Source organism: Anser anser (genome assembly GCF_964211835.1).
Source record: "Anser anser genome assembly, chromosome: 26".
In the NCBI taxonomy this organism is placed as follows: Eukaryota; Metazoa; Chordata; class Aves; order Anseriformes; family Anatidae; genus Anser; species Anser anser.
Genome location: NC_139747.1, coordinates 1829395 through 1946603, shown reverse-complemented (window position 1 = coordinate 1946603; position 117209 = coordinate 1829395). Strand labels below are relative to the sequence as shown.

Sequence of the window (117209 nt, the reverse complement as noted above, 5' to 3'; positions counted from 1 at the left end):
CTGGTGATATGGGTAAAGCCATTTCCCAACCCCTTCTGCTGGACATGAGCGGGGCAGCATCGGGGTGTCGAGCACCAAGCACAGGGTGCAGCCAGGAGATGGGGGCACAGGGAGAGAAGCACCAACAGCTCCTGCATCGCCCCACGGGCGCTCGGGTTCCCTGCGCTACGTTAGCGCTGCTCCAGCTGCCCCAGCCTAACCATCAACAGAAGGAGTTTGAATTAGCTGTTGAACTAATCAGCGGATGCAAATAAGCTTGGAGACAGAGGAAAGCTGATTTGCATCTTCTCTTAACACCCCGGTGCCACTGCACCAGTTTCTGGCCATGGGGGGGTGGGGGGGGGGGTGGCTGAGTCGGTCCCAAAATCTCAGCAGGGCCAGGACCAGAGCTGCCTTTGAAAGAGCAATTAAAGCGAGCCACCTTGCGCACGCAGGGCGATGGAGGGTCGGAGGCAAAGCTGCTTTTGATGTGCAAATAACCTGCAGCAGCTCTCCCCACCAGCCCCTGCCTTGCATCTGCCAGGCGGGCTGAAAACCCGAGGGCCGGGGTGGGGGAAAACGCGTCCACTGTTTGCTCTCCTCCCTTCCTGAACCAGACGACAGCTGTCGTGTGCTGCTCGAGCTGTCGCGTGCTTCTCCGAGGGACCCAACTGGCTGAAATCAGGCGGCGGAGGGGGGATAAGGCCCCCAGGCAGTCCTCATTAGTCATTACTCAGAAAACAAAACAAAAAAAAAAAAAAGGGAAAACACTGTGTAAACGCACTAGGGCGGCAGCTGTGAGCTCAGCACGTCCCATTTAGCACGGTACCTGCTGTCTCCGTGCGGTGAAATATTGCTGTTTGCCCAGCACCCGGCTAAGCGCCGTGCCGGGGGATGTGGCCTCACGGCAGAGCGTCCCTCGCCCGCAGACGGCCCAAACCCGTGTTCCCTCGGTGGGGTTTCTAAAGCTCTCACCCCCCGGGGATGCGTTGATCCGAGACCATCACCTCGTGCCCGGGTCTCCTTTGCTGCCTGGCCCTTGGTGGGGCGAGCAGGAGGAGAGCTGGCAGAGAGCATCGCTTTGGGGACGAGGGAAGCCCCAGGGCTGGCCAGGCTGGGGGAGACACCCCCATTTCCATGCACATTCCTGTGGCCGGTGCCACCAACTGCAGCCCCTCGTCCCCATTTGTCTTGGGGTCAGGGTGCCCAGAGAGGCTTTGCCCACACTCGGACAGGAGCCCGCTGCCGGCTCGCAGGGGGACGCCCCATCCAAACGCCCTTTTGCTTTCCCTTCCCTTCGAGCTGGAGGAAGGGCCACGTTCCCAGCGCCGTGCTAAAATAGCTGAGCTGCAAGCCCCAGCCTGCTCCCGGGGCCTCTGGCTGATGCTAGCTGAAGCTATTTTTGTCCTTCCCCTCTTGCAGGGCCCCGCGCCAGGCTCGGGCTGTTCGCTACCTGCAGGACAGGGGACCTGCCGGTGAGCACAGGTCGCAGTGATGCTGTGCCCGTGCTGGCCGCTGCATTTCCTCTAGCAGCACGAGTCGGGAGGAAGACAGAGCCTCCTCTGCCTGGATTCGTGCCTCCAGAGCTAGCTCAGGTGTGCTTGGCCAGGAGCAGCACAACCTGGGTGCTCACCTGCACGAGTCTGGGGCAGATCAGGGCTGGACGCTGCCGCCAAACGTGCCTCCTTAAACCAGAGTTCGTAGCGGTTCGAACGGCAAACAAACCTGAATTAGCTCCCCCAGGTAGGAGCTGGAGAGCCCCGGCAGGCCGGTTTTGTGTCTGAAAGCGCAACCCTTGACCTTACAAAACCAGAACCAGCCCTGATACGCGCATGCCCTGTTCAGAAACTCTGCATTTACAGTCAGTGGCTAAGAAGCATCACCGCTTCAGTGCTGCTTCCAGCAGGTCTTGTAATTTCCGAAGCACTTCTTGCACTGCTAAATATTTAATAGAAAAAAATAGCATCATTTCCAGGTGATGCAGAACCCGAAGCAGCCCTGCCCTGGGGAGCACAGTAACGGGGCTGGTGCAGGAGCTGCAGGCAGCAGCCGGCTCCGTCCCCTCTCCATGCGCCCAGGCAGGGCGGGCAGTGCCGCTGCGTGGCTGCCGCGCTCCACCGCAGCCTCTCGCGGCGAGCAGAGTGCTCCCGCATGCTGCAGACAGCGGCTACTTCATCCCCAGCACAGAGCCTCCTTGGTATTTACATCCAACCTGAACCTTCGTCTGGCCCAAAGGAGCCGTGGCCAGGGCAGGCTCGCCCGCGCGGCTGAGCCTTTTGCTTCTCATTCTTTCCCCCGTGCTCCCACCGGCTGTGAGTTAGCAGGGCGCAATCGCAGGGGATATTCACATAACGGCAAAATTCCTTTCATTTCGCTCTGAATGCTTGCGAGGGCCAGGAGCCCCGTTACCGGTACACGCATACTCGCAGGTATCTTGTGAGAGGCAGCTGCCTGCTGCGCCGCGCTTACCCGCCCTCAGGAATGCCTGCGCAACCTTTGTCCCCCCCCGCACACGCCACCCACCGAAGGATTTCAGGAATCCGCTGGACTTTGGAATTTCTCCTCTTCCTCCTGTTCTCAAAACCCGGGCTAAGCGCTCAGAGTGCTGCCCCCTGCTAATGAAGTTACTCACATGCCTCAACCACAGGTCTCCCTCAAGAGAGGGCTGTAAGCTGAGCTGGCGAGTGGGTAGAAAGCATCAAGGCTTTGTCCTGATTTTTTTTTTTTGGAAGCCATCACATGTGTTTAGTATACTACATCCTCCTTCCTCTTCCTTCCTCCACAGCTTTAAACAAACACCATCTTTCAAGCTGCGGGACGATCACAAGGCCATTATTAATGCTGAGGACATGGGATTTGTAACTCAGCATCACTCTCGGTGAAAAACCTACTGTCAGAACCAGCTTGGACATTTAAATGAATTTTTAAAAAAAGAGGTAGTGTCTTCATCTACCCCCAAGGACTTCTTGTACTGCCACACAAGCAACAGCTTGAGCTGTAGCATAGCAGAATAGTTAATAAGAGAAGACCCAAGACAGCCTCAGGCTTTTATCAGTCAGAACAAACTCTTGTTTACAGAGCCAGTGTCAGAACAGCTCAGGAAGTCGGGGCACGATTCTTGAAAGATGAATGGCAACACTGGCAGAAAGGAAAGGCACTCCTGCCTCATTTCTTAAGCGAGCAGATGCAGACCGTTCTTGATGTGTGTGCGTTCAGCAAAGGAAGGGAAGCTTGGGTTAACCCCAGCTCTCTGCGTTACATCAGGAAGAATCCCAGATCTCCCCGTTTCACACTGCTCTCAACACCTCTCACCTTCGCCAGCCTCCAGCAGGGAAATACTTAGGGCAGTTAATTCACGTAAAGGGACTTGCACCAGGGATTTTTGCACCAGGGATTTACGTAGTCGTGCCCCAAGCTGTCTGTGTACAATGCCAGAACAAAACTACCCAGGCCACAGCTCCCCCTCACCCTTAAAAGTCAACACACCCCCTAAGATCACTTCCAAGAAGCCTTTTAAGGTTTCTTGTAAGGTTTCCCAGCCTCCTGCAGCACAAACTGCCAATTGAGATGCGTGTGGAAACTCTGGGATCACATTGTGATTACAACAGCCACCCACTCAGCCAGCACAAAGCATTCAGTCGTGAAGCCGAAGGCCAAATCCTGCTCACCAGAAGCCACCAGCTCCAGTAATAACACGGCATGCGGCTCAAGCGGCCTTCGCTGCAGACAGGATTGAAAAGTGTTGGATTTCAGCAGATTATCTATTTTCGTTTGTGTAAACAGGAACCTCAGCGACAAAGGACATCTAGCCACTGCAGAAAGACCCCAGGTTGTTTTTCACCACAGAACCACAAAAAGTTGTGTTTTGTTCAACACCTTTCATATTTAATTTATTTAGATATTCTCTACATTAAAGTATTCTCATGCCAACACTTCCAACCTCCCATCCCTACCTCAAGAAAAATAGACTTGACACAGCTTTAGAGTGGAATGCACTGGAATAAAGTTGCTATTGCGTCCAAGTTACAGAGAACACTGAACAAATCATAGGAAGAACTGCACATAGGAAACATCAGGGAAAGCTGGAATTAGCACACTATCATTCAAGTCATGTTAGCACCTTCCCAGACAAGCACCGAAGGCATTTAGAGAGGTGCAACATGCTTTGGTTAGCTAGACCAGCGCTTAGACTACATTATGCCTGGAAAAAAGCACGAAAGCCTGCCAGCACTGGGCTCTGAGCCTCATCTGAACCGATTTAAAATAAAATAAAAATATCACACTGAACTGACTAGCCAAGCTTGCTGTGTTTGGGAATGCTGAGCTCTCCTGACTAGCCAAATCTGTGCCTGGAGTGCAAACCACAACAGTTTCAAACCCGACTCAGGACCCAGTGCCACCTAGAGCATGCTTTATAGCAGAATTCAAAATATCCATTCGTACGTTAGGTTGCTTTCTCCTGTTGCGTTGTTTAGTATGAACGTTTTAAAAGCTGACCTCCCACCAGTACAACTGTGTCAGGTGTAAGAGTTTTCACATCACACAATCCCCTCCGGTAGCAGCATGAAGCCTTGAATTACCTACAGACTTGCCCACTGGGACACTACTGATTTCAGAATGCTTTAGCTGCTCTTACACATCTCTGGCATTTCCAGATTTCAGAAAAAAAAAAAAGTTAGGTAGGAAATTTACTCTGCAAACATCAATTTAAAACCTTTAATTCAGCAACTGAGCCTTAGCATGCTGCCTTCAGGTAGCAACCCACTGGCCTGTGACCTCTGAAAAAGACCCTTTATTAGTAGAGAAGCGCCTGGTGTGCTCACTAGTGTCCTTAGTTCATGCATACCTCTACAAATCTTACGCCACAGTTAAAAAACAGTGACTTGCACTTTTCAGAGAGGTACACTGCTGTGCACCACACTTTCCACATATTACCCTGGTCTTCAGGCACAACAGCAGGACAGCAGAGTACCATCTGCTATACCAGCAGCAAGGCAACTGCATACGATCAGACAGAGCAGATGCTTTGGACAAAGGAAGTCGCATTTGCTCTTTCATGTTTTCTAAACCATGTGCTCCTGGTTTGAAAGCAAAGATCTGCAGTTTCTGGTAATCCTCAAGACATTCCCTTGAAATGTCTAGAAAAGGTCCAGTTCAAAAAAAAAAAATGCTTTGTGATAGCTATTGCACGTTTGTAAGAGCTGGCCTAAAGGTTTTCCTGAAGACCCAGGCTTTGGAAGAAGGGATATTTTAAAAACTGGTATCAGTGTACGTTGGAACACTGGCACAAATGTCACCTACTCTTGGTTTTAATTATAAGGGTAACAAGTAAACACCAACACATGAAAAAAAAAACAAACAGCATTTCACAGAGCAAGGAGCTAGAGATGAAGCTGTGGCTAGTGTTTTGCAGTTGAATCTCGAGGATAGAATTCAGCCAGCGTTGTCTGAGGAATTCTCTTCAACATCTCCTTGGGGAAGATTCGCAAAAGCTGCCATCCAATGTCCAAGGTCTCGTAAACAGTGCGATTCTCGTAAGGACCTACAGAAATTAACAACAGACTGAAACATGTGGCAGGAAAGTATCTCGCTAACAGGGAGGTCTGCAAACAAGACCTTCTAGGTGTTAATGCAGACCACGATGTTCTTGAAACAGATGCTTACCCTGAGCAATGAAGTTCTTCTCAAATTTCTGCAGAAACTCCAGATAAAGAAGATCATCTGAGGTAAGAGCTTCCTCGCCAACCACAGCCTTCATAGCCTGTACATCCTTCCCAATAGCATAGCAGGCGTACTAAAAAGGGATAGAAACATTAGTGCTTTTACTTTGGTAACTAAACTACATCCTTAGTTTAACAGCAAAAGAGGCGCTCGTTTGGAAGGATGACATTTGGGGTCCTTCAGATAGCTAAGTCTCCTGTGTCCGCCATCACAGCATTGTTATCGTATTGCACAGCGCCCAATACACTAAGACTGAATCTACCTACGTTTAATACAGAAAAGAGCAATTTATACCACATCGAACATTCTCAGCAGTTACCGCATACCATACAGCACGCACATTTCGTGCTGCAGAGAATCTCGTGAGGGTGACTCACATGGCTCCCCAGCCCCCATGCAAACATTTCTGTTCAAAACCCAAACAAGGGTCCCCCTAATCACTCAGTGCTTTAAAGCAGCCTCAGGAGTGTTCTGGGCCGCCAAGTGTTTGGCTGCATAGTGAGAGAGGCGTATTTGAAATATGCCTCTGCTTCTCTGAAGGGGTTTTTACATACCAGCTGGTTGGATACATCTGCGTGATCCTTCCTCGTCATGCCCTCTCCAATAGCTGACTTCATCAGCCGAGACAAGGAGGGCAAGACATTAATAGGTGGGTAAATCTGAAGAAAGAAAAGGACATCAAAAAAAAAAAGTCAACAATTATACTTCAAAAAGCACAGAAATTATCTTAAACAGGTCCCAACCACTGTGGTACACACCTGCCTGTTGTGCAGCTGCCTGTCCACGTAGATTTGTCCCTCAGTGATGTATCCAGTCAAGTCAGGGATAGGATGAGTAATATCTTTGGAAAAAAAACGGTTCGACAGTTTTCAGACCTTTTAGATTCATTCTAGCAGTGATGTGCCAGCTTTTTCAAACACTTAAATAACTTCTGAAGTAAAATGCCTTCAGTTAGTACCCCCATATATCACTAAATGCTCTTATGCAAGAGCCGCAAGTACTCCTGACAGAGCTGAAGAACAGTCCTGAAGTCTTAAATGGGCAAAGTATTTCTCCTAACCATACAGAGAAGACAGCCAACAACTGCACTACCCAAATGAAAACCTAAAGGCCACAGGACCAGTCTTGCTGTGCATCAGAAATAGGGCAGCCTGGTCTAAGGGAGCCCTTAAAGTGCTAGTTATTAAAAACATTTGAAAATAACTCACCATCATTGGGCATGGTAAGAATAGGAATCTGAGTAATGGAACCATTTCTGCCTTCCACACGCCCAGCACGCTCGTATATGGTGGCCAAGTCCGTGTACATGTAACCTGGGAAGCCACGACGGCCAGGGACTTCCTCTCTAGCCGCTGAAACCTGAGAGTCAAGAGAAGCATTTGAGGAAGCCAGATCACTCGCACACACCTGCCATCTCCCCTAATTAATCCATACTAGTCACTCAAAGGACCTATTCCCACAGGTGATACTGCAATACAGCCACATAAACCATCAGTAAGAGAAATGCCACCCCGGCTGTGTATGACAAGACAAGATGCCAAGGCAAATCAGAAACTATTAAGCTGCTGAATGCCACTAGTCAAAGAAGTTTAGCTATGAAAAAAGCAATAGCTTTTTGACTGCTGAATATAATTGTAGGCAATAAATGAATAACTAAAAGCCTCACTGGCTAATTTAAGAACATTGTAAGGAATACTAATTGTAACAGCTTGAGCACAAATTTATATTCACTTTATACTATGAACCCTTTCTGCCAACACCCAGCATACGAGTTAATAAATGCATACCTCTCGCAGAGCTTCAGCATAGGAGCTCATATCTGTCAGAATGACCAGCACATGCTTCTCACACTGATATGCCAAGAACTCTGCTGTTGTTAGAGCTAGACGAGGTGTGATAATGCGTTCAATGCTGAAAGAGAACAGCACGGCCTATTTATGACAGGTACTTTAAGGCCGCAAAGTAACAGTTTGAAGTTACATACATTAAAACCCTCTGAAAAGTCTACTCCATGCACTGACTGGAGCACCAGCACCGCAAATTACGCTTCGCTGCAAAATGTCAACCTAAGTGACCCCTGGCAGGTCAACAGCGAGGCTCTGGCTTCCAGTTTATCTGTTCTTCTCAGCCTTTTCCCAGCCAACACAGGCAACTTACGTTGGATCGTTGGCCAAATTCAAGAACAGGCACACGTTGTCCATGGACCCGTTTTCCTCAAAGTCCGATTTGAAGAACCGAGCAGTTTCCATGTTCACCTGAATCATAATGTTAAAGCATCAGCTCCAGACCAGATTTTAGCATCCTTCAGATCTAAACACCTTATTACTAATCCATAAGCAAAGCTCTTTATACCACGAAGACTCCCCTGCGATCCCAACTGAATGAATTATTTCTACAGAAGGGACACCCAAGGGACAAAGTTTAATATTTTATCCTGACCAGAGAATCACTCAGCTACAGTACTACCATCTATTTGAGATTTTCAGCCATTCAGCCAATTTAGTATCGTTTAGTGACACACACAACCTACCCAGAACACTTTCAAAAAAGCAACATTCAGCTACTTGCAGCACTGTCTTATTACTTGAGCATCATTTTCCTCCAATTATATTGACTTACACCCATAGCAGCAAACACGATGGCAAAGTTTTCTTCACTGTAGTCCATCACATCTTTGGATTTCTTCACCAAGCCAGCTTGGCGACATATCTGAGCTGCAATCTAAAGAAGAAAGCTTATTAATCCATCTGCATATTTGATGCAGAATTTAACTTCCTTGCTTTTTAACCCCAGTGAAAGGCAAACTGCTTTAGCAGTTTTAAGAACAGCACTGAATACCCACCTCATTGTGGGGCAAGCCAGCAGCTGAGAATATTGGGATTTTCTGCCCCCTGGCAATACTGTTCATACCATCTATAGCAGAAATGCCAGTCTGGATCATTTCTTCTGGGTAGATTCGACACTGGGGGTTAATTGGCTGACCTGTTATGTTTTTAGAGAACACACGTTATTCCACATACATGTTTGAACCTTGATCAAACTATCACTGATTTTCAGTACTGATCTAAGGCTCATGTCAGAAGCTAGAAACCGCACCTTTAGGCCCACAAATCTTTAGATGCGTCTGCTTAAATCTGAGCCTTTTGTTGATCTCAAGACTCTGGCATTCTACTTTCATGCGAATGATAAGAGTGCTTTCAAGAAAAGTCTGTCAGGTTATTACCTTTTTTACCTCTGGAGGCTATATAGTTAAGAGTCTACATATACTTCTCTGAACAGGTTTCAAGCGTCACTAAAGACAGTTACCTTCTTCTACCCTAACCACCTGCACTTATATGAATTTGATTCGAGTTTGATGCTGCACAGAAAAATAAAAAAGATTGAACATAGGATCTAAACGTTACAAGGAGTTTAAAAACAAATCTATTGTAACATTAAGAAAACAGAAACAACAGATGCAACTCCATACCAGAAATGGATTAACATACCCATTATGTCAAGGAAATCTTCAGCCAAAACAATGGGGCCTCTGTCTATAGGTTTTCCTGATCCATTAAATACTCTGCCTGCAAGAAACAGCAATAAAATAGAAGTGTAAGTTACTGCGAAAGTAAGTTAGCGGGTAGTAAGTCTGTTCACTCTTCAAAGCAAGACACAAGTACTTACCAAGCATATCTTCAGAGACAGGGGTTCGAAGAATATCCCCAGTAAATTCACAAGATGTTTTCTTAGCATCAATACCTGAAGTTCCCTCAAATACCTGTAAAAATACCAGGAAAAAAAAAAAAAGAAGCACAAGAAAAAGTAGTATTGTGCTTTACAAAATAATGCACTGGAATGCTGCTTCACAGCTTGAGAATTTGATCAGCCAGAGGGAAGAAAAGCAAGGCAGTCCCCTGCTAGCAGAGGATTTCAGAAGCAGCTCACTAGTACAAAACATGACATAAAAACCTACTTTAAACAAAATTCATGAGGTATATCAGCAGCAACCAACAAACCCAGTGCCATTCTTTTGATCTCAAGTATTCTCCTTTGCCAACAGGGTAAAGTTTTTCAGATAAGAAGAACTGTTATTAACAAGAAACAGCTGCCTAGAAGACATACCTGCATCTACATATCAGAGGAGCTGATCCTGAACCTAACGCTGTACAAACATAGTATGATTCCCTTAATCTAGCTGCAAGGGAATCAGGGTGTTGAGGGAGTGCAAATAGAAAAAGATGTCATTCTCCGCTCTAGTCTTCAATCCTCCGAAATTATTCATACCATTTGCACTTGGAATAAGTGGATTTTTATTTTTTTACTTACAGTACAAAAAAATGCATCACAAGACATCTGACAAAGTTCAAACACACACTGATTAATAAAACATTTTTCTGTTGCATCCAGAGACAATGCAGTCCCCAGTCTTACCTGAACAACAGCTTTGGAGCCACTGACTTCCAAAACCTGTCCACTTCTTCTTGTGCCATCAGGAAGAGTCAAGTGGACAATCTCTGCATATCGAGGAAACTGAAAATGAGCAAGAAAGATCCATTAAAACTGTTTATAGTTCCCTTTTTAATGGCACTATTATAATAGCAAAAAGATCAAGAACAAAGCGATTATATATGTTTCTTCATTTAAGTTTGACAACATTTGGGGGAGTTTGGTAGAACTGGAATGTTTCCTTTCCTTCTCCTCAACAGCTTCAGCTACTCATCCCTTTCTGCTGGCACTGGGACAACTCTTTAGCTTTAATACCAATGTGCTTATTTTCTTTTATTTCAGCAGTCAAAAGCATATCTAGCATTTAAATTGCTCAGGCGACCTGCAAATTTCACAACAGTCTGCATTTAAACTCTTACAGCTTATCCTGGAAAATATCCCTCAACAACTTCATTAGGAATCTTTGTCTTTACCTTAACTTGATCCAAGATAACCAGGGGACCATTCACACCCGAAACAGTTTTATAAGCTGGAAGAAAAAGCCACAAGTCAGGTACTTCCTCAAAACATCGGAAATATCCCACATCACGTTCTCAAAGTCTCACTCTTATCACCAGCCTCGGTTTTGCAGATTATGGGCTCAGCTCTGCATTGCTTCTCTGTTCATTATGAGCTCCACGAGAAGGATTCGGTGCTGAGCTGTGTTGCCAGCATTTTGCCACTACTCACAAAGCAGTGGAGGTAACACTAAGATACACGATTTTGCCATTTTCTTGTCTGTCACAAATTCATTGATGCAAGCCTGTATCTGGGGATAACCTGAATGCCGTTGAAGTTCACCCTGCCACCAGAAACACCACTACAATGTAAAGCTGTCATTTTAAATGAAAGAGAAACATTTTTATTTTATTTTAACCACAGAAGAGTCCTGCCCCATGACAATGAAATTACTCAGATGAAAGCCTGCGAGTAGCCAAGCAAGCAGGTCTTGCATCTAAGCGCTGACCAGCAGAACTTATAATAGAAGTTGCACGTTTTTTGGCACACTGAAAACATTACTGCTGTGATGAAACCTTTTCATACCTTTTCTGTCTCCCAGGAAGGGCCAATGGATTAGAGCATAAAAAAATTGAACTCTGCTTTAGCCAAGCTCCTCCTACTCTTGAGCTATCCTGTGTTGGCTTAAGGATTGACACCGAATACAAGGCCACAGCTCACCAGTGCACCACTAGGCTCATGCCTTAAACATCAGCAGCTCAGGTATAAGCACTACATACATCTTTCCAAGGTACCAGTGTGCCCAGAAGTTAGAATTCATTACTCCGCTATCAGCACCGCAGAAAAGCTGTGGAAACAGTGAAAAACCCTGCCCTGCTCCAAGGACACGTGAGCATCCCAGCATCACTTGATCCAGGCAGAAGTAACGCCGAGTCAGAGCTTTATCAGGGTCACAAGGGAGCAGTGACCCAGAGCGATTGTTAGTCACTTGTTCCTGGAGGGGAAGAAATGAGCAAGTGGAGCCATTTACAGCACATGAAAGACAGCGGCACCCGTCCCTGGTCAAGCTGCAAGGCAGGGGAAACGGATGCCACAGAAAGGTCACAAATCCCACCAGAGGCCAAGCTGCAGGGAATTACCTGCCTTAGGCACTCTGCAGCATTGCCCAGGCTTGGCACACACTCCTTGCGTTGTATTGACCATCAACAGAGCGATGTTTACACCTAAGCAAACTGTCTGAACTGTTGCAATATAATCCCTTAACTGCAACAATCAAAGCTGCATTAGATAAGCTCTGTGGGTGATGGGGCACACAAGGAGCCTGAGGCTGGAACTCCCCCCGTCTCAGTTTTAGCACTTGTCTGACATTGTTTGGCAGGATTTTGATATTACCAAATCGGCCTTAATCAAAAGCACAACAGGCTGCTCCTTTCACCTGGGCAAGGAGAATTACACGGGCTTCAGCCTGAGGAGAGGCCTCTGCATGGCCTGCGAGGGTTGAAAGCACAGCAAGAAGTGGGAAACACCATCTTGAGCAACACATCTCATCCCATGACAGCCTTGTGAGCACTTCTTCCTCATTTCCCTCTGCCTTGACCACCAGAAAACATCCCTGACACCAAAAAGCACCGAGCCCCCCGGGAGCAGGCTCGCCGTTGACTCCAAACCCCCATCCCCAGGGGGCCCAACCCGCACCATGACAACCCAAAAGGAACCGAAATACCACATTTCCCACATGCAGACGGCAGCAATGGCAGTTTGGGCAAACGCCAAACCTGCAGCACAAAATGCGAATTGTGCAGGAAGCCACGGCGGCTCCAGCCCGGACTAAAGCCTTCGCTCCAGGGACGAGCAGAGCAGCAGGCTTGTGGTGTGAGGACTTTTACGGATCGGTTTGGATTTTGCACCAGATGGAAGCGTTCAGGAAATAAACAGCACGGCCTAGGGAGCGCTCGCAGCGCTTCAGGGCCCGGCTCGCCCCGCACCCAGCCGCCTCCCGCAGCACCCCGCGACATTACAACGCCCCGCGGCTCCCCTCCTTCCTTCCACCCGATCCCCGGCCCCCTCTGAAAGGCCGTGCCCACTCACTGAGGCGCGGCTGGCTCACGAAGTCCCGCACCAGGACCGCCGCCTGCTCGCGGGCCCCGCCGGGCCCGGCGCCGTTGGGCAGCCCCCGGCCCGCCGCCGCCGCCCGCACCGCCGCCATCTTGTGCGTCCTGCACCGCCCACGCCCCGCGCGCTGCGCATGCGGCCATATAGGGGAGGGAGGGGCCGGCGGGGGGAGGGAGCTGGCCAGGGTGCTGCGGGGGGGGGGGGGGGTAAAGGAAAAGGGAAAAAAAGGAAAAGAAAATAAGGGGGGGAAAAGTAAATAAAAAAGAGGAAAAGGAATAAAGGAGAAATAAAAGGAAATAAAGGAAAAAAATAAAAGGAAATAAAAAAGAGGAAAAGGAAAAAGGGAAAAAAGGAAAAATAAAAGGAAAAGGAAATAAAGGAAAAAAATAAAAAGAAATAAAAAAGAGGAAAAGGAAATAAAGGAAAAAATAAAAGGAAATAAAAAAGAGGAAAAGGAAAAAAGGAAGGAAAAGGAAAAGGAAATAAAGGAAAAAAATAAAAGGAAATAAAAAAGAGGAAAAGGAAAAAAGGAAAAAAGGAAAAATAAAAGGAAAAGGAAATAAAGGGAAAAAAATAAAAAGAAATAAAAAAGAGGAAAAGGAAATAAAGGAAAAAAGGAAATAAAAAAGAGGAAAAGGAAAAGGGAAGGAAAAGGAAAAGGAAAAGGAAAAGGAAAAGGAAAAGGAAAAGGAAAAGGAAAAGGAAAAGGAAAAGGAAAAGGAAAAGGAAAAGGAAAAGGAAAAGGAAAAGGAAAAGGGGAAAGGGGAAAGGGGAAAGGGGAAAGGAAAAGGAAAAAAGGAAGAGAAAAAGGAAAAAGGGAGAGGAAGAGGAAAAGGAAAAGGGAAAATGAAAGGAAAAGGGAAAGGGAAAAAAGAAAAAGGGAAAGGGAAAAAGGAAGAGAAAAAGGAAAAAGGGAGAGGAAGAGGAAGAAGAAAAGGGAAAGGAAAAAGGGAAAAGGGAAAGGCAAAGGAAAAAAGGATGAGAAAAAGGAAAAATGGAAGAGGAAAAGGAAAAAAAAGGAAAAAGGGAAGAGGAAAAGGAAATAAAGGGAAAAAAAAAGAAAAGGAAAAGGAGAATTAGGGAAAGAATAAAGAAAAATTAAAAAAAGGAAAGTCTTGCTCCTAGACTTTTGCTTTAATAAAAAAGATAGTGGGTTATTTGCAAGCTTTTTTTTTTTTCCCCAGGAAACCATTAGTCTGTCAACCTTCTATTTCCTTATGGATTATTTGTCTCTCCATACGTGTTAAATGTTAATTGTTGGTGTTTGTTCTCCTCCCCATGACAGAACTATGTGATGTTACAAAACAACATTCCATCTCTTTCTGTGCTAACACTAGGAATATTTGGGGGAAATATTCAAAGAGACATTGGCAATTCTGTTCTGGTCTGGAAGAGAAACAAAGTACCAGGGACTGGCGAGGCTGACGGAAAAAACTAAACAATGGCACAAGAAATTCTTTAGCTAAGGGGGGAGAGAACACAATAAATAACCCCCAGACAAAGGGACAACGCAGTGGGGTGGATTGAGTGTAAAACTGGGAGCTTTTGGCCAGGTTTCAGCTCTCCTAATGCACATTACCTCGTGCTCCTGCTCGTTAATGGCCGACAGGGCCTAACGAAGCCCGGGCCTGACAGGCGCTGCAAGCCACAGCTGCCTCTGCCCGCTCGCAAGGCCCCTGGGATCCCAGAGCTCAAACTCCGATTGCTCAAAACCGATCATTTTGTATTCTAAATGCTTTTATTCCCTTCCGACTGGTCCCACAGGCTGAGGAAATTTCACCTTGTAAAATGCTGCCTGGTGCTGAGCAGAGTAGGGCCTGCAGTGGCCTGTAATGTTCACGGGGAATGAATTTGGCCCGTGGAGCCGGCAGGAGGCCTGTGGCCACCCACTACTCTCAGGTCCACATCCTCTGGGGGCTAGAGGCAGCCCATCAGTCCTCGTGTCCCGCTCCCTGCATCAGAAACGTTCGCTCTGCTGCCCTGCCTTGGGCCGGCCCTGACTACCTCAGGCCACACTCATTTTGTTTCCGTACAGTTTTTGAAAGAAAAAAAAAAAAATCATGGAAAACATTTATCATGGTTTAAAAAAATAAATACTCAAAGAGAACTGCCTGGAAAAAGCTCATGGGCACGTGGAAATGCTTCCAAAGCACGTCTGAGCAAGGTTTCCCATCAGCTCTGCAGAGCAAGCGACATTACACTGCGGTCTCCTTCGGCCAAACGAGATGGTGTCTGACCTTGGGGCCCACAAGAGAATGAGATAAAAACAATAATGTCTCCACAAGCCCCTCTTCACCTGAAGTATTTTCTGCACAAAGCCCACGTACAGCTGAGCAATTCTGAGCTCCCTCAGTAGATGGTAGTGGTGCACTGCTCATCCGCTGTCTACTCTGCAGATACTTAGAAAGTAATTTCCAGGCCTAGACGTTCAATTCTCAGCTCACAAAATGTATTTAAAGGCTTCAGCTTCTGCTGTAATGCACAAGCAGGGAATTCCTTGGTGGGATGCGCTATTCTCACGTTATTGGCAATAGTTTTGGGCCATGCAGAAGCCAGACAAATAGCTTCAGTGGCAGATTTACATGTCAACAGAGAAAAGGTGAATATGTTTGGGATTTATTTTCTTTTACTGCAGTAAATCTCTGTATCCTGAATGAATGATGGTATCAGTTTGGGTTTAAAAAAGAAATGAAGGAGCTTTATGTCAAAGGTTTAAGAAGATAGAAATGATGGAAGAAAAGAGATCACATTTTAAATAATATTTGCAGTACCTCAATCATGCACGGATATAATTTTCCATGCGGCTTTGCTTACGGGAAACCAGCCTTGTTAGTCTGAGAAATAGCTGGCTCCTGTCCCTGGAGATGAAGCAGGCAGGGTAAAAGTGCAGGGGAAGGCTGTGCTCGAAGCTCGACGCTGCCAGCGTCCTTCTGGATACAGGCAACGGCAGAACATCAGACGCAGAGGGACCCCAACTGCTTGGACCACAGCTGCTCAGGGATCGCGGCCTGGATCAGTGGATTTTGGCCTTAAAAATACTTCTGTCCACTATGAACACTTATCCTCACACTTTTAGTTCTGGAAATCCTGTGATGATTTGCGTTGTGGACTGGGTAAAGGCAGCTTGGCAGTGCCTTGTGGACCAGCCACAGCCCGAGGGCCAGGGAACCAGATATTTCTATATTCCTTCTGAGAAAGAGCTTTCACTCAGTTTATTCTCCTTCTGATGTTAAAAACATTCAGCACAAAAAGGGAAAAACAAGCTGAGAAGCGATTCCTTGGCGGGAGCTGCTTGTACCACCTCCCACGGGAGAAGCTCTTGTACAAGCAGCTGTGGGGATTGTTCGACACACGGCTCTTTTCCCTCCCTTTGTAGTTTGTAAAGCAAAGCAGAGCTCACTGCAAAGCCTCCACAAAACCCACAGCTGCTGCCTTTCCAGCCGGGTATCCTGCAGAAGCATCTCCCACCCGCACAGGGAGTCCCTCCCCACCCCACTGCTGGTGTGGCTCCTTCACCACATGCCTGCTGGGGGAGAGGGGATACAACCCCCGTCTTTCTTCACGTCGGGCTCCCCGAGTGACTGATGACAGTTAACCCAACATCCCTGGGGTGCATCAGGTCTTGCTGCTGACACCTGCCTGCATTTATTCCAGGACGTACAACACAGAGCCAAAGCTGGAGAGAGGAGAGATGCACCAGGGCCAAGCAGCTTTGGGCAGCGAGAAAATGGCCAGCAGCCACTGGAGGGTAGTCCAAGACCTAGATTATGACCTGTTTTAAAAATGTATTTCCTGTGGCCATTTAACAACATTACCCTTTCCTCCCAGCCGTGAATCCACACGCTGTTATTCCACAGGAGCAGAGCAGGCTTGCCTCAAAGAACAGAGGGTCCCCAGGCAGCGGGCTCGGTGTGCTCAGACCCGGGCTGGCAGGGAGATGAGCATCACCGAGAGCCTGGCTAAATGCTTCTGAGATAAGCGCTCCCGCCTCTCTCCCTGTCCCTCCAGTCCTGCTCTGACGCAGGGGGAGCTGCAGGGCTGAAGGAAACTTGTTTGAGGTCCTAATTACATCTCCATGGAAGAGGGACACTCATATCCTCTTCTGATAAAAGGCAGCGATAAATCCTCCGGGAGCAGCGGCTCCAGAGCACACCGCTGCCCGCCGCCGCCGCCAGCTCCTCGCTCCGGGATGCGCCCAGGGGTAAGGGGTTGTTTCGCCCTGCTCCATGCAACAGGATTGCACTGAGAGGGGCCAGGGCTTGTGCCTTGCGGTCTGGGGGCTTCTTTACTCTGCTCGTCTTTATTTTCCGTACTTTCTTACTCCTCCTCCCTCCCTGTTACTTTATACATGTATATATCTATTCTCTTACATTCATTTTATTATTTTGTCTTTGCTCTTACCAGCTTAGTGACTCGTGTGGCACTCAGATCCGATGATAGAGGGTCTGGAGGTTTTGCTCTGGTTTTTTTTATTGAAAATTGATAAATAACATTGCCTGGGATTTCAGGAAACCACAGGAGTATCGGAAAGAATGATAGTTCAGGCTCAGCTCTGTTCATTTTGCTGCTCAGTCGCTCAAGTTGCTACCAGCTATAAAAACAAAAAGGGCTAATTGGTTGGTTGGTTTAGCACAAATTTCTGTCTGATGTTTTCAGTGTGACCGAGCAAGTGATCTTCTCTCAGCCCCTCTGAAGCCCTGATCTTAATCACATATGTTAGGCTTTCAAGTCCTGTATCTTGCCGTGACATTTCAATTAGGTCAAATGAAAAGACACACAAGGTAAATGAATTTTCTTTGAGACCTAATTTAATCTCCAAAGAACAAACAGGGAAGAAAAGATGTAGAGATTACCACAGATAAGCTACTGGCCTGATTTGTGCTTTGAGTCTTTGAAAGACGACTTAAGTGATGCCTTGAAGCAGAGACGAGATGTCCCGGGAGAGTGGAAAGGGACTGTAGAGCGCTGCGTCTCTTGGCCTCGACTTTAAATGTGAGATTGATGAAAATATGGTTTTTGATAGCAAAACCGGCGCTCACAGGGCACAGACGCTGAGCTATCTTAGGCAGGAGGGAGAAGCCTTGAACTCTCAGGAGGTGCTAACCCGCTGCGTCTCCTGCAAAGGTGGCGGGACACCCCCAGCCCTGAGCACCGGGAGGGAGCCAGAGGACCGAGACCCCCGGCGATGCCCCCGGATGCCATCCCCGCGCCCCGGCGCTGGCTGGCGGAGGGCAGGGCGTCGCGGAGGCTGGCGCTGGCCGTGGTGTTCGTGGCGCTGCTGCTGGACAACATGCTGCTGACGGTCGTGGGTAGGGCTCCGTGCCACCTCGGGGGTGTCCTGCGCGTGGGGACGGCTGCGGTTGGCCTCCAGCCCGTGCTGGAAGGGGACAGCCATGGGGAGAGATGGGTGAGGGGGCTGCCAGGGCACCGGCGTCGAGCCAGCATCCAGTTCAGCTGCCACAAAAACAACTAAAATCACTAAAACCCTCCTTTGTTTTTTTTTTTCTAGTACCGATCATCCCCACCTTCCTTTACACAACAGAGTACAAAGGTGCTAACAGCTCTGCTGCCCTTCGCCAGCCTGAGTCGGCTCCTTCAGCCGAGGAGGCTTCTCCTTTCTCCTCCGTGTTCTCCTATTTTGACAACAGCACCGTGACCGTCTCGGGCTCCACCAGCACCACAGAGCCGCTGAATGGGACCATGAGTGGGCACACGCTGCAGCCCCCCACAAGCCCCCCACCACCACCAAGCGGCTGCCTGGAGGGCGAGGAGTTCCTCGCCAACGAAAACGTCCGCGTGGGGCTGCTCTTCGCCTCCAAGGCTCTCGTCCAGCTCATGGTCAACCCCTTTGTGGGTCTCCTGACCAACAGGTACGTCTGAGACATGCTCAGCACAGCCCTTTGGGGACGGCATATTTCCCCATTCACACGTTCAGGAGCTATTTACAGACCTTCAGAGATGTGCGTGGCAAGGCTGGGCAGCAAGGCCAGGTCTCCACCAGGAGAAGAGCAATCCTCGGTGAGATCCTGCCTCTTTTCTCCCGTTCCAGGATAGGATACCACATCCCCATGTTCATCGGCTTCATCATCATGTTCCTCTCCACAGTCAGTGAGTATTGCCCTCCGCTCTGCCCTTCGCATGCAGCAGGATGCTGGGCCCTTGCCCCAGCCACTGATCTGAAATAAAAGCAGCACGGGAGAAAACGCACCGGCTGTGTGCCCACGCATGAGAAATGAGAGAGAGCAGAGCAGCTGCCTCAGAAACTGGAGACAGGAACGGACGAGCAGCGCCCTGCACCCAGCAGCACCCAAGCTGGGCTCAAGCAGAGGCTGCTCTGACCCTTGGCAGGGTTTTAGATCTGCAGCTCTGCCTGACGCTCTGTTTCTCCTTCCTCCACAGTGTTTGCCTTCTCCGGCACCTACACCTTGCTGTTCATTGCCCGAGCTCTCCAAGGCGTCGGTTCCTCGTTCTCATCGGTCGCAGGTGAATGTTTTAGCTCACTGCACGCTGCTACACCCGGCCTTGGCTCCTGCCCTACACCGCAGTGTCTGCATTAGGTCAGTGATCAACTTGGATTCCCTCTGCCCCCAGGCTTGGGCATGCTGGCCAGCATCTACACGGACGACTTTGAGAGGGGCAACGCCATGGGCATCGCTCTCGGAGGCTTGGCCTTGGGTGTGCTGAGTAAGGACACTTTGTCGGGCTTTTCACCAACAGCAGCTCCATCACACGCTGCTTTTGTTGGGCTGAGCATCCCCAGCTCGGCCCCAAAGGCGTCCCCGACCCCTGCACTTCAGGGGCCGGATGCCTGCTGCTGCGTGACGCAGCCTTTCCCTTGCAGTCGGGGCCCCCTTCGGAAGCGTGATGTACGAATTCATGGGGAAAGCCTCTCCCTTCCTCGTCCTGGCATTCTTAGCCCTGCTGGATGGAGGTGAGGAGCCAAGTGGTTTAATCCAACCGAAAACCCAAAGCCCGTGGCAGACACAAACGCTCCCATCTCGGGAAGGATCTCACGGGGCTCGTGTGAAGGCAGAGGCAGATTAATGCAGCATGGGTGCTATCATCAGCACCGGTTATTCTGTTATTGCTAAATCATATGTTTTCTACTGCCAGATGCATGACACAGCAATACAGTAAGAATTAGTCCCTCATTACTTAATAAACCCTTTGATTGCTTTAATGGCTTGAATAGCACACTCAGTAAAGCTCTCCGAACAGTGTTCTCTGTAGAAGGCACACGTGGTGCTGTCTGCAGCCTCTTCACCGTACCACAAAGGGATTGGACTTTGCCGGTGTGAATGGGGATCTGTGTTCTTTCTCAGACAGAGGTACTACAAATCCAGGCCGTGACAGCATTCAGAGAGCAACAGCAAAGTTAGAGATAGCAGAAACGTGCATTTTTAGTGGAGAGCATTAAGCTAATTAAATTACAGTCACAGTTACCATCTTTGCCTAGATGTAATGTAAGACATGTTTAATGAAGCGTGTAAGAGCCTTTGGAAAATGAAATATAGGTTCCCCACACTTTAAACTTTTTTTTTTTTTCATCCTATTCTTTTCCACATCTAATTTCTGCCATGCTCCATGTGTGGCTCGATGGTGGGCAGCTCAGAGCCCGACAGCGTGCGTTTCCAGATCTGTTTCGTGCACGGATAAACCACTTGTAGCATGCTCGCTGGCTCCTGCTCCCACTTCAGCCGCTGGGAGCTCCCGCAGGGGCAGGGCTGGCACCCAGCTCCCCCCACGGTGTCCCACGGGCACAGCTCCCGCTTCCCTGGGGGGCTCTGCCGACGGTCAGCACCCCACTGAAGGAAAAGCCAGAGGGAGCCACGGCCTGAAATGCTGCCACCCCAGAATTAGGCTAACAGCAGCGTTTCCTTCCCAGCTTTGCAGCTTTGCATTCTGCAGCCCTCCAAGATCTCCCCCGAGGTGAGTACAGACGTGTGTGCGTGTGCCTGATCCCGCGGCAGGCACTGTGAGCAACGCGGGTGGGAGGGCAGCTCGTGCCCCCCCCCTGCCCACGGCACCTGTGACCCCCCCGTCTCCACAGAGCACCCAGGGCACGCCGGTGTTCACCCTGCTGCGGGACCCCTACATCCTGGTGGCTGCGGGTAAGGGCGACGGCACCGCACGCCTCTCCGCGCCCGCGTCTGCCGATCCGCTCCTGCCTGCTCCGAACGGCAGCAGGAGCAGCCCGAAGCAGAGCGTTTCTCCCTTTTCTCCCCACCAGGAGCCCTCTGCTTCTCCAACATGGGGGTGGCCATGCTCGAACCCACCTTGCCCATCTGGATGATGCAAACCATGTGCTCCCCGAAATGGCAGCTCGGTAGGCGCCTCGCTTTGCAGTCCTCGCTCCTCAACTGGTGCTTGGTAGAGTTCAGCTAGAGCAGGTCTGGCTTTGGCACTGCGAGATGGCTTGAATAATCTCGTGTATCATTTTGCACTGCGAGATGGCTTGAACAATCTCTTATATCATTTTAAAAAGAAGAAAACATATACCCTCAGCTGCACAGAGTGAGCGATCCCAGGCTGTGCGCTGCTCCAATTTCAGCTGGAAATGTCCTTAGTGGTGGCTATACAATGTGCTTTTCCCTATTATTGAAAAAATTGTATAGAATCAGGCTCCCCACAAGAGCAATAACGGCGGAAGGAAGGCAGTTTCGTGCACATGAAGCCTGTCGAATCCTCTGTTCTGCAGGGCAGATAATCGCGTCATGCTGGGCTGGAATCATGGCAGCCAGATGGGTTTTGCAGAGGCAGCTCTGAGTAAAACAAGGCCATTTTGAGAGTCCCACAGAGGGCAGGGTGGTACATGCTAATTACCAGCTGCCTCGAAAATGTGATATGGAGATAGCATTGTCTGTCTTTGCTACAAAAATAAAAACTAATTGTTATAAAACCCGATTGGCTGGGGAATGACCTGGGGGATGCCCCAGGCTACACTTAGATCCCAAATTGAATTGCAGCCTGGGAGCAGCAGGGCCGAGAAAGCCCCTAATCGAGTTATTCTCCGCTCAGGCAGGAGCATCCATCCCTATAAGAGCTCGTGATGCTTCGCCTGAGCAAGTGAGGGGGCAAAGGTGGGCGAGGGTAAAGCAGCGTCCCAGGGCTGCCGGCTGCAGCCTCGCTGCTGGTAACTGCACGAGGCACCGGCTGAGAGCCGCACTCAGAGCTGCTCCCGTCACCGCTGAGCTCAAGGGGAATCTTTGGGGTGACAGGTTTAACTGTGTTCCGCAGCTGTAAAAGGGGGGAAAGAAAATTAACCGTGTCTGTGTGTTTCAATAAGGAAGTTGTCTTAGTGAAGGTGGTTGGTTTTATTTCTAGTCGGCAGGAGAGTATATTAAAAATAAACAACTGGTAAATCAGCACGCAGGTCAAATATTTACTCTTGACTACATAATGATCACTGAGCTTTACACTTAAAGCAGTTCCTTTATTCCTCTGTATTTGGTGAGCCAAAAGCAGAAGCAAAGGGAGAGAGGTGGAAGAGGAAGAAGATCTGACAGGAGAGGAGGCCGAAAGCAGCGGGGCCGAGCAGTTCTGATTTTGCTGCTGGTTGTCTCAGGTCTCCTGGGTGACTTACGGCACCCTGGGGTGCAGCCGTGCCTCCCTCTGGCTTCACAGGGGCACCAGAGAGGCTGGGACAAAGGGTGATGGCAATGGAGGATGAGGAGAGCACCACAGCACGCGTGCCGGGCGCTATTTTGCCATGCCTGGCTCCCATCATATTCCACAAATGAGAGAGGCAGTCAGTGAAGGGAACAGTTTTGGAAATTCTTGCCGATTCCCTGCATTTCCTGGAGGATTACACACACTTCTTTATTCTTTCTCTCTCCTAGGGATGGCGTTCCTTCCTGCCAGCATATCCTACCTCATCGGCACCAACCTCTTTGGGGTCCTGGCTAACAAAATGGGCCGGTAAGTGGAAGGTGGAGATTTCGGCCCGGCCCTGCTTTGGCACGGACTCTGTTCGTGGTGCTGTGACACCGAGAGCGTCGCCCTGTGCTAACTGCGGCCTCGTTGCAGGTGGCTGTGCTCCCTGATCGGCATGGCCGTGGTGGGAATCAGTCTCCTTTGCGTGAGTAGCACAAGACAATTCCGAGAGCGTTCTGTAGAAGAATCAGCAGGGGTGCGGGGGTGAGAGTATGGACGATCCCCTCCGCAGGGGGGGGACAGCAAAGCCCCAGAATCTGCAACCAGACATTCAGAGCGTGCACGCGTGGGTCTGTTTCACAAGTCCAGGTTATGGCCCCTCCCCTCAGAGCCCTTCTGGCCCCATTCACACGTTCTCTCTTTCTTCTCAAAGGTGCCTCTGGCCAAAAGCATTTACGGGCTGATTGGCCCAAACGGCGGGCTGGGCTTCGCCATAGGTAAGCTGCCAGTGTTCGGTCTGCAAAGGCAGCTCGGAGAAGGCTATGACTGACGAGGCTGTCCTTGCTTTGGGCAGGAATGGTGGACTCCTCTATGATGCCTATCATGGGCTACCTCGTGGACCTTCGCCACACCTCCATCTACGGCAATGTCTACGCCATAGCCGATGTCGCCTTCTGCATGGGCTTTGCGATTGGTACGGCCCAACTCTGACCCACGCGGCGACGCACTCGGAGTGCATCTTCGCCCCGTTTATCACCCCCTCTCCGCCCCCTGTTCACTGGCAGCAACTGAGTCTGCAGCCCAGCTGCCACAGTGACAGATCCCCTCCAAACCGGAAAGGCAAACTTTGTTCTTTTTCTGTCATCTGACCTTTTTTACTTTTTAAACACGCAGGTCCATCCACAGGCGGTGCGATTGTGCGAGCTATCGGGTTTCCCTGGCTGATGGTCATCATCGGAGTTATCAACATTGCCTACGCCCCTCTCTGTTGGTACTTGCGCAGCCCTCCCGCTAGGGAGGAGAAGATTGTGAGTTTAAGTTTATTTTATTCCCTTAAAGTATAGGGGCTTGATAATCCAGAGGCTTGTGGCAGATCAGAATGAATTTGTCAGGGACTGTGTCCTCCCTTTTGGGTTCTACTGCGCCCTCAACAAAGGGACAGAACACTCAGACAACAAAACCAGAAAAGTTTGGAGCTACGGTCCTTCTCCTAACTCACAGCTTGTGTTCTCTGGGCAAAAGTTGTTGGCTGCTTTGGCTTTCTCTGAAAGTGGTAATGCTCCTATTCATTATTAATCACCATTTTTACTGAAGTTTGACTTCTTTCTCTTCCAGGCCATCTTAAGCCAGGAATGCCCCATGCAAACCAAAAGCTATACCACTCAGAAGCCCCTGCGAGACTTCCCTCTCACAGATGACAGTGACGTGGAGGCAGAAAATGAGGAATAGGAAGTGCAAGGATGTGTGTCCTGTTTGAAGCTTAAGTTTACAGCCATGGATGTGATAGCACCCAAGAATAACTCCGACTCCCCAAGACCCGTGACACAGGATGAACGTGGGTTGTGTTGTTCTCCTGTTCTGCAGGCCATGCAACCCACATCAGGGACCAGGGACCCAGGATTTGGAGGCTCTGTCTGTTTAGCTGTGCTGCTCCTTTGCTATGTGACTTCCAGACAAGTGACCCAAATTACATCTCATCTGTAAAGAACTTACGAAGATGGAATGAACTGTATCATCCTGTCCTGCAAAACAACGCTGTCCTGGGCACAGTCTGCCCACGAAGTGTAGGATACGATAACACCTCTCCCAGATGAGTCCAGTGGCATTTGTTAATGTCTTTAAAGTGCTTACTGCTCTTGAAAGAAAAGCACCAGAGAAAACTGAAATGAAATCAGCAGCAATATTTATTTCTCCAGAATTCCACTGTAATTCCCATCGTGAAACCTTTCTGTAACAACAGGGCCCCCTCCACCTGTGTCACTGCCAGTCTGCCAATAAAGATATCTTCGTACTGTTAATGGGCTCTGTGCTCGTCTGAAGACAGCTAAAAACGTTCATTGTCGTCTCGGTATAGCTTGATGTGTTTTGCCATTTATGTGCTGTTTATGGCTTCTTGTGTGTTCCTTCTACCATTCATGAAATTTAAGATCTCTTTAAGAAATTCAGGTACAAATAAGGCTGAAAGCAGTTTTAAAATCAGACAAAGACTCAACAAAGCTACTTTGCTCACTTGTATGGGTGAGATGGGGTAACAGGTTGTTTGTGACCCAGATCCATTGCAACGAGCAGTACAGTAGGTTGATTTAATTGCCATTTTTCAATTTCCTGGCCCTGAGTTTAGAAAGAGAACAGCTGTACTGTTTACAGTAATGAAGCATAATAATCTTTAGAAGTACGGAAGTGATGTAAAGAGAGAGAGTTAGGTAATAAAAGTCGCCAAATAATTATGTAACTGTCAAAGGAATTCACATGATCTTTTTTTTTGCCAGGGAAACCACAAACTTGCACCTCCTCTGGCTCCACAGTTGGCAGTTTATGAACTCATTTCTGCATTGAACGAGCAGGTGTGTATGGAAGGTGACTCCACTTGCCAGAAAGAACAGTTAACTCTGCTCTGGAGCCCCAGCAGCACAATGCTCTTGCCAGGGGGAAACGGGATAATAACAATTAATCATCATTTGGTACCTCATGACTCATTACCAAAGGTCATAGGGCTATTGTCAGGGAACCGCACGTTCCCAGTGTGAAACCCTCGCCTTGCACGTACAGAATGGAATTGTATTTCTTAGGCTGACTGGAAATGACTAAGGCTAAGCCTGCCCTAAATAAATAATGGCTATTTTTATCTTCCACCTGCTTTCCTGCCTCGCCAAGAATATAAGGAAAGCGCTCGCCATCAGCAGCGGCGGCAGCCATTTTGTGCCACCCCGGCCCCCGTCGCCACGGCAACCCGCCGCCATGACACCCCCCGCCGCCATGACAACCCACCCCCCCGTTGCCGTGGCAACCACCCGCCGCTCTCGCGAGACGCCGCTCGCCCCGCCCCTTCCGGTGATGGCCGCGCGGGCGCCGCCGCAGCAGCAGCATGCACTCGGACGATGTGAGTCCGCCGCTTGCTTCGGTCCCGTCCGCCGCCGCCAGGCAGCCGCGCCGCAGCCAATCGGCGCCCGCCCCGCCCTTGGGTCGGCTGCGTCCGGCCGGGGCAGCGCCCCCTCCCCTCGGGGGGTTGGGGGGGGGGGCAGCCACGTGGGGGCGGCTGGGGGCAGATTTTGGGGGGGGGGGCGGGAATAACGGGAATAGGGCAGGGACTGGGGGGGGGGAAGGGGAATTTGGGGGCAGCCAGGGGGTGGCCCTGCGTGTCCTCTCCCTGCCCCCGTTAGGTCGGGGGGCGATCTGTTACGGCCTGGCTGGGGGAGGCGGGGGGATTGGGGTGGGTCGGTAATGGGGTAGGGGGGCGCAGGGTGCTGGGGGGGGGGTCCCTGATGGGGGTTTTGTCCCCGCAGGTTGTCTGGGACATGCTGGGGAACAAGCAGTTCTGCTCCTACAAGATCAGGTGAGCGCGTGCGGGACGGGCAGCGGAGCCCAGCGCTGGCCTCGGGGGCTGATGTCTATGGGGTGGGGGGGGTGGGGGCGGAAATTTGGGTGCCCCGAGGTGCCAGCGCGCTCCCTGCGCGTTGCCTTTCCCTCGTCCCTGTGCCACCACGAGGCGTGCCGGCTGTACGTGACCCAGCGGGTGGCACAGCGCAGGGCAGCGCTTCAGGTGGCTCTGGCTTGCAGGACGAAGACGCAGAGCTTCTGCCGCAATGAGTACAACCTGACCGGGCTCTGCAACCGCTCCTCCTGCCCGCTGGCCAACAGCCAGTACGCCACCGTCAGGGAGGAGAAAGGTGAGCGCCCGGCTCTGTCCCCCCCACCGCAGCTGAGGGTTTGGTGCCTCAGCGGGGGTCACCTTCCTCCTCGCCTCTTCCCCTTCCAGGCCGCTGTTACCTCTACATGAAGACGATCGAGCGGGCGCCTTTTCCCAGCCGACTGTGGGAGCGGGTGAGTTGGGAGCAGGCTGCTGCCCGCGCGTGCTCTGAGCTCCTGCACCAAAGGACAGAGGGGATCAGACTTCTCCCGAGCACAGAAGCGTCCCCGGGGCTTTGCTGCTCTGGATTTCAACCCGTTTCCCCCCCCCCCAGGTCCTGCTGAGCAAGAACTACGAGAAAGCACTGGAGGAGATAGACGAGAATCTCATCTACTGGCCCCGCTTCATCCGGCACAAATGCAAGCAGCGATTCACCAAGATAACGCAGTACCTCATCCGCATCCGCAAGCTGACGCTGAAGCGACAGTAAGCGGTGCCACTAGCGAGTGATCGCCTTGGGTTTCTGTGTGCGGAGCCCTTTCCTGGCTCTGCTGCACCTCCAGGCAGTTGGTGTTTTCCTGCAGGACGCAGGTTTTGGCAGGCTTGTAAACAAACCCCGTTAAAATTGACGTAACTGCGGCGCACTGTGCTTTTATAGGTGCACCTGAACCAGCTGCAGCCCCGTTTCCAAGGCTGCGGCCACTGGTTTTTGCCCTGAGTGAGCCATTTGCTCATCCGCTGCAGAGGAGGCTGAAAGGCTCCCTAAGTCGTTCTTGTTCCCTGCAGGAGGAAAATCGTTCCCTTAAGCAGAAAGGTTGAAAGGCGAGAGAAAAGAAGAGAGGTAACGTGAGTGTTTCATGTGCCGTCTGTTGCTTCTGTTCTCTGAGCGCACTGACACGAGGCCTCTTTGCTCCGGCAGGAGAAAGCCCTGGTCGCCGCTCAGCTGGACAACGCCATCGAGAAGGAATTGCTGGAGAGACTGAAGCAGGACACGGTGAGGATCGCCCCCGTCAGAGCGCAGCAGTAGAACTGCTCCCCCTGCCCTCCGTCCCGCTGCTCCGCCAGGGAAGGGGGTGGGGGGCGCGTGTTGGTGCAAAGGGGAGGCAGCGCCTGCAGAGGAGGGCAGGGGCTGACTGCCGAGTGGGTTTGGAGCAGGCTGGAGAAGTTGTTCCCCAAAACGCAGAGCCCCTCGATCTCCCTGAAATGCTCTTTTCTGTGAAATTCTCTTTTCTATGAAGCGCGTGCTTCAGAATTAGGAAGGGGTGAACCTCCAGTGGAGCCTGGTTTGATGCCACCTCTGTGCAGGCCTCAGCCGACCCTTCCACCACCGGCTGTTTCCCCTCGGTACCTTACAGAACTTTATTTTCCTTTTCAGTACGGAGACATTTACAACTTCCCCATTCACGCCTTCGACAAAGCTCTGCAGCAGCAAGATGCAGAAAGCGAGAGCGAGTCCGACGTGGAAAAGGAAGAGGAAGGCAACGAGGAGGTAACAGTAACGCTCCCCCCCACAGCGCCACGCTTAATCCTTCCCTGCCCCGGTGCACCACCGGGCACCGCGGTGCGAATGTCACCAGGGTGAGAACAGAGCAGGAGAGGGGAATTTGGGAAAATCGTCTGTGTGTGTGTGCAGGTTCGAGGGCTGTCGTGGTGTGAGCTGTGATGTTATTGCGCTCAGCGCACACGTCCTAGCTCCCGCCTTCATTTCTTACAGGAAAGAGATGAAAGGGAGTTCGTGGAAGCGGATGACAGCGACATCAGTGACTTCGAGGTAGGTGCAGCACCAGGTGCGAGCTGCCAGGCGAAGCTGTTTGGAAGTGACCCCCAGCAGCCTGGTGGCGGGATAAGAGCCGGTGAAACGGGGTTTGTGGAACGCGAGACAGAGCCAGGCTGCTCCGCTGCGCCCCGGCTACTCTGGCAGGCCCGCTGGGACCAGGAATTAGGAAGTGGGATTGGATACACAGGGTGATTTTGCAGAAAGTGGAGGTTTAGTTAGCCTGCTTTGATACCACACACGCCTCTTCCTCTCTCAGGACATGGATAAGTTGGAGACGAGTAGCGAAGAGGAGCAGGAAGACGAGGAAGAAACAGAGAAGAAAGCGCACTCCAAATCCAAGGGAAAAACTCCCCTGAAAGGACCAACCAGAAGAAAACGTCCCTACCTTGAAATCGAGTATGAAAAAGAAACGGAGCCAGCCGCCAAGACTAAAGCCTCCTGACTCCCTCCCGGACTGGCATTTTTTACTGGCTGGCAGCACGCCGCGTCTGTCCTCTAGAGCTCCTCCAGCTTCACCACTCTGAGCGCAGCCACCAGAAGTTGCTTCTCCAATATTCTAGAGTAATAATTCTCTTTTTTTAAAGGAAATAAGGGTTCCAGATGTCAGGGTTTCTGTCCCGACCCCAGGCAGTTGCAGTAACTCCGTACAGCTCTGCACAAAGTGCAGTTTTAAGGCCGAAGCCTCCCCACAACCACGCGAGGCTCAGCTCAGGCTGCTCCAGGAAAGAACCTGGACTCGGAACACTGCTGCTGCGTTCTGAAGCTGCAGCGCCCGCAGGCGGCTCGCGGAGACACAAGCGAACCTCGTTCGGGGCAGGTATGAGGCTAACGGGGCAGAGACGAGAAAGACAACCTTAAAATAAATAAAATATTTTACTGTACAAAGCCGGCGAGCGATCAGCCGTGCCTCCTCACGTGTTCTCTCGCACTTTCCTGAGGCAGTCCCGCACGCAGCTCTCCTCGCAGCTGCCATCCACGCCCTCCAGCAGGATCTGGAACAGAAACCATCCCTTTGCAGTGCCCTGGCACACTTAACCGAGGCTTACAGCGTTATCAGCCCTGCCCAGCGGTCCGTTGGGAGGGAGCGATACAAATCCAGTCCTCTCTTGTGCGCAAAGTCACCCATCAGTTAGGTCAGATACCAGCTCTGGAGCGGGCGGGAGCTGATGCTTTGCAAATGTTGTTTTACTGAAGCGGGCTCTTGCCTGTAGTGTGCTGCTGCTTCCCTTTTAAGGGGGCAGAGAGCAGCGCTGAAGCAGCGCCGGGTCCCCAGCTCACCTTCACCCGTCCTTCAGAGCAGCGATCCAGCAGGATGAGGCACTCGGTGGCCCCCCGGAGCAGGGCAGCCCTCACCGGCTCCGGCGTTGGGCCTCGGTCAGCGTGGACATCCCACATCATCCTCAGCAGGGCCTTGAGGAGCACGGGGAGCCGGCACGGCATCCTGAAAGGGGAACGGGCACGTGCGGCTTACCGTAAATCCTTTTTGTGAGCCGGGGAAAGCACAGCCCTGCTCGGCAGCTCCAGCCACTGTCGCGTGAAGCAAAACTGCAGCCGGGCTGCGAGGGAAACGGGGAAGGCGTGACACGAACGCCCGCCAGCACAGGCGGCCCGGTTGGCAGCGCAGGGCTTATCCCACAGCTCTGCCGTGCAGAGAAGGTAGATCCAGCTTTTAGCCAGCGTTATTTTCCCCTGACTTTTTCCTCCTCTAGAAGCACGAGGGCCCAGCTTAACTTTCAGGCAAGGTTCTTCCCCCAGGAAAGCAGCAACGCTAATGACTGTTCCCTGTCAGAGAGCTCCCCCTCAAGGTTTCGGGGCCTCTTCCTCAAATAACGGTAACTTTGGTTCTAGAGGAACCACATCCATTTAGCACACGCTTCCTAAAGCATTTTTCACCCCAGACCGGTACCTGGGCCAGGCGTGCTCTATGGTGCACCTCAGCGTCTCCAGGATTCCCAGCCTGGCTTCCTCCTCGGGGCCGTCGCAGACCTCCAGGTAGCCCACGATCACTCGCTCCAGCCTCTTCAGGTGCCGCGCCACCAGGACGCCAAGCCTGCCGCCACGCAGCACGCGCTGAGCAGGGGGGACAGGGATACAGCCCGTCCCTGCGGGTGGCAGGTGCTGCTCTCACCTCCGCACGAAGGCGGGCAGGGTCCCGGCGTACACGCGCCGCAGCGCCAGGCGGTGCTCAGCCTCCATGTGGGTCAGGAGCAGCTGCAGCACCTCGTCGCAGCGGGTGGGAGCTCTGGGCTGCTGCTGCTGCTGCTCCTGCCGCCGCTGCGCTCTCTCCAGGACCGGCAGCAAGTCCAGCAGGCACAGCAGCACTGCCTGGGGCGGGACAGGACACACCGGGGTGGTCGCCCAGCAGCCCCCGCACCGTGCCAGCAGCTTCCAGCCACCCCCCCCAGTTCACCTGGGGGACTGCCACTGCCTGCGTCCCCCGAGGCCGGCCCCGGTCAGCACGGCTGCCGCCTCCTTTGAGTGCTCCCTGCAATCTGCTGCATTACTCCTGGCCACAGGCATCGGCCGTTAACAGCCTGAAGCTACACCCGCAGTGCCCGTGAGCACTCCTCCCCGCGCCTTCAGCTGCCTGTCCCTTGTGGGATTGCTACGCAACGCCGCGAGGCACCTGAGAATTCGGTTCTGCTGCCCTACCTGGATAAGGGGGGCCTCTCGTGAGTAGAGGTGGTTGTAGAGGGCGTGGTACACGACCTGAGCCCTGTTGAACTGGCACAGATCAGCACCTGGCTGCCACAAGAGAGAGCAACATCATTCCCGTGCACCGCCTTTGCTGCCCACTTGCCTCCTGCTATTGAGCACAGGGCAAAATTGCGAGGTTAACGTAAGAACCAGGAACAGACGTTAGGAAATCCAACAGGCACCCAACCCCCCCCTTCCTTCAAACAACGCCCGCAGAGGGATCTGCCTTCCCAACCCCTCACCACATTGAGAACGATGTGATGCAGGCAGCGCACACCCAGGATTTTGTTCTCCTCGCGGTAATCGTCCGAGATGAGCAGCGACGGGGGGAGGATGCTCTCCAGGTAGCGGCTGAGCCAGGGACGTGTGACGTGAGGCAGCGTCCAGGCGAAGACGTGCTTCATGGCAGGGTTACGCTTCCAAGTGTCTCTGGAAACACAAACAGAAGCTCAGTGAATGCTGGAACTGAGGAACTCTCATTTCCTATAACTTGCACCTCTAGGCTGATGGTAAGCTCCGATTTCCTTTCCTCCTGCCCCGTTATCAGGCTGTTTGCAAAGTTCTTGGTCCCATGTTTATCAACTACCGCTTGTAACACGGGCGCTCACAGCTGCACCAGCACATTTCCTGAAAGCTTCCAGTATTTCCTACACGGAGACCGGCCGAACACACCACCCTCTCCGCTGCTGCCCTCCCCTTCCTACTCACTTGGTCAACTCCTGTTTCAGCAGCCCCATCACCGCCGCGAATCTCCCCTCCTCGTCCTCCTTCTTCCCCCGCAGAAATTCCGCCACCGACCCACAGTCCGCAGCCCGAGCCAGCGACTCCAGCAGGTCCCCGGCCACCGACCGAGACCTCGCGCTCGTCCAGGGCCCGTCCACAACGTGTGTTACCGCGAAGACGTAGACGGGCGCTGCCACGCGGCGCAGGATAGGACCCACCACGGGGTCACCCAGAGTCTCCTCGGTCCTGGCAGCCTCCAGCTCGGCGAGGAGGCGCAGGAGCACGGCGCCCGCCTCCGCCGCTCGCTCAGCGACGGCTTCGTACGCACCGTCCTTGCCGGGCAGCTCGGCAGCCTCCTGCTGCTGCTCGGGAGGCGCCGCGAAGCGGCTCAGCGAGGCCACCAGCTCGCCCAGCGCGGCGGGGCTCACGTCCCCGAAGAGCCGGCGGCCGCCCGCGGCCTCCAGGAGCGCCCCCAGCTCGCCGAGCGCCCCGGGACCCTCGGGAGTGAGCGGTCCGAGCTGGCGCTGCACCCGCTCGGCCGGCGGCGGGGCGGGGGGAGGCCGCTCCCCGGGCAGCTGCGGGGGCTGCACGAAGCCGGGGAGCTCCATGACCCCTTCCCCGGCTTCCTAAGTCCTTTAAGGGCCCCCCCAAACCCTTTAAGGGCCCCCCCGCGCCCCCCGGCAGGAAGAAGCCGCGACGCTCCTCAGCACTCCCCTCAAACACAACCTGCCGCCGTAAAGCGCGCCGCCCAGCGCGCAGCTGTCGCAAAAACCCAACTGCCGTAAAAGCGGTTGCGAGTGGGCGTGGCGCCGTGTGAATAAATTAGCATGGGTAATGAGGCACCGAGCGGCGCTGCGGCGGGGCTTTTTGGCCCCGAAACGGCTCAAAACGAGGAGCAGCGAGCGCAGAGCTGTGGTGGGCACCGGTTTGCGTCCGAAAAGGGCGGAAGCGCTGGGATGGTCGCAGATCGCTGTGACCACGGGATCAGTGGCACGGCGTTGGGTTCGGGCGCGGAACGCCAAAACCCGATCCTTCCGGTTCATAGCGCATGATGAATGGGAGTGGCACGCGCTTGCGTGACGTGTGCGCCCTGCGTTACGACGTTGCACAGTCCCTTCTGAGCGCCGGGGGGTCGATGGTCTCATTTACGGAATGTTCGTTTTTGTGCGAAATCAGAGCTTTTTGGAGTTGCTACAGAACTTGTGAATTCGTGATTGCCAGCCCCATTTCCCAGGCCAGCGCTTTATTCCGGTGCTCCATGCCCCCAGCCCTGAGCTGCCGCAGCCACTCCTAAAACGCTCCCCGCAAATGCCACTGGATCCCCCGCACCGGCTGAGAAACCATGGGTTTAATCACTGCTTCACACAAAGCTGTGCGCTCCCTCCCAAAAACGGGGAGCCTCAGAGTCCGGAGGGGGTCAGGTACAAAAATACTCCGCGCAGCGAGGGGGGGAGCGGGGGGGGGGCGCAGCCCTGCCCGTGCCGTGGGCTCTGCCTACCGTGGGCAAGCCCAGGCGGTCCCGGCGGAGCACGTCCAGGGGTGGCATAAAAACCGACCGCCCCCCAAAACCACCGCGACGCCCCACGAGATAAAAACCCCAGCTCCGAAATCCCGAATCCTTCGAGACGAAGCGTTCGTTTCCCCCGGAGACGCGGGGCCGGGCGATGGCGCGTGCAGGATCCGGCCGGCGGGGAGCGGGGCCGCTCACACCAGCTCGTCCAGGAGCGTGCCGATGCCGGCGCGGGGCTGTGCCGGACCCGCCATGGGCTTGTTGCACATGGGGCACACGCAGCGCACCTCCAGCCACTTCACCAGGCACCTGCAGGGGGGGGGGAAAACGTGAGGATGGAAAAACCCCGTGGGGAGGAAATCCCCGCCGCCCTCTGCCGCTGTACTCACTTTCGGTGGAAGGCGTGCTGGCACGGCAGCACCCCCAGCTCCTCCTTCACCTTGAAATCCTCCAGGCAGACGGCACAGGTCTGCTGCGGGAGACGAGATGGGGGGCGAGGGAGGGTGAGAACGCGCGGGACCCTACACAATACTCACACACGGCCCCACTCCTGCTGGGATGCTGTGGCCAGGGAAAGCCCAGGGCGGTGGGGCCTCTTCCCAGGTATTTCTGGCAGGGAGTTTCCCTCCCGATTTCCAACCCCTGCTGCTGCTGCCAGCCACGCGGTGCTGGCACGTCCCTGTCCCGCCTCGGGGAGCAGAGGGGACCCAAAGCACCATCCCTGTGAGCCCCAGCTCAGCCCCAGAGGTGGTTCTGCGCTCACCCCGTGCACATTCAGCCTCCGGGCGTCGCCTTTCAAAACCACCTGCGGGAGAAAAGGAGACAGATGAGGATCAGGAGCAGCCGGGACTGATCTGGGCAGTGGGTTTCACTGAGCTGGCAAAAGTCCAGGCTGGACGGGCAGCGACCGCGTGTCCAGGCTGCTCACCCACCACCCCGAGCAGGGCTCCTGGATCCCATCGGGATTTTGCCAACGGGAGCCAAAACGAGCCGGGCAAGGGCAGGTCGAGCTCAGGTGCAGCAGCAGTGTGTCCCATCACGCTGCCTTTGAACATCTCAGGTCAGCTGGGGACGAGGAGCATCAGTCCCTGCTGCTTCCCCACCTGCCTGCGCCCACCTCCCGCTCGGCCCCAAATCGATGTGTGTGTGTGTAGGAAACAGCCGTGACTTTACCTCCTTGTACCCGAATCTCTCGCTCTGAGCCTGGTGCCGCAGTTTGCTAAAGAGGGAGAGAAAAAAGCACCGTGAGCTTTACAGCACCCTCCAGAGCCACCTCTGAGCAGCGCAACCCCGAAGTTTCAGGAGGCACCAGGGCAGCGCAGCCCTGCCCAGCCTGCTCGGCCCAGGGACGGGATTTGGGGATGAGCTGCGCCGGGGCAGGACCCGGTCCCGCAGCGCCTGCGGAGCCGGCAGCAGGGAGCGATAACAGCCGACAGCCCCGATTGTTTGCCTTAGGAAGTCGTTGGTGGCGCAGGAAGCGCTCTATTTCCAGCGCTCGCCCGCCGGCAGCTCCCAGCCCCGCCGCGACCTTGGCCGAGGCGAGGGCGCTGGGGAAAGCCGCCTCGGAGAGGAACCCGGCAAGGCACCAGGGGGGCAGGGGACCGCTCGCTTGTTGCCTTTGCTTCTCCTCCATGCCAGGCACCGAGACGTCCTTCTGCAGCCCCCCCAGAAGGGCTGAGAGATGCCGGGGATGGCAGCGGAGAGCTGGGGCATCCCGCAGCGAAGGGCTCGAGGCCCACAGAAACGCCAGCTGCTGCCTCCGGGTTTAAAAATAGCCCTGCCTGAGCGGGGAGGGCAACGTGAAGACATCCTCTGCCGCTCGGCGCCGCTCCTCCCCCTGCCCGACACAATGCGTCCCTCCCGCACGGTCCCCTGGAAAACAGGAGCCCCTTCCTGCGCTTCCTGCCCTGCTCTGCCGTGGGGGCTGCGATCGTGCCTGGCCCCGCTCCGGGCTCAGATCCTCGTGGCGAGAGGCTCCGGTGGTGTGGGACACCACAATGGGGCGCGGGGAAGGGCAAGGCGGAGGCACCTACGGGGCTGGGACGGCCCCGGGGGACGCCGACCCGCCGCCACGGCCCCGCGGAGGGTGCCCGGCTCACCTGATGAAGTAGCAGCAGAAGATGAGGCTGAGCACAAAGACGAAGATGCCGGTGCCGAAAATGACCATGTAGATGTTGAGTGGCAGGTCCTGGAACGTGACGGGGGGCATCGTGCAGGGTTTACTGGTATAAATCAGGCCCAGACTGCAGGAGCACCCTTGGGGGAGGAAAGAGAAGTCAGCGCTTCGAATGGAAGAGGAGGAGGAGAGCCCCTGGCAGCAGCGCCAGCACTGGCTGCGGTCACCTCTGCGCCTCCACGATCACAAACCCCTTCTCCAGCAGCACGAACGTGAGGCAGAATCCCGGTGTCTGGAAGGAAAAGAAGCCCTGGCCCCAGGCCTCCATCTCCATACAGATCCAGGGGAGCTGGGAGGGGATTCAAGGAGGGACGGAGCTTGCAAAACCAGAGCAGCCGGCGCCTGTCAGTGCTTGGTGGGAGCCAGGAGCAGCCCCGGGGCTGGTGCTGGGTGGCACGGAGACCAAATCGGGCAGGAGGGCATCACACAGGGGTGCTGGCAGCACGGGGACAGCAGCGGGGTGCCCACCCAGCAAAGTGGGACAGGGGCACGGGGAAGCACCAAGCCCACTGCCCCTGCCGCTCCTGGCAGCTGACGCAAAGTCGGCGTCTGGCACCGAGAGCGCGCTGCTGCTTGTTTCGAAATGGTGCTGACCCCACAAAAGCCGGAGCTTTGATTTCCCATCAGATCTGGCTCACGCGGGACTTCAAAGGAGAGCGGAGGCCCCGTCTGTGCTCTGCGGAGCATCTGCCCTCGATGCGCAGCGCAGGAACAGAGGGTGCCGGGCGAGCTCATCAAAAAGCTCCTACAGGAACACTTCTGGGTTTAATTACAGCCCGCTAAAATCCTCCGCCTGTTTCTCATGAGAGGATGAAAACTGCTTTCCACCAGGACAGCAGAGACAGGAAGGGAGCCCGGCACGGCGGAAGAAAGCTCTGCACGAGCGGCGGGGTCCCCGGGGAGCAGCAGGGGCCGGTGGCGCACACCGATGCCCCCGTGCAACGTCGTGCTCCCGGCTGGGCTTCTGCCGGGTGCCCGCTTCCTCGTGCACGTTGAATTTACTCTGAATTTACACGTGGTGTGCTGGCCAAACCCTGCGTGGCTGGAGAGAGGCAGCCGGCTCTGGGATCTGTGCGTTGCTGCTGTGTAGCACCAGGCAAAGCGCCTGGGCTGTAGGAAATGGGGTTTTCCTGCAGGGAGCCGCTCGCTGGCCTCCTGTCATCGCTGGACACGCTGCATCTGCCTCCTCACCCACACAGCGGGAAAGGGAGGATTTGTTTGTCGGGTCCTGCTCTGCCAGCCTTCTGCTCTCGAGACCACCAGGTGCAGAGGAGGACAATAAGTTTTGGTTGTTCTTTTTTTTTTTTTTTTTTCTTCCCATTTCCCTACTGGAAATGATTGAGAAATGCCCGGAAAATAGAATTAGAAAAAAAAAAAAAACACCACCACAAACCACAAGTCAATGAGGTAATGCTGGTGTGCGTGGCGGGACGCCGCTCGGCAGCTGTCGATGGATGGAGGTGGCAACCCCCGAGCACCGCACCCAGACCCCGTGCCCCTCGCGTACACCCACAGCCCTGCGCCCTGCTGCGCCCCCGGTCTCCGCTCCCTGCCCAGCTGCCCAACTGCTCCGTGTTTCGCACCCCTGTCCCCCACGGGTGTGCCTAAAAGCCCCTTGCACGGGCACCCGAGGGGGCAGCAAAAGCAGCAGCAGGGGGAAAAGGCGAGGTGGAAGAAGAGAAGCCACAAGTCCCGGCCCCGTACCCAAGAGGAGCTGGCCTAACACGTCCCCGCCAGCCGCGGCGCAGCTGGCAAGGCTAATTTTAGGCTCCCCAGCTCAGCAAGGCTCATTCCTGCTACGGAGGCTTTCCAGCCCTCACTGCTCCGGGCAGCACGGCCCCGGGGCAGAGCCACGGGCTGGGAGGTGAAGCTGCTGCCAGGGGAAGCCCTCGAGCGGCGGGTCCCGGCGGGGGGATGCGACCCCCTCCCCAAATCTGGCTCCTCCCGACCCTGGCCGGCCCCTTCCAGCTCCCCCCAGCGAGAGTTCAGCAGCAGGGTGGGCGCTGGCTCGGCCGTGGTTTTAATTAGCACAACCCCCTTCGCCTGACAAAGGCTTTCATATTTTTAGCTCGAGAGGAACAGAGCGAAGCCGGTTTTAATACAATGAAGGCCTGAGGGGCACCAACCCCAAACCGAAGCAACCCGCGTCACCAGCGTTAAGTCCACCCGGGACCAGTTTTACACCTGAAGCCAGGAGCCTTGAAAGCGGCGTGCTCAGACAATTATTTAGTTGAAAAAAGGAGAAGAGAGGGATCGCCGGACATCTGCAGAAGGGCTACGGACACACGCTGACTTTCTCCACCCTTCTCCCTGCGAGGAGGACGCTCAGGAAGGCGGTGCGCCCTGCCAGCAGTGTGTTTTCTCATGCCAACAGCAAAAGCTCCCCTGTGTAAGCAGGAAAGGTGCAGTCCGACCTGTCGGGGCACCGGGGTTGCGCCACCTCCTCCTCCAACCCCGGCAGATGCCGGCAGGTTTAGGCTGCCCAGCGGATTTAGGTGCTGAGCTGGCCCAAATAACAGCGCACGAAGCGCTGGGGCCAGCAGGGGGTGACCCCATCCCGCTCCCCCGGCCAGGATTAACTCCCCTGGGACACGCAGCCGGGAGCAGGGCCGCTTCTCAAGGTCCGAGCGATCCGTCTCACTGGCCTGGAGAAAAACTACAGAGGAAAGCCAGGCGCCTAACTGCGTCCCCGTCCGATTACAGCCCTGATGCTGCAACACCGCCGGGAACGCGCCCGAGAGCCCCAGGGATAATTTCTGCCACCGAACAACCAAAGAACGGATGCACGGCCCCAAAAATGCCCCCCACATCCAGGTCTACGCCCTGCAAAGCGCCAGGCTGAAGTCAGGAGGCCCTGCGGCATCCGGGGTCGAACAGCACCCCTTCAACCACCGTGCCACAGCAGCGTGCAGGATTTGAAACCAGGACAGACGCAAGCTCTGCGCGGGCACGGGGTTTTTGCTGAGCAGAGCTTCTCCCTCACCCCAATTCTTGTTCAATACAACGAATGGAAAACTCAGCAGGTCATTAAATAAAACCATTCTTTCCACTCCCACACAAAAGCCGTGGGCTTTGCATCACGAAATTGAATGCAGCTTCCATGTAGTTTTTGCTGTGAGGCAGGAATGGGCTTCCTGCAAAAGTCTCCCCTGCGCCAAGCGGCTCGCGGCGGGGCATAGCCAGGTCCCCGCCACACCAAGTTACCTGCGAAGTGCCCCAAACTACGGCTGAGCAACAGGAAGAGGTGTAATGCGAAAGAGGAGCTGCAATTCCAAGCCAGCACAGCGCGTTCCTCCTGTTCAGACGTTTGGAGTATGCCTATTAATGGCGAAAATTCCATTTCTTTACTGGGTATCGGACTTACTCACGCCACCGGCCCCTGTTCTTGCACGGGTCCTCAGCAGCACGCAGCTCAGCAATTTTGCCGCACTCTGCTGATGTGAATACTTGTGGGGTCAGGGCTCGAAGCCAAGACGCCTGAGCCAGATGCCCACGGGCGGCCTCCCAAACCCACGCCTTGGCCTCCGCACAAGGGCGGGCTCTGTCCTCCGAGCCCTGGGGAGCCGGGGAGAGCTGCGGCCGCTCGGAGCCTCTCAAAGCCCCCAGCTCTTACCGGGGATGCTTCCTTTACGCTGCCGAGTTTGCATTTTCTGCTGAGGAGCATTTAGAGCACCGAAGGAACCCCCTGCCCTCCCCACGAGGCCAGGCTAACTGCTGCTCACCCCCCAAGCCGCACGAGAGCACCCGAGGTGCGCGTTGCAGGAGGGGAAGCCACCGGTTGCGCGTTTAGAGCTTCAAAGGCTGCAAACCTTTCACAAATTAAAACAACCCGGCCTTTGTTGCTGAGGCAGGGCTTTGATGGTGGAGTTCCCAGCGCAGCCTCCCGGCTCCTTACTCAGAGAGAGACCCACTTCGTGCTCAGCCACCCCCCCCCCGCCGCGGGCAAGCTCAGCGCCACGTTCCCAGGGATTTTGGGGGGCTGGCAGGAGAGCGGGGGGCCAGGGCCCTGCCTGGGGGCCCTCGGAGCCATGCCCACGCCACCGACATGGACACACGGGTGGGGGGCTTCGATCCCACCACCACAACCAGTACGGCCGCCCCGACGCTGGGGCTCGCTGCTGGGGGGCTGGCGGCTTCCCCTGGCCCCGGGGGGGGTGACCCCAAAAAGCACAGCACCCCTTGCCTGGGGGGCAAAACTTTTTGGGGTGCTTGTTGGAGGCTGCCCGCTCCCCAGCATTGGTTCCCCTCCACCTCCCAGGAGAGGCAGCAGCCCCCGACCCCCCAACCCCCCCCTGGACCCCAAACCCCCCCCGACCCCCCAAACCCCTTGTGCCCCCCCCAACCCCTCCTGCCCCCCCCCCCCGACTCCCCCAGACCCCTCCTGGCCCCCCTAAACCCCTCCCGTTCCCCTCCCAGCCCCCCCAAACCTCTCCTGCCCGCCCCCCAGGACACCCCCAAGCCCCTTCCCGTCCCCCCCCCCAGCCCCCGGCCCCGCTCTCACCGTGGCACCACTGGAACGGGGGCATCCGGGAGCCGCTCCGCGGGGCCGGGCCGGCTCCGCCGTGCGCGGCTCGGGGCCATGGCCGGGAGCGGGGCCGGGCCGGGCGCCGGGGAACGGGGCCGGGCCGCAAACCCCGCCCCGGGCCGGGCCCCCAACTCCCGGGGCCGCCCCCGAGCTGCGGGGGGGGAACCGGCGAGGGGCTCCGGGACCCCCCCCGGGCATGAGGGGGGGGGGTGTCAGCAGCACCGGGCTGGGGCCCACACGCAGCGTGGGGACCCTTGGGGCATAGGGAGCCAGGCCCCATGGAGCCCCCCCGCCCCCACGGAGTCCCCCCAGGCCCCACGGAGCTTCCCCCGGGGGCAGGCTGAGGGCTGGGGGTGTGCGGCCCCCAGAAGGGAAAGCTCCGGGCAGGAGGGCTCCAGGAAAGCTGGGGAGGCCCTCTGTTGGGGTGCGCAGGGATGGGGCGGGGGTGATGGCTTTATACTAAAAGAGCGGGGATTTAGGTCAGATGTAAGGAAGAAATTCTTCGCTCTGAGGGTGGTGAGGTGATGGCACAGGCCGCCTGGAGGAGCTGGGGGTGCCCCATCCCTGGCAGTGCCCAGGGCCAGGCTGGATGGGGCTGAGGGCAGAGGGTTGGACTGGGGTGATCCTTAAGGTCCCTTCCATCCCAAACCACCCTGTGATTCTGTGCAGCAGCCCTTTTGGGAGCCTTGCCGAAGGTGCTGAGCTCCCAGTGTCTCTCAGCCTGGCGCAGGAGGTTTTGGACACCATCAGCACCTCCAGGCAAGCCAAGGAGCCTGCAGGTGACCGTGAGGGCAGCAGGACCGACAGTGCCCGTGCCAGGGACAGCCGTAGGGTGGGCTGTGCGCCCTCCTCACCAGACACCCAGGGGATGGGATCAGGCAGCTTGGTGCCACCAGGGGCTGGGGCTGTGCTGACCCCCCGAGGTCTGGGTGCTTCCCACACCACACACCGATCTCCCAACACAGGTGCCGGGCCACTGCCAGCACGGGGGAGGGCACAGCACGCCTGTGATCTTACTCTCTGGCTCAGTTTGCTGATTCCCCAAACTCACTCTTTGCATCCAGAGCCTCCCTGATCCCAGCTTTGTCAGCCAACGGCCGCGCTCCGCATTCGGGTCTGACTGGCAGCAGGCTGCACAAAGGGAGCTGCACGGCAGCAAGGAGCACAAAGCAGAGCTGCAAAAATCAGGCAGGAGGCGATCTGCAGCCCCCAGGGCGCCGCACAGCCTGCAGCCCAGGAGCGGGGGCAGCACACACGCAGGATGCCACCACAGATGGTTGCCCCTGGCCGCTCTCGCTCGCCCATCCAGCCCCTCTGCAAAGGCAAAGGCACTTTTTGCAGGCCCTGGTGGCCAGCCGGCCTTTCCACCAGCCTGGTGGCTAGCTCCGTGTCCGCCTGCCTTCGGGAGACCAATATCGCCACCTCCTGATGGATGCTGACCTGGTGACCGCCAGCCCTGCTCTGCTTCCCAGCGGGAGCCCACCCTTCCTCTTTCTGTTCCCGCAGCTGGAAAAAAGGAGTGGGGGGGCTCAGCAGGGGCACTGGCCACCGGGGGAACTGACAAGTCCTGGCCCGAGGATCTGGGAGGATTTGGGCTCATCTCGGCCCGGAACACCCAGGGCAAGGCTTTTCCACCAACTCAGATCCCAGCCTAAACAAAAAGCCTGTCCCAAAGCACACAAGGGATGGCCAAACTTCTTCCTTAGCGCTGTCTTTATTTTCACAGGTTAACACTAGGCATGGGGGACATCCAAACACTACGACAAAAGGCCTGTTTGCCAGAGCCCACACACCAGAGCTAATTCACATTGCTACGCAGACCAAAAACAAATGGGAAACAAGACGAGGAACACACACAGCTTCAGTCTCCTGGGAGGGAGGGACGGGACCGGCTTGGCAAATGCATCTGCCACGTGGGAGAGCCAACCCTTGAAGGCTTCCTGGAGCTGAATCGGGTAGGGAGTAACCTGAAACGTGGGGCTGAGTCCCTCCAGAGGCATCTCTGAGTGAGCAGGCTGGGAAGGAGGCGATACGTTAGGCCTACCTAAGTGCCGAGATTGCAGGTTGAGGGCCTAGACTTTACCACTAGGAATAGCTCGCATGTCTGGGGACCCCCTCAGCTGAGGGGGGGGCCAGGGCCGGTTGCACGGGACCCATTAGCTGCCAAGCATCTGCACTGGGAGGAAAGGCCTACCCCTACCACGCAGCGGGCACCGGGGGCAGGTGGGCGCCGCACACACGCTGCTCCCACCGCACAACCCCGCTTGTCCTCCATCACGAACTCCTCTTCAGCCTCAGGGCATTGTCCAGGGCGACCAGCTGGCGCAAGAAGCCCCGGTTGGGGATGATACCGCGGTGGTCCTTCACCGTCTTTATGGCTTCTACAAGGGGCATGTGGTGGCGGATCATGAGGTAGGCGAGGACCAAGGTGGCCGACCTGCTCACCCCGACAGCACAGTGCACAAGGATCCTTCCTGGGGGCAAAACACAGGGGCTGTGTCACAGCAGACCAAATATCCCAATTAAAAAAAAAAAAGAGGACCCAACCATTTGTCATGGTGCATCCTGGCACTGCAGGTGTGCAGCCTCCAGGGTTAGATGTAGGGCCCCAAGTTTAATAGGGCTGTGATGCACTGAGGTCCTCCTCTTGGCAAAGGGTGTCAGTGCATTAGGATCTCCCAAAACAGTCTGAATAGGAACTAGTCATACTCTGAAATCTATGGGGCCAGTGCTCTAATCTTGCCCATCTCCTCTTTGGAGCAGGCAACCTAGAGTAGAAAATACCATACCAGTCTAGAAATATCCCTGTTTTCTAGGATGCTTAGCAATAGGACATTAATCCAGCTTTCCACCCACCAAAGGGAGCTTCTCCCCTCCCCGCTTCGCCCCACCAATCTTTACCACTGACCTTCATTCAGCGCCTGGTGGATGAAGTCAGCTGCAGGGTAGAAGTAGGGGCTCATGTCAAAGGAAGGAGAGTCGTGGGCCTCGATGCCCAGGTAGCGGATGCCCGTGCCCTCGTAGTACTCAGCGCCCCCCCTCCACTTGCTGTGCGAGGCGTTGAGGATGTGGGTGATGCGCAGGTGGGCCAGCTCGCGGCGGTTGGCTGCTATATCTCTGCAGGGAGGGAGGAACAGAGCAGAGATGTGCAAGTTTAGAAAAGTTCAACATTAAAGAAGATTTCCCAAGGACGGTGTAAGGGCTGTCCTGGTCACACATTTTCATCAGAGGGAAAGGAAAGATGCCAGACTCAGACTCCAGAATTTTAAGTCAATGTCACAGACTCCTTGGGCACGCCACCTCCACCCGCCCCCCCCAGCAGCTCTCCAATCTCTCAGCACAGCTGTGCTCACATCCTTCCTCCTCCTCCGACCCATCGTGTCCTCCTCTCCCTCACATTTCCAGCTTTCCTCTCCCAGACCTCTGCATTTCAAATACCCCTCAGCCCCCCATTCCTGTCCCCCTCCGATACGTACTGATCGCCCAGGTAGAGGCCTGGCCAGACCTCATCGGCGTGGTTGCAGGCTGTCTTCCCCGTGTACAGCAGCCTTTCCAGCTCGAAGACGCTGAGGATGGGGTGGTTGTTGCGCTCCTCCCGCGAGCCCCGGCTCGGCGACCTGGTGCCGTTCCTGGAGAACCTGGACAGGAAAGCCATGGGAGCTGCCGAGACCCACAAGGCATACCTGTGGGTTCGTGAAGGCCGGAGGGGGGCCGGGAGGTCTCTTCTGCTGCTGCTGCCACCCACGGTCCTGTTACAGAAGCAGAGGAGGTGCCGTTAGAAGAGCCGGGGACCTCTCGCTCCAGCCCTTTTGTAGAAACGCTGGCCCGAAGCAGCCAAGCCTGACCTTCCTGGCGAGAGGGCTGTGTCGAGCCAGCTTCCCAGCGGCTCCCGCTGTGAGACACGCTCACCTGTGCTCCCTTCCAAGAAGCAATGCTGCCGGGGAGCAGCTTACGGTGCCAGGGCTGGGGAGGGAAGCTGGAGAGGCAGCCAGATTGCTGAGTCTCCACGGGCTGAGGTTTTGCTCCAGCCCCATGAGTTGGGTTGAGGCCATATTGGCAAGAGGTGCTCTGTACAGGACCACCTTCCTTCTGAGCTGGCTCGGGGGCTTTGCCTGCCAGCGGGACGATGCCAGCTCGCGAACTGACGCTGCCAACCTGTGATCAGAAGCAGTGAAAGGCGGCCAGCTCTGGGCAAGCCACCAGGATCGGGGAGGAAAAACCCCAAACAGGTGGAGGATTCCATATGGCACCACGCAGGGTCTGGCTGGGGCCCAGACTCCTGCGGACCAGGCACAAAAGCCTGCGGGGAGGGAGAGGCAGCGTTAACCCCTCCGAGCACAGCAGTCCTGCTGCTGCATTTGAACACCCAGGACAGGTTTGGGGTGGGAAAGAGTTAATTTCAGGGGATGCGAAAGCCCGTTTTGCAGAGCCCATCCTCTGGGACACGGCTCTGCTCTCAGCCCTTTAGATGATGCCGATACTTGTCAGGAAACCTCCCTGGCCAGCCTCGGAGCAGTGACAGTCCCTGCGGCCAGGCGGTAGGCAGAGCCCCCTGGTTTTGCTCCCTTGCTGCCCCACTGGCTTGCAGAGCCCCCCGACACGAGGAGATCGTTTCCCTTCCTGCCCTGGAGGGGCTGGGAGGTGTCCAAAACGCATCCCACCGCAGCCACCCAGCGCTGGCACCCTTGGGCCGGCCGGGCTGGCTCAGCTCAGCCTGCCTGCTCTGACATCTCGCCCAAGGCGCCGGCCAGCAGCCAACGGCGCAGAAGGAAGAAGCCTCCGGCCTTTTCCTGGCAATGCACGGAGGAGGAAAACATTGCAAGGGCATGAGGCAGCTCGGGGGGAGACCAGAGACGCTGCACGTCTCCCTCTCCCCCCTGTTCTGCGGGGGGAGCAGCTCAGACCCTGCCTGGCACCCTGGGGTGCTGCCCAGGCTGCTCGCCCCCAGCACAGAGCACGGGCCACCTCCCCTGCCTGACGAATTTTGGACTCCTTCTCGCTGGGCATTCCGACTTGGCAAAGCCCACCTTGTCCAGGCGGCATTTGGCACGGCCGCGTGCCGGGCCCTTAAACCTTGGGTGACCTTGGCTGCAGCACAGCCACGCGCCACCAGCCCCGGGCCGCATTAGGGAACAAGCAGCAGAGGGGTCTGAAAAACCACCACACCCCCAGTACGAGGCTGTAAAGAGCCAGACAGACCCTCGTATTGCTACAGCTGGCTGGTAAAACAGCAGCCCGCACCGATCACGGGATGTAGCTCATGAAACCTCAGGCCCAAAGCTGGCCTCCAGCATCCCCCCCCCCCCAGCACACCACCACGCCAGCCCCCCCAGGTGCTGCAGGGGAAGAGAAACTGCCCCCGTCCATGTCCTCCGAACAGACCCCCCAGCGCTCCTGGCACCCCAACCCCTCCCAAGCACCACCTGCGGCCCCCCTGCAGGTGCCAAGCCCGGGGGGGGGAGCCGGCTCCCCGCTCTCCCAAGCAGGCTCCTTGCTGTCCCCGGAGCCCCTCTGGCAGCCGTGCAGTGCTCAGAGGGAGGGGAGAACCAGCCAGAGGCTGCCTGGGCGCAGAGCGAGCTCCGAAGAGGCATCGCCGAGTGAGCACAGGCTGCTCAGCCCCGCACGCTCACGGAGACAGACAGACAGACACGGGGAGGAAGGAGACGCCCCCCCCCCGTACTCTACCTTTGCGAGGGCTGAGGCTTCCCTGCTCAGAGCGAGGGTGGCAGGCAGATCCAGTCGGCCATGTCTTCCTGCTGCTGCCGCCGCCGCTGTAGAAAGGCTGATGTATGAACATCTATTTTAAGCCATGACATGTCCAGAGGCAGGTTTGTTTATATCATGCTGTGCATGGATGGCTAAGGGAGGAACGAGGGAGACGGGCACAGAGTCAGAGATCGCATGCAGGCATGCACAGGCACACACGCAGATGCCCATTACTATGCAGACGAAAACAGCAGCAACAACAACACACCAAAATACCGCTGCCAGCTTTGCTTTCACTCCTCCTCCAGCAAACCAAGAGCCACAGGCATGCAGAGAAGGAGAGAAGAAAAAGCCGATAAAGTGGTGCTGATGACATGGTTACCTACAGCGTAACTCTGTCGCTGTCTCTAGAGGATGCTCTTTCATTTCTTTTTTATAATTGACCCTGTCCAAACCCCTCGCTTAGGGTCAGTTTGGCAGAGCCAGGGCTTGGTGACATTTTCTTCGTTTGCTAAGAAAATAAGCCTAGGGGTGGAGATATGTGATACCTATTTACAAATTCATGGCAAAGTCAGGGAATACCTTTTTTTTCCCTGGAAAAAAAAAATCAAAAAATGGAAGCTTTTTGTTTTGACATTTTCTAAATGACACCATTCATTTCAGAAGCGCTGCAATATTTCACTTAAGCATTTTCCAGGCAGAATATTCTCCATCCCCTTAGAAGTGCTGGCGTTCAATTTAAAAGTTTGACTCAAATCAGAAAGTAGGAGTGTGGTGGGAAAAACAATCTGAGGAAGAGTCGAAACACGCTGTTCCAGGCCAAACAACACATCCTAAGGTTTATGGTGTTCCCTGCCTCCCTCTTATTCAATTAAACAGGAACATTTTCTGTTTTGTTTTCAGCTGAACTTGTAATCGTCTCAGGATGCAGCCTCAGAAGCTTTGGGCACGAACTCAGCATCACCAGCAACCTGTCCTGTCCCGTATACCGGGTACGGATGTGGGGAGGTTTAGCTGGGCATTTCCACAGCCAGCACGGACTGCGCAGGTCCTGGGAGCGCAGCCTCAGAGGGGCTCATGACTTCGGGCACATCACAGACCCGGGCATTTTTTCCCCATGGTGCTAAATGAAAGGACAGTGTTAGGGCAGTGCAGTGAGCTGACAGCATGGGCAGGCTTGTAAGGACTTTGGACACACCTGGAGGACTGATCTCAGCCTTCACTGTGAAGTTTTGGAATCCACAACAGCCCAGAAGCTGGAGGATGTGCTTGGGGAAGGCATTTGGGATATACCCTGCACTTTTCCCAAACATTAACTGCTGGCTGCTGTAGGAGCAGGGTGCCAGGCATGGCACACTCGGTCTGTTCCAGTCCTTTTGCACCTTCCGAAATATTCACCCAGTGCTAACAAGTCCCAGGAGAGCCCCGCACACAAGGCGAACAGACCTGTGAGAGCGGCAGGTCCAGGCAGCCCCCACGCCCCTCCTGCCCACCCCACTCACCCGATCCTCAGGGAACCCAGGCTCCGGCTGCCTCCGTCCCAAACGCCCCCTACCAAGTGGCTGTGCCGCACGAGCACCCCAGGGGGACTGGCTCCACGTCCCTTAACCACACACACCAAGGAATTGCAGTCCCAGTAGTCCGAAAAACACGCTTCTACACAGAAGTGCCTACAACCCTCATCACAAAAGGTTAAATCTGAGTAAGAAAAAAACCAACACGAAATAAAATTAGACGGATAAATGTTTTGGCAGAGAGTTGCCCGCAGGGAACTTACTGGCCATTTAAACAGAGGGTTAGTAGTTGGTATGTTTTTACTCCAATAATAATACTGGAATTGCTTTGTAAAGCAGCCAGAAGTCCCCAGCAAAGCCAGTGACGACTTCTTAGATAATGAAATCTCAGACGCTTTGGAATGCCTGGGCAGCTGCAGCAAGGAAAAGTGTCAGCAATCTGTCTTTTCGTAAGGGAAGTTTCTCAGACACACAACTGACCTCCCTGACTCGCCTCCTCTCCTTGTTTTCCATAAACATCGGTGTTGTAGCAGAGACTGACTCGCTCCTTGCTCCCTGATAGCATTTCTCAGCTCAGTGTGTCCCTTCCGAAGCACCTGTCCTTGGAGGCAGGAGGCGACCCGAAGCACTGCAACGGGTCCGCAGGCTCGGAGGGGGCACAAACACCGCTGGGGGGTTGAAACCTCTCTCCCACCAGCGGTGACTCTCAAAGCTGCTCCCTCAGGAAGTATCCAGCTGCAGGACCAGCCCCAAAGATGTCCTGCAACCCCGCTCTCCTCTGAGCTTTATCACCCCGTGATGCTGAGCCCCCTGACTGAGCAGGGCCATTGGTCCTGGGCAGCTAAAGCGCAGCAGTGGGCACCCAGGAGAGGTAAGGGCCAGCTCTCCCCAGCCACGGGCACCACCACAGACTGCCGTAGGGCTGGACAGTTTAAGGATAGCACCAGCATGGATTTCCCACATCCCCTAGCCGGCAGACTTGCTTGCTGTGGGGTGCTGCTGTTACTACAGGGGTGGGATGCTGGCGCAGGCAGCCACCTCGTCCCCGTGTCTCAGCTAGCGTCAAAAACTGCTGCGTGCAGCAGGCCTGCAGCAGCGAGGACAGAGCAGCTGTTTTCAGCTCCATTAGGAGGGGAATCGGCTCCCAGCAGAACAAGCAGGGCACCCGCTGCTCCCAGCTGTCCCCTTCTCACCAAGCTGGAGCTTGGAGCAGGGAGGAATCGGGGTTGGGGTTCTGCAAAACCCGCAAGCGAGCTACAATAAAGGGCAGCTTGGAAAAGTTCACAGCTCCAACCACTGGAGGCTGCTCTGGTTATACATAAATCACCACCACGCGCATTGTCAAACATGGAAAACTCAGCCCAAGGAAATAAAGGGCAGGGGTTAGAGAGTTTCAGAGCTGCTATTTCCTGACTTTATACTCCACATGCATGCAAATTCACCACGGTCTTCGCAGCTCTATTTTAAAGATCAGAGATCAATCACTTCACGCACTAAATGCTGCGTGTCCAAAAGCCACCTGGAAGGCAGAGGAGCCAGAGTTTATTATACTCAATCATAAACAGAAAGAATATGTATTTCATCCAACGCGTGCCATTTGATAGACCCGCTGCAGAGGAGGGTGGCAGACGGAGGGAGCACAGAGGGCAGAGAGAGCTGCAGAATAACCACAGAAAATTAAGCCTCTTCACAGTAATGGTCAGGGTAGGAAGGTGGCGTTATTGAAAGGGGTCCTGCAGGATGGCAGAGCTGCATTACAGCAACATACTGAGTTTGGACATATGTGATTCACCTGGCACTGAAATGGCCCTGGAGGGACTGCGTGCTCAGCTCAGGACCAGCGACTACCAACTGCGGGAGGTCAATCCACCATGCTCTTCCCTAGCTGCATGGATGCAGCACTGCAAAGGTGGGGGCTGCTGCAGGCCGCCTCAAAAAAATTGCCGAAAATTTATCCACAAAAGGCTTCTAAGGTCACGTGGCCAGTCCATCCAAAGTAGTACCAACTCTCGATCAAAGCAATAAAGTAATAACCTTCACTCTCTTCTTGCCTGCATTTAGGGCAGGGGTAAAGGTTTCTTTTGGGGCTCCAGCAGTCTGGAAGCAAATTGCGAAGCTCGAGGTTACAGCCTTCCCAGGGGCTCTCCCCAGCCTCAGAACCTTTTGGACACCATTTGAGCACTGTAAAATCCTCTCCCAGGCCTGAAACAGACGTCTGCTTCCCTGTAAGAAACGTGATCAAAGGCAATAAACCCTTGCAACGGAGGATGTGCAGGTAACACAACTCCTCGGTGCCCATTCCGGCAGCGCCAGCGAGAACAGGAGTTAAAGCCTCGTCACTCGGCTGTATCGATTCACTGCTGGAGGGGGCCACTTGAGTTCTGGCAACACTGAGATATTTTCCATTAAAAGAAAGAAAAAGGAAGAGAAAAAAAAAGGAAGAGGAAATAACAGCACCAGACTCATTGTCCGACAGCTGTAAAACCTGCAGAGCCTCAATTTGCGAGGAAGCAGCGCTTGTCCAGAGGGAGAGAGACAGCTGCTGGCTTTGTTGCAAACTTGCAGTGTTTATGATTACTTAGCAGGGAGACTCTGAATTGCTCGTGGACGCATTTTGCCTGTCATCCGTTGTCTTGTTAATGTCAGAAGCAGCCTGGGATAGATTTGAGTTGCTATAGCATACAGAGGGAAAAAAATCAGTAAGAAAAAAACAGCCGAAAAGCCCAGCAAGTTGCTGGCAAAGTCTGCTGTGAAATCCTGATGCTTTCTGTCTAACTGCTCACTTCAGCTTGTCACATCTTGTTAGGAGAGCAGGCTAGGGCACAGTCCAAACCTTCTTAAAGCTGGTGGGAGGTTTGCTGTTGACCTGATCCTCATCGTGTTTAAATGCTCGGAAGGATGTCAGATGGGAAAGAACTACCCACAGCTGAGACAGCCACGATCCCCATTAGCAAAGAGCCTGAGCTGTTCGCACTTTCTAAAGGCTAATCTTTCAAGATGAAGGTCACATCTATCTTGCATAGCAAAGAGATCTTCAAAATAGAGCCAACTGGCACTGGAAACCTGCACCTCGAAGGTGCTGGGCTGGGAGCAGAGCACGGTGGGCTGGGACGGCCGCGCTCCGTAACCAACATCACCTCTGCACCGCGTGCCTCGAGCTGTGCGCTCCCAGAGCTGCAGACCTGACTGCGCCACCTCTGCCTCCAGGAGCTCCAATCTTGCTCTTGCAAATCCCGAAGCCTTTGGGAAATCTGCTCTGGAGAAAAAAAAGGAATTATATCTGCATCGGGGTAGAAGCTGGGGGCAGGTCCCTGGCAAATTCACGCTGACTTCAGGGAGGCCAGGACCCGTCTGTGATTATTTCCCCCCTTCGGTGTTCTTGGAGCAAGAACTAATCGCTGTGAGCACGACATGCGGCAGCGGTGCCTTTTTGAGGTCTGCAGCTACTGTTAACACAATGAGTTTCTATTCACTGTGTCTGTGGCACTAAGCACCCCAACAGCCCAGCGACGACTTCTAAAGCAAGGAGAAGAGCTTAGGAGCTCAAATAGAAAGTCAGCGAGAGTTGGGTGCCTAATTCCTTTCAATCTTCTTTTTAATTCCTAGCCTTAGGGCTTTGAGGAAGTGGCTGGTTTGATTTGATGAAGAAAAAAAGCTGTTCCATTAACAGGTCTGATGTTGGAGAGGTTTCTTTCAGCCTGTGATGAATCCCAGCACCCGTTAGCAGGCCACACTCGCTGCTAGATCATATTTTCCCTTCAGTGACATTACGTCTCAAACAGGCTTTCACTGTAATAACATTTGCAGTAATGAAATCACCCGGCTGTACGGTCTTCTTTTAACAGCACAAATATCTGAGCTGGCGACAAAGGGAGATTTAAATGTCACACAGACCGTGCTGTATGTGTCCATCAGAAGATAAGGTTTCTCTTTGTCGATGAACGGAGATGCAACGGCGGCTGCTGGGCGTTGGGAGCACAAAGGCTCACTGCAGCTCTGAATAGGGAATGAGGAGGCTCGGGGAGCGGGACGAGCTAATACAGAGAGCTTTCCAAATCCCATGCTGGCTATAGGGCTCCAGAAGATGTACCAATGACACGGCACTGAATTTGCAAATGAAAGGATTTAAAATCAGCTCCTCTCTTGCCTCCCGAGTTCGGGCTTTGCTCTAACAGTAGCTGGCGGTACAGGACTGGGAAGCGAGGGAGGGAAGAGCTCTGAGCTGGGGAAGAACAGCCCCAGCGGCGGTGTTCCACTCTGGAAAGCTTGCAGAAGCCTCACCCAAGTTACCATGCGGGATGCCGCTGTAGCCCAAGAGAGCTTCATACCCACCCAGGAACTTCAGCTCATTGTCAAATGAAAAACATCAGCTGGGGGGGGGGGGTGAAAAATACGTTGGGTCAACCCAAAATGAACATTTGAAATTAACAAACTGCAAAAAAGTGTTTTGTCATTTCTTAATTGTTTTCTTGGAACAAACACAGGCACAACGGGTCTCCCCAGTAAACAGAAATTCTTATTTTCATTGCATGCACTCAAGATGACTTGGGCCTGATTTGCTTCAGCTGATTAGACAACGAACTGATGTTTCAAATTAGATTATCAGAAGTAGTCTTCCTTTTGAAAACGTTGCTGCTTGATTTTGTAGTATGGAAATCCTTTCCTGCCTATCCCCAGGAAAGCTCTCGTGTGATTGATTTCCTCCAATAGAAGTGCTAAAAATTCCCAGTTCCATCAATGCCAGTTGTAAAACTCCCAACAACTAAAGACAGGATTTTACCAGCACACTTAGTTGTGCCTCAGGGTTGTTGTTTTTTTTCTTAAAAAAATGAGAAACTGCTCTGTCAATGACTTGAAGGGTTACATTAGAAACCATTACATTTTGCTGCTGGCTCTTATGGTAACATGACTTGTACCTCCAGCTCGGCTTTCCATCTGCTACCAGCAGAGACAGTAATGTTACAGTCAACACAGAAAGTACTCGTGTTTCAAGGAGAGGAGAGTAATAATGAAAGAAGAAAAACATTAGAGACGATGATTTAGCCCGAGAAAGGGCAGATCACATCAACCGATATGCCACGTAGCACGGCTATGAAAGGAATAACATTTCCTCGGCAGGAATGTTTGGTGCAGTGGGAAGAGGGACCAATTTCCCACCTCTGTCTTTAGCAGAAATGTTAATTTTAGCAAAAGAAGTAAAGGTCGTGAAGGACAAAAGATTGTGAGGCAGTAAAAAAAACAAACCTCCTCCTCTCCCCTCCCCAAAGACGTGACAGTCTGAGCTGCTTTGCCTAGTGCAAACAGGCAGCAAAGAACATTTTAGCTTTAATAATTCTAATTATTCCACAGTATTGTGAAACAAATTAGAAATCCAAATGAAATCAGCGTCCCATGGCACTAGGAAACGTACGGTCACAGAATGCAGGTATCTAAATCTATCCTGAGTTCTGTCTTGCTTAGACAAGACAGAAAATAAAGGAAAATATGCTTAGAAACAGGAGAGAAAATTAAAGCACATATTTCTGCACACTGACTACTGCAAAGTCATGCAGGGAGCTGAAGGAAAATCAGCCCTGAAACTGAGCCTCCTGCACACCACTCCTATGCCAGAGCTTTCCTTTTCCAATTTTTTCTCTGATTTTTCCCTGTTTTTTTCCCCTCCGCCTTTCTCCTGGGGGATACGCAGCTGTGATCCCTGGGCCTGGTGCTTCCACAGCTCTGGGTCCCTCAGGAGCAGGGTGCCTCGGGAGCTGGGAAGCGCCAAGGGATCAGGCACTTAACAGGCCGTGAAATCCCCGAGGATTTGATGCAGGCGGAATATGAAGCCCTGACGCTCCCCCAAGGGCATTTGCGGTGCTCCCCCGGAGTCCCTGCCCCACGGGAAGGAGCTGACTGTAGGCAGGGAAAAAAACTCGCTTTTATTTACAGTAAGGGAGCAGGAAACCCTCAGCTCCCATCCTAAGGCACAGCTTTAACCCTGGGCTCTGCATTCAGAGATCCGGAGGTCTTTAACAGCTGTTCATGAGGCAGGTGAGCAGGAAGACAATTTACACGGCCACATATGAGAACTAAGGACCAAAAATAGTCCTTCTCGTGCAGGCAGCTATTTATCAGCATCCTCATCCATCATGCTGAAGCGTGAAAGGCCAAATAAATGACCCTGCTCCTGGCCGCCTATATTCCTGCATGCTCACAGGAAGGCAAATACCTTGAAAGAACTTGGCTGAGCCTGGGAGCAGAGGGCAAAGGCTGCCCCCCATAAAGTGCCGGGATGAATAGGATATGACAGCAGGTAAACAAGCGTGGCCAGGTGAAGCCGTCCTGGCGAGGGCAGTCAGCACTGCGCAGTGCCTCCTGCCTGGTTTATGCTACCCAGGGGCAGGGGGTGCAACAAAGCTCTTCCTCCACCTCCACAACGTGCTTTTCACTAACAACAGTGCTAACCTGGCCGCAGCAGGCTGTTCTCTCTCCACACAGACCTGGTGCTCGAGCAAAAAACACTCCCCTCCATTTTTCTCAGAGGAACAACACAGAGCAGAATTGGAGGCATCTGCTTGACCGTGGCCATGCTGCTCTGCCAAGGGGTGCTTTTACCTGCTGCCATCCAGCCCTCCCTTCGCAGCCAGTCCTGGAGCTACAACAGGAATCCCAAGAGCAGCCATTAATGCAGGACCTGCCTTTATCTTCTCCATGCACCTGGCAGGCACTGATGGAAATATCCTCACAGCTGAGGCCGGTGGTGCTGTAGCAAGGAAGGACGAGCCACCTGCAGCAGGTGTTCAAATGAATGCCCACGGGAAAGAGGGCTAACAGCAAGCGCTGCCATCCCCGTTATTAAAATACAGAGATCATGCCACTGAGCCACTACAGGAAAAATCCACAAAGATCACTTGCAGGGTCCTAAGTCTTGCCAGATGACTCACAAAGGGAAACTATCTCACTTCTGAGCCGCTGCCTAAAGGACCCCTGCTCTGCTAAATTGCCTTTCCTGCATATGCCCAAATAGCAGCCTGGAGATATGTTGATTGCACTCTGTTAGATAGTCCCCGTGTGCTTTGGGCAGCACCAGTCGAGCATTGCAAAGCCGATCTATCTTCATGTTTCTTGCTTTCAGTGATTTACGACGGCACACGGAAGCTGGAGGCAGAGCAGGAAATTAAAGCAGATTTCCCGGCGTGACCCCCGCCTTTGAATCCCTCTGCGCCTCACCAGCGGGTTTTTGCAAACTCACAGGAACAAAGCTCCGTCTGCACGGCTCTGTGGCATGATACCGTGTGCCTGACAGGGAGACCAGCTCGGTATCAAAGGGCCTGGCTGCGTATGTATGGCAAGGGGCTCCTGTGCAGTACATGTGGGCGGTGGGACACGGTGCCCGCCCCGCAGAATTTCAGCCTAAGTAGCCAGGAGAGAGCAGGAACGGAGCACTTCTGTTTGAAGGGAACTGAGGCATGAAGAGAACAAGTGATTTACACCATTCATGTACGGAATATGACAGGAATTGGGAAGAAAGGAAGCTCTCTGAAGCCAGAGCCCTCACCTACCAGGATGTCCCGGGCAGTCTCCTGGGCCCCTGGCTGCAAGTGCCCACCCGGCAGCACCGGGGGCCTGCCAGCAGCTCCCCTGCTCTCTCGAACAGAGTTTAAGATGCACGGCTTTGCATCCCGCAGCCCCTGCCTTGGCTTTACTGCTGTCACACGCTGACAGATACTTTATGAGCCCAGGGACCCAACTCCTTCTGTTCACTTCAGAAACACTTTGCTGAGCAAACGGAGGCAAGGGGTGAGCGGAGCCGGTGCGCCTCCCAGGCAAGGCCGGGCTCTTTGGGGTTGAGTCTTTTGTTCTTTTCCCTCATTGCCTCCGCTGGCTTTGGCGATCTTTCTTCATAAGTTTCCCAAAAGTGACAAGGGCAATTTATTATGTGCGCGCAAGGCCTTGGGAATCTCCTGGAGACATATCATTCCTGCTATTATCCTCCTCACACGAGGAGCCGTTGTTCTTGTCAAGCTCGCTCGCTTCCTCCCTTGCAAAGAGAAGAAAGGATGCCGGGGATTTTTCATTAATCATTTTTACGCCCAGAGCTGCAGCTCCCGTCTGCATTCTGATCACTTCTGATCTCTGCCACCATTTTTCACGGGAGCACTTATGAGGATTGTTTTATGCTGCTGATTCGAAGTGCGTTAATGACCAACCATTCAGTGTCCAGAGCAAAGCCTTAAATTTAACGTACACTCCGGTGGGGAAAATCTATTACGGCTATACATTTTCGTTCTTGCTGCTCTTCTTCAAGGAAGGTGCCAGTTGCAAAGAGTCGGGGAGAGAGGGGGAAAGCTCGCAGAAGGAGTTTGGTTTATGGCAAAAAGGAAGGAGAAGCGAGCGGAGGTTTCTGCACCTGAGCTAGGGCTTGGGACTGCCGTGGTTGAAAATTGGAAGATCTAGCCAAGGAATGGCCAAGCTGGAAGGGAGAATATTGCCAAAACAGAATTATTCAGCTGATGGGAGCTCAGCATGCCCTAATTTCTAGTCTGTGAGGTAAAGCTGCTCCTGACAGCGTGCCAGGGTCTCCAAGCAGACGGCTTTTTTTGGGACGGCACCGAGCACCGGGTGCTCCATCTCAACCACGGCCTCTTCACACAGACCTCTCGGAGTAACAGCGAGGTTACGCACGGCTGAGGCTGAGCTAGTTTGGTCCTGCCCAGGCTCTGATTTCCTCACCTCCCCAGGCATTCCCAGTTTCCAACAACCACACTGATGAGCGCAGTAGGTGATTATTAATAATGACAAAAACGTGTAACTTCTTCTGTCACGTCAGCTCCAAGTCCTTCCAAAAGGCAGCAGGACCAAGCAGCAGTCTCCCATTTCCTCTCTAGAGAGTGGCAAAATATGCTCTATCTAAAAATAACAGTAAAACTGGACCTTGAATAAGTCCCTTCCTCGCGCTGTGCCTCTGGGCTCCTCCCGGTGACTGTCTCCTGTGCTAATTTTGTGCTGTCTCTCTGCAGCAGGGCAGCAGAGCCTGATCCTGGCACCTGGAATCAGTGCCCCCTCCTCGGCGTGCAAGTACCGGCACCTCCAGCCACGCAGAATTCATCTCAAATGTAATCTTGTCTTTTTACACAAGGGTCGGGAACTGGCTCCTATTCTGTGTGTGAATGAGCGAATACACAGTGCATTGTAATTCTGACCCTCTGACATCTTGTTTTAATACAAAAAGCATAAAACATAGGAGCCAGAGATTGGAAAAGACCTTCTGGACCATGAAGTTCAGCTCTCTGAGATAAGATCTCATTCATACCCTATCACGTTTTCTCTTGAAACTGTTAGGCTTCCTCTGCCACTGCCCTTAGTTCAGGATCAGCCTTTTCAACGCGTAAAAATCTCCCAAATTTTGAGCATAGGTTTACTCACAGTGAGGTTGCTCTTGTACTAACAATGTCCTTTAGCTGAAATAGTAACCCCAGTACTAACAATAATAATAGTTAATTACAAGCCCAGAGGGGCTGTTGCTGGAACCAAAAATAACCATGGTAATAGCCCAATGCATTCAAGCTGGGGGATAGCAATAAATAAGCTCTCGGATCCATCAGCAGTAAAATGGCACGTCCATGTCAGAGTCCAGGAGGGAGGAGATGCTGCAACGAGTGGCGAGGCAGGCTCCTAGGGCGCCGCTCCGAGCGGGTGCGATCGGACAAAGAAAAATGCGAGGAGGGAAGAAAAGAAACCTTATTCCCCTGTGTGGAGCAATTTACAGACAGCTGCTCAGTCCCCTGGGACCAGGCAGAGGGGGAGAGAGAGAAAGATGTTCTTGCTGCCTTTCAGGCTAGACCTACATCAAACTCGTTAATGTCAATAGGAGGGAAATTGAACTGAGCTTTGTTGTAACCCTAATGAATCCTTTGCCAGTTACAGTAAATTTATTCTTTTGATTTCCCTTTCTCCCCCCATCTTGTTTCATGTGGGCTTTTTTTCCCCCCCTTTATTTAATGTTCCTTTTCTGGCAGCTTCTTCTTTTTATTTCTCTCCAATTTAAAACACAGTTAAAAAGCTGTGGTTGATTCCAATTAAACACCCCCTTTGGGATTACTAAAACACACACACACACACACACAAAGACCCCCTTCTTTGATTGTTTCCACGGCAACGTATTTAAATATCTCATTCACGGTGTCCAAGTGAAGAGCTGAAGGATTTGGAGAAGCTTTCTTTTTCTGCTCCCTCACCTCCCTCCTCCCCAAATTACTCATGCTATAGCGGTAATCGGTGTGATACACACGCTGCACTCGCCAGGCTTTGGCCGGAATGCAGAATGGATCTGGAACCCGTGGATATGCTCCTGGAATCCCAGAGGAGGAGGAGAACTGGGCCAATATTATGGCTGACAGCAATGCAGAGCTATTGTAATTACTTAGGAACTGGGAATGACAGGAAAGTATCGTCAGCAACCAGACAGGCCAAATTCTGCCATTCCCTACACCAGCAGACAGCACAGTAACTCTGCTGGGACGCACGGGGCTGTGCTGGCTGGGAGGGAGTTAAGAAAGAAGTGGAGAGGGGCTGATCTCAGATGATGCAGGTACCTGAAACCACCAAAAACAGCGAGAATCTGAAGGAGACAGTTGGGCCCGCAAGCACAGGTCTGGGGAGGTAAAGGAAGTTTTCCTCTCCTCTTCAGCACAGAGGTTTTAGCACTGAATGCAGACCCTTACTGAGAACAGTAACCCAGCCTCCAAAGAGCCTCAGTCTATGAAATCCCTGTAGCTGAGCGCTCCAGCGCAGGCCCACCAGAGTCGATTCAGAAAAGTCCATTAGTGCCAGAAGTTCACTTTCTCTGCCCACAAAATTCTTACGGAACGCAGAACTATAGTGGCTTTTCTGCTTGAATTTTTTCCATGTTTTGTCATATTTCTGTAGGAAGAGCTTCAATTTTCCTTTCCTCTGTTGGCTCATCAATCTATGCTCTATGCTGCTCGCTCTGTTCTCCTGCAGGGCACACATCCCAAGGCCTACAACTGGCACACGGGGCTGAGCTGGGACCCCAGGATGTTCACTCCGTGCAGAGAGGTTTGCCTGTGAGTGGTCTGTCTACCAAGGCGTCAGAAGGCTGGGCAGACTGCAGCTGGCACGCTTTTAGCCACTGACAATTCCCAGCTTCTTCACAATGGGAAGCAAAAGCATGGAGTCTTCTCTGGCTGTGAGCAGGGCCGTGTACTCCTGGCGTGACTGCAGCCACTTGTGAGTTCATGTAATGACATATTAAAGCGGGTAATAATGTGTGTCTACGTTAGGATATGTACCACTTATGTATAGCAGGCCTTGCGGACACACCTGCCCCACCTCCAGGACTGCTCGGTGAGGGGAGGGCCTAGGCCCTACCTCTCGGGAGCCCGTGTGCTCCTAGCCATGACTTGTACGTGCCATGTACCATGATTTGTACGTGCCGTAGAGCCATGCACACACGTGTAGTGCTGGATGTGCAGTCTGCCCACAGACCTGGGCACAAGCGATCGATAAACCTCCCCTCAGCCGCAATCACGCGCAGGCTGGGAGGCACCCGCAGCGCCTGCTGTGCCCTTGACATTTTCCCCCTTCCTTCCCGGCTGAGGAAGCTAACTCCAGTGCGAACGGGTTGCTTTGCAGCTGTTAAATATTAGTTCTGCTTTAACAAAGGGGGGTATTTTATCATTAAGTGTTCTGTCTCCAAGGAGGGAAAAGGCCCAAAAGTAGAACTGCACAAGCCAAATCATTGTTGCGGTAATGAGAGGAGGACTCCTACAAGGCGCTCATTTCACCTGCTGTTCTTTTCCGTTTCTGCTGCTTTGTGTTCACTCCCTTCTCGACTCCAAGAAACACGGCTTCTGGCTGAGTTTTCAACACCCACACAATTGGCCAAATTTAGGGAAGGGAAATTTCTAACGCAGAGGTGCTGTTTTGTGTGTGGCCAATACAATCCCTGCTTGCTTTTGAGCATTTCACACAGAAGATACGGCCTCTGTCTGTCGCTTATGAACTGTTTTTCTTTTGGAAACAAATAGCAGACGTAAACCCATAGTTTTCTTTACAGAAGAAAATTAGCCAGCCCCTTTGGTTTGCTCGTGCTTACTGGCATTCTTTGCAGCTCCAGGCCTGTGTTGCTTAACCAGCGAGGGGTTAAAAAGCAGTGTGGGCTCTGAGAGTGCCTCCAAAGAGCAGGGAAGGGAATAACCAAGTTAACAGAGGTGTGGTCTGCTTGTTAAAAGAACTCGGTATCCAGCATGAGCTCTTTGAGTGACCCGGCCTCATATTTTGGTCCCTTAATGGGAGCAAAACAGCTCTGGAGATCTCTCCCTCCTGGGTTCCTTCCAAGTCTCGCTGAAGTCAATGCACCAGAGCCAGGACCATAACATCTTAATTTTGATTTTTCTTAAAAAGGGAGAGAGGGAATGACAAAAGCTTGAAAACGTGAAGCAAGAGCAACTAGAAAAAATCAGAAATCAGAAGATGTATTATAGCATTGCTAAACCTGTGACTTTTTTTTTAAAAAAAAAAGATTAAAATATTTCTGGGTGATGCTCATAATTTCTCAATGCTTGGTAGAGACCATAGGAACTTGCGAAATAGTTCACATTTGTAAATATTTCATTCCTATGACTAAAACTCATGTGATTTAAGTGCACATTGCTCCATGTTCTAGTACAAGGACTGAATAATAAACGGCCATGTTAGAAACTACCTGGCTAGAAAACAACAAAAAAACCTCACTGTGCATTATCTGACTATGACAAGTGAGATGCTGGTGGGAGAGAGAAGGAAGACTGGTGGCTCACTGTAGATTTACTCAGGGAACTCTGCAAAGACAGGCATATTCTGCAACTTTCTCCTTCGCTTGTTTTATTCCATTTCTGGGCTGTCATTTCAGCAACATCTTTAACAAATGAAAACCCTCTGTGGAGTCAATAGTAATTATAGGAATTTATCACAATTGCCAATCAAGGTGTGTTGGAAAGACTCATCTTTCTATTTTAAATTAGCTTTCACAGCACACAGACCACAAGTTATCTTTAGGAAATCAATTGCAGAAAAATGACAGCTTTTGTGGTGTTATGTGACCTCACCAGCCATCACACAGCATAATTTCCCCCCTCAGGCACTTGTGTGGCCTCATACAGCTGTTTTCTAGGATAAAAGAGGACAAAAACCCTCAACACAAAGCCTGAAATACTTCTCTCTGCACCTGAAGATAGGGAGGATATTGAACAAAATGCAGGCTCAGCTTAGACATTTTTGTAAATGAATTTGAGGAGAGAAGGCCCTGGCCGTATTTACAGCTTGGTCTGGTTTGCTGCTCCAAACCACACTGGCACAAATTCTGCCTTCAGCTGTGCTGATGCAGCTCCCATTTTAAATGGAGATCAAGCAGACACACCTGAAGGCAAAATTCAACTGTGCGTGTAGCTGCAAACACTTCCTCCGAGATAATTAATGCACATTTGTCAGGAGTTCCTTCTCTGCTGATAATGCTGCCGTGAGGAAGATCCTCTGCTGATATATATCAGCCTGAGATCCGACTCGGTAGGAGAGGACAGGTTAAGTAATTCAAACCAATAAGAGGCCGATGATTTCATTCTGCTGATAAAGTCTATATTCCTGTATCAACTAGAGTTATTCTGCCACCCACATACTCCTATTTCTAGGTTTTGGCCAAGCACATGTGTCAGGGACTATACGAACCACAGACTGACACACTTGAGAAATTAAATTAGACCATAAAACTGCCCAGGGATTGCTGACTCCTTCCCTTGACCTAGCTGTGCATCTGGAAACAATTTATTACTTGAGTTTTACATCTGAACATGACCCTTTGTCTGAAGAAGAACCCTGTCCTGCATTTGCTTATGCAGACGTGCAGTGAGAGCGGGACCACCTGTAGGGTAACAGTACAAAAAACCAACAGAGCCACAGCAAACTGTTCCCTGATCCTGTCCTACGTTTCCATTCGAGACGAATTTCTGCTGCAATCCACTGACTTCACTGGCTTTCAGCAAGATCTGCTGTTTTTAAAGGAGCTCAGCTATCTGGCTGCCATCGATTCCAACAGCTGTTAGCACCTCAACAAATCTTAAAATTCTAAGCCTCGGTGATTTTTACACTGGCATAGCTTGGTAACCTCCAGTAGGGCTTTTTCTGTTCTGCATTGCCGTGGGTAAGCTAAGGAGAGTCATTACAGGTTAACTGTAGGAGCTCGGTCAGCTCTGGCATAGTTTAGCCCATGTGGTGATGCCTCCATCCCCAGCACTGCTCCTTCACCTCCTCCCGTTTCCTGCCGCCGCCCGCTCCTCTCTTGCACAACACTCGTGCTCCTGTTTCTACTGACTGGCTTTTGTCTGATTCTGACACCTACCCTGGAAGGGGAGTGATTAATTAACAGGGCTCATCATTTTACAGGAGCTACATAAGCAAGTATCTTACCTTGCATCTTAAGCGCTTTCAGAGTGCTGTTCATCCTTCCAAGGCACCTAAGTGACAGCTGTTTAAAAATCATATGGATGCCTGGCAGCTCAAAGAGACCGCGCTCTGTCAGCTATTGTGTTAACAGAAGTCTGTGCACTTAACAATTTACCTTTCCCTGGCACAATATGGAGCCTGTCATTTGTGGGGGAGTAGTGGAGCTGCGAACACACTGGGTGATATGAGAAAATAACTTGGGCTCCAGCCCTGCTGACAAAAGTTCCTCAAGGTTAAGAAAGACAGAAAGACGGAGAAAGAGAGAAAGAGAGAGAGAGAGAGAGAAAAAGAAATAGAGAAATAGAGAAATAGAGAAAGAAAGAGAAAGAAAGAAAGAAAGAAAGAAAGAAAGAAAGAAAGAAAGAAAGAAAGAAAGAAAGAAAGAAAGAGAAAGAAAGAAAGAAAGAGAAAGAAAGAAAGAAAGAAAGACAATGAAAGCAAGCAGTTGATATATAATGGCTTAAGGATCAGGGAAAACACAGGGTGAAAAATAAAATGGAATTTGTGGAAAAAATCATTCCAATCCACACTTGTCTGTTCCAGAGGATGAGCCACATCAGCCCTCATAAACTGTCACAACTGATGGAGTGATTTAAAATTGCAGTGGAGAAGTACAAAAGGAATTTAAAGAGCTGTGAATAATTACTGTTGTGGGTGGCTGCGGGCTGTGCGAGCAGTGACTTGCAGATGAAACAAGCTCTGCGCTGCTGCTAGCACTGTAGCTGCCAGTGAGGTTTCCTCTTCCCCCATCTGGAAGGGCAACTGCAGACAGTGACAGTCCTGGAAAAAATCTTAACAGGGACGATGTGCAGCACACAGAAATAACATTCCTTTTATTTACACCCATGCGAATGGGGATTCGCTCCAGTGAGCTTGTGCATTTGTGCTAGTAAGTAAATCTGGCATCAATTTTGCACAGATGTGATCTTATGGGTAAAACCAAGATGCTGGAGGTCTTTGGTTGCTGGCCCTACCCCAGAAACACTAAATGAGGCACTGAGAGGCACAGCCAAACTACCAGCTCGGTGGGGGACACACATCACATACTATTCAGGGGCGTAACATCGAGTACCAGCATTGCCTGCTAGGGATGATTTATGCAAGAACCGCAGCTACTTCCCTTCGCTGACTGTAGGGGCAGTCCCACTGACGATCTGTCTCAAACCTTTACATAATCCGAATGCTGTTCCTATTAAATCCCAGTATATATCGAAGCCCGGATAAAGTACTAATTTCAAGCACAGCTCCATTCACTTCTCCTGTGGCCAGGCACCAGGGTGCCCGCAGCAGGGGGTCACACACCCGCACTGCCCTCCTGTGCAGCCCCGCAGCCTGTTTGCTCCCTCCTCTTTTAAGCCCCAAAACTCGTGCCTCACAGCCGCTCACAATGGATGGATAAGACCTAGTACTGTCGGTCTTATTCTCAGCTGGGGGCTGTAAACGCTGCCATACCATAAATACTACTACAAACCTTGATGGTTTCTTCAAAGCCACAGCAGTACAGAGCATCCAGAGGTCAGGAGCACAAAATTATGGCCTCTGCTGGGCAATTTCTTTCTTGGTTAATGAGGTATAAAGCAAACAAGTACTTTTAAAAGGGGCCTGATAGTCAAAGGAGCTTCACAGCAGCAAACATCTGGAGGAAGAACACCGACCTGCAATGTTGCCTTGAGCTCGCTTTGGTCCACAAACCAGCTCCCCAGGCACCAGCTCCTCCCAGCGTCTGCACTCCCTGCCTGCAACCTGTAGGGTTGTAGCTCTTCCTAATTAAAGTTAGCAAAGCCACGATGTCCTTTAAGTACAAAATTTCAAGTTCAGCAGCGTGGAGGTGGGGACAGGCAGGTAATATATCTCTGGAGATGAAGAGGACTCCACGTTTCTGCGGAGGGAGGGGAGTATCCACAGGACGTGAAATTAAAAAGCCGGAACAGAAGAGGCCATCATTTAAATCCACCTGTTCCAGTTCTGCAAGGTGCTTCTTAGCTCCCGCTAAATATGCTGAGAGGGGCTGAGAGATAAATGGGGCAAGCTCAGCCTTTATCAGCACTCTTGCATCTCTAAATCTCCGCAATCCTTCCATTGCTGTAACTGTTTACTGGGTTCCCAGGCTTAGGGAGGCATTTCCCGCATTAAAAATATGCTTTCCCTTCTTCCTCCAGACTGTCTCTTTTTTTGGTCAATACCCACTGGGGAAGAAAGTTTTCCCTGCAGACAGATTACATTTCCTCACCCTAAAATACCTACACGTGAACAGAAAGAGGGAGGGTAAGAGGAGGAGGCTGTATGGGGGCTGCTGGGCACACCGGGGTCTGATCCTCCCCGATCCCAGCCCCAGGAGAGGCGCCGCGACAGAGCTGCTCTCGTCCCAGCACCAAGGCCTGGTCCATGCTCAGCATCTGCAGAGCCGAGCAAACCAGCAGAACACAGCACGCTCCTCCTCCTAGCTACTCCTGCTATCCAAACGTGATTCCTCCATCTTCTAAGTAATGAAAAGGTCTCCAGTGCTAGAAGAGCACAAATAGAAGTTGTTCCACTCCCCCAAGCATCTGCTTCATGTGCTGGCTTTCTCGGCTCGCTTTAAATGACTATCTCCCGCACTTTGTTAATTACGTGATTACAGCATCCATTGACAATGGGAAAATTAAAACTCCATGCTGCCTTTCAGACAACACTTTATTACTCTGCAAAAGAGGCCGAATGCAATTTAGCAAAGCGCCGTGCTGAACAACCGGAATTGTTCTCTTCCACAGGCTTCCTCCTCCACTCCCACTGTTCCCCCAGGGACAGCAGTGTTTGCAGAGGCTTAATAAAGCAGGAAAGAGAGCAGGTGTGAAAGGAAACATCAATTACCATTAGCCCTGACAATGCTGGACGATCCCACCCATGGAGAAGGAGCAATGACAGTCAATTCTGTATTTCTTTCCTTCTATGCAGATAATTGAGTGCTTTGCTTTCTCGGAAGGGTGAAGCTGGTTAGGAGCCAGGGATGGAGGTGAGGAAGGGGTTACCATCGCTAATATCTGTGCTCGTGTGCGATGCTAGGCCTGGACTGAGTTCATATTCCCACACACAATGCCTCCCCGGAAGATTTTGCAACCTAAACAGACAGGAGAACCAATGGTCCTGCCCGCACAGTTCTCGTTAGCGATGAGGAATTAATGGTCACACACACAACGGTGCAGGAGAACAGGTCTTTTACAGCACCAAATGCTAAAACCTTCAGAGGAACCGAGCTCCTGACAGCTTCTGATGATGGCCCAGGTTCTCCCGAGTCCAGGATCCCCTACAAACCTTGGGCTGGGCAGGATGCTGGGTTCCTGGTGACCTTGGGACGTGAGGTTCTTGGGGATCTCCCCACAGGGGTTGTTTGGCAGCCTGGCCCTGGGCAACCTCCTCAGTCTTCAGCTCCGTTTCCTGATGGTCATCGTCTTCCCCCGACTTGGCCACTTGTTTGCAGCAAATTTCACAGGTCCTTCGATTGCTAATAGGAGGTATTTATTTCCATTCCTTGGGTGCTTCAGTTTTAAGTATAGCAATAATTCAATGTATCTCATTTGGGGGGAATGAAAGATTACCCTTATTTTCAGCTCATTTTTTTGTGTTTTATTTCTCTCTCTCCCTTTTTTATTGAGCTCTGAACATTAATAATCAGCCCTCATTAACTCAGTTAATTCTTCAAATCCTCATATTCTTCATGCCCAGCACTATAAAGCCAAAGAGGAGACTCATGAAAGCTGAAGAGATGGTTAGAGTTATTAAAAATCAATTTTTTTTTTATTTGGTAACCCTGGGGTGTTAATATTCTCATCTCACATCTTCTCAGTGTCATTCCTCCCAGAGGAACTCTGAGCTTTGTGGATTTGCAAGGCACAGGAGGGCCTCTGCCAAGTCTGCAGGAGCCCTTTGGTTTTGAGGTGTTAAGGTCCCACCTAAGTCACCTTCCAGGGCTTCTCCTGGGGGACTGCCGATGTCTCTGGAGTGCAGGAAGGGAAAAAAGGGCTTTGCAGCGCTGAAGACCGTAGCACATTGCTGTCCATCCTCCTTACAGGGCTTTTCACTGTATTTAGCACAGGGGAAGGGCAGGGAGAGGCTCCGCTGCCACGGCCAGCTCTGGCACAGGCAGAGGCAGCCGGGGCTCCTGCCTCTCATTTCAGGAGATCAGCGGTAATGGAAAATGCAGAACATTAAACACCAGAGTGATTGCACTGCGGAGGAGGACTGGCAAATAGATTTGTCCCAATGCAATGGTGTGAAAAAGGGGTCACAAAGCTGAGTTTACTTCAGGATTTAGAAGTGAGAGAAATGTTTTTTGGGTTTTGCAACAATTCATTCCCGTCTTGTTTTCGATATGACTTCATTCCCCGAGCGTGCCTTTCCTTTTGGCAGCATCTTTAATTTATGAATGCATATGCGTGCCCTTTGGTCACCTGTCCTAATAACTTATCCTTCCCATTTCTTTTATTGGGGTGAGTCCAAGCGTCCCCCTCCAAATCCTGCTCATTAAAACACAGGGGAGGAAGACCAGCAGAGAGGCTCCCAGTTGCCTTTGTAGGGGAGGACAGCGCAGAGCTGGTTTAGGGGAGAGGGAAGAAAAAGGGGTCTGGAAAGCGGGCCACGAACAGCAGGTCTCCAGCTGGTGATCTGTATGGCATCCGCAGAGGCACGCTGCCTGCTCAAGCCCTGCTCATTATCATCGTGCCGAGCCGAGGAGCCATGGCAACCACGGCGATCTCCCTCCCTCCTCTTTCGGTGATGCTCTTTTAGTTCCTGAGCCCCTTCTCTGCCGAACGGGTGCTGATCTCGTTAGCTAAGGTGGAGAAACACCTTTTTTTCCAGCACCTTCCCCTAACATCTAGCTGGAACAGCCCTAGAAAAGCAGCCTTCTGGAGGGGGTGAGCCATCAGCTCTCCGTCCCGATTCCATGGGACAAAAGACCAGGGGTACGGGACGGCCGTGCCCGCTGAGCTCTGCTCCTGCCAGACACCCTCGATGCCTCCCATGTCAGATTTCACCGACCAGGGCGGCTCTCGAGGGGATTTCTATTGTGTATGCTGGCCAGGTTCATGCAGGATTCACTTTTAAATCTCCTTTTCAAACAGATAATTAAAACATAATGGTGTTTACATTACAGATGGAGCTGAGAGAAAAATAATAATAGTAATAATAATCGTAATAAACACTACTTTGCCACTCAGGGGAGTTTGTCAAATGGCTCTTAGAGAGGCTTGGCACACTTTAATGAGTTTAAAGAAGAGGATTTACACTGAACAAACTTACTCAATTGTTCACACGCGACCGGTGAGGTGAAGAAGCAGTCAGGAGCGTGCAACTGGAGCAGCCAGCACTGATTCTGCAGCAGGACAAAAAGAAAAAAAAATAAAGGAAATGGTATTAAAATCCCATAATTTTTACTGCAGTGGGTATGCAGAATGGAATTGCAGCTCTGCAGAGTCCAGAAGCTATTCTAAATTAATGGCTTGGCTTTTCCAGTCCATTCAAACAAGCTCATTTCATGCAAGATAAATTACAGGACCCTGCCACCCTCACTCCCCGAAGAGAGCTTTTTATAATTCACAATGTGTGTGTAAGGGAATGGGCGGCTGGGTTTTCTGACAGATATCCTGTGGCACAATGACCTACTCTGGAACTGCGATATTTGATTCACCCAACGCCAGCTGGAGCAACAAGTCTCAGCAAGAGGGGGAACGGACCACGGGAAAGCTCCCAGGACACCCAGCTCAAACAAAGCCCTAAGAAACGAGAGACGAGCTACATCAATGTCTTCCAAACGCTGGGTGGCTGCCTCAAGCCTTACGCTGCGGTGCAAAACAAGAAGCATCTTCTGGTAGCGGAGCCCAGAAGAGGAGAGGCAGCTTGAGGGCTGGTCTGATCTCAGTGCCATTCGCAAGGGAAGTAAAGACAGCCCTAACCTAACGAAGATCCAGTTGCAGGATCCCAGAGATTCCTTTTCTCCCTATTTTCTAGTGGTGTTAAAATTGCTTCGATCAGCCTAAACAGCCCATTATTAGAGCTAAGAGCCTGGCTCCCCACTTTCCTTACTCCAGAAGGGCTGAGAGGCAATAGCTAACATCCAGGGGACTTTTTCTCTAAGCACGTTCCCGTCCCCCTTCTGCCAGCATCTTCTCTGCACTCCTCTGATGTGTTTTTGTCACCCATTTGGGCCACATAATTACACTCCCTTTTCTTTTGGAAAAAGCTGACACGCAATTATTTTCATGATTAACACTCTTGTGCAGCTAATTGTAATTATACCTTATAATCACAGTTATGATCGTCAATTACTCATCTTTGCCTCATTTCAATGTTTTTTCTTTATCCGAGTTTTTGGAAGTTGTCTTGACTGGCTATAGACGCACAACAAACTAGCCCAGCTTCCTAAACTTCAGTTTTTCTCTGCGGGGATTAATTTGAGGCCATAATAAAGGGCAGATCATTGCTGGTGTAAATCAATGCAGCTTCACTTGTGTCAGCACGGCAATGGTGATTTGCAGCAGTTGAGGTGTCAGATATTTTACTAAGAAACCAGTGTCATCTAAGAAAATATATGTGCCTGAGAGTCGTTTTTTATGTAGTTTGCACATATTGAGCAATGCATATTTTTTCTTTTTATATCTCTATCCCTTTATATATTTTAGGGAACTAAGAAAAATCTAACCACCCTGTATACCTGCTCGCTTGCACATTATGCAGCATCTCGAAACACCTTGAAAATACCCAGGGGACTGATTCCCCTCTTGCTCATGCCAACTTTAATGCGGCGTAGTTGTCAATTTGAATCGGATGGCTCCTGGTTTACACCCCAGTGAGTGTAAACAGCATCAGATGAATATATCAGTTTTACAGGGAGGATAATAGGATAAATTCTAATCCAGGCCACATACAGGAAGCTTGATAGCCAAAGCCACATACTTGCAGAACATGACTTACAGAATATGATTTCCAGCTCACAGCCTGGTCAGGGTTTTGCTAGGCTTGCTCTAAAGCACTGACAGGTGAAAATAGAGCTTTAATTGCAGAGGGTGCCCAGATTCATGACTTAATGGACCTGGACGATGCCGGGTGGAAATACAAAATGGCATAGTACAAAACCTGATGGAAAACTGTCAGTGTGGTTTCCTTGCTCCATCCTCCTCTGCCCTCTCTGGGCTGGCTCTTCCCAGCCAGAGCGTGCCCAGCACAGGAGCTGAGCTGCTGCTTTAAAACCTATTCCCCATTCCCGAAGACTTGGATGAATGAATAAGGAGGTGAACTCCCAACCTGGAGATTACTGCTGCATTAATAAAGCAACTGTGAACGAATTGTCTCTGCTGCCTGAGCCAACCAGGATTATTAAACCAGCTCCCTGATTTAATTAGAGTGCTTAAAACTCATGCTAAAAACAAAAATGCAGCTCTCAGCTAGAACCTGAGCTTTGTGCGGGATGGGTCACTGCGAAGGTCAGCTCTTCCCACAGTTTATTCATGGTTATTGAATCAAATGCTAAGGGCGAAGCGGAGGCTGCGCAGAGCTCTTGTCCCCGCGCTGCGGCTCCGGGCGCTGCCTGAGGCCAGCAGACGCTGCAGGTTATTCCTGCCTGCCCAGCAGCTTGTGCGAAATGGCCGGGAGGAATAAAGTCCACATCGGGCTGAAAAAAAAGCCCGACGCACGTGCGCCAGAGCTGCCGGCCTTGTTACGAGGCAGACAGAGCGACGCGGGTCCGGCTGCCACCACTTGCACCTTGTCCGCGCAGCAGGAGCGGCGCGGCTGGCACTCGGTCACCGCGGGCACCTCCTCGCATCAGCAGAAGTTTGTGACACCTGAACTGGCCGTGCGGCTCCTCGGCGGTGCCAAGTCAATTAGATGCCCCTTGCCTGAGCAGCAGAAAATGGACCTGAAGTAATGCCTCGTGACCGAATGAGCATTACACGCTGTTTAGTCTTTAACTCTGAGGCTGGGTTTGGACTGTGACCGCAGGAGAAAGGCACTGCCGCCCGGGAGCATAGCTGTAAGCTGACGGGAAGCTTTGTTTTCCTTTTGAAGAAAAGCAATTTTCAGAAGGCTCCGTACCTCAGCTGCTTTTTCCTGGCCTCGGACTCTGCCGCATGTTTTTCCTCACCTGACAAACGAGCGGCACAGCCGGGAGCTCCGGCAGCATCTGCAGACCACCACAAACGATGCTCTGCCCCTCCTGCCCGCGACGGCTCCCCAGCTCAGCTCTGGAGCTCACCAGCTCCGAGAACACAACGCAAACTCCCTTTAACAATGGCAAGCGTTGATAAGAAGGTGCAGGCGAATTAAGCTTCACAAAAGAAAAGTTAAATGATTCTATTGTTACCCGAGTAGTTTCTAAATGAACCCATCGAAGTTTGGAAAATTGTTTTAATTGATAGCCAGATTAACAGTAAGATAAATAGAGAGATTAGAAAGCGCCCGTTGCACTCAGCTGAGGCTGTAGGAAATTGTCAGCCTCAGCTAATTGTTCCGTTTCACAGTTTTAATGAAGTGCAGCCTCCCAAACTGAACTGCTCCAGGAGCAGAGCAGAGCAGAGCACCCCGAGCCCTCCAGACCCGCTTCCACCTGCTTGGGACCAGCTCATGGCCGTAGGGGCTGGGGCGGCGGGTAATGAGACTGGGAGAGAGAGATGCGTCCTTAGCAGACAGCTGGCACCAAGGGACGGGTTTAAAGGAATGACTACAGGGTCAGCTCCAGGCCAGAGGACGTGGCGCAGCGCTGGAGCAATGCTGGGCGCAGCCTCCCAGGAGAGTTTGGTGGCTGGTACTGGCACGGCACTCCTTCCTCCCCACGGCTTCCACCTCCAGCTGGCCTGGAGCACAGGTAAAGCACTCTTAAATCTGCTGCCATCGCCTGGTGCTCTGCACCATGCAGGAGTGGGGTTTCCCATACGGGTGTAGGTCTCACCAGTCGCACGTTCCTCCGGCGCTAGCGGTGCTCTGAAGCCCAGACATCTTGTACCAAGGAGCCAGGTACTGCCAGGCTCTCAAGGTCAGGAGTTTGACGCTACGGCACACAGAGAAGAAAAGCTCATTTAAAGCAGCCTGACCACAGAACAGCCTGGGGAGCTCATGCAACCTGAAAGACTAATCTGGGGGACACTGAGATAGAAGCTATAACTAGCGAGCTCTGGAGCAATCGCAGGGGTATGGGGAAAAAAAGGTCACTTTTTTCTTTTTAAGCATGTCCTCCTAGCTCAATTATCTATCTATTTTTAATAAACCCAGCAGAAGCCCTTGCAAGCCACAAGGTTTAATACCACTTGGTCTTGGGAGTTAGGAGAGTTTTTCCTGGTTTGCCACTGACTTAATAAATAACATCAATCTACATAAGCATGCCTGTCCATGTGTCCCCATTTCTACCTGTATAACAAGGATAATGGCAAGTGCTCCGAGTTCTAGGCATAAAATTTACCTCCTCACCATCTTATCTTCCAGCCACTGAAGCTAAGAAAAGAAAGCACAACTCTGCGGCTCCATCAGTCCCCAGCTGCCTCCACCACTGAATGCTTTAAGGAGAAGACACAGCCCAGCGTGCAAATATGCTCCAATACAATAGCTAAATCTTGTCATCTTCCTGCTCGACAGCAATGAAAAATGAAAACAAGTTGGGGTGCTTGGCTTATCACCCCTGCTCCCAGGGTTGTCTGCACTGCTCTCATTTGCAAAGCGATGATCATTAAACAGACACGGTCAGTCCCGCGCTGCTCTGGCTCTGCAGCGCTCACAGAGGAATCATCTCGGGGCTCCAAGAGGGGTCACTGGAGTCGTGCTCAGGACCCAGACATTTTAACAGGGTGGGAGAGGGAGGTGATGGCAATGCCCCCCTCTGCAGCTGTGTTTCCTTGCATCCGTTCAGCTTCTAAGGTTGATGGTCAGGCAGAGGACATAACCGCAGCTGAGAAAGGATGAAATACAAAAATTTCACAGGAAAAGCTCAAGGGAGCAGGGGGCAGCAGGGAAGGAGAGCTGAGATGCATAGTTATAGCTGACATAACGGGGAGAGAAAAGCAACTTGGAGCTGACAGGGAGGGAACAAATAGGTAGGGCTCCCACAACAGAACAGAATTGCAGATTTGGTTATTGCACTCGTCTTTGCCAATTTACTACCACGGAAGGTACAAACCTCTGCCTTTCACCGCAAATGAAGATGGACACGGATGTGTGCTGGCAGGCGGGCTTGCACAGAGGACATTCCTGCACACTAATGTACTCCGAGGAACCCTGAGTTTGTGCTTAATCGGAGGAAAAATACACCAATCCACATATCCTGCTGTTGCTTCAGGTCACCCTGACAAAGCCAGCAGCTGGGGCTCCGGGACCGGGCTGCTGGTGTATTACAGCTGCCACTCTTCATTTGTTAGGACGGCAAGAGTTTTGCATTAGCACGGTAATTCATGAGGCTGTGTTCAGGAGAAGACAGAGGAGATGCAGCGCACGGTAGTAACGCATCTTTGGTATGCATTAAGGGGATTCATCTTATCATCACTGTTCAGCAAAGTTTTTAACCATACCCTTAACTTTAAATAGCAAATAAAAATAGAGCCATCAGCAGGAGTCCTTTGTGTATTTATACACATGGTCACAGATCTTTTTATGGAACATCATTTAAAGCGCTGTCATACCAATAAAATGCCTAAAAGCTACCTAGAGATGAAGCAACTCTGCATTTGCATTTCCTACCTGGCTGTGCCACTGATTCTTTGAGGCATTTTGCACAGCCTGAACATTAGGTGTGCAGGCACAGAACAGCACGGATGCGACTGTTCGCCCAGAGAACTTGAACCTTGAGAACTGGTGTTCATGTTCCTAAATTCCTCCTCCCCAGGCGCTCTCTACACCAGCGATGCTTCTTTGACCACACAGAGATCAGAAACATCTTCCAAAAATTCAGGTTGTATTAAGAGCCTTATGCTTAATCCCTCAACTTGAGTTTATTGATAAGAAAATGCCAATTAAGATCCATATTCCCATGCTGGACCTGTAGTCAGAGACTAAGGAGATTATGTGATCATCCTAATTTCCCACCCAAGAATGTTAAATAGTTATAACTTTATCTCATACAGAACAGCCATGGCCCAGGAGCTCCAGGGTCTATTTTGGCCTATTTGCTGCCACCACTGCAGATGTCCCTCGACCTTCAGTCGGGACGACGCGGGTGGCCTCTCCGTACCTTCAAAGGGAAGATTTCTGCACGGGGAGCGGGCGACGTTCATTAGCAGTCTGACTAGACCAGAACTGAAGTGCTCCTGAGTCCTCAAGACAGAGCCAAGCATGGATGACAATATTAACGAACAGCTGCCAGCACCAGGAACCATGGCTCTGCTGCCTGATTGCATGAGACAAGAATATAAGCTTACATTCTCTAAGATTGCAGGAGACAAAGGGGTTTTTTTATACACCTGAATCCACCAGGCACACCTAAAATCAGGGAAGAGCAGTAGGACATATTTGCAAGAGAGACTTCCAACCCCCGTGGAGGGCTTGCAGCTGTACGATTTTATGTTTGATGCAAAATTTTATAAAGTGAGATGACAAACACAGGTCAGGGGACGTTTTATCATCTTTAGCAGCATGGGAGAATACGGATTGAACTAGGAAACCCCACAAAGCCTAATCCTTTGTCCTTACAAAACCCAGGTAAAAGCGGGAGGGATCTGGGGATTCAGACAGACTAGCACGGAAGCTCACACGGCTGCTGATAGCGGCTGGGCAGGGGCTGAGATGAGCCTTGTGCTGTTGATTGGTTTAGTGCATCTCCATTAGGTACCTAAAAGCTAGACATGAAGGTAACCCATCCGATAACGCTATCGTGTTCCTGTTGCTCTGACATCTTCCATCCCTCTTCATTTTTTTCATGTACCCATTAGGCTCCGGTCCTGGATAAGATCTGGAGGGACAGGCTCCTTCTTCAGCTGCTGCTGAAGCCATTAAGCCCCTGCACGAGCTCCCGGAGCTCGCTCCTGGCCGGCGGCTCCGGGCTGCAGCTGCCTCCCGCTGCCCGCGCCTGCAGCACCCGGCAGAGCCGGGCTCCCGGGCTCGCTTGGCACTAATGCAATATGAAAAGCAGTCATAAAAAATAACAGCTCCGGGCTCTACAGATGTGGGAAAACCGACTCCAGCTTTGGTTATCGCAAGGCATTATTTTTACAGGAACAAAAGAGCGGGGAGCATTTTGTGAACAAGCACGACGGCGTTCCCTGGCTGCAGCAGCTTGCAGCCTGGGCAGCGTGAGCCCAGGCTTTCACTTGGCGTTAGGAGGCAATGAACTAACCTTTTCCGTTTCATTTCTGCAAACTCCAAACTAATTATCTTTTCATTCTTCTTCCATCCTTTCACTGCCAAGGGAAAGAAATCAGGACAGCACTCCTGGGCTTTCTAGATCTTGCAATATTTATCACCTGAAGCCTTGTTCCCAACAGGAACAGGCAGCACTGAATCTTTTGTGCTTAAATGAAACCAGCCAGGGAGACCGGGACAGGCACTGGGAGCATCGTTCTGCAGACAGCCCTGAAGGGAACACAGTGCTCCATATGGGCAGAGCCGAACCACTTACTAAATATCAGATTTTTTTTGTCCCCTGAGCAGGCACCCAGAAGAGCGAGATAGCTGTAGGAAAAGATGGAAGAAACAAGAAAAATCATTAAAAAGGGGAAAGATTGAAAAAAAGCGGTATTAGGGATTAGGATTCAGGCCAGCATTGTCTGCAGCCTTCCAAACCATATGATATATCTAAGGAAGAGGCAGACAGAACATCTGAGCAAAAATTACAGGTGGCTGAATTAATTAGCTCCAAATCCCAACACCCCCAAACATCAGGCGCTGGGATTAAGGACTCAAAGCTAGTTTGCTGCCGAATCCCAAACCTCAGATATTATTTGGATTCAAATTGGAAGTGTTGCAGATGGGTTCGTTTAGGGAAGGAGAGAGCTGCCTCTTCCCATCCTCCCTTTGGCTGAGGCAGAAAGGCACCTTCCTCCTCCCTTACTCATAACACAATATTAAACCAACTGCAGCCTTCCCTACAAGGTCTGTCCTTGGTTCCCATTGATCTGAACAAGCTTTCAGCTCTTCAAATACCCTGGTACTGCAAGATGGGCTGGGAGAGATTCATGCCACAGCAATGGGAAATTTGCCTCTTTCCATCCTCTGTGATTATGGGACATTATGTGTAAGGAATTTACTGTCCTTAAATGATGATAAAGTCCTATTGTGTGACTAAACTATGGGACCCAATGACAAACTGCACCTGATTTTAGCCTGAAACCCTGACAGTTTGCCAGTTTCGCTTGATTTTGAGGCAAAGCCCCTAAAAGGTTACCAATAACCATGTACATCCACATTCAGAGAAGTTAATAAAAACAGTTGATAGGTATCACAAGAATTAGATTCACTTCCTGGTCCCACCACCTACTCCCCGTGTTAAGTCATTTGATCTCTGTATGATTCACATCTTCCTATAAAATGGGAACAATCCTCCGTTGGTTAGCGGCACCATAGGTGGAATAAAGCACTCACGTTGCTGAGACGTTCGGATGTTATCCTCAGCTAGGCTGGGGGAGAATCTGCGTAGGTTGAAAAGTTCATGAATCTTGCGATGAAAATAACCTGCGTCTCCTGCTAAATCAGGTGAGCATCATTATTTGCCAGGACCATCTTGCACAGGTCTAATTATCTGCTGGCAAAAGATGTACAGAGGCATAACTGGCAGTGTGCTTGCTTCATCTGGCTGGTGCCAAACAAGCTGGTAAGTTCAGCGCAGCCTGTGTAAAGCATCCAGAAGTAGTACACAGGGAGACAATTAGTGTTCATGTGGCTTTCATAGTGGATGCGATCAGAAGGCTGGAAGATATTTGTGTTTATTACAGCATTGGGTACTCAGTCAGGACTGAAAACAGCCATCGCCGAGACGCTCGCTTGAAAAAGGATTTGATGGACAGAGTTTGAAAAAGCTTGAACAAGAAGAGAAAAAGAGGCAGCTTTGGAACAGTGTAATCACGTTGCAATAAAACACCGAGGATGGCAATTAATTATTGACCCTGGATCCCTTTCTTTGTCTTTCCCTTGTTTCCCAGGGCTCTGCAGCTCTCCCAAACAGCACGCCAGAGTTAATCAGGTATTTGCTCCCACCCGGGGAGTCGGCTACATGTCTCTAATGGACCCGGCACAGCTTGAACGCCATAGCTTCTCATCAGGCCTGGTTTTATATATAATCAGGCACACTTTGCGATCTGCAGGTGGCTCGGCAGGTTGCAACAGATTTTTACTGCTTTTCTGTTCTGCCTTGACCACACATCCATCCCACGGAGCAAGCTGCCAGCGGCACTGGGCAGAGCTCGCCTGGAAGAGGAGCACGGGCGACGTGCAGCCGAGCTGTGCGCACGCAGGGATGCCAGCTGCCCTCTCACCAGGCTGTTCTCTCAGATCCCTCAGCATCCATGCTGGTGACTGAGTCCTCTTGGTAAGAAGCACAGGATAAAGGCAGGGCAGTCCTGCATGCAGCTGCCAGAGCGTTTCTTCAGGCTGGGGGGAGATGCAACAAAGCCCTGGCTGAGGGTGGGGCAATGGTTTTTGATTCCAAGGAACGTCCAGGAAACTGGGATGCTCCAAAAAGCTAAGCACCCGTTCTTGTGCTTTCTACAACCGAAACAGCTTTAAAACAAACAAACAAACAAACATTCTGCCTCATTCCAAAATGCACTGAGCAAAAAGGCTTCAGAGGCTCTGCGTCCCCATCCCTTGGAAGGTGACGGATGAGCTGATAAACACGACTTATTGCCTCACCAGTGCTTACAACAGTGCGATGTTTTCTGTCAGGTTAAAACAGGGCGGAGATTCTCTCGGCTGTCAATATGCATTAGCACTGACAGGAGCTTTAGCAGGGAGCTCTCAGCGTGAGCTGACCCGAAGTAACGCCACCGGAGGAGAAACCCGGACGCGGCAGGACGGGGACCAGCCGAATTTCCTGCTGCAACTTTCTGAATCCACCCAGACGGTTGGGAACTTCTGTTCTCGGTGCCACTGCTTGCTGGAGCCGGCATCTGGGACAAAGATTTGTGAGTGTCACCTCCCTCTCCAGCACGACAATGGATTTCCACTGTTCCTCCTAAAACCAACTGGTGCTTGCATAGCAAGTCACTTGGGTTGGACAGCTCTGCCAACACCGCTGCAGCGGGCTCCAGGTGGTGCCCTTACACTTCCTCCTACATCTTCTCTTGGCACACGAGCAAGCCTTTGGGTTATAAGAAACTCAGCAGTGGTTTCTCTGGGAGAGGTACGGCTGTCAGGAAAGCAGTGCTGTCGCAGTTTCTCTGACAACAGTCAGATCAGGGCCGAGCTTCTCCCCGTTGTCGGCAGCGCTGATCTGAGATCACAAACGAGAAGTCCCCAGAGATTTTTGATCAGCTCCGCTGCACGGCTGGCGTTCACAGGGTGACAGACCGAGGTGGCACGAGGGACAGCATACCAGAGGACCTGCTTTTGCAAACTGCTCTAAGATCTCGCTTGCCATACAAGTTCTGAGCACAATTAATGCTGCAGATGTCATCCTGTGAATACCAGCTCGATCCAAAGGCCACCGCAGCCTTGCCCAGATTTCAGTCATGGGCTCCTTGTAAATACGTTAGTGACATGGAGCTACAAGGCTCTCCGACTCGTAGCCAGCTCAATTACCCCCATGTATCCCTTATTCAAATGGTGCTGAGAGGCAGTGAAACCCAGGGGTCTATCTGTCTGTCAGTCGTTGTCCATTAGTGGGGACAGCTCTCCCATCCGTCTCTGTTCCCCTCGTTACGGGAACAGCAGGTGGCAGAGCGGATGATGGATGGGCAGAGGATGAACCAGAATAGGATCTACTCATCATCCATTCGTGCACCAGAGCATGATAGATGGTCAGGAAGAGTTTTCAATTTAACCACAGGCTGAGTCACAAAGCCAAATCATGGGTCCTGCAAGGGCCCATCTGCGGGAAAGGGGGAAACTCATCTGTGGCCACTGATGGGCACGGCACCGGGGAGGGCAGAGCTGGCTCAGGCCTGGAGATGTTGGATATACAACCAGTCTACGGGCTAGATACCCACATTTGAGCTTCTCATGGATAGCCGTGGCCTTCTGTAGGGGGAAAAATCCTCCATGGCTTTTCCTAGAAAGTCAAAGTAGATCTTGCAGAGGGGAATCCTCAGGGTAGGCTGTAAGAGCTAGAGATTTGTTAGTTACAGCTGTAGGCCGTGGACCTAACTCTTGTACTAGGCACCATGCAGGCATACGATAAAAACTAACCAGCCCTGAGGGACAGCCAGGCTAACACTGGTCTATCTGGGCAGAAAACATGGGCCAAGACGGTGGGCAAACAAACTCATGCTTCAGCAGCTCATAGTCTTGCAAAATGCAGTGCAATAACTTGTCCTTGTGGCTGAAAAGGCAGGAAGGGGAACCTGGGTCTCCTGCGAAACTCTGCTGACAGCAGCGGAAGACAAACAAGTAGTCGGAGGTGTGATTAGAAGGGAATAAACTCCGAGCAAAGAGCATGTGCCAAAGAACTTTTATTTTTGCTAGTTATTCAAAATTTACCCCTACCTCTGCAGCTTCCTCCGTTTTTTCAGACGATCAAAAACCTCATTCCATACCAACATGCTCCTATTCTTTCCCTCCAGTATACAGAGGAGCAAATTCAATCTGTGAAGCTTTTGTCATTCTCTGACTTGCACTCTTCTCTTTGCTCAGGCTTGCAGTGTACCCACCACAATGATAAAACGCATCCTGTTTATGGGGGAAGAAAAGTCTACCTCAGCACTTTTTCCATGGGAGGAAAAGGGGAGAAAAGAAGTACATTTTAAAGCATTTTAGATTGTGACTTCTGCAAATTAGAAAAAGCACACTTCTCCCCCAGATAGAATACAGGCAATTACACTGTGAAAGCAAGTGCTATTTCTGTCCCTTTCACCTCGGAGCCTTGCTAATGCTTTTAAGATGCATACAGATATATTTGTGGTAAGGAAGGTGGCCACCTTCAGCAGTTTGCATCCAGTTTATGAGATCAGAGAACGAGGAAATAGCCTTGCTTTGTATTAGTTTCCATACTAGTTAAATAAAATTCTGTGAAAGCCTAGGAGGCTGAAGTTCTTTTTTTTCAATCCACAAAAGCCCACAAACTTTTCGCCATGATTCTCTCCAGGCCCAAAGCTACAACAGACTTCTACTCCCGGTTATTTGCAATACATGGGTGCTTGGGACACCGCAGCACCTGAAGTGGGTGCAGGGCTGCTGTCAGTGCCCACGCAGACGCTCTCGAGTGAAAAAATCACAGCAGCAGGGCACTTTGGTGCCAGCACTGAACTGCTTTCAGCCCCAAACCAGCTTCGTCAGCCAGGGTGGTGGTTGTGTGCACACCCAGGCTTTGCTTAATGACCCCAGCGTGCAGGGAAGCTGTCTCGTTAGTAATATCGCCTCTCTGAGTCCATTTGTTCCATCAGGATTGAGAGAAGACATATGTAAGATGAGCAAATAAATACAGGAATAAATGGCTGGCTAGACATATGGATACACACAGACAGATGGACAGATCGGATCTATCTGGCATCCGCCTGGCTCTGACATCTCCCTGCATCTGCACTTCATTCAAAACTGAGAACGCGCACCTGGTGGGCAGCCTGAAACCAAGCGAAGTACCTGCACCGGGACCTGGGGAGGGCAGAGCCTCAGGACGGCCTCCTGGGTGGACGACACGCTTTGGCTGTGCAAACGCGTGGCCCCTACCAAAGAGGAAAGAAATTCTCTCCCAGCTGCCTCAGAGATTTGTTGGCTTGCTCTCCCCCCACCTTAGCCCTACCTTTTGCAGGGGTCCTTCCCCTCAATGTAGGCGGTCTTCCCACTGCTACAGACTCAGCATTTTCCAGTTGCCCTTCCCTTTGCATTAGCAGAGTATTGTGCTATATTTTGTCCTCCCTTAGCTAACCTTTTATCACTCCATATGTGACTGGAGGAGCTATCTACCAGCAGCATATGTGTTTAATCAACTTTAATATTTCCACAGACTATAAGTAAGCAAAAATGTTCTGGATAAGGAATAATTATCGTTTTAATTACATTAGAGAAGATAGTTGGAATGCCAGAGGGTAAAAAGCTCTGTGGCTTGGTATACTACGGGGCTGGGTACTGGCAGCCAGGAGGGGACCTGCCTTGGCCATGTGGCAGTAAAAAATATGGATTGGGGAGCACATCTCTGAAGAAGCCTCCACACAGCAGCACTTCTGGCATGGAAGGAGCAAAAATGGCTGAGACCGCCCTGCCGCATCCCCATCCCATCGCGGCTCAGAAGCAAACAACGAGTCCCGGAGATTCAGAACCTTACTCTCCTGGTGCAGATTTATAAACATACATAAACCATTAGGAATTAAGAATTTACATCTGAGTGACTTTTAATAACCAACAGAACTTCTCCTCTGGAGTGGTCACAGCGCTATCAAGCTAGCAATCTGCCTCGGGCACGATAAAGATAGGGAAACTGAGATCCAGAGGCAGCACACAGCTCGACTACGGCTATCATGCGCCAAAGGCATAATTCAAAATGCAGTCTGATTAAATTTATGGAATATCTTTAGACTTGGAGCTTGGATTTCTTTCTATTTGCCCCAGGGTATAAGCAAGGCATATTTTCCATTTTTTCCCTCTAAATCTACAATGTTAGAAACATTCCTTTTCATAAAGAAACAAGCGCGTAATGCTGAGATTCACATGTAATCACATCTCCGCAACAAATGCAGCCTTAAGAACAAACAGTAAATATTTGAGAGACTTGTACTGATGGAATCACAAAAACTGGCAACATTATAAATCCCTCTGGAGACTTTGAATATCTCCTGCCTATCCTTAAAAGCTTGCAATCCAAGAAGCATTCCCTCAGTAAATTTTGCATAGCTATCTGCTGGTGGTGGTGGGAGATGGTTGCTATAAGCCTTACAGGTCTGTTCCCTACCTAGAAGCCTAAAGTGATTTAAATAAGGGAAGAATGAAAAGCAAATAGTGTGGCTTTCCCAGAGAAGGAACTGAAAACAAAATGCTTTGATTCATTTCAGGTTTGCTTTGAGGTTGTTTGTTGTATTTAATACTTGCGTTTCATGTTAGCCCTAAATTATAAAAGAGATCGTAAAGTTTTTTGTTTGTTTTTGCTTTTTTAAATAAAGATCACTTGCAGGATTACCTCAGCCATCTCTCTCTGTCTCCTTCCTGAGATTAGTATAATCATGAAAGCAAGGAGGCTAATGAACACTGAATTATGAATTATGCTCTTGGGGCCAATTTCATTAGAGTCATCTTTTTGACACATGTACACAGCACCTTCAATTATAAGTGTGTGATTATGTTCGGGATTTAACGTGCAGCTTGAAAAATACTCACTTTGGCCCAGTGATACCAATGATATTCCACATACTGTTTCTCCGCAGGGCTGAGTAACAAATACGCATCAGATGGTTATTCAAGCAAGGAAAGTTGTTTTTCTTCCTAGCTCTTCTGCTGCACCTCAGAGTTGACCCAGGGCAGCCCCTGCACTCGAGGCTCTGCATGTCTAGATGCTGTTGTGTTTATTTTGGCAGTGTCTACAGATGAAACAAGAAGATTATGCTATGAAGACAAAGGAAAACAACAGTCCTTGCCCCCGTATGCTTATAAGATCAACCAAATCCACTTCTGTAAAGGTTATCTCAGTTCTAAGCTGCCTTCTAAGCAAGGCAAAGCATGTTTGGAACCAGCCAGTATGTAAGATTTATGAAGTTTAAACTCTCCCTAATACACTTAATTTTTAAGTTGATGGGAACCCACATTACCCAGAAGATTGTCTCAGTCACACTTATTAATTTCCTGTGGCAGGTAGGTAGCGAAGCCCTTGAGGAATTGCTTAATGAAAGCCAGTTGCAACACCAGCACTAACAGCAACGCGATATGCCTCGCGTTAGCCTGTTTCGCACACTCCCTTTGACTGGCACACGCTGTAATAACTCAGAATGAAACGACTCCTACGTATTTTTGCAAAAGAGACGAAGAATTACTCTTCTGGCTTGCAATTCCTTTTCTTCAGAAATTACCCAGTCCGTTGCACTGTGCGACTCCGTTCTGGGCAATGCCCCTCACCGGGCCAGCCTGAGCCCTGCGGTGCCGGCTGCTGCCCGGAGCCGAAACTGCTCAGGTACCGCACCGAGGTACGAGATCCACCGCCGTCCCACCTGGGTTTAGTCAGCAAGCAGCAGCTAAACTCCTTCAGAGCCCGTTTGCCTGCCTGTCTACGAGTGCTACCAGAGCTAATTTGCTGTAACTAACGCGGCCCTGTCAGTGTGTGGAGTTCTCTGTTGAAGTAAGCCAGCCAGCAATGAGCAGGCAGTGTTCTAGCTGGGGAAGATTAGCTCCTGTTAGACAGGGGCAGCCCTGAGACTACTCCTGGATTGTCACAGCAGTGGGATAACAGCGACACCGAAATTACCATTACTGAGAGAGCTCCACACACATAGTGCATATGGGGCTGGCAGCATCCCAGTGCCAAACAGCTTGGGGCTGAGCAGCAGTGCTCAGCTCCAGGAAAGTCACAAGCACAGCTGTGCTCACAAAGGTGACGGCTCTGGGAAAGTCACAAGCACAGCTCTGCTCAGCGGCATGGCCAAAAGTAAGTACCAGAACCCAGGGATGGGCCACTCACCCTGGCCTACAGTAAGAACCAGTTGCTGTGTCTATGCAGGATCCAGAGCAGGCCTCAAGCCACAGCTTGCTGTGTGGAAGACCTGAAGTATTCGGTGGGGTTGTTTTCTTATTTTCTTATTTTATGTTCTGCTCGTAACAGGCTCAGACAGCAAAATACTAAAATATACCATGGAAGAACATCTAGTTTCAGTGGTAGATGTTCTTGGCTAGTAAGTGAGCCGGTCAGAGTGTGCCTGCCCAGGGTTTCCTCCCGAGTAGCACAGATAATTAGGATCAGCTTTCTAACTAACGATGTAAATTCAGAAGTAACTAATGATGTGAATTCAGAATGACTTAGTTAAACCCCATTTAGCCTCATGGGGCCACACACATTCACAGCTGAAGTGATTTCAATTCCACCTAGAGAGAGCAATCGAGTTCCCTTGCCTTCACTCGCTTTGCACCAGGCGGGAGCTGCTGGCGTGCTCGGAGCCCTTCCTAACGGCAGGGAAAATGTTGTCTCGGACGTGGTTCATGCTACCACGCCTCAACAACTCCTTCAGCTCTGGCTGAGGCTGTCCAAACCACAGTTTAATGCTGTATTGTTAATGCCATGTCGTTAATCTGCTTTGAAACTTGATTTGGTCAAGGTTTTTGATGTCTACTGGTACAAACTCTTAAGCTCTTTGTTGCTTCATCAGTAGCAGAAATCCCTACGAATGCATGTTGTGTATGTATTTGAGTTTCTAAATCCTGGCTATGGATTTTAAGCATGAGTATGAAAAATGCCTGGCTTTAATTTCGGTAGGCAGCTACAGGTGCTTCCTTAATACAAATAGTAATCAATAGGTGTCATGGAGAGCGGCGGTTAGAAAATCCGTGCTCTTGTTAAGCTTTCATATTAATTTTACATTCTGAAATTGATTCAGATAATCATCTGAGATTTTATGTGCTTATCATCAGAAACTTCAAGCCTCTCATACCGAGGCAGCATTGTTAAAGGTATTTAGCACGCACACAAACACAGCAGTAAAATTCATGGAAGCTTTGTACTGAAATACCAATGTATTCTGGGTGAGATTTACCTCATACTGGGAACAAATTCAAGGTCAACGTCTCACTTAGCTCCAAAGTCACGGCTCTTAAATTCTTAATGGGACTTTTCAAAATAGGACTATTTTACTTCACGACATAGGAATGAAATAGGAAAAAAGCTTGATTTCACCTTTCTGCTCTCCAGCTTGCCATTTCCTTTGTGAAGTCAGTGGAACTATAGAGACGTCACCAGCGAGATATCCCACTCTCAAACATCAAAAATCATTGCTTCTTGCAAGAGCAACAGATACACTGAAGTATTAATTAGTCTTTTCTGTGTTTATGATTTACTTAGCCCATCACAAACATGCTGCAGATAAATACTTAATTGCCACTACCGTAGATTTCAGAGGCCGAACCTCTTCCTCTGGTCACAGATTGAATTTATCACTGCTAATCAAAGGCACCCGAAGGATTCAGCGGAGGGCAGACATTCGTTGTTTCATTCAGATGAAACACCCTTCTCCTCTCTGGCCTTTGAGTTTGCCCCATCCTTCCTACTCTGCCCTTTGGCTACAAAACCATCACAAATACTTTTGGATCAGGCCTTCAGATTTGCTTTTGGACGCACATAAAATAATCATTCTTGAAAACAATCTCCCCGTGATTAAAGATCTGCTACAGCTAAAAATATTTAAAGCAGGAAATCATCCCAAATAATAGACTTGGCAACATGCACCAGAGACGACAGAAATTGCTGGCACCGTGTAGAAAACAAACATCAAAAGACGAAATAGCATCAGACGCTGAAGCACTAGATGTTTTTTTTTTCTCCTTTTTGCTCTGTGCCATTTTGCAAGGTTGTTTGTGCATCTTTGTATAATTCCAGCTAATCGCACAAATTCCTCAATTGAAGACATTCTTTGAAGTCTCCCTGGAATGGCACCGACACTCGTGTGCCCCCCATCCCGCTCCTGTTAGGAACCACCCTCTTGGTTCTAAATGAAAAACCCTATTCAGCGGCTGACTGTCAGGGGTGTTCCATTTTGCAGCTTTTATTCCACTTCATTTGCTTTCTTTTTCCCCGACAGAAAGCTTATGGAAGCGGCAGCATTTCCTTGCTCCTTCCTCCCTCCTTCTCTCTGAGGGAACTCTCTCAACGTGTCTGCTCGTTAGTTCATGTGGTCGCCCATCGCTGTCACCGGGCTGCCCTTCCCTGATAACTCCGCCAATAATTGGTTCTAACGTACATGACCTCAGAGTCCCACTAATGAAGGGCCTGATCTGCAGGAATTACCTGCATGCCTCCCCGAGGGCCCAGGCGCCCCGGGCAGAGGGCCGGCAGCACCCTGTGCCCAGGGACGTCACGGCACCCTGCAGGACCCGCGTCACGGCTCAGCGCTGCTGCCAATTATTTTCCACAGGGACTCGAATTATCCTTGCGGTGCTGTAAGCCTGCTCGGAGCTTTCCACTCACGTATGGAAACGCGTGGCTTCCCCCTGCCCCTGAGAGCACGCAGCCCCAGGGGCCTTCCAAGGAGAAGGGGCATGCAGCAAGCTGCCCCGGGGTGATCCGAACGCCGCCCCGCATCTGCGGCTGGTCCCAGGGAGAGCTGCTTGTGGTTGAAAGCTCTCCGTGTGCCTCAGAAAGGCTCAGAGGGGTCTGACAATGTGTGGGTGAGACCACAGTGCAGATCAGACACGTTTCTGTGGAATCGGTGCTGTGCTCGGTCGTCCAGTGTCAGAACCCACGGGATGCGTACGGAGCAGTGGTAGCATGAGATGAAGCTGTACAAATCTGGGCTTTGTCCTTTTTACCCCAGGGAGCTGATCTCCTTTTGTGGCTGGGGAGAGGAACATCCTCACTTTGCTGCCATTGGCTCTGGGAGAGAATGAATAGGCCAAATCCCACTTCACTGATTTCATTTCACTTGCATTACATGCCATGAAGGGGAAAAAAAAAAAAAAAGAAAAGAAAAGATACTTCAAATTATACTTGCCTACAGTGCTACATCTTCGGAGCCCCTTTTCAATTGAAGGGTCGTAACACGAGCCTAGCTGGAAGGCGTTAAGAGGTGCCTGACTACAGCATGTTTGGCAGGATCTGAGAAAAACCCTTTGGGGACTTGAGCAACAGCAATAAAATCAATTGCATCAAAGCAAGCATGGGAAGAGGGGATGACAGAGGACATAGGAAAGGTGAGGCAACGACCTTGCTGAGTGCTAAGCAGACTGAACGGTAACAGCTCTGCAGGGCTGCACTCCTGGGCGCACCGAACCTCGGTGCAAAGGGATCAGTTCATGAGACCGGGTGTGAACAAGAAATGCAAGGGAGTGATTTGCAGCTTGCTCATCTGCAGACCCCATGATGCAGAGGATCAAGGTCAGGGCAATATTTACACTCACAAATACCTACAAGCAGAGGATTCTGCCAGCTTTAGAGCCTGCTGGAGTCCAGGGGAGATTTCTGGCTGGCCTTCAGCACGAGGCGAGGCGGACAGACACCTCGGGGGTGGGCACAAGCACAAGCACAAGCTGCTCCCTTGGTCATAAAGATGCATCAAAGCAGAGACAACGTGTGAAAACAGCACATCCAGTCCATCAAGCAGCGTCAGGTGCTCCTCAGCACACTCATATCTCCAATTAAGTGAGACTTTGCAGCCAGCACCATATCTGGTGGTTTTTTTTCCCCCAGGGTCAGAGGATAACGGCCCTGGAACTTTGAAGACCTTCCGCGCAGCAGCACAGCAGCCCTGCAAACCCGCTGTCAGTTTGAAGCTTTGTTCGCAGCACTCCTCCAGTTTACCTCCCCGTGATTAGAGAGTTCCCAGTCTCCTAGACCACATGAAAGAGCCAGAGCTAACAAGGTTTAGATTTCACCTTCCACATACAAAAGCAAGAGCATTTTTACTACATTCACTTGGCTGTTTGGAGCTTTTTTTGGTTTTGTTTTTCCAGGGGGAGAAGTTGCTCTGCTCAGGAATCTCACTTCCCAAATGCACTGACAGTACGTGTACCTGATTATTTCTTCACTGGTACTTGTGCAAGCACCCTCATGTACACAATTCCAATAAATATGTTTGCACACACAAGCACCGTCTCTAGCTGCAGCAGTATAAGCACAGCCAGACGTCAGTCAGCACAGCAGTGGGAGCACAGAGGCACATACACCGCTGGGATGAGAGCTGCACAGATGTTGCAATGGCCACTGGCCTGCACACACCCGACCGCCCACACGGGCACGTACAGTCCTTGGTGCGTGTGCTCAGCCACGCCTGTCAGCACAGCCGTCACACACGCAACGCCTGTGTATTTGCACAGCCACGTGCACGCACCCGATGCAGCCTCAGACACGCACATTCTGCAAATAAAAGGTTCAAAACCCTCTTTCCATAGGAGAAAACCTGGCTTACGTTCATGGAGCTGATCTCTCTAATTACAATGCTTCTCCCCAAATGCATAATATTAGCATGAATTATTAGCAGATGCAAAAATAAGAATTAGAGGTGGGAAAACCCACCCTAGCCTAACTCTGGGTCCTAATATTGCCTACAGAGTCTGAATTTGTCTCTGCATTCGGTGCTTACCATCCGACTACCAGCATCCAGACATCATGTATATGATAGCTATGGACCTGCCATTGCTTCTAGCCTGTGATAGGCTACTCCAGTACTGCAGCAGTTCCTCCCCCCCTCCCCACTTTTACTATTCATATTAAATCTTCATCAATGCAGCAGATAAGTCAGCTACGCAGGAAAAAGGGGGAAAAGTTGTGGCTCAAAGTGCTTTTTGTTGCAGGACCCAAAGGTGGTGCTGTTGCATTTACTGTTAAGGGCACCACACTTTGGCAAACACTCTTTATTAAAGAAGAAAAACCTTAAATCAAGTTGCCTGTAGATTAAAATTGTGTATTGTTTAACTTCACAAGCCATATTTAAGTCTGACACCTGCATGTATGCCTTTGCCATTAGCATGTCTGCTGCATCTGTATTCCTGCCGCCGCTGCGCTCGCTGCTAGCCAGGGGTGCTCAGCGGTGCGTGGCGTCCCTGCCGCCAAGTCCTGCTGCGGCTGCTGGAGTTGGAGCAGAAGGACAGGCCCTCCAGACCCTGTGTACCCACCAGTCTCAGCAGACCCTAGAACCGCACCGCTTTGCAAACCCTCTGCCGTGCTGCCGTAGCATCAGCTTCACAGCACAGAGGCTGTCTGCGCCGGCTGAGCGCATCCTGGCGCCATCCAAGCCTCCGAGCAGAAGGAAAATGGCACCGTGCAGGCCACACGGCGTGGAGGAGAGGCTGCAGCTGCGGCAAAGGCATGGGCTGCGAGCAGGCTGCAGGAGACCCAGCTGAACCAGCACCGCAACCTCCTTTTTCAAAGCCGGGAGTAGCTCCTCAGCAGCCTGGCACCAACGCTCGCCTCGCACGCCGGGCATCAGAGCGCTTCTCAGGGAGCAGCACGCCGGAAAAATGGTCAGATTTCAAATATCAGCAGAGGTCAGAAATGTCAATATAATAATGCCAAGCAGTTTTAGGGAGCGCAGGTTTCATTCGGCTAATGTTAATGGATGATTTCTGTTCGGTATTTAAAAGAACGGGCAAAGGTTAAGCTCCTTGCCGTCGTACCCCATGGGGAAGACTGTTCTTGTTCCTGAACAGGATGAAAAGGAGGACGATCAGAAATGATAGGGGTCAAAGCTTTGAAGACTAGGTAAAAAAAGACTAAATAAAACTTGAGAAATATGAAAAGCAAAGAAAAAAATCCATACGGTATCTCCTCCAAAAGAAAATGCTATTATTTTTTAAAACCATCCACTTGTGCTGTGACGCCCACGAGAAATTAGTTGACTAAGCCATCTCTACTCATCTAGTTCATAAATTCGCCTGATGAATGAATTGCTTGTCTTTGTGAAGGAAGGAAAAAGAAGACTGAAGCTGGAGCATGGAAGTACAAGATAAAAGGGGACTGTATAATGGAAAATGGAGAAAAATGATGGATGTTATGTACTTAAAAGACATATAATGTGTAACTAACAAAGCAAGCACTCACATGCAGGCTACTAGCCTTACCCCAATGAGAATCCACAAAGATTTTCTGGATTTCAAATTGCTGATGGAAATTCCAGGGTCTGTCAGAGTTGGTCAACATTTGCTAACTGCAAATTTGGGGACAAATATTACCATAAATTTTAGGGAAATACCTGCAACAGGAAGGCTTTCTGTATAAAGGTATTCATCTACTAAGAGCTCAAGTTCGGCTCAAGTTTTACCTGGTGAAATCTTATGGACATCTCAAAATAATTACAATGAGCCACAATAGTAATGCTGTCCTTTAAACTGATGATTCTAGGAGCAGCATTCTAGAAAGTATGGGTGATAAAAGATGGACAGAGGTCGATACCTATTTCATTTTTTTATAAAAATACCAAGAAATATAAAATGACAGGTACGTTCCTGTTGATCAGCAGACCAATGTCAGCTCAACCTAATTCCGTACAACTCCTATTCCGCACAACTCCCATTTTCCCACATTTACTGCTAATTCTGTGCAACAGCTACCGAAATAGCACTGCAGTAAGTTCCAGCAGGGAACTTATTCTTCTCTTAGCATACACGAAGACTGTCAATATAAACATTTGAAGAGTGAATACGGCATACCGTTGTGTATTGGCCCATTCCAACCACTGCATATAAATATTTCATGATTCCTTTGGTTCTGTCTTTGCCTTCTCATCTTTAGATTGAAATAAAGGCTGGTCATCAGTAAAACATCCCTTAACAGCTTCATAAGCCAAAAGCGCCTGGAAACACATCTCTATTCTCAGCATCCTCCTTAATGAATGTGGAAAGCTCTCTCTTCAGCTCTCTAAGTGTATGAGATTGATAAAGATTCTATTTACTTTTTTCCCCTTATAAGAACTTAATGAGACAAAATTGGTAGCTCGTAATCAGGCGTTGGCCTTTTCATCTCTCCGGGTTTTATTTACAAAAGCTTATTAGAGCAAAGCACACTAAGTGATATGCAGCGATAACTAGAGTATTGCTTAACGATCCCTAGCAGGCAGCACAAAGCACAGAAAATTAAACAGAAAAGGTGATTAAAGAAATGCTACCTAATGTAAACAGAACCCTTCCCACCACCACCAGAGGCCCCAGTGCTGCACGGGAACCTGCCCAAGCTGCACCTTCCCGGCGCTCGGTGGCATTGCTGCACCGAGACAGATGTCCCAGTGCACAGCCAGCAGATCCCGAACGGACGGGGCCTGATCCTCTCCGGTCTAACAGAGGCAGCTCCTGGCCACAGGAGCAAGAACAGAGCCACCCCCACTGCCCACTACACCCGATTTTCCTCCCCAGCACATTTTCAGTCCTGGAAAAAAAATGGCTTCAACCAACGTTGACAGGTAAAAGCTTCCCCACATCCTGTATTCCCCCTGTAAAACGGGAATAATTGCGTCCAACTCTTCCGAACTTGGCAAACTTTTAAAAGCTAATTAAGAACAGGAAGGGAAAACCAAGGGCCCGAGAAGCTGGAATTCCGCAGGGAGAAAATCCATACCATGCTTTCAAGAGGAACTGTTGCTCCTTCATACACACTGCCAGATTTGCTTACAAATAGAGCTATACAGTTGCTCCCTCTCCCTCTCTAATTTGCTGCTTCAGTTTCATCCTGATAAATAGAAACACCATGCTTGCGCAGGGAAAGAGAAGAAGTTACTGTATCATAGGAAGCAATCACACCGTACACAAAACAAGCACTCTCAGTAATTAAACTACTTCCAGCCCCCTTTCTCTGTTCCTTTTCAGCATTGCGCTGACGGGCTGTTTATCTTTGGCACAGCAGAAGCAAAGGAAGCAGCAAAATGTTCTCGCAGCAACTCACTCGCAGGAGGAGGGGGAGAGACAGAGAGGCTGAAGACAAACACTCAGTCTTGGGTGCCAGCACTCTTTCCTGAAAATAAATACTTGAGCAAGGATGAAATCTCTAGGCAACTGTCCAGGCAGCTATTTTGACAGAGACCTGTTGACTCGCTTGCTTGCCATCCTGAGTGCTTTGTCTTCCACCCAGATGTTTCTCCAGCACTGTAGCTGTGCTCCAGCTGCGCACAAACGTGCATCTTGCTCTTGCTTTCCATCTAAAATGAAGTTTCTTCATTAGAGGAGCAGACTTGTGCTGACTTAATAAAGCAAAGTGATCTAAAAAGAGTAAAGAGTTTGAATACAAAGAATAAGAAGGAAGAAAGAACTAGATATCTTCTTCCTACAGCAAATGTGCCAGCCTTGCAATTAATAGGATAGCACATCGGAAGGCAATTTCCAGCTCTATCACACGCTTGATGGGGGATCTCGTGTGTGTCACTGAAGTTCAACGTCACCCCACCTGAGCGAGAGGGATGCTACTCCTTTGTCTGATTTATCCACTTATATCAAATTCTTCAGGCTAGGACTGACTTTTATACATTTACACAGTGGGGATTTGATCCTAGCTGGGGTTCCCAGCTGCTCCCCTAAAAATAAGGGCCAGAAGAGCCCAAGATAAGCTTTCTGAATCACAAATCCAAGTGTGCAAAGGGGGTACTGGGGCACTGGCTTCAGTTCTGCCTCTGCAAATAACCCATCGCCATCGGTCCAGATTTGCAATCCGGATGCAGAACAGAAGGAAAGGTGCTAGCAGACGTCCCTGGTGAGGTTTATCTGCAATCTAACAGACCCTGCATTGTAGCTTGGTTCATCCCTGACCCTCCCCTCAAAGCACGTGGTTGCTGAAAATATGGGTTTTTGGCTCCGTGCCCACTCCCCGTTGACAGACAGACTGTTCAAGTGCTCTCAATTTGCATCTGTCATTATCTTTTGTGTGTGCCGAGGTTTAATGTGCAATAAATGTAAACGGGTGATGTATATTCTCCATTTTATTAGCTCTCATTTCTCCTTGGCATTGTACACAGTTATGCCTCACAAGAGCTGCTTTCTAGTCTACCAGAAAGCCCCCCAAATAAGCATCAGTTGCTATTGTTACTGGGTAATTTCTTCTGAAAAATCAACTCGTACGGTTTCTAATTATTAACGAAATTATTATCTAACTTCACCTGTTGTTTTAACTTAGCTTTCAGCAGCTTTGACTTGCACCGTGTCTGGCAGCTCAACAAAAACTGAAGAATTAGGAGCACAGGCCTGCTATCAGCCTGAATTGGTCAGAACACACGTAGGTAGCCTGCTCTCAGGCACAGCCATGAGCCATTAGAAAGGAGTGTTCCTATATAGTTTTGCTCGTAGTTTCTACCTTAATTAAGAGCGACATCCTTTGTCAACACAATAAGTAAGAGAACGTTCTGTTCCTGCCTAAATTCCCCACTGGTGCTTGAAATCCTTCCTTTCATCTTCTAAATATTAAAGGATGAAGGGGTAATACACAAAAAACAGAGCTTGCTTTGAAGCCATTCAGACTAAAGACCTGTAATTCAGGTAATGGTGATGGCCACAGCCTAGCTCTTCATCAGATAATCTATGCCACTCTGCAGGGAGGTTTCACAGCCCCCTTCCTCTCCTGATGTATTTTCCCATATGCAAAACCCCCGTGTGTTTCTACCCGTCCAGCCGGCATTCAGAGCAGACCAAGGAGAGCACAAGGCGAGGATCTGCTCTCAGAGAGAAGCTGCAGGCTGACTCTGCAATGCTCCGACCCCCAGCGAGCGCACACAACCCAGTGGCAGACACGAGGGTCTCAGGTTAATCGTCAAGTGTATGCAGACACTTGTTAGCCCTAGCCGATGCTGCAGGAAAGATCTTTATTAAATACCTTGAGAGACTACATGCTCTCAAGCATCCCCTTTCCAGTACCTGCATTTAACACAGCTCTCCTCTGCAGCTTCGCTGCCTTCATCCAGTTCCCTCCACCCAACAGTGAAGAAAATATGAAAACTGCACATTGCCTCGCAGTTCCAGCCACAAGCTGCACTTGCTTCCCATAATAACTATAAAATGGTCGCATCTCCATTCAAGTCTGGTGTTTCTTTCTTAATCAGTACCCGGGTAGTTTGGGGAAAATCGCCTAATCTCCCTCCCATTTCAGACTTCCCACCCGTAAGAGGCAGATAATAGCCCTGCCTTTTTCCCCCACGTTGCCTTATGCTTTTAGCATGTCACTGCATCAGGCACGAAACCAGCTCTCAGGTTACGGGAAAGATTCACTGTCAGAACAGCAGCAATGGTTTAAATTATTCCTCTCACCAAAAGTTGCTGTCCTTAAAACCTCCGCTGGGAGAAGAGGACACGTGAACTCTCCACAGGCTTTAGTACAAAATTTGGCTTAGTCCCAGCTGCTGCAGGAGGCGCTTAGGGCTAAGTCACCAGACTCGTGCTGCTTTGGAGCGTTCCTACGTCGTTACACCAGTAGGCTGGTGGTAATCCAGGCAAGGCAGTGACATTTTAAGCAGATTTTGCCATTTTGGCAATGAACATCTCATGGTCCTACTCTTGTTTACAGAGCATTTGGCACCGTTCAGTGTCTTAAATGTGAGGCGTTGCGGGAACCTCTGCAACAGCCGGCATAAGCATATGCAGGGGATAAAGGGTACCCAACGGCAGCAGCAGCACGCTTGGCCCTTCAGCCCTTGGGAGCAGATGAAGCAAAACGCTCTGGTCAGAGGAGCGACTGAACCTACTCACAGTCTGAGCCCTCAGTGTCTGCTGATCCTGTCTTGTTCGCAGCAGGGGCACAGCCACAGTTAAACAAGCTGCCAATTCTTCATGAAGCCCTAAGAAAACCTTTGATTTTCTACCAAGACCTTGAAGATAGGCTACTTCCAGGACACGGGTCCTTTGCATGCCTCACCCCATGGATAAAGATATTAATCAAATGTTTTCCAAGCACAATGCATGCGTGCAGAGTGTGCCCACTCGTGCGTTCATGTTTTCTGCACCTAACCTGGATCTCAGTCCATTACTACTTCACTTATCATCAAGCCAACTAAGGCCAGATGGATGCGTTCTGCTGACACTTCCTGGGTCACATTCCATCAGGAATCTGGCAATCAGTGAAAAATGGCATCTGCCTTTAGATGGAAATGATGCCTCACCATACAGGTCAGAAAGCACAATGCAGAAATGGGTTGCCTGGGACTGCGGAGGCATCTCACAATCCCACGAATGCTAACAGAGCCATGGACTCCATCCGCCTCACAAGGGGAGCAATAAGAAGCTGAGGCTGGCAGACGACAACTGTCGTGCAGCAGCACAAGCGTTGGTGGAGGTTCTGCAACGTCTCTGCCCAGAAAAGTCCCCACGTTGCAGAACCCTGCGAGTGGCGAGGCAGCTGGTGTGCTGCGATTGCTGTTTATCACGCTAATCACAGCCAGCTCGCTGACTCGCTGCTCCCACAGCTGGCTGCAGGATCCAGCTGTTGCTCCTTGTGTCATACTTTGAACATCATCTGAAGGAAAGCAAGAGGCATCTCAGCCTGGAATAGTTCAGCTCAGAGACTGAAAAAAACACACATACGCATGTTATGGGGCATATTTTGGCCCACAGTGGTATTTAAACACTTGTTTCAAATAAAACCAAGCAGGGCTGAACAGAATGATCTTTTCCTACAGGTAACCGACAGCCAGATTTGCTACATGGGCCTTTTCTGCCCATTTCAGCAAGACCACCAGCAAAAGGAGGTTGGTCTAGATCCTGTCCTAAGACAAGGCTATTAAGCAACACACCTTCCTCCCTACCCTGGAGTTTTCTGTCTAAAGAGAAACAGACAGCAGATAAGTGGGAAAAGAAAATGTGACAGTAAGACACAGTATCATCTATCAAACTTTATCTTTGCTCTTCTAGTCCCTGGCAAATCATGGTGCACAAACTGCAACCCACCTTTTTATTTAAACTGGACGATGCATGCAAGTCAAGTTGAACTGTGTTGAATGCCTAATCCTTCACATCTGTTCAGAGCAAATGCTGACAAGTCCCTGTCAAAGAGAAGACACTTGGAAACGTTATTAATCTGATGGTCCTTGCTACTTCCCTAATCACTTTCACATTTAACACTGACTTGTGAGTGAGAACCATTTGGTTTGGTGTAGTCTGCTGAGCATCACAAACACAAGACAGTGAGGTCACGAACATTTCTTTATAAATAACAGAAGCCAACCAAAAAGGGCAACTGATGCTGTGCTGTCACTGTGGCTGGGTCCCTATGCTATCCGATCTGGAGCACAGAGGACAGATTTGAACGAAAAATCTCACTGACTCATTTGGGGCTGTGTTGCCTTGGCCCCCATCCCCGTGCAGCGACTGGGATCTGGCTGCACAGATCTGTTTGCTGGGTGGCTGCCTTACTCCCAGCTGTATCATTTAAGTACTCTTCTTTTCCTCAGCAGGGACACAGCAGAAATCATCCCTTCTTTGGATCTCCCGAGAGCAGACAGTCTGCTTGCAATTACTGGCAGGAAGCAACGCTAATGTTCCCATGCAGCAAAAAGATGCGCTGTGCTGGTCATTCCTTGAGAGGGCAACAGACCGCCGGCTCCAGTTCCTTGTAATGCTTTCTGGATCTCCCTGACAAACAAATATTACTCCAGATTTAGGATGGTGTAAGTAGGAACAAAGCTAAGATGAGTGACAACATATTAAAGCCTCCTATCTCCTATCAGTCAGCTATATAGTAATGGAATTTGGCAGTTCAATTTTCTTTCCACCAATTAAAATTCTCATTCCATGTTTAGGACCTACATGTAAATGAAAAATCGGAGGGGAGGCAGATTCTCTCCTTACATTTCCAGGGACTTCTCAAGCACCTGTGAGCAGGATGCAGTGACAGTCGGCAGCTCTGGTTTCCATGGGTAGCATCGCCACGCTCCCTTCCTATCACCATGGATTCAGCTGGCATTAATAAGCTCCTGCCTGCACACGAGCTGCTGCCAAACACACGACTTCTGGCCGTGTGCTTGGCTGCACCTCCATGCGATCATGACTCACGGCTCTGGAAAGTGGCTACAGGGCAGAAAGAAAAGGGCACTGGCTCCTATGGGCTCCTGCCACAGAAACCCACAGAAGAGGAAATAAACACCATCCTTGGCAGATCCACAGATAGCTCCGATCATACTCGTAATAACGGGATGCTGATGGTCTCCAACTGCTAACCACATTTGCTTAGGGAGAGCGATTCAGTGCGTACGGTATCCAGATAAATTCATAATTTACACCCTTAGGACACCTCAGTGAAAGAAAACCCCTACTGAGACCCAGTTTAAAGACAGACCGAGAATCTCGGGTCAGCACCCGAGGCACAAGGTACTGCCGGTCCAGCTCCTGCTCCTCTGCAGCGAGGGAACAGCCACACCACTCACCCAAAACCCTGCAGCAGGGTACGTACTTACCACTGGCACCTTGGGTCATGCTTTGGAAAAAGCTCTCTTCGAGACTAGTTAGGAAACTACTGGAGAAATCATTTCAATGTACAAGAATTAAAGAAATAGTTTTTCAAGGTTTCCCAAAGCCTAGAGGAGGTGATTTATCAGGCAAGAGGCCATTGGATGTTTCCACATGAAAATGCCCACTTGCTAAGGATGCTTTACACTTCTACAGCTGTCACCTAAAGCACTTCACACAAATAACTGGCAAACCCAACAGGAATACTTTTTCCAGGAAAATAAAGCCTTTTTGGATAATATCCTCCCCTCTCCAATTTTAACTTGTTGTCACCTATTTTTTCCCCAGTTTCTAGAGAAAAGCAGAGCTTCCTGTTTTCCACTTTGAGTCAGCTGTCCCCTTCCCTTTTCATTTATAGAAAGAAAAGATGAAAAATGAAAGGTGGAAAAGAAAGTATTTTTGCTTACAGAGAAAATTCCCATAGGAAAAATAGAAACCTAGTTATTCCCTTTATTTCCCACATAGCCGCTGTAACTTTTCCGACATTCTCCAGCGAACGCCATTTGCTAGGACGTGGCAATTTCTCCCTGGGAACACACAGAAAAGCAGCAGCAATATGCTGAACGAAGTACACCAGCTCTCCAAACTTTGGCCTTGCCACTAAATCATGGTTTCCCTTCTGGCTCCAGCTCTTGCGGCAGCTGTAGGGCCACGCAGAGCCATCGTTTATTTACCCATCACACAGGCTGGATGTTCCGCCTTTCGCTGGCTCACGCACAAGCACCTCCCAGCCTCCATTCCCCCTGCAAGCTTTCAGGCAGACAATTCTTCCCTTCTGCAGGGAAGAGGTGCCCGTCTGCAGGGGCCCGCTCGCAGTGCCACGGCCCTCAGCACCACAAGGGCAGGCGTGCGCAGGCCTCGAGCCCATTGCTAACAGCAGGAGAGCCTCCTGCGCTCAGCTCTGCGCTCCATCACTTAGTTTTCATTACAGACGGACGCGCCCGCCACCTCCGCTGTCTCTTTATCTCATTTGATCGCTCGGCAATCAGCTGCTCCCTCCAGCAAGGCGGCGGAGCTCGCGCCCAGCCGCAGGCCGGGAGCGGCAGCACGGCAGTCAGGCCGGAGCAGGTTCCTTGTCCCAGGGTGGAAGAAGACCTGCACAAAGCCCGGAACAGAATCACAGAACGGGTCGGAAGGGACCTTAAAGACCACCCTGCTCCACCCCCCTTCCATGGGTGGGGATGCCACCCACTAGATCAGGTTGCCCAGGGCCTGGTTCGGCCTGGTGTTGAACACCTCCAGGGATGGGGCATCCACAATCCACTTCATCCTCCTGCCCTGTTTTGAGGGCCTTGACAGTACTTAAAGAGATTCTGGGCCTAAGTCAGCAATATATGAGCAGTGCTCGCCTGTAAATGTGGGGTCAAACTCTGGGCGTGTATGGTTGGACTAGAACACCAGCTTAAAGCTAAGGGATTGGCTTTTGCCTCACAAGGGCTGAAGAACGTGTTCATACCTTTCACAACGAAATAGGACAGGAGATGAAACCTTAAATACCACCTCCGCAGGGATTTTGTGTGGTCACCCTGCAAAAAACACCCGTTAAAGCTCCTTCCATTGTCACCGTGCTCAGGTCATCCATCTAGTCATAGCAAGAGCTGGCTCAAGCACCTCCAGAGAGAGGCAGAGGTCAGTTCCCTCGGTTGACTCACAATTATGTCAGAATCGTTACACTGGAAATAGTTATTATTGAAATAAAACTGATTTTAAGTTTCTTTCTAAATTTCTTATTTTATGGATCTTACAATAAAACTACCAAATAGCTTAATCATATACTTAAAGGGCTAGAACAAGCTAATAAAAAGGAAGCATATTGTGAAAGATGGGAAAAAACAATGCCAGCAATCTGCAGTTTAAAAGCTAGAGTAGTAAAAAGGCTTAAGCATCACATTTATGGGACAGGTTCACCATGGGTACAAATTACATACTTCTATTGGAGATCCTAGTGCTAAACTGAGTTGAACCAGCTGCAAATTTACCCATAAGGCGATTCTGTTGCTCCCACAGATGCAAATTAACAACAGCAGATTTCACAAAAGATTAAAAAAAATAGTTTGACTGATATTTCTGTCCAGATCAGAAGCTGGGGGTGATGGAAGAAAATTGCTTGAATACATGGAATTGACTAACCTCGCCACCTCTACGGTTATGTTTTGCGCAGCATTACCCTGCTCACCTTTATGGTATCTTTTAGCATGTCAGGCACTTACCAATCTCTCCTCCCTCCTGTGACACCTTGTGCTATTGCTAGGTCCTGACACTACTTTCCTGCTTGGTGCAAGTGTGCAAGGCAGTTCAGAGGGCACGTAATCTTACTGCCGTGAGCTGCTCCCTCTTCACTCCCTGTAGCTGTGTATGCAGTTCAGTTCCCCACGCACTGCGGGAGACAATACTTCAGCCCAAATTCCCCTCAGTGACAGATGTCTCATTCTTCAGTCTCCTCACAGATCCTTAAAACAAAATATTGCCATTGATATATTCTTGCAAATGTTCTGGTCTGGAGTTAAAAAACATACAAGCAGCTCATGAATATTAGGACCAAATCAATTCATTTAGCATTTTATGTATTTCATCTTTGATCATGGTATTTCTGCTATAAGGGTATTCAAATTAAATCAAAGCAAAAAAGAGATAAAAGCTAGCTGACTTTAGTTGATCCAACCGTCCAGGGAAAAAGTACATATTACTGCATCTGGGTTACTGATGAAGGAAAAGAGAACACAAAGTAGAAGAAGGCTCTTCAGGACTACATGGTTGTAATTCATCCCTGTGCAGTAGTCCAAGGCAACACATACATCACTCTGGTCCCACTTAAGACCTGTGTACTTGATGAGGATAACGCCCCGGGGAACTACTCTCACCATGCACAAGATGTTGCCAAATGCAAACAGCGAAAAATGCAAGCAGTGTAATGTACTGCATCAGTTATTGTCATCTGAACTCTTACTGCTCCTACCTGCCTGAAATGCCAAAGTGCTCAGAGTCACGTCAGCACATCAGGTTGTCTGCAATGAAGCACCACTTCTCTCCAAAGTAGCTGGAGTTACTACGAGCTATTCCATAACCACTCTACCTCAGGCCAGCGAGGATTCTTCCTTCCTCACCTTCTTTTCTGCAAGTAAAACCACAGCATCAGACCAGCATCTCCTTAAACATGCAATGGCAGACTTTGCAAAAGCACAAGGGCTGGGATTCCAGTGCTGCTCTGCTGCACCAAAGATTCGTGGCACAGATTCAGAGCCTTAATATCTCCCTTCCTCTAGTTTCCCATCTGTTTACAGCACCCGGTTATCTAAAGTGCTCATGAAGATTAACCACCAAGAAGGACGGGAACTGTGCAGGTCTAAACAAAACAATGAAAATTTTACAGACATGAATATTTGCACTGTAAACCTGGCTCTTAATGATATGGCAAGCAAGGGAAAAAGAAAAAAATGAGGCTATATACTTGATAGCAAAATCACAATCAACGAACATAACGCATTTAAAAATCAAATGCAGCTCTCGTGGCAGGTCATAAGTTAGATGCTGCCATTATACAGTCAACAGTTTAAAGTGACAAATAGATTTCAGAAAAGTCATACCAAATTCACAGAGAATTCACAAAGCAACAGGAATTAGAAGTAAAACAGAGTGCTTGCTGCAAATCACTCACTTGTCCCCAAAGTCAAAGCACTAAACTCCTTTCAATGTTATCTGAAATTTAACAGCTCAAATTTCCTGTGATTGTGCCTACAGTTAAATAAATAGATAAGAAAAAATATATCCGATGTGGCACATCCCAAGGATAAATTCTAACTATTTTCTTCAATTTTTGGATCTTCACCGTCAAACAAGCAACTCTTTTCCCTAGCCTCACAACAACTGGTCAAGGAAAGGCCACACTTAACAGCTCTCCTCCTCACTGGCTGCTAGAGAAGATGCTCGTACAAGGCCCACGCAGCGACTATTAAAGGACGCAGAGGCAAGCAAAAAAATTATATAGTCAGTCTTGCTAAATTAGTTTACCTAAAATTGTATGTGTGAGTGATTTTAATCAAAATCTAATTTCCCCTCTTTTTAGAGTAACTGAAATGAGATTTTTCTAATTTACTTTTCGCGGTTCAAGTTTCTCATAATTCTTCTATGGTAGTGACAGCACCGTGAAAAGCGTCTGCTGCTACAAAGCATTAAAAAAAATTAGATTTTCAAATTGATGTGCTAAATTAAAAATGTTTAATGTTTCTCATCAAAGGCACAGGAGTATGCATAAGGCCTTCAGTACAGTTAGAGGCACAAGACTTTTTCATCTGTTTCTTTAATTCACATCCCAAGGCAACTCTGCTGTGAAAATTAACAAGCTACAAGCAAAGAAAGTGTTGTAAAATAGTGTCTTCAGAGAAACTACCTTTTAATTTCTTCCCCTCCCCATTGCTGGTCTGACCTTAAGGACGTCATAAGAAAAATAGATGCTATGTTCTGCTTCTTACTGACTTTAGATGGAGTTTTACTGGATTCTTTCAGAGCATCTGAGACTCTGGGCAATTTTAATTCTCTGGGCTGGACTTGCTAATTCCCACGTTTTAGGAAATCAAATTATTCCTGCAAATTGAATAAAATTATTATTACATTCAAGTCTAGGCTCCTGACCTTGGTGGCTGCCTGTGAAGTGGCTCATAGTTGGGATGGGAATATTTGAATTGCTGCTGCCTTATTCGTGTTTTAGAAGCTTCTGAAGTGTTACGTGCTAGGAGAAAAATTCCGAGGCACTGCCGACTGCTCAGCCTGGCTGCTGCTGTTGTGCAACGCAAGAAGCTTGGAAACATGGAGCAAGCTGGCGGTTGACCCTGTGGATTTACGCTTGGTCTCCTGCTGAGCCGAGCCCATTTAACGAGGAAATGAAGATTCTCAATGAAACGACTCCACATATATGGCTCATAACTTTACCACATTGCTTTAAAGCATGCTTTCCTTCCAAGCTATGCAAATCGGTCAAATGCCAGCGATGCCTACTGGCCCTTTATTCAACCATAGCTTTTATGCAATCACAGCGCTCATTACCAATATAGTGAACGTGCTTTTCGCTTTATTTGCATAAATATAATTGCTTTGATGATTAAAATGCATTTTTTCTGCCTAGGTCAGGCATGAACAAAGCCTTCTGGTGAGACAAGTGCAGCCAAAGAAAGCGCTATGCATTTCTCAAGCCCCAATTGCATACGAATGAGAAAAAGACTGCTTTGTTGTTTCATGTCATCCTCAAGCACCTGGCAACTTGGTAAAGAAACATACAGAGAGATCAGATACTGCATACAATATATGAAGGCGCTGGGCTGTGGTCTGCTCCTGTGCCCTTCAGATCTGCAAAAGTAGGGAATTTGTCAAGAAAAAGTAGTGGGGATGCTCCTAAGAATTGACTGTACCCTATGCTAGAGAACTGCCTCATTCCCCCCCCCGCCCCCTAGATTTTAGGAAGCCATTCTTTCCCCCTATCCAGTGATCACTTCAAACCTGAGCATGCAGATGGTACAAGCTTGGAGTCTCTCCACTCCATTAAGATTCGTCAGCTGCCACCAAAGATGCAGAGCCTGGACACACAGCACCTCTCCCCAGCTGGGCCACCATTAAACTCAGCCATTCTCCATCCCTCCCTTCTGCTGGATTACCAGGAAAATTACATTTGCTTGAGGGAACGAAATGCAAAAGGGGATGCTATGACTAGCATTTACCATCTCTTCCTAGCCACAACCATTAATAAAATATTAGACTAGTAGGTTAATAGTTTATTCAAATACGTAATTCCTATCTTAAAAGCAGCTCCTTAATTTAAACCCTTTAAACTCTTGATTCCAAATTCTGTGCAAACCCAAGGCAGCTCAGCACAGCTTATCTGATTCAGAGAGAGGGAGGGAAGGAAATACATGCATACACACACTCTTTATGCCATTCACAATCTGCATACAGCATATCCTCCTGCTGGTAATAATTCTAATCTACTCATGTAAAAACTCCTGAATTTGTGTTATCCTTCAGCAGGATGAGATAAAAATAAGACATGCCAGACACGCGTTTCATAGAGCAGCAGAACAGATTCACACCCACTGATCCGGAAACCAAAAAGTTTTGATGACAGAGAAAGGTTGAATGGACCAAGACGTCTTCTGCCGCCTTCTCTGCCTACGATCACCAGCATTTTGTGGGTGGTTGGAAGAGGCTGTATGTGGGGGGCACCTTCAGTGCTAATAGGTTCAGAATAAGCATCAATGATTACATTCAAAACAGCACCTGAAGATAATTTGAAAGGTGTAGTAGCAGAAAATTAAACCCTGTAAGATACTGTCTGGCAAATTAAAAGACATAATTGATTATATTATCTCATTTTTAAAATTAAGTGTTGCTAATTGCCAGAGACAGTACTTATTTGGTACAGCCACTGTATCTAACTAGCTGATCTAACTTTACATTACTGACATTCAACTGAGCAAAAGTTGCTAAATGTTTCCTCCTTTTGCCCACCATTTGTTTCCTGGATACACCGAGCAGGCATGAGGTGCTCTCTGACCTTTCTGCAATTCCCATACGCAACAGAAAAACTCCTGTGTGCAGAGATGTCAAAGGCTTAAACGTCCTAAAACTTTTGCAAGTTCACCAAAAGGCATTAATCTGGTGCTCAGGCCTGGGTTCTGATGGAGAGCTGCTCATATGCTCATCACAAACCGGTCCTGTGCAGCTCTAAACCACATCTATTTTTTTAGAGAGCTGGGATTCAATAATTGCTATCCAAAGACATTTTATAAATAAAACAGGAGTCAGCCGATTTCAATACTACATTCTTATTCCCCTGGTACATTTGGAAGAATGTACAAAGCAATTTGCACCAAAACTGAAAAAGAATCCGGATATAAGCTGGGTCACCAGGCCCAGAAACGCAAGACCAGCGAATGGTTTGAGCTCCACCTCGTGCAGGTTTCACTCATCCCAAAGACGTATGGAATTTCTCCACCCATCATGCATTTGTGCCAACACAGATAATGTTTCCAACTGCTGAATTCACTAATTAATATCCTGAACTAGGCTCATTATGTGTTCAGTGTACGCTAGGGTTCCTTTGAAAGACTGGAAAAGAAAGAAAAGGGATTCCCTAGAGGACAATACCCAGCCAGGAGGACATTACCTGTTCCTACATAGCATCTCCCTAGTGAACAAGTATCTGCTGCTTTCTGTGTCCAAACCAGGAGCATCCCAAACTAAGGAAATCAATTGTTGACATATGAGAAGAAATATGGATTAAGTTTATAACTGTGTTTAGAGCACCGGGGGATGAATTAGCCTAATTGGTGTATTAGTCTCAGTTACACAGAGTAATCACCACAGGCTGCCTCTGTTTTCATTAGAAATTTAATTAAGTTTATCAATGTTTGGCTTCTTTGGCCTTGTTTTCCACCATCTCCACAGGCATTCCTGTCTTTAATCAATATTTTTAGTGTGGTGGGAGGGGAAAGTTGTTGTTGTGTCAGGAGAAAAACTGTAGTAAAAAAACAAGTCTGTCCTTTCATACGTCAAAGCAGAGAAATCAAGGATCTACTTGCAGCCTCTGCTGCCCAAATAGTGCTCTGCTGATTCACTGCGAGGACATCAAGGCTTCAAGCATCAAATTCTAAGGGCATACCTACACTGACCATGACCATTTCTAGGAGCACCTCAAAACCAGACACGTCAGTTCAGGCACAGCCCATTCTAACACATCTGCCCAGCCCAGAACATAGACACTGCAAAGACCAAGCCCTGAATGAAGGCAGGTACTTTCGATGTTGCCCACGTACATTAAGCCGTCTTGATCTTTCCTGACTATCTTCTCGGTCTAGCACTTGAAGGACCTGCTGCTTTGTGTTTTCATGCACATCGATCTGTCACAAGCCAAGCAAGCCCAGACCGCAGCGACCTCAGGCCAATGCACCGGCAGATCTGAACTGCAGCTAATAAAGCTACGTACTGCCAGCAACAACTCTAACCCTGCCCTCCCACCCTAAACCTAAACACTAAAGATTATGAACACTAGACTAATGAGCTGAAGGCCTGGTTTCAGTCTATAGAGGCTGGTGGATGAAAAATAAGGTTTACAGCCAGTTTTTGTCAAATGGAACAGCCCCTGACACTGCAACGTAAAGCGACAGAGGCTCTGGTGCATCTTCTACCACAATCACTGGGTACGCTGGCATCAGGGGGACTTGTCTCATCAGTTAGTGGAAGTCTTCTCCCTTTATCACTACAACTTGCAACAGAAAACAAATACTTAACATTGCTTAACATTTGTCATCAGAGCAAGAGGCTGCAACAGTGGCTGCATGCCCTCCTGCATTGTCTAAATTAATCCACTGAGGGATATTGAATCACTTAATCATGGCGGAAACTTACTGCTTTGGAAAGGCACGCTTTCCCTTCATTAGATTTAATATATTTCTCATTATACAAATCTGCCAGTGCAACAATAAGTCTTGTTCATAAATCAGTTTGCCCTTTTGCTTCGCAGTCTCAGAGAACTTTCATCAAACAAGACATAAATGGGACCTGTAAGACAGGAGGTCAGAGCAGCCTTAACCAGATATTAATATCTATTCATTAAGTTTATTTTAATAGCCCATTTTAATAGCTTCTGTAAAACAATTATGGGTCCTTCCTTTCTCCCCCCCTTCATGTTGGTATTTTTATACCTCAAAAATAAAAGGGAAGAAATGAATAATTAGATTATTGGTTTTTATTGTTTGTATTATAGCAGAATCTAGAAAGGTTGAAAAGGTTTTTGGCCTCCTTGTGTTTGGTGCTGCACATTAAAGCTGGTCGATTACCATTCTAAACTCATTTCTTAGTATTTTAATGAAAGTTTTCTGAGAGACTTCTAGTAAAAAAAATTGTATTTCAATGCAACATCATTTGGCAGTTTCCAACAGCACTTCTGTTCATGCATATATAAAAAGATGACTGCACTTGCTCATAGCTTTTTCAGTAAGATATATACCTGTATTTTGTTTCATGACAGCATATCAGTTATTCTACAACATCTGGGACCAAGGCATTATGAATCACAACACAACTGCACCCTGAAACATCATATAGGCTTATACAATAAGCACCTAGAGTTAATTCTTCACTGGTAATACAACGACAGGTAAGTTCTCAACAAAAACAAGAAAGTTAAGGAGGTGTGAATTTAATTCTTCAGGAATTACTGCCACAATCCCAAGTGCTTCTTTATAAGGTTATTGCTTACATTCTGCCCCAAATCCAGACCAATCCATCTTTATTCTTATTTATGTTTCATTAAGACCTAGCATCTCCCCAAAGAGTCTGAGCCCATTGCTCTAGATGCAATATCTGAACACAGTAAGAAACTCTCCCAGGCCTGAAGGCACACTGACACACACACATGTGCTATTGCTGAATTTTTGTTCTTTCAGGAAACCGGCCTAAGACCAGAAAACTGCAGGTGGGGAGCTTGGCGGTGCTGCTCCTGTCATTCTCTCCAGCTGACCCAGATCTGGGAAGAAACAGGGACTGCACCCAGCCCTTCTGGATGCCACTCAGGAATCGTTTCCACAAAATAAATGTGCTGTGAATTTAAGCTCAAGTCCACACATGGACTCCTGCTGGCTACATCTCAACACACAAGCAAATGCCAAGACAAAGGATTAATTTTCACTTTTTGGCCATCGTTAATGCTTCGTTGCATAAGCTACTCTTGTCACAGTCTGCTGAGACGCCATCTCCCCCACCTATTTCTCTCAATTCCTACATTTCCCAGGAAAAAAAAAATCCCTTATTTATCTCAACCTTTCTCTGTTATGCATGAACAAGTTATGGGCTGCTTCCATCTTCATGAGTCATTTATCTCTAGATTTACTGCCCAACTCCATCTACTCACTCTCTCTCCCACACTCAATACACAGAACGCGTTTCCTCCCCGGGAGGACTACGCACTAAACCTGCCCGGTGTTAGTAATAAGTCTGACAAATAGCTCTGTCCCTCTGACCTATTCTCTGGTGTTATATCCTAAGCCAATTAAGATGTAAGATCTCAAGAAAGCTCGCTCTGGTGCAGCTCATAGGCAAATGGTCTCACACTCCAGTTCTTCAGAGGAGCCTTAGTGAAGCTACGTACAAGTTCCCCGTATTTCTACCTCCACATTAGAAAGTCAGTGTATAACAGGTCACTTTGGCACACAAGATGCCACAACTACTGGGAGACATTCCATAAGCTTGATTCATATCATGTGGAATTGTATTAGAACAAATCAAAAGGACCTTTTGGCTTCATAAACACATACATGATGGGTATTTAAGGGAAAAGACTTCTTTCAGGCACAACAGCAGTAGTTATTACTCATCCATTTTTTTCCCTGTTTTTCTTCTTTTTACTTACCCTCTCTTCATCACTTATTGAAGAATAACTTACTATTCCAAAGTTTGTGGAAGTATCTTACACATCCACATGCTTGAAATACCTGAAGCACCTCATTTTCTACCATTACACCAACTACACAGCATCAGCCTTTGCATTCCACATATGCTTTCAGGTTTCCATTTTCTTTCTTCTGCCTCTGGTTCATGGCTCTCCATTTGCTCAGCAGCTGCAGTTCCTCACTCTCAGAAGCACTTTATATGAAGCTGGTACTTATGGACAGGAAAAAATATCTAGTGCATCATTTTACGTCTCCCTCAGAGTTCAAGGGTGGCCCGTTACATTTCAGTAAAGGAAAATATTTAGGACAGCCTCCATCTTCCATTTCTTGCCCTTACTCCTTACTTTCAAGGATTTAGCATTGATAGCGTCATGTTCAAGACTTAAGAGCTTTTTAATCATCTCAAGGCTTAATACTCCATTTCCAAGATTTGTTTTGAAAGTTCATTATTAGCCTTACAAAAAACAAACAAACAAACAAAAACAACTCTTAAAAAGTATTCCAAGATGCACACGCACACATTTCTAGCTCTTCAGAAGCTCTGCAGCCTTACAGTATGTGCTACTGCTGCTTTTACTAAAAGATCATCAGTTCCCAAGGTGGTTCTTCCTTTTCACACCAGTCATATTCTCATCTCTTCCAATTCCTGGCTTTATAATATAGTTTTCCTACACATTTTGAACACATTCTCCCCCCCCCCCCCATCCCTTCTTTTTTTAACCCCTAGGTTAAGTCTGTTGCTGGTGTACTAAAGGGTTAACAAAATGGTAGCAGAAATAATTATTTGATAACCAGTGTCTTTTAGTGGGGACATTAAGTATGACCTGATGGCTTCCATTGCACAAGGAAGGGGAATGAAGGGGGAGACGAGGGGAGGAACTGAGTTGCAGTTTTGGTCACAAGTCAGAAGCCATGTTCTGCTGTCAAAGGCCTTGTTAGAGAAGTGATCACAAAGGAATAACAGGGTGGGAGTACAAAAAATCTCCCTTGCTCAGAAATGTTTTGTATATTAAGTGACAGTTTGAAATGTTACACAGAAGATGCTTGACTGAATCTTGCATTATCTTTTTATTTTGGTTCTAATAGAAAGGCTGGTGAGTGGAACATCCCAGTGACCCTAGCATTAGTTACCAGATCACGAATTTAAGGCTTGTAGTTCTAATTAAAAACAATTAGACAGGACATAGTAAATACACAGTACATGAATGCTCAGTCTTTTCCGGGACTACTCAGGATAATTCAGCCTACAACAGAGAGAGGTGTTGACTTGTACACCTCTCCCTTTCTAATGATAAAACAATACCACCTGGATCTTTATTAGAGACTCTATATGCTCCACTCACATTAATAACAATGGAAAAAAAATAACAATTTCCTTGGAACAGGAGAAAAAATCCACCTTTCTTGAGAATGGAACCCATACACATGGAGTACGAAAGTGGAGAAGAGCTTTCTACTAAAACCATTCACCACCACGCTCCAAACACCTAAGAACATATTTCCCCAAAGCATTGGACAACTGTTTTTAAGGTGTGAAGGGTCACAGATGAAACCTTAAGCACTCCCAACAGTCTGAAACTTCTCTAGATACCTTACAGTTCAATCAGTCACCGGCAATGATTCCAGGGGTGTTCAAGAGCCAAGCTGTTCTTCTCAAGAATTGTGGACAACGGTGAATAATGCCTGTTTGTAGCTTGTTTTTGATGTCCTACTACTATAGCTATTTTTGTCCTTTACGAATGTGGTAGCAATTTAGTAATCTATTGACTTGACTTTATTTTTTCCATAAACATACTGCCTGCCGGATACATAATTCAAATTCACATATAAACTGTGAGCTGTTTGCTTTAGCAACAGCTATAATTTAAGTGTAACCTCAGCAGAAAGCCATTCTGTGCCATCTCCCTGTAAAGTGTAATTTAGTCTAGATATGCAATCTTCCTCTCTGCCATTCTAATAGGGGAGCTTGTTTGCTAAATAATCATCATAGAGTTTTGCTCAAAGCACCAGTTTTACACAGAGTTGGGCTTTCTCCCCTTCTTCTTTTCCCTGCCACATATAAATGTTGCCAGGCTAAATGAATGCTCTTTAGAAAGCTATTACTGCCATGTAGTTTTCATTTGAAAATGTCACAATAAAGCAATGTTCTTTGATGCTGAGAAGTATGCCAGGTTGGAGTATGATAAAAACAACAAATAAAATAAAATCATACATCAGAACGATCCAAAGGGCAAACAAAGACACTTTTTAAAGCCTGGGGGTTTTTCCCCCTTTCTCTGCACCCTCTTGGTGCTTGACAGAAGCCCGAGCGCACGCCTCAGGACCAGCCCCAACAGCACCATTTGGCCGCTCTTTGGGATGTGGGCATCCCCCAGCTCCATGTGGCAGGCAGAAGCAGCTCAAGGCAGCCAAGGAATAAACCCCAGAGACTTACCCCAGCAGGCCAGACATAAATGCCACTAAGGGCAAGAATCTGGAGACACTGTGTCCATTGGGATCACGTTGAGGTGGGACTCAGAGCTTGTGCTTAAAACCCCTTTTTCCTTCTTCCACACGAGAGGAGAGGCACCAGCACACACTCCGCCCACACTGCTTCTCCACAGCGTCGTCCAAAGCACACTGAATAACCCAACAAAAAATGGCCACAACAATAACACCCCCCCGCCCCCAGGGCGGAGAGCAGTGCTTGGACATGGCTGCTTCGGGTGAGGGACAGCTTTGTGGGTTTGAGGGCTTCTGGGCGCTGAAGGCAGGGGTTTCTGAGGGAAAATGTGCCTAACTGAGCAGGCTTATGTTTTATTTTTAAGGTGAAATAATCTAGTGTATGGCATCGACGTAGTGTTGGAGCTGCATAGGAGCTGCCACTGTCCAACAGGGAAATGGCGGCTGGTTGAGTAAGGGGCCTGAGACCTGTGCTGGGCCTGCAGCCCCTGATAATTAATGCCTTAAGTATCCCCATTGTTATTTAAGTTGTGTGCTTCAGAAAAGGGGGAGTAATTCAAGCACTCAGAAATGAGGGAAGGGGTAAGGAGAAAAGCTGCCACTTCTTGCGTGAGTCAAAGGGCATCTGGCAAAGGGGGTTTCTCTGATCAACGGAGGGTCCTGAAGCAGCTCAGGGTGGAGGGATGGGTTTGTGGTGTGCCTTGGTAAGGGTCTGTGGTGATAGTGCCCGGTCGTGTTTCTTCTCATTCTTCGAGGTGGTTTGGTAAGTAGCAACAAAAATAATGGGCTCAGGAGCTGTGGGATCTCAGCCGGCTGGAAAACTGGCTCCTGCTTAAAAAGTAGAGTGTCTGGATACTATTAAAATAGAATTTATGGATGCGGTGTGTTATGGCTGAGGTACTGTGTAGTGTGGCTCCAGGGCATCTTTAATCCTGAAGTTCTCAGGGTGCTAAATGAGGCCAAGGGGGCTCTGCTTGAGAGATAAGTCTTATTCAAATTTCTTACTTTCTTCCTTCCAAGGAAGGGAATAATCTTTTTCTGCTTATATTCTGAAACAAGTAGGAGGCTTTGCTGTATCAATTTCTAAAGCTGAGTACTGTTGGCAACCTTTTAGCAGCAGAGCTATGCAGGCGGCTTGTGTGGAGGTGAGAGGGAAGAAAACCCCTCAAAACAACCTTGAAAATCTACTGTCAATACAAAGGTTATACAACTCAAAGGCTATGCAACAGGGATTTTGAGTTACTCAAATGTCTAAGCTGACTATTGAAAAGCTTGTTGTGCCAAAGACTGCAGAAAGATGCTACCTTTTCCTGGTGTCCTGGGAATAGTAAAGATTGTAAGAGCTCATTTCTCTATCTGATATTTCCTGACCTTTGCAGCCTACTCTATATGAACAGAAAAGATCAAGCTAAAGACGTGGAAGAGCTCTCAGATGAGCAGGTTATTTAGTCTAAAAATCCTGTCACATCTGAGCTTTATCTCATGCTTTAATATAGCTCCAAGCTTGACTTTGTCACTCTGATTTTACCTGTCTTTTGTTTTGCTAGTCCTAATTGACCCAGAGTCTATGACAGTGCTTGAAAGGGAAAAAAGTGTTTGATTTTTGCTGCGTTTTGCCACTTCAGCCTATGGAGAAGTGATTTAAAGCAGGACAATCTGCAATAGAAGTGGCTGGGGAAAGACTTCTATCATTGTGGAAATCCCCTAGTTTAATGGGGCAGGAGGAACTCAGAAATGAGAACCCCAAAATACTTGAAAAGCCACAGAGGACTCAAATGTAACTGCTGATAAAAATATATGTACATAGTGGTTTCCTTTTGGCTGGTTCTTAGTTCACTTGAAAGTAAAAGTGAAATTCAAAGCTCTCATAAGAAAAACCAATGTGTTTCTGTGGGTAAATGGCAATATTATGACTTCAATAAAAGTATTTCAGATAGAAGTATAGCTGGTATGTCAATATTAGTGTAATGTTCCAAAACTGTTCACAGTGTTTCAGAGCATAAACAATGTCCAATGTGAATGTTTTGTTAAGGGAAAGTAAGCCATTCCTTTAGCATATAGCTCTGTCCAAGCCCCTCTTCAGACAGTAGAAATGTGTTGGTGTAAAACATTTTTGTCTGTTTCCAGTTAACACTCGTCACCACAGCACTGCCTGTGTAGTGGATGGGAATAAATAGAGAGCTGTGGCTCCTTAGCTTCACATTGATGTGTGACTCCTACAGAGCATGGTTCTTGTTTATGTGCACTGAGTAGGCTTGTGTCTTGTTCAGAGCAGATGGGTCTCCAGTGAACCAGAGGAAGCCTGTACATCAGGGAGGGTGGATCAGTTGTGAATCTCTTTTAGACGAAAAGAAGATGGCAAGTAATGGCCTTGTTTGGGTTTGAGCACTGTCTCAGTCACTATTTCTGTAGGAACACATGCAAAGTGATAAAGAGAGCTGATGTGCTCAGTGTGCAGCAGCAAAGGGTCAGGCTGCTGAGGTTCAGATTTTCCTCTGTGCAGATTTTAGCAATATCAAAAATCTCATTTCTGCAACTTCGGTAATGTTAGTTTATACAAGTTTATCTAGTGCTGCTACCTTTACTGTTTTCTTTCATCCAGTTGTATAACTTCTGTTAGAAGCACATTATTGCTTCAATACATGATGCAGAAAACATATCTTCCTGCTTGTCATGGGCATCTCTCCTGTGTCTGTCAGCTGTGGGTGCCTCACATCTGGACTCTGTTCTCTCCACTCTGCCACGAGCCTAAGCTGCCTGTCCCCTAACACAAGGCTGTGACCCTCTGTTCAGGGGGAACAATGCTGTTACACCGGGGGTCTCCTGTTGGCTTGTTAAGAGAAGTGCTGTCTTCAATTGCTTTTAAGTAACACACCGTTAAGCTGAGATTTTTCCTGTTTTCTCCTAGCCAATATATCACTCGCTCTTGCCTTCTGTTATCAGCTTTGACTTCTCCTGGCATTACAGCTGGCTTGCTCCTTTCAGTGTTGGCCAGGAAAGGGAGTGAGGAAGGTGGGGGCTCCAGCTGTGCTGCTGAAGCTGCGTGAGGAATTTGTCATTGTTAGAGACAGTTTTATATTTCCTTAATGCAGTTAGCTGTTCAGATGCTGGTGGGGCCATTTGTCTTATTTAGTAAGGCTTTAGCTCTGTGCATGTAACATAGATTCACCTCTAGGATGACGCTTATGGGTGTTTCATGCTTTTCACCATAGGCTTTGTAGCTGACTAGTTAGGATTTAATGCTACCAACGTCAATAATCGTAAAACTAAGCTGAGTAATGGCACTGATAACTTTTGGCTCCTTCAAGCAGCATGATGGCTAGTAACTGCATCTCCTATCCTTGTAGGCATTACAATAATGATAGTACATGGATATTTTACTTCATTGTTATTGGTAGTGAATAACAGTAAACAGCAAAGGCTGTAATACTTGAGTTTAGGAAAAGAGGGATGTCTAGTCTTAGCTGTTCTAGTTGTCACAGAACAAAGGATCTAATTTTGACTCTTACAGTGCTGGAACTGCATTGGTATCTCAGATTTATGCTCTTCAAATCTCCCTGGCTTATCTAAATCACACTGGTGTACTTGAAATAGCCCAGCAAGGTATTACTACCATGTGGGACCAAAAAGAGCTATTTTAGAATATCATTTTTAAGTCAGGTTTGCCACCTGAAGGAGTGTCTCTACTATTTAAATGTTAAACTGCTTCCAAGATGTTTTATTTAAACTGAACTCAGTTTTGTAACTATATGCAGTTTATAGCTAGAGGTAAAACTGGGGGATGTATAAACCTGTCTTTGTCAAAGCCCAATGTTAATTACAAATCCTTGGGGTTGCTAGGAAACCTTATCTTAAATGAATGTACAAGCAATCAGGCTAGATGCTGATATTAAAGTGATGCTGAGGAGATTTTGTCTTATTCCTCCTCTCTCCTGGCTGTGATAGGAGATTGATTTATATGAAGCCATGTCAGTTTAGGATTTAGGAAAGTCATTCCTCTTCTGAAATGTATTGGAAATGCAGTAAGGGGTGGGGTGAATGTTGTAATTTTGTCACATCTATTTTGTAAAAGAAGGGGTGATGCTGACAATACCCCCATTAAAATGTGTCCCTTATTTATTAATCCTGCCAGCCTCTTTGACTGGAAGCTTTAGGGTTTTTTTAAACTTGTATTTCTAATGAAGAACAATAAAGTGAAGTGCAGCTTGCCTTGCTCTAAGTCAACAAGCTTTTATTACTCCATCTTAAACTGGCAGTAACAGAATATGACTCTGCTTGCAGTCTGTACCCAAAGTTTTGCCTGTTTCAGGTGCTTTGAAGAAGCACAGTAAGGGACTACAAAGGCAGCTGCACTAGGCACAGCAGAGTCCTGTTCAGCAGTGAACAAAAACAGCCTAGAGAAGAAAACAGGCAAAGCATCATTGCCATCCAGAAAAACGGTGACTTAAATATTGAAGAGGACAGGGAAAGGGACGCCTCTTCTGTCCTGGAGTCCGAACTTCTGAGTTCTGGTGGAAGTGGCTCTTCCGTACACTGGGACAATTCAATGCACTTCATTGTACGATCAAAAATGTGTGTGCTTGTATGAATAAGTGGGCTTCATTTGCTTTCTGCGAGCTCTGGCAGAAGTTAATGCTGAGATGTGGTTTAAATTGCCATATCCTTTCTTTCTGCAGCCTACATTTACTTCTGGCGCAAGCTGCTACAAGAACGTGTCTTGTTCTCTGGCATGCAAAAAGCCCAAGATTTCCCGGGTTGTGGGCAGCTCTGAGAACATAGGATGCTGAAGGTACAGCTACGGAAGGAGTTTGTGTTGAGAGGTGGAGATACCAGAGTGTTCTTGGCTGTGCTAGATTTTCTAATGGAAACTTCTTTCACCTCTTTTCCGTTTACTCTGAGTTAAGACAGAACGGAGGATGCTCTCGCAGTTCAATTCCACTGATATTTTTTTTCCGCTGGACAGAAATATCTATGAAATCGAAGCAGGTTGGAAGTCTCAGTGGCTGGGTATTGATTCGAAACTCCTTGGCGAAAAAGGAGCCAGCACATTGACAAAATAAACATACCTTGTGCAGCAAATAGTTTATTGATGATCTGCCTGCGATGAAGTCATGGAGTCGACCTTACTGCCTTGACTTACAGGATTTTTCTGACTACAGTGTTGAAAGGGCAGAAATAATGCATTAATTTCATGTTAGAGCTGGGGGAATTACTTCTTTGGGTTTGTTTGTCATGTCAGCTTTGTTAATTACCCAAAGAGCTTTCTTGATAGTTATTATTACAGGCAATTTAGTCCTTTCAAGCACTGGAGACCAAAACTCTGTAAACAAAAAAAAGTATGGGTCTGTTTGTACTGCTGTCTAACCTGGGCTTCTAATAATGTGTGTATGTTTCTGGGGAGTAAGTAGTCCTTACAGGGAGGGGGCAAGATTAAGAACATTCCCAGCAGGTATCTTGAGGGAATGTTCAATAAAAGATGTTTGCTGGAAGTTTAATCTACTGTTCCCTTGTCTAAGTAGTAAACTCTTACTCTGAAATAGCTGTACCGAGGACTTCTGGCAACTGTCCTCCACTTAAAAAATAAATGGCTGTCGTAATTCTGTTTGCCTCATCCCTCTGAAAAATCAGTCGGTGTTTTTAAGCTCAGTAACCACAGGAACTTCTTGTTTTGCATCGGTTCTACAACATCACATAGGAGTCACGCGCCAAGGCTCACCTGTTCATACTGCAGATAAACCTGTCGTGTTGCCAAAAGAAAATATTGTTTAGTGTATGCCAGAGAAATGCTGCTCCCCTGGGGAGTCTGTTTCTGACGTGTTTCTAGCTGCTCTGTCCCTTGAGGGAAATCCTGTGAAGAGTTGTACAGCAGCCAGAAATATTGGAAATACACCCAGTATGCTTCTATTTAAAACAAACTTGGGAGAATATACCACCGAGGCCTGTATGATGCCCACAGGTCTTCAGGAAAGTGCTGTGCCGAGCACCAGGAAACTAGCCACACTAGTTGTTCGCTCCTTCTGAAACAACCAACTGTCTTGTTTTATTTGCAAAGTAATTTTGGGGAAGAAAAAGGCGAAACAGATCTAGAACTACTTCAGGTCTTAGTCCTGAAACCCTTCTGCCTGTGCTAAAGTGGAATAATGACACTTAAAACTTGATTTTCCTTTCTTCCTCCCCAAAGGACCTTTTTAAAATCATGTCAGTGAACCTTTTTGATAGAAGTAGCCACTGAAAAAATGGTCATTTTGAACAGAATACCTTAACAGGTCTATGTGGGAGTTCTGGCATGCATTCAGCCCTTTGACACAGCTGCTAACCAATAAAGTCCTCTTTATTCTGCCTCTAAATAACTCTTGGAAGTCTTTTCGAATTCCACCAAATTATTTCCCTTCATTCTAGCCCTGATTTATTCCCAGCTCATGATCAAATCTAAATGAGAAAAAAAGGAAGACTTTCCTGAAGCTGCCCTAATTGGACGGGCAGGCTCGGCCAGGCTCCTGCCTTCTTAGATTCCGAATTTGCATTTTGAGTCGTTCCTGGAAATCAAGCGAGTTTTCTCACTCGCTGCTGCTGGAGCCTGGGGTTCCCGTTCACCTCCTCGAATCACTAACACTGCAATGTAAGCCTTGAGATCATAAATCTATTTTTCTTAAATTGTGGATCGCAATGCAGGATATGGCCTCTTCTCTTCTGACATTTTGTAATATCAGCAAAGATCTCCTCAGCCGCAGCTGACACACAGAAGGGCAGGTTTTCATTTTGAAAAGGGAGGTTTCACTACAGCTTTAGTTTTGTATCTCGGTGTTCATGCAGCAACATATTGATTGCTAGCTGCTGCTCTATTCCATAATTATGAATGACGTGTTCCAAATTTGGGGGGTTTTATGCCTCAGCTTAGTGCAAAAGCAGTGTTTTGTTTTGAAGAGGAGGGGTATTTTGTTGAGCAGCATGTCTGCCTTTACGTTAAAGCAGGCTGAAACTTTGCATGGTCTAACATCTTCAGAGAGCTCCTTTCAAGGGAATTTAACGGCAGTGAAAGAAGATTGACAGCCTTGGAGACAGAGGGTCTGATTGTCCTGCTGTTCCTGTAATGAGTACAACCCTAATACTCCTTACGTGGTTCTACATTTCTTGAGGTGCAGCTCCAGTACGCTGCCTGGCGGATCCTTGCCAGCCCTCTGTAAGTGGAGCTGAGCAGCCCAGATAAGTTCAGACAAGACACCTGGTCCTCTGCAGTCCCAGGTGACGGTGTGATGGAGGATTTAAATGGAAGGATCTGTTTTTAACCTTGGCCACACAAAGCTGCAGTAGACGAGGCCTGGAGATTGAGGCTTGCGTGTCCTACGTCAGTCTGTGTGAGCTCTGCGGAGAGGCTTCACTCCTCGACTGGCTGATTGAAATGAGGCCCTGCATGGACTGGTTTGATAGTTACTGTCTCAGGAGGGGCTATGTCTTGATTAAAATAAGCTTTTATTTGTGTTTGTAGTTCTGTTTTGCTGCAGGAAAATATTGCTAATTCCTATAGATAGGAGCTGAGCTGACAAACTGGCTTGTGCTCTCTTTGGTCTTGATAAAGATCCTCTTGAAATCCAAGCGTGCTAATGATTGACACTAATTGTTTTCAGTAATGTAGTGAATTTTATGGATAATGCTCATCTGAATAGATGGTCAGTGCAGATACTGGAGTGTGATCATACAGCAGTCACTGTGGTGCCAGTGTCCTTTTATCAAAAGGTCAAAATAATTTGTGGCGTGACTTTTGTTTAAAATGGTGTTTACCATGGATAAAGCTGGCCCAAAAAGGATTTAATAAAGGTGACATAATCCTCTGGAGTTTACTGAGATGGAAGGATGCTTATTTCTTAGATATACTGACAGATGGATTCCACTGGGGTTGATCTGGATTGATTTATCCACATCTTTTAAAACGTGTTCTGTTTCTCTCAACTTCTGCTTGTCACTTGGTAAACTGCTTGGCCTTGCCAAACATCTTCCACTGGGTTTTGTGGAAGCACCTCATTGCACCACCGAGAAGGGATTGACTCCGTTCCCAATACGAGACGATTGCTGCTTTTTATAGCGAAAGATCCCCGGGGGCAAGGAGGGCGGGAGGAAACAGGAAAAATTCACTTGGCCATATTAAGGCCCAGGACTTCTCATGTTTTCATCTCTTCCCGTTACAGTGACTGTTTTTCATTCTGAAGTTAATAGCCTTGTTGGTACCTGAAAAAGGATTTTGATGACTGCTCAATAATTCTGGGGGCAGCGCTGCCTTCTAATGGCACAGGGCTTGTGTTTGCGAGCGTGAGGCCGGAGGGATGTGGGGAAAGGCTGCCTGCCTCGCCTCTCAGCCTGCTCATAGAAGTAAGTAAAGCTACCGTGATTTACCTAACCTCTCTGTGTAGGCAGGCAGATTTAGAGCCATTTGAATGGAAGAAGAAGCATGGTTTGAGCTAAGGGAGGTTAGGGAATACAGGTAAATTCAGTAGCGAGCTGACCGATAGGTTTATGCTGGTGTAGACTGTAAAGAACAAAAACAGCAATAATGAAAGCCACCATTATAAATCTGCTCCTTATTGCTTATAGCTTCAGGCTGACTTAAAATCAGCTTTTATTAGCTCCATATTAGGGGATTGTTTCCT

The 117209-nt window shown here is 49.7% G+C and overlaps 6 protein-coding genes across 19 annotated transcripts; 2 read left to right on the top strand and 4 right to left on the bottom strand.

Annotated features, from left to right (window-relative positions):
• Positions 1-3842: 3842 nt before the first annotated feature.
• ATP6V1B2 (ATPase H+ transporting V1 subunit B2) lies at positions 3843-12870 on the bottom strand. Its single transcript, XM_083811568.1, has 14 exons — positions 12715-12870; positions 10602-10657; positions 10114-10212; positions 9367-9460; positions 9189-9266; positions 8543-8682; positions 8320-8421; positions 7858-7955; positions 7488-7611; positions 6909-7059; positions 6459-6541; positions 6255-6359; positions 5644-5773; positions 3843-5521 (listed from the first exon to the last, which is right to left on the bottom strand). Exons 1-14 carry the CDS (start codon positions 12830-12832, stop codon positions 5379-5381), a joined length of 1521 nt encoding a protein of 506 aa, XP_083667694.1. The 5' UTR covers positions 12833-12870; the 3' UTR covers positions 3843-5378.
• Positions 12871-16008: 3138 nt separating this feature from the next.
• SLC18A1 (solute carrier family 18 member A1) lies at positions 16009-25532 on the top strand. 6 transcript variants are annotated; one of them, XM_083811566.1, is made up of 16 exons: positions 16026-16939; positions 17863-18047; positions 18248-18608; positions 18788-18846; positions 19138-19221; positions 19330-19422; positions 19580-19669; positions 20624-20667; positions 20789-20849; positions 20969-21064; positions 22578-22656; positions 22765-22816; positions 23045-23108; positions 23186-23305; positions 23506-23639; positions 23947-25532. In XM_083811566.1, exons 2-16 carry the CDS (start codon positions 17924-17926, stop codon positions 24058-24060), a joined length of 1575 nt encoding a protein of 524 aa, XP_083667692.1. In that variant the 5' UTR covers positions 16026-16939; positions 17863-17923; the 3' UTR covers positions 24061-25532. The 6 variants fall into 6 exon arrangements, with proteins under 6 accessions (XP_083667688.1, XP_083667691.1, XP_083667689.1 ...); XM_083811565.1 differs by lacking the exon at positions 17863-18047 and having other exon boundaries at positions 16016-16939; positions 18248-18289; positions 18387-18846; XM_083811563.1 differs by lacking the exon at positions 20789-20849 and having other exon boundaries at positions 16018-16939; positions 19330-19669.
• Positions 25533-25614: 82 nt separating this feature from the next.
• On the top strand, positions 25615-29120 carry MAK16 (MAK16 homolog). Of its 2 annotated transcripts, none has more exons than XM_083811573.1 (10): positions 25615-25711; positions 26115-26164; positions 26389-26498; positions 26588-26652; positions 26793-26944; positions 27245-27299; positions 27378-27452; positions 27834-27947; positions 28173-28229; positions 28492-29120. In XM_083811573.1, exons 1-10 carry the CDS (start codon positions 25697-25699, stop codon positions 28675-28677), a joined length of 879 nt encoding a protein of 292 aa, XP_083667699.1. In that variant the 5' UTR covers positions 25615-25696; the 3' UTR covers positions 28678-29120. The 2 variants fall into 2 exon arrangements, with proteins under 2 accessions (XP_083667699.1, XP_083667698.1); XM_083811572.1 differs by having other exon boundaries at positions 27834-27953.
• Positions 29090-32836, bottom strand: TTI2 (TELO2 interacting protein 2). 2 transcript variants are annotated; one of them, XM_083811569.1, is made up of 7 exons: positions 31641-32836; positions 31175-31361; positions 30888-30980; positions 30364-30560; positions 30142-30285; positions 29514-29676; positions 29090-29227 (listed from the first exon to the last, which is right to left on the bottom strand). In XM_083811569.1, exons 1-7 carry the CDS (start codon positions 32261-32263, stop codon positions 29147-29149), a joined length of 1488 nt encoding a protein of 495 aa, XP_083667695.1. In that variant the 5' UTR covers positions 32264-32836; the 3' UTR covers positions 29090-29146. The 2 variants fall into 2 exon arrangements, with proteins under 2 accessions (XP_083667695.1, XP_083667696.1); XM_083811570.1 differs by having other exon boundaries at positions 30888-30976; positions 31210-31361.
• Positions 32837-32983: 147 nt separating this feature from the next.
• On the bottom strand, positions 32984-39999 carry RNF122 (ring finger protein 122). 2 transcript variants are annotated; one of them, XM_083811580.1, is made up of 6 exons: positions 39843-39999; positions 35265-35421; positions 34339-34384; positions 33929-33970; positions 33555-33637; positions 32984-33474 (listed from the first exon to the last, which is right to left on the bottom strand). In XM_083811580.1, the coding sequence occupies exons 1-6, from the start codon at positions 39865-39867 to the stop codon at positions 33360-33362; spliced, it is 468 nt and encodes a 155-aa protein (XP_083667706.1). In that variant the 5' UTR covers positions 39868-39999; the 3' UTR covers positions 32984-33359. The 2 variants fall into 2 exon arrangements, with proteins under 2 accessions (XP_083667706.1, XP_083667707.1); XM_083811581.1 differs by having other exon boundaries at positions 33555-33634.
• Positions 40000-41564: 1565 nt separating this feature from the next.
• Positions 41565-108657, bottom strand: DUSP26 (dual specificity phosphatase 26). 6 transcript variants are annotated; one of them, XM_083811578.1, is made up of 6 exons: positions 108560-108657; positions 66842-66914; positions 45552-45724; positions 43343-43615; positions 42775-42983; positions 41565-42340 (listed from the first exon to the last, which is right to left on the bottom strand). In XM_083811578.1, the coding sequence occupies exons 4-6, from the start codon at positions 43519-43521 to the stop codon at positions 42141-42143; spliced, it is 588 nt and encodes a 195-aa protein (XP_083667704.1). In that variant the 5' UTR covers positions 43522-43615; positions 45552-45724; positions 66842-66914; positions 108560-108657; the 3' UTR covers positions 41565-42140. The 6 variants fall into 6 exon arrangements, with proteins under 6 accessions (XP_083667704.1, XP_083667702.1, XP_083667705.1 ...); XM_083811576.1 differs by lacking the exons at positions 66842-66914; positions 108560-108657 and adding an exon at positions 53681-53818; XM_083811579.1 differs by lacking the exons at positions 66842-66914; positions 108560-108657 and adding an exon at positions 45959-45977 and having other exon boundaries at positions 45552-45648.
• Positions 108658-117209: the final 8552 nt, after the last annotated feature.

What these genes read in the sequence shown, in the direction of transcription:
- ATP6V1B2 (XM_083811568.1), bottom strand. Translation starts at nt 12,832, where the DNA reads ATGGCGGCGGTGCGGGCGGCGGCGGCGGGCCGGGGGCTGCCCAACGGC. An exon ending in TCGTGTTTGCTGCTATGGGT is followed by an intron (nt 7,956 to 8,319) that starts GTAAGTCAATAT and finishes ATTATGATTCAG; the next exon opens with GTGAACATGGAAACTGCTCG. An exon ending in ATGCTGAAGCTCTGCGAGAG is followed by an intron (nt 7,060 to 7,487) that starts GTATGCATTTAT and finishes CTTGACTCTCAG; the next exon opens with GTTTCAGCGGCTAGAGAGGA.
- SLC18A1 (XM_083811562.1), top strand. Translation starts at nt 16,814, where the DNA reads ATGGAAGAGGGACACTCATATCCTCTTCTGATAAAAGGCAGCGATAAA. An exon ending in CTTAGCCCTGCTGGATGGAG is followed by an intron (nt 19,670 to 20,623) that starts GTGAGGAGCCAA and finishes TTTCCTTCCCAG; the next exon opens with CTTTGCAGCTTTGCATTCTG. An exon ending in CTCCCCGAAATGGCAGCTCG is followed by an intron (nt 21,065 to 22,577) that starts GTAGGCGCCTCG and finishes TCTCTCTCCTAG; the next exon opens with GGATGGCGTTCCTTCCTGCC.
- MAK16 (XM_083811572.1), top strand. An exon ending in TTCTGCTCCTACAAGATCAG is followed by an intron (nt 26,165 to 26,388) that starts GTGAGCGCGTGC and finishes TCTGGCTTGCAG; the next exon opens with GACGAAGACGCAGAGCTTCT. An exon ending in GCGACATCAGTGACTTCGAG is followed by an intron (nt 28,230 to 28,491) that starts GTAGGTGCAGCA and finishes TTCCTCTCTCAG; the next exon opens with GACATGGATAAGTTGGAGAC.
- TTI2 (XM_083811569.1), bottom strand. Translation starts at nt 32,263, where the DNA reads ATGGAGCTCCCCGGCTTCGTGCAGCCCCCGCAGCTGCCCGGGGAGCGG. An exon ending in GAGAGGCCCCCCTTATCCAG is followed by an intron (nt 30,561 to 30,887) that starts GTAGGGCAGCAG and finishes GTCCCGCCCCAG; the next exon opens with GCAGTGCTGCTGTGCCTGCT. An exon ending in GCTCTGAAGGACGGGTGAAG is followed by an intron (nt 29,228 to 29,513) that starts GTGAGCTGGGGA and finishes TTTCTGTTCCAG; the next exon opens with ATCCTGCTGGAGGGCGTGGA.
- RNF122 (XM_083811580.1), bottom strand. Translation starts at nt 39,867, where the DNA reads ATGCCCCCGTTCCAGTGGTGCCACG. An exon ending in CCCGTTCCAGTGGTGCCACG is followed by an intron (nt 35,422 to 39,842) that starts GTGAGAGCGGGG and finishes TCCTCCCCCAAG; the next exon opens with GGTGCTCCTGCAGTCTGGGC. An exon ending in GGAGGCTGAATGTGCACGGG is followed by an intron (nt 33,638 to 33,928) that starts GTGAGCGCAGAA and finishes CGTCTCCCGCAG; the next exon opens with CAGACCTGTGCCGTCTGCCT.
- DUSP26 (XM_083811574.1), bottom strand. Translation starts at nt 53,778, where the DNA reads ATGGAGAAGATAAAGGCAGGTCCTGCATTAATGGCTGCTCTTGGGATT. An exon ending in GGAGGGCTGGATGGCAGCAG is followed by an intron (nt 43,616 to 53,680) that starts GTAAAAGCACCC and finishes CTTCTGTAACAG; the next exon opens with GACCGTGGGTGGCAGCAGCA. An exon ending in CCACCAGGCGCTGAATGAAG is followed by an intron (nt 42,341 to 42,774) that starts GTCAGTGGTAAA and finishes TTTTGCCCCCAG; the next exon opens with GAAGGATCCTTGTGCACTGT.